This window comes from Platalea leucorodia (assembly GCF_965183815.1).
Source record: "Platalea leucorodia genome assembly, chromosome: 1".
In the NCBI taxonomy this organism is placed as follows: domain Eukaryota; kingdom Metazoa; phylum Chordata; class Aves; order Pelecaniformes; family Threskiornithidae; genus Platalea; species Platalea leucorodia.
This window is the reverse complement of record NC_138823.1, coordinates 37,955,523-38,067,299: the sequence shown is the minus strand read 5'-3', so window position 1 is coordinate 38,067,299 and position 111,777 is coordinate 37,955,523. Positions and strand designations below refer to the sequence as shown.

The following is a 111,777-nucleotide window of genomic DNA, read 5'->3' as shown; positions in this document are numbered from 1 at the left end:
ATTACAGCTGTTTGGACCTTAATTTTTTTATCCTGAATGAGTATGAGAATCGGGCATACGTTAAGCGTGCCAAATAGCCTACATTTTCCGTGGACAGAAGTCTTTTAAATTTGTAACTCAGAAAAGGTATTTTGTGTGGTGAAAACGTTTTTAAAGAAGTGTAGCTACTATCACGGGGTTTATATTTAAAACGTCTCTCTGTAATTTATTTGAATTTCTGTTCTCTTTTCTTGTTTTCTAAAGCAGAGGGGTAGTTGTATCTCTACACATCTAAAATATTATCCTGGTGTTTTACCATCGCTTAAGAACTGCATGAAAATGGTAGCATCTGGTTTTTAGGTACAGAAGCCAAAACCATGAAGTCGTTATGTGCGACTAACATTTTTTAACAATGAATGTGACTGCTATATAACAACAAAGTATGGCAATTATATAGTAGCTTTGCATAGGCAAAGGACAGCTCAAAGGGCTTACAAAAATACTTATTACACTACCTATGCTACTGAATTTCTTATTCTTTGAGTGGTACCATTAAATTGAATGTAAACATAAAAAGGGAAGGGATTGTTTAAAGTGAATAAACTCGAATAGTTGAATAGTAACTCTCGCTGATAAATTGTCTTACAAATTCTTAATTCAGGAAATAGGGCTAGTTGTTTTCTAGTGACTGTCTTTCTGACCAGCTTTACTGACCCTGAAATTAAAGGGCTCAGAGACTGTTTACTGTATTCAGTTATAGGGCACTAAATTACCCTGCACAGGTCTTCAAAACTCAGCTCAGAGTTTTCAGTTGCACGTAATACATAGTGTTCAGACTGAGTCCATCCAGATACCAGGTGGTAGCTTTGTTCATGGACTGTTTTTGATATCAAGTGCTTCTAAATGTCAAAGCTTCTTAGATAAATGTAAGAATACTTGCAATTATTCCTGTCCAAGAAGGTCAACTAGATCTACAATGTTAGGTCATTTTGGTAACTAAAAGAGGGGTTTTGTTTTTTTTTTCTTTCTTGCTCCAAGAGTTCAATTACTTTTCAGTACCAGTGGAGATGTGATGGTATCAAGATAGATGAAATGTTTCATATGACGAACTGCTGGACTACGAGCAGGAATCAAACCATCACATCTGAATCTGGTTTCCCCTGGCCCATACTTGGAAAGGTTTGTACTGTAGCAATTCAGAGGTAAACTTGCCTCATGCTGATTAGGCATCTCTCATGCCTTCTGTCCTTCACTTCAGTCTCTTATGTCCTTGTAGGAGTTCAATCTTGTCACCTAAATCCAGAATAACTCACAACAATTGGTGCTAATATTTAATTTGCACCACTATCAATACCGTTGGTTAAGAATCTGTGCATAGCAAAAGACAGTTATTGCTGTCTTCAAAATATTTAATGATTATGGTCATAAGCCATTGGAGATGACTAGTGGATAGACATTTTGAAATCTTCTGTCCCCTAGGTTTTTATTAAACCCTAATAGAAACTTGCATTACTCAAACAAGTCTGAACTAATCAAATCTGAACAAGCTTTCAGAAACCTTGTTTAACAGAAATACTTTTTATTAACAGAATGTTAAATAAATAGAATGCAATTCTGTCATCTTTGCTCACTGATTGCCTTTTGCAGTCCTGAAAACAATGGTATTCTTCATTAAATACAGTGCTCCCTACTCTCATAAAGGTTGCTCCTTTGCTAAATTCAAGCACTTATTTAGAGAGGATGTAGGTTTTTTAAAATATCGCACCCTTGGTGTCAGTAATGTTTTACAGATAGGTAAAACTGTCACATCCTTGAACTAAAGATTTAACAATTAAATGAAATATGAGGAATACTTCAAAAGCCTTTGATGATTTTATTAACAAATATGTTTTATTTAACATGTTATGGCATAAGATTAAACTCAAAATTAATAAAGTAAAATATATGCTTTTGCAGATATAATAAGATCAAAAAATAGTATTTTAAAAGTACCAAAAAACCCTCAATAAGTTGTTACATTCTCTGTTCTTTCGTTATTATTCTTTTAAACATGGTGCTTATTCACCGTATTTCAGCTGTAAAGCTTCTGCTTTCGCTTCTGGCTCACTTAAGAATCTATTATTAATTCCTTTCAAACATGCAAAAAATACAACTTCCAAGAAGAACAGCCACATAGCCACAGAGCTACAGAACTCACTGCAAGAATACTGATAAATAAAACATCAGTTAATTACAGTTTAAGGCTAGATCCTTGGCTGGTGGAAATGGGCAGCCACACGACAGCAGAACCCAGATGCACCAGTCGACTGCCGGCTTTCAAGTTCCAAGTCATGGCAAGTTGCTTTGTCTCTCCATAAAGCAGAGTATTGTATACCTCAATAATATTTCATTATCATTCTTACATATCTCTAGGAAAGTTACATTTTCAAAGGCAATATGTTGATTTTGAGTCCACCCCAATATATACATTTGAAAATAGGTTTCTCTGAACAGTTAAAGGAAACCTTGGGTCAAATTCTTGCATTACATGAAAAAAAGAAACCACGAAAGTGCATATACATATGTATGTATACATGCAGAAGAAAGCCGCATTCCTACTTGCAGCGTGGCCAGCTGCAACTATATGCCATTTACTGCTATAGACATGGGCCTGCGTTGGGTCACAGAGTACATATGCATGAATGTAAACTTTATCCCTTGGTTCAAGAGACCCCACTAAGGGAAGTCTTCCTGGTAGGGAAACCAGTAAGGCCAGGGACTGTCTGGAAGTGGAGTTTTATTTCAGGCACCTGTGTATGGACCTGGATCTGCCCCACTGGAGTTTCAGAATCAAAGCTTTATTGCAAAAAGAACAGACTATTTTACACCAAACTTGTAACTTAAGTTAGTATATCAACTTTATGGACTTTTGTAGAGCAGATGTTAAATGAGTTTTTCCATTTTCCACCAAGTAAATCTGGTAGAAACAATACCGTATTTCCCATTAGCTTCTATAATTTTGAAGTGGCCAAGCTTAGAATGGCAACTGAACACGCTGAAGGGCAGCAGCACTGGGAGTAAAACACTCACTTCCAGCTCCTAGAAATAGCTCTCAATGACATTTCTTCAGCAGATGAAGAGTTATATTTTTAACTGCAAGCATGGTCTCTGTGCAGGTTGGTTTGATCAGCGTCTCGGGAAGTAAAAATCCAAAATGGCCAGTGTCACGCAGCTCAAACGCAAATGCGTAGGGGATGCCATTTTTGTAGGCCCAGTCCATAGAGCTCCCAGAACTCACATCTGAAAGAGGGAATTCACAGAAAATTTTTAAAAATGTTAAATGCAGGTCATGTTGAAGGCACCAGAGGGTTCTTGTGGCATTTTGTTTCCAGGACTCGGTGAATATACTTGCAACTCCAGCTGTTACTTGCCCTGATCCTGAACACCCTTCAGAGAAGGGCATGGACACCCAGCACCTGGTGACAGGTGCTCAGCACAATACGGATTAGACCCTTGATTTTCACAGGAAAAAAATTAATAACTGACTTGTTTGTGCAAAGCAAAACTTTAATAAAAGAGAACATTTAGAATAAAGCCTCAAACTGTTCTTGTTCCCAGGTGAGTGCAGTCTAAAGCTTTGCTTCCACAAAGATCTCCCAGCTGGACTGGAGCTCTTCACGCTCCTAGGTTTAACATGGGGTTTTTAGGCAATTGCTTTGCAGGGAGAAGGGAGAAAGTTGATAAAGTAATCTACATTCTCCTTTTCAAAGTGCTTTTAAAATTCTTTTCATTTCTGTCTTAGTTTCTCACCATTTCCCTACAGCATGAGAGCATTTGCATAGGTGGTGTCTAATATTAACAAACCTTCTCGAGGAAGTGTGCTTCTTATGCTTTCGTTATCTCCATATGTTGATTACCCAAGATACTTATATTTATATAACGATCCATCTCTCATGTGGCCTGCTGTCTTCTGTGCAATTCGGGCATTAATTCACACTGCTCTTTCTTTGACGTAGCGACTGACTGCACTGTAATGAGCACAAGATGATGACCGTGCTGTGAGATGAGGCCCACAATAAAGTGGAGCTCTAGCCAAAACATGGCAACAGCAGAGGAGATGCAGGAGGTTACTTGTGAAAAATCTTGCTATTTACTTAAGCTTCTTACTTTGTCAGTGTCTGTTATCATTACCGAGAGCATTCAAGCCTCATAGTTTCAGTAAAAAAAAAAAGTGTCTCGTTGAAACCTGTTGAACTTCTTTTTCTCTTATCTGTCTATGTGGAGACCTTGCCTGAAAATGTTGTTACATATTTAAAAGGCATATTTTAAGGATATTTTGTTATAGGGAAAAGTGCATTTGAAATCGCTCTCTGAAAAATGGAAGATGTCCAAATAAAGATACTGTTGCTATTATTTATCATCATCTAGACATAGAGACATTTGAAACCTAGCTTTTAAAGACATCACCCTAAATTTTAGAATAAACTCCATGAATAGCTGTATCTATCACAATTGCACGGAAGGAGAGGCAAAGTAATGGTGAAAAAAGAAACCTACTTTGAATTATTTCCTCCCAGATACTTTATAACTTAGTAGTGCATTTACAGTATCTGATAAAGACATACTTTTTAAGATCCTGTTTTATGCTTCTTTTTTAAAAATCTGGTTTTATATGTTCTGAACATGTTATTTTCTGGCTTTGCCTCTCAAATGCATTGCATTTTAATCCCTTTTATTGCATCAATGGAGTTAATCTTACTGCAATCAACTGACTGAATCAGTTACAAAACTTCATCTTCCGCCTTCCTCACCACATACAACTGGAACAAAGTTCACTTTAAACAGTGTTTGCTTTCTTTGTTATAGTAAGGGTAATCTCATTCTTACTATAGGTAGGTCAAAGTCACAAACCTGTGCCAGAGGAAAACTTACACAAAGTGCTAGATGCAGGACCGTATCTGTATCTTATGCCATAGGCTGACTGAAGAGCGTTAACAGCATTATAGGCTGCCAATTCCTGTGTAGGGGGGAAAAACAAATATGTAAATTAGACTTTGCATTCAATACTGTAATGGGACTGGAAGCTGAGCTATGGATCATTGACTTGCGGTGCAACGCTCTGTTCCATGAGCCTGTGGCAGCTAATTTAAAATTATTTTAAAGGATAAACGCATTATTTATTTTTATTGACAGCAATTCCCTAATTCCCTGAAAAACTTGGTTTGGTATTTTCTTGGCATAAAGAAGCTCACTGCACTGTGAATGATCAGCCATTAACCATTTGTAATTATAGGTATATATACCAATTTAGTGACACAACAAATTTAGGCAATATGTAAGACCATGAGATGAAATAATATTTTTATGCAGTTTAAATGCATTTTCTGCCGGTACCTGTGCATGCATTTCCCAGTCCACTAAACCTCATCTCTTCTGGGCTTGTGAAGGAGAAATGATCTTTTGTGACACTCCACAGTGGTTCAGTCAGCAGAGTGGGAAGAAGGAAGGAATCAAATTCCACTCCTGAATCTCTGATGGACAGGTGAATGTTCAATGCTGGTCTAACTTTCTCTGGGGCCAGATGATGTAGGCTTGGAGAGCTCTTTCCGCTGTTGCAGAAATGTGATTTCAGTAGTGTCTGGGGAAAATCAGCACCTACATTTCAACATCCATATGGATGCAGTCTGTTTAGGAGGTTCATGGCATCCTGTAAAACTGGATGCAGAAGGCCTGGCCCATGGCAAATTCTGAGGGTCACACACAGATCATAGAATCATAGAATGCTCTGGGACGGAAGGGACCTTTAAAGGCCATCTAGTCCAACCCCTCTGCAATGGGCAGGGACATCTACAGCTAGATCAGGTTGCTCAGAGCCCCATCCAGCCTGGCCTTGAACGTTTCCAAGGATTGGGCATCTACCACCTCTCTGGGCAACCCATTCCAGTGTTTCACTACCCTCATTGTAAAAAATTTCTTTCTTATATCTAGTCCGAATCTACCCTCTTTTAGTTTAAAAACATTACCCCTTGTCCTATCGCTATTGGCCCTGCTAAAAAGTCTGTCCCCATCTTTCTTATAAGCCCCCTTTAAGTACTGAAAGGCCACACTAAGGTCTCCCCAGAGCCTTCTCTTCTCCAGGCTGAACAACCCCAGCTCTTTCAGCCTTCCCTTATAGCAAAGGTGTTCCATCCCTCTGATCATTTTTGTGGCCCTAGTGTATCCTTTTTGTGGATAGTGCATCCAAACACAGAGAAAGGACACACGTATTCAAAAGAAAAAGGAATATTATGATCTCAAAGAAAAGGATCCTGGAGAATGTACGGTGAAGGCTGGGAATATCTAGGAAAACACAGAGCCATCTCCCTATAGAGAGCAGGAAATGAACATCTGTGGAGCTAGAAACTGCTGGACTTTGAACCACTGGGTAAAGCTGCAATGCTTGTTTGAGTTCTTTTATTTTCATGAACTGAAGAGCTGTAGGTTTCAGTTTATGCAAGTCTTCATGAACTTGGTCCTTACCTTGTTATTCTTCAGCCGCTAGGTGAATGCACTGGGGAAGGATTACTCTATACTTGCCTTTCTGTTTATACGTTTTCCATTACCTTCCACTTGTTTGCCATTGTCAGGAATAGGGATTCTGGCTTAATCCTCGGTCTCACCCGTGCAGGCTTTCCTGCTGTGGGTTTTTGTCTGCCCGAGTAGAGAAGCCAGAGAAAACTGCTTTAAAACGTCATTTGAGGAAAAAAAAAAAAAAAAAAAAAAGTTCATTTTCACTTACTGGCCAGCAAGTAGGGCTTTGGAGAGTTTATTTTACACTGAGAACTGCTCTTAGCAAATGGAAGAGCACTTTCTTACTCCATAATAAAAATCGATTAGGCACAACTAGATTTTTTGATTGTTTGTTTGTTTGTTTCTCAGCACAGGGATGATAGTGCTGGAGACAAATTTTCAGCTTGCCCCTCCTCTTCCTCTTGCCACCTCCACGAGAGAGTGTGTGGAGGCAGGGACCGCTGAAGTCAGTGCTGCTGGGACTTCTGCCGGGTTGGGATGTGGTTGCCAGCCGGTGTGAGGGGTAACCTCTAACTCACCCTAACACCAAAGATGAGGAGGTGGGAGGAGGTCCGAGGAGGGGGGAAGCACTGTCACTTGGGACTCTTCCTCCTCTGACAGATGCCTCAACTTCTGTGAGTCATCACACACAAGATCCATGATGGGGTCAGAGGTGTTGGACCCCATGAGGGCAGTGGGGTAGCAATGCGAGGCCATGGCGGTGGCAGTGGGGCCTTGCAGGCCTCCGGGAAGTGGGGAGCTCCAGCTGCAGCCTGGGGCTGTTTTCTGGTGCCTGCACTGAAGCCCCAAGTACCATGCTCAGTTGCTCAACAGAAATTTGGCAAGCAGCTGTGCTTACCAGCAGTAAGTCACTTAGCAGCAGTGCCGAATTTTGCACTTGGGACATGGTGACCCTGGATGTACATACAGACTGGGGAATGAGAGGCTGGAGACCTGGTCGATGGCAAGTTGAACATGAGCCAACAGCGTGCCCTGGCAGCGAGGAGGGCCAACTGTGTCCTGGGGTGCATCAAGCACTGTAGTGCCAGCCGGTCGAGGGAGGTGATTGTCCCACTCTACTCTGCACTGGCGCGGCCTCATCTTGAGTGCTGTGTGCCGTTTTGGGCGCCACAGCACAAAAAGGATACAAAGCTACTGGAGAGCATCCAGAGGAGAGCCATGAAGATGGTGAAGGGTTTAGAGGGGAAGCCGTACGAGGAGCGGCTGAAGTCACTTGGTCTGTTCAGCCTGGATGAGACTGAGGGGAGACCTCATTGCGGTCTACAGCTTCCTCACAAGGGGAAGAGGAGGGGCAGGCGCTGATCTCTTCTCCCTGATGACCAATGATAGGACCTAAGGGAATGGCAGGAAGATATGCCAGGGGAGGTTTAGGTTGGCCATTAGGAAAAGGTTCTTCACCCAGAGGGTGATGGAGCACTGGAACAGGCTCCCCGGGGAGGTAGTCATGGCTCCAAGCCTGACAACATTTAAGAAGCATTTGGACAATGTCATCAGACATATGGTGTGAATTTTGGGGGTGTCCTATGCAGGGACAGGCGTTGGACTTGGTGATCCTTGTGGGTCCCTTCCTACTCAGGACATTCTATGATTCTATGATTACCATCCCAGAGCTGTGATGTGGAGCTGGGATGGCCTGACAACAGGCCTGATGCCAAGGGAGCAGGAGGCAAGGCTCAGCTGAGGGAGCTGAGACAGGTGGAGAGCAATGTCCTGGTAAATGCACCATGGAAACAACATAGCCACAAAGGAGAAGACTCCCTGTGCATGAGTTACACATTGTACAGCAATGAGACAACAGAAGAAAGCCTTGTTGAAATCTTTCTGAAAAAACAGTTTGGCAATGCCCATTTAAAGCCAGCACAACAGTACTGGGTTCTGTGCAGAGGCAGCAACCATCTGGAGGCCAGACCAGAAGTGACCCAAGTCCACGTCCACCACATAGGCATGTGTCCCTGGACACTGTGAACTTGATGCTCTTAGCCTTGAGGGGTGCTGCTTCCTTCCACTGTTGGAGTTACGTGCCCAAAGAGGGGGACAGTTCTCAACTGCATCATACTGTACAGGTTGGATCCTGAATAAATCCAGGCAACCAGTCTTTGAACACCCTCAAGGAGAAAGCTTCACATAAAATTGCCCGATTTTTACAAAGACATACACAAACTCAGTCATGCCATATAAGTCCACTGTAAACACTAAGACTGTACAGGATGAAAAGGGATGAAAAGTAGGTGAAATTTAAAACTCTCGAGATGGATGAATGTTTCTGCTGTTTTTTTCAATCTTAAAGTGCACTTTCATTTTAAGTATCTTAAAAGAACAGATTTCAGGAGAGTGTTAATAAGAGAGTTGTGCCTAAATTAGAACAGAATATGCATGTTGTGATCAGTACACAGCTCTCCAGTTTCAAAGCAACTCTGAATAATTGAACACTTTAATCGAAATGGTAACTGACAGCTCACTAGAATGATATGACCCAGACAGAAGCATGCTTCCTTCTGCTCAGGATTAATCGTGGCCCCCTGTTAGCACCAAATGTTATTTATCTGCTACATGTGTGGAGTCCTACAGTTGTCCACTGTACACAGTCCGTGTAGACCAACAAAGCTTGTTCCGTCAGCAGGAGGAAAGAGAGATCTGCTGCGTTCCAGCTCACTCTAATTTCCAAGAGACCTGGAGAATCTGAAACTTCAGCCTAAGTCGCCATTTTAGACACTTCAAATATTAAAGACTATTCATTTAGGAGCCATCAGGTGATGGAGCCTCCGGCTGTAGGCAAATATTAAAACGCACAAATAAATAAGCAACAGTATTCCATTCATTTTCCCCATAATGAGCTTTCTACATAACAGGAAATGACTTCAGTTTCTTATTCCAACCTCCCTCTTCTTTTTGACCCACTGCAATAAAAAGAAGTACAGAGTCCAAATACTGGCAAAATATTTAGAAATGGGATTTGGCTTCCATTTGTCCAGGGCTGTTGTCTAAAACAGTGCCTGTCTTTGTCCCTTTAGGTCTGTGCTCCACTCCCTCTGATGAGAAGGCTGATCCAAGGTCTTACAAAGCTGGGGAACACCTACTACACATCAAAACCCGGGTTCCTTTGGTCTAAAAGCTGTGGATGGAAAGATAGAGTGTGTGTGCTGAGGGGCAGTTACTCCCTGTCTCAGAATAGAAATAGCCCTTGAGCAAGAAGAACAACATGTACTGAAGATTTACTGGTATGTGTGAAAACTCTCAGTTAGAGACTGCTTTTACTTACAATGAATTTCCTGACACAGCGTCTGCTGTTGTCTTACGTTACTCTGGACATTTTCATCAGATACCCAATAATCACCTACTTGCAGAGGAGATGCTGATTCTTCCTAACACCATGTCTTTACCTTCTGCTGTGTTATCTGTTCTTAAAAAAACATTCTTGCACCTGCTGGTCTTCAAAGGAATGAGATCCTGTGGGTTTAAATTCCCAGTCTATGTTTTTTAGTAAGTAATAGTCACCAATTCACCTGGGGAGATCCTTTCTCTTTGCCACTCCCCAAAAGAGGGTGGAGAAGGTAAAATAAAAAGAAGATTAATGGATTTATTCAGAGTCAATGCAGGGCTGGGTGGTCAGTCCCCACAAGTCTCATATTTTTAGCTCCTTTGGCTGCTTAGTTAACTTCTAATTTGCTCTGTTTCCCAGGAATGACATCAGAGAGGAGAATTTTTAGTAGCTGCTGAAATTAAGTGTCTTAACAGAAATAAACCCACAGAGTTTAGTTTGTGGAGTGCTGGCTGCTCAGCCTCCTGAGAGGGCAGCTGAGTGAAACTTCAGCGAAGACCCAGGGACTGACTACATCATTTATTCTGCACAGGATAGATCTAAGGTGCAGTTAAGCTCCTTTGGAGTAAACTAGCTTAAACTAGTAAGTTGAAAGTCACTGCAACTGTCAAGGCCAAAATGAGACATACATGGACAATGTAATTTTACTGGGGACTGAGGGTGAAAGAAAGAGGCTTGCAACTGGTTGGTGCAATGTGTGCCTGTGAGCAGGAGCAAAGAGAAGGTAAAACTTAGCCACCTTTCCCTAAGAAAATCAGCCATAGGGAGGGTTTTATGTACAGGAGGCTGGCTAAAAACAGACCTCAGACTGTGAGCAGAGGGAATAGTTCTGCATTTGGATGAGCACGGAATACGTGAAATGCACGTATCTGTAAATCTGTACACTTGCATCAAAAAAAGTATTCTTATTAATTTATTCTTCTAATAGACAAAAGCCTCTGATGTTAATTAACTGCTTGTCTTAAAGGGTTAAAAACACTACATCTGAGCAGGATGATACATAAAGCAATTGAAGCTTTACTTTTGGTGAAATCTATGAGATTTCTCCTCTAATTGATAAACATAAACCATTTCAATTTTATTTTGTTCATAACATTGCAGACAATCTTTTTTGTGCTCCTAGTGTTTAAGTTCTGAGCATGAAGGGACAGAATTTCAGCTAGATGCCCAAGGACTTAACTACATAATTCCCATTACAGTTAATTAAATAAAATGATAATGACTATAATTAAAACCCAGGGATTTATCCTATAAAGTAATTTAAAGGGACTGATGGATGGAAGGCACTATACCATTTTAATCAAATTACCGCTGACTCACTTTGAGTGAAGGTTATATAACCAGAAATGCGATTGCAAGCGGATCCAGAATAAATACCGCTCAATATTAAAGATGTACAAAGTACTGAAGAAACAAGTCTCCTCTCAAAACAAAACGTACCAAAAAATAGGCAAGCATATTCTCCCAGGTTTTAATGTACTTACCACGCAGCTGAAGTTTGGAATAGTTGCATATTTGTAAGAGTAAGGGTACAGCAGCATCTGTGCATAGGCATGGAAGGACAAATAGGCCTTTATTTGTTTCCGATGTTTGCGGAGAAAATGAGCAACAGCCTTCACTTCAGGCTCAGACTCAGGAAAGGGACCACAGTAGGTGTCATCGCATGGGTGAAATGAAGCACCTTCATCTAGAGATTGAAAGAGAAAGTTGATGGTAAACGACCACAGAGCATTTCCAAGGGTCAGCTTCTGGCTCAGCCTGTGTGGGCCCACGTGCAAAAGTGTGAAAAGCAATAAATAAATTGCTTTCTTGTGACTGATGGGCATGAGCCAGTGGCACCTCAGTACAGCAATCTGCTTGTTCATCTAGTAGACACGCCGAGTTGCCAATTGGCCAACCACACACAGTTCTCCCCAGAGGACATATTTTTAAACCAACAGAAAAAGGAGAGCATGACTTCATTGTATTTTCTTCCCTGGCTTTTCATATGAGCGGCACATTTTATGATAGCATTCCAATATTAAAACCATTGAAGTGTCTCAGTTGGTCTATTTGAAATCAGAGAGCTATACCTCTTTCACTAGTCACTGCCAAGACAAATCTAGCCTTCAAGAGCATTTTGACGTACTAGCTCCTACAGTGGTGGTTACAATGGTAGGTAGATAACCTCAACAGGCATTATCTTAGAGACTGCTTTAAAACATGAGAATAGCTCCTGACTACTGCCTCTTTTTACTTTTGCAAACCTTATGGGAAAAAAATGACAAGCCACAGGGGATGATTGCTCAGTTAGCTAAAATAGACATCATCTCAGTTTGCACAGGGCTTAATTTTCCTTCAAGTTTGGGGCAGGGGTTCAGTTATGAGGATATCTTTCACCACGTCAACCTGGTCAGGTGGCAGTAAGCTGCAGAAGTGTAGCCTGCCTGTAATATCCCATGAGGTACTGAAAGATGAAATGCAGAAAAGGAGATGTGGCAGTGGCTCCTTTATCATTTAGCAATTCTGGATCTAAGCCACCGTCTCATTTACAGCTTAGGGTCTGAGCCTAAAAGAACAATCTTTATGCAAATCCACTCTGCTCTTTTATCCACTGTGATTTCAAAATGTCACATGTTTTACACTGACCCGCAGAATAATAATAGTTTTTTTGCGACATTCCCTGGTGTCACCAGGGATGTACAAAAGCACTGATTTATTAGCTTTCCTTTGTATAGCAAGTACTGCCATCTTCAAACAATAAGAAAAGAGCAGTGTGTGAGAAGGCATAATAATATGAACTAAAACAGGGTTATGCAATCAACCTAATGCCAACAAAATTAAAAAGTGGAAGAATTTCATGCTGCAGCTTCATTTGTAATATGAAAATTGAGGCTACCATTCAATGGCCACAGGAGGGGATTTCAAAAGGTATTAGTGCTTAGATTGCGGTGGATATGGAAGGGTTATATAGAGGGCAGAAGGTCTCCTCCCTGCAGAACAGATGGCCACCAAGTCATCCAAATCCCAAGAGCACTCTTTCTCGATGTCTTGTCAGATAATATAGCTAAAGGAGAGCTATTTAACAGACCCTCTGGAGCCTTTGCTTTTTTTTATGGATACTTCATCTCCTGTAACAGTGTTGTATACTGAATCATGAAAATGGACTTCACGTAATAAACAGCAGAATCCTACAAGCTAATGGCAAAATGACCCAATGGTAAAATAAGATTCAGTTTAGTGACTTTCAGTGAAGAAAAAACTCTCTAAACTGCCCAGCCTACTATCATGAGCCATTTGCAGTCCCAGCTGTAGTTAATGCTTTTCCTTAAGTGAAGCTGGCTGCTAGTAAAAAGAGAGGGTTTCCTTGGATGATGTAAGGATATCCTCAATTTTCATACTGGAAGTTCTTTTAAAGTAACACAAGAAAGAAAAAAATGATACAGTATGTATCAACTCCTGTGAAATTTCTGAGTTACAGTCATGAGAAGAAAATGGAATTGCATAAAATGTTACCGTGCTGCCTTATTTTTGTACCAGATAGCACACTGGGGGAGGACAAGTATCCTCCAACATCTATCATGAGATCAAATGTACAACAGAAATGTGTGCAGAGACAGATAAAACCAATGCCTTGGTACAGAAGGATGACTGGGAGGATGGACAAGCTGGAGCATGATTCTCAAACTTCCTTGCAGCCACTTCTTCTGCCAGTATGGGGTACTGTTCTCAGTGAGCAATGGGGTGGACTGGAAACTGGGATGCACTGGAAATTTTAACTCCCACTGCTCTCTCTTGGGGGCTTCAGATGCAATCCCTTTAACTGGATTTGCCCTATGACATAATTTAGTTCTAAGTACCTCATTATTGGCTTTAAAGTTGCTATTTATTTCATGAACATTAAACCATTATGCTAGTTATCGCACATATATATATATTGCAAGGAGCATTTCTACCCGGAGATCTTGCTGTCTGTATTCGCCTGGGTCTGTGTGCAATTTCTGTGCACTATTTTGGGTACAGGGTGCTGCAAAGTGAAATCTACCACAATCAGTGACACAGCCCTTTTTTCAGTCCCTAGAGAATACAGAAGCAACATCATAAAGCTTACTTCAAAGTCCTAGACTAGAAGGGAAGAGGAAAGCAGAAGGGATGCTGTGTTATCTTTACCAAGTAGCTCACTGCAGCTAGCATTCGGCGGCTTTGCTGGGGCCGGATTCTGCCCCAACACACCTGCCTGGAAGCCCCACAGTGAAGTTCAAGCCTGTCTGCAAACTGTAAATGCGACTGAACTGAATTAAAAGGTTTTTGCAAGCATATGCAGTCTTAAATGCTAAGCACACCATGATTATACAAGCCTCAAAGTGTGATATGATCCAGATTCTTCTCTGCCTCATTTAGTGTCAGATTAATGAGAACATAGGGCACCAGGTGAGGATCTTCTAAACACCAGTCAGCCCGGTTCATGAAAGAGCTCTTTATTCTCTGGCAAAATAGAGAATCAGACAGAGTTTGGGGTCCACTGCGAGAAGCAGAGCATGTGCTTGGTGGGATGATGAGCAATCTGGAAGGACTTTTTATTTTTTAAACTTGGGGTGGGGACTTGTCTTTCATGTACAGTGCAGGGGAGAAATGCAACAAGTAGAGGATTCCAACACACAGCGCGGGTGTGTACTGTTATAGTTTCACTCAGCCTAGAAAAAATGTTTTTTACTGAAAACTAAGAAGTTTTCAGTAAAACTGAAGAAAATTTTCAGGACTGAGTAAAAAGTGTGCTTTAAGGCAGTGGCTAGGGAGCAGGAAGAGGGAAGAGCAGAGTGATCTGAACCCAAGAAAGATTAATTAAGACTAGAAAAAAAATGTACTGTGTGAGTTTTAATGTTGCACTGATAGGTACCTATAAGTCGTCTCTGAAGACTTTGTAAGAGACCTGTTCATTCCAGCTATGCCAGTGGCTGTCTTCTGAACAGTAAATATATGTCGCCAAAATACCTGCAGTTTTGACTTATGTACTTAAGTAAAAGATGGTAACAGTGATGCAGGACTTTTTGGTTCATTTGTGCATTATTTTTTCCACATAAAACTGCCTTAAGGATCGTGATAGCAGCCCTGGGACTGTCTTCTGTAGTGGAGGGATTCTCAGCTAACATAGGCTTTCTGTAACTGCTTCTGTGTCCGTCCTCTCCTTACTGCAAGTAGAGTTGAAAAAAATTGGAAGCATATTTCACAGGTCCATACTGTATTGAATGTATGCTTCTGCTCACTCTCACCTCATCTGTAATCTCCCCAGGCAGATTATTCACACTCACTTTTATCCTTACAGTTCTCAGAAATCTACTTAGAGAATCCAATCGCTGCAAGCCAGGCTGTACAGTGCTTACTCCTACTGCAAGTCATCAGACTATCGTGGAAGCGATAGAGAGACTTCCAGTGCAACAGGGACGGGCTGAAGGGAGGGCTGTTGCGCTAGCGCTATGCAAACACAACTTCTGTCTTTACAATTTTATAATGTAAATAAGGAAGGTGGACGAATGCTGGAGGAGAAAATAGCTGCCCAGAGAGGTGAAGGAAGTTGCTCAAGATGGGAGAGCAAGTCAGCAGAAGAACCAGGTATGTATCGCCGTATTTCACAACAAAGTGCTATTACTTTCTGTTGCACCAGAACTTGTATGGCTGCTTACTCCTTTGTGAGTTGCACTGTCTTGCTGTAAGATTTAATAAAATACCATTTCTTCTTCAGTGGACCCATTCCAAATCTTGTGCTAGTATTTCATTACTGCTGCATTCTCCATGCAAAATTGAGGTCAATTTTTATGAAAGTATTTACAGAAGTGCTGGGAGTTTAAAATTGGATCTCCATGCATGTAGAAGCACCTTCTTTCTTTATTGAATCACAAATAATAATGGCCTTAAAATATTCTCAGACATTTCTCTGTGAGGCCAACAAAACAAGTTTGACATTTCCAAAGCTAAAGCCATTTCAGAGAAATGAAAAAATAATCAAAATTAAGTTTGAAATGTTTCCTAAAGCTGTAGTCAGGTAAATTCTGAAATGTGATGGGCCAGGCTCAATACTGTGCTTTGAATTATTTACATGATTGCAGAAATAGAGAATAGCTGTGTGTGTGGTTTTTCACTTTTGCCACACTCGCCATGAAAACTTTTTACTTGTGATGAGATGTGTTTTTCCAAAGTTCAGGACTTCTATTTTTTCAGAAGCTAGAAGGAAGATTTGAGCCCTGGCTTGTGGCTTTATGGGAAGGTAGCTTCAAATTTAACTATGGAAAAGAGAACACAACGGATGTGACCTAACCTACTTACTCTGTTGGATAATTAAATACGGGGTAATCTGAACTGGTGGACCAAAGTATCTCCAGACTTACCACACCATTTCACTTTCCAGTTGCGATTAGCATCAACACCATGACACCGAAACCTTGTGTTCTTTGATCTTGTTTTTCTCCAGAATCGATCCTAACATAAGTTATAAAATAGTTAAATAGCAATATTACTATATTTTGGCAAAAATCTATTAGTACACATAACAAACCAACCCTGGTAAACATATTCAGTATTATATTTTTTTGCACGCCACAAAGTGATGGACCAGATTATACAGAAAGTCACTTTTGAATGACGTAATGACCATTCGATCTTTCCCATCTGAACAATTTTTTGAGTAATACTACTGATGCTACTTACATTTGTCCAGCTAAAATGATATCCATCCACATTAAATACAGGCATGACATAGAAATACAGCTGAGTTAGCATCTTTCTCATGGCAGGATCGGTCTGGTATGTCTCAAGAGCCTAAAGCAGAAAAGCCAAAGAAAGTAGTTTCCATAACAAAAATAATTTCCCGATTAAGTATTGTGACAGGCTAAGACAGTCACGTGGCCTTTGGCAGTACAGAGACCTGATCTCACGGCACCACTGGCATCCTTAGAGCTGTACCTGAAAGGTTGACATCTTCCTGCAAACACGATTAAAGGCAGCATGCGAACATGTGAAAAAAGGTGTTCAAAAGACCCTATTCTCACTGCTTCTCAGTTGCTTTCAATACCCAAGAAAATACGACTCACGTTACAGAGAAGCAAATGCATACAAAGTGTTTCTTGACGTAGGAGCTGAAAGTCAGCGGAATAGATTCTTAGTTGAGGAAAGGAGTTTAGCTCCTGTAAGACAATGGAGTGCTGTTGTTTCCACCAGGTGATGATTTGGTGATGTCAGAGCATGTCTTAAAGCGTTTAAGGCTTGCATTACATAAGCTTTTGTTGTATACAAAGTAACTTACTACATGCACAATCATCAATACAGCCAGCTTATTCCTTTATAGTTTAGAAAACCCTCTACTTTTGGAGAACCTCAAGTGTAAAGGTTAGTAGAGGAAGTCTAGGTAGGGAAAGTATTTTTTTTTTCCATTCTACGACTTAGAAAAACGCAGCAAACCAGAGTTTCCTCAGCAGTTCTGTTTGCTAGTACCAGAGATGCTCCTATTCTAGTTTCAGAAAGCTTGGACTCCACATGCTGTAGCAAAAAGTGTCCCTTGTCATAGCTGGGCATCAAACTTGCATCCTTCAAAGTTTAAGTCTCCATTCTATAAGGTGAGGAAACAAGTGCTTCACCTGGCAGGCAGAAAGCGTATCACACTGACGCTGCGTTCAGAGGGATGCCTGAGGCTGGCTCCTCTCCTCCTGGTGCTGTGATTACAGCCTTCTGCTCTGCAGCATTTCTGGCCCTTCAGATCCAAGAAGTAACATGTATTTGGGGGGACAAAGGGAAACATTGGCTCTGAAATAAACTAAGCTAAAAGCTTGTCAATTGACAAATGCCAGGGAACAGTGTGAAGTACAGGAATTCGATGCTTCTGGGCTCCTAACCATGCAGCTGTTTGGATTATTGAAGCTGCCACGGAAGCTGACAGATGCTTTTTGTGGAATACCTGTAAGAAATACACATACAATTGGACATGTCTGGGGCTGAAATTTATTCATGGGGGAGTCTAAACATTTTTTTCTTTACTGAGGGCCTAGTGAGACTCCTAAATACTTTTTCTAAGCTGTTCATTAACCACTTCTCTATAGTGCAGTGCTTTCTCCTCACCCGGCCTCAGCTTCCCTTGCAGCAGTGCTCTGCACGTGCCGGTCCTTCAGCCTCACTTGTGGATCCAAAGCAGCCCGTCATCCGTGCGCAAAGCCACCAAGTCACCCAGTGATACTCCACACCGAGCTCCTCTTCTGTTTCAGCCAGGCAAGAGGAGGGGAAGGTGAGCAACAGAGGGCAAAGGGGGCACAGCACAGAATGAAATGAGACTTAGGCAGCAGCTGGGACAGCATGGCGTGGAGCACCCCAGGGTGGGACGAGATGCTGAAAGAGGGTAGGGTTATCCCAAGGAAGAAGAGGATGACAGCGGGTTTTTGAGGGGAAGCTTGGTGGAGCCATGGGCTGCCTAGAGAAGGACCCTGGCCAATGCAGAGGTCACAGGTCCCCTGGCCCACTACCAGAAATACCCCAAAGATTCTTAGCTGGAATGGTATTGCATTTAAATTCAATCATCTACTTGTATTAGGAAGCCACATCAAGGCTACAAATACATTTACATAAAAATACTGGTATTCAGAGAACTGCAGCTATAGTAAAAAGTAATTTTGTCAAAACAGAAAGCAATGGTTACACAAAAATAATGACTGTGAAAACAAGGGCTCTGTTTCATTGATGTTCCACATGCAGAAAACACATACTGAAGTAACTAGGGCTACTCCGTGCATTAAGCTGGCCCTGCACTTAAATCTTCACAGGATTAAGAGCCTATATGGCAAGCTTGGATGTTAAATCTGTAAGACTGTTCTTACAGTGGAAACAGAACCAAGACGTGCTCCAAAATGTGAGTCAAGGAAAATGAACATTTGTATCATGCTTGTTTGAGGGAGAAGTAATTTGGCTGGGGAGGAACTAAGGCACCACACACCACTTCCTTGACTTTTTAATGCTTTTCGCTTTTTAGACAGTATTAACAAATTAAGCTCAGGTTGTGTCTCCATGGTGGGTATTTACATATCAGTGATAATGAGATTGGCATATTTGCCTGTATCTGTATTTACATATGCCATTCTTTTGCTGTCAGTTACATCTGTAATTATGCATTTTGTTACACTCTAGTGCTACATACTGTATTTTAAACTGCAATGCTATAAGATTAAACTCGTTAAAACACTTTTAAAATCATCTCCTTAAAATAACTACAGACAATTAATTAATTTAAGGTAATACACACGTTAAAAATTGCATGGGTGAGCTTTGCAAATTTTTCAGAACCTTTCCAAATTTGCAAAAAGTGACATAATGAAAATATTTGAATTAAGACTTTTTAAATCCTGTGAAGAACATATTTTTCTTGCTAGGTAAAAGCACCACCATTTAAAAACCAAAACAAAACATAGACTGCAGAACGTCAAGCACCCTTTCATTTTTTAAAGCTACTCTGTGTTATTTTAATATCTGCTATCATTGACAAAATACTAGGAGAGACTTTAGGAAAGCATTATAGTCCACAGTAATACTCTTCAAAATTTTAAGTCTTAAAGTTGATTTAGAGCCGAATATGTCAATCATTCAATTCTGTTCTTTAAAGCATATATGGCTTATCTTAATAATTTGGTTACCCTTTTAGAGTAACATTTCATTAAAAATGTAATGGACCCGGTGCGGTTTCTTCTTCATGGAAAGCAAGAGCGTAGATAGTGTATCATATTCACTCTTTCTGCTGAAAACATTTTGTCCTTCATACTGTTTTTATCTGGCAATTTCATCTGATATATGTAATCAGGCAACACAGACTGTGTAATCTTACCTCCCTTAACAGGGAGGTCTTTGGCGATGTGCCTTACAGTTACTAAGGTGTGTCCTTGCTGGAGCAAAGCCCACAACTTGCCTTTGGTGACATGACTCTCGAATCCTCCGAACAACGATCATGTGAACCATCCCCCCGCCCCCGCAGTGTTGAAACATTTTCTCTTCACTATGACACAAGCAAGATGAATATAAACCATTAGTGAATTAACTGCATTGTAGTTTGCACAGAGCTCTCAGAATACAAAGTAAAGCGACTTTATACGGCTTGATTCTGCTTCCCCATCATGCAATCAATAGCAGCTTTGCTGCCGAATGTGTGGAGCGCCAGCCTGGCCCGATAAATGCTGAATAGTGTTATTAGTGAATGAACAGATGATACAGGAACTCTGCCAACACTGTGCAAGCAATCTGCCTGGGGGATGGGGGAAAGGACCAATGATTTATAGGAGGGGGCTCGATCATCTGGATCAGCAGAGTGGTGGTTGTTGATAGAACTACGCCAGCTTAGGCTGGCTGAGGATCTGGTCCTTAGGAAATTTAATTTGGGGGACGAAGTGAACAAAAGAGCTGTATTGTAAACTGCCAAGGCAATAAAAGGCGAGAGTTTAAAATGGATTTAGGATGCAGTTGGGCTTTTTATAAAATAAGGGGATTGACTGAGAAGGACAAAGCAAGGAGACGGGTTTGAGAGAAACTCTGAAATTGCAGTTGAGCTTAACGATTTGCTGTCCCACAATTCATTATTATCAAATTTAAGGCAACAATCAGCTTTTGTTGTTTCTGTTTTTGAATTAAACAATCACACCGAATTAAACAGTTACTATTTTAGCACAGGGAATTGAGTCCATTGCTGTTCTTCCAGAAATCGCATAAAACTGCTTCTGACAAGATAGGATTAGCTCTTCCATGCAATTATTAAGATATCAGTTAAAGCATCCTTTCTGATGGTAACATACAATGGTTTACTATTGTCTGTATATCTCACACTTTAGCAGGGTGACACTATGATCTGCCATTTAGGCCTTCCTTGCCACTTTATCAGTTTGGCAAGCTAGCAGTTAGCTCTGTCTCTGTACTTGGAAGCAGAACATCTTTTTATCTCCATTTTCCCTTTTACTGCTAATGCCCTGCTTTGACACTCAAATCACAAGCAGAGTGGTAAGCCCGTTATTACAGGTAAGGTACGACTGAGTATCTAAAAAAAAAAGGCTTAAAACAAAGGGTCAAATTTTCAAGGCTGAAGCTTGAACTGTGTCTGATTTTTTCTTTTTTCCACCAAGCAAAATGTTCCTTCCTCTTTAGGAGCATTTCCCACAGGAGGAACACAGAAACAACAACTGAGAAAGATGACAGTGTGCTGCAACTACTCTACAACGCTCAGAAGAGAGCCCATAAAAAGAGTCTGAAAAGAAGGACCTGCAGGATCCCAAAGGCTTGCTTATGCTGGTACTTAAGGATACAAATGGAGAAGATGCTGAAGCAAAGAGGCAGAGTGACAATGGCATGATTGACATCTTAGAGAAGCAAACAGCAGTTGCAGGAAGCTTGTGGAAGGCTGGGACCTCCCAAGTAAATGAAGGATCTTGTGGGGAAGAACCTGGATAGAGTTACACAGATCTTAGTGGAAACAGGAGACACAACTTCTTGGTTCCACTCTGAGAGGTAGCACATAAAAAAACCTCATAGGTCTCAAGTAAGTCAAGGACTGCCTAGCAGGGAAGAGAAAGGCTTGAGTTATTCTGAAGCACAGTGAATACTCTGAAAGGTGCAACACAAATTTCTCTAATAGAAATTGTATGAAACGAAAGCCCACCAAGTTGGTGGAGACCCCCTGAGATATCTACCACAGAAAAATTTAATTCTTGAATTTCACACCCTAGTTATGTTGGTCCATATTGAGGGCAACCCAAGAGAACTCACTTGAATACATTGTTTAATTAAATTGTTGAGACACAATTAAATAATTAAGATGCAAATTATTGCTTGCAATTCCATTTCTGGAACAACTAAATTGTCCAATACACAGAATTTTCTTTCACAGTCCTTTCTCGTGCTCAACAGTGCTTCTGCATATCAGTAATTACACTGAGGCCCCAATTACTCAGCATCGTCATACAGGAGTGGACTGCTAAAATATAAAGCAGAATTTCTTCCCTAGGGCAGGTAATATGTTGGAGCAACAATGTGAATTCTCTTCATGCCTTGAAGAAGAACATACTCAACAGCTTAAAAACCTTCACAGGGTAGAATTTGAATGTCCTAGTGATTAATACTTACAGAGGAGTTTGCACTAGCAAGTGTCATCATTGAAGAATTCCTACTACAGGCACAACACAGCTGCGGGGTTACCTTTATTTTATCAAGATGTATTCACATTGTGAGAAATGAATAGCTACAAGCAAAATGAAAGTAATTTTTACCTTCTTAAGATCATGGGTAGGCAGGAGGATGCAGCTGAGTAGTTAAAAGTGCACAAGGGAAATAATGCATTACTTATTTCCTTTTGGAAGAGGAAAACTGGAAACCATTTTAACTGTTTTTTCGCCATTGTGAAGATGCCACAGCAAAGGAAAGCACCTTCTCTAAACTGTCTTACCGTTGAATAGAACCTGGGAAAATCCACCATGGACCAAAAGAGAAAGATATACTGCACAGTATAAAAATGGTTTGCCACAGCTGCTTTTAAAACAATGCATCACATGCCTCGTTGTGGTGATACCATGGTACTGCACTCCATCTTTTTGGCATTGGCTTGGATTTTATCCACTAAAAAAAAAAGCATCACAACTGAGGGCCCAGTCCGGGACACTCCTGTTGGTAGTGTTCACTGCTGCTTTATTTTCCTTCCCCTCAGATGTGGTGCACATTAGAATCATAGAATCGTCAAGGTTGGAAAAGACCCTTAAGATCATCGAGTCCAACCGTTAACCTATCACTGCCAAGTCCATCTATACCATGTCCTCGAGCACCGCATCTATCCATTCTTCAAATACCTCCAGGGATGGAGACTCAACCACTTCCCTGGGCAGCCTGTTCCAATGCTTGACCACCCTCTCGGTGAAGAAGTTTTTCCTAATATCCAACCTAAACCTCCCCTGGCGCAGCTTGAGGCCGTTTCCTCTCGTCCTATCACTTGTTACTAGGGAGGAGAGACCAACCCCCATCTCGCTACAACCTCCTTTCAGGTAGTTGTAGAGAGCAATAAGGTCTCCCCTCAGCCTCCTCTTCTCCAGACTAAACAACACCAGCTCCCTCAGCCGCTCCTCATAAGCCTTGTGCTCTAGACCCTTCACCAACTTCCTTGCCCTCCTCTGGACACGCTCCAGCACCTCAATGTCCTTCTTGTAGTGAGGGGCCCAAAACTGAACACAGTACTCGAGGTGCGGCCTCACCAATGCCGAGTACAGGGACACTATCACCTCCCTGGTCCTGCTGGCCACACTATTCTTGATGCAGGCCAGGATGCCATTGGCCCTCTTGGCCACCTGAGCACACTGCTGGCTCATGTTCAGCCGGCTGTCAACCAACACCCCCAGGTCCTTTTCCGCCAGGCAGCTCTCCAGCCACTCCTCCCCCAGCCTGTAGCGTTGCATGGGGTTGTTGTGACCCAAGTGCAGGACCCGGCACTGAGCCTTGTTGAATCTCATACAGTTGGCCCCGGCCCAACAATCCAGCCTGTCCAGGTCCCTCTGCAGGGCCTTCCTACCCTCCAGCAGATCGACACTTCCACCCAACTTGGTGTCATCTGCAAACTTACTGAGGGTGTACTCAATCCCCTCATCCAGATCATCAATGAAGATGTTGAACAGGACCAGCCCCAACACTGAGCCCTGGGGAACACCACTCGTTGACCTCTGTAACTCGTAACCTCTGTTTTCAGTAGCAAGGATGTGCTGGAGAGATGCAGACACACAGAGCGAAGTGGGATATAAGATGGCTGCCAAAATAACCAAACCCATTCAGAACTGAACCAGCTGTGGAGCGGAGGGGGGATGTTGAGTAGAAGCAGAAACTACATACACATAGCTGTGATTACCACACAGAAACTTCAAATGGCAGGAACGGCATTTGGAGGATGAAAAAAATGATGAGGATAAAACAGATTCTGCATTTGCACCAGCGCCTCTTGCTGTTGAAAGGCTGATGAATGAAGTACTGAATGAAGAGGCTGGAAGAGGTGATCTCTCTGATGGAGAAAAAGCAAATAGCGTTTCAGGCAGAAGCTCCTGACAGAGAAGAATGAGTTAGCTAAAGACAAGTAAAGCTGAGTGTTTCAAATATAGATGCTTGCAGAATGAAACAGATGGATTTTTCCTCCAGATAACGTATATATAGGGAGCACTCAGAGAAGTCAATTTTTTTCTGAGGTTAGGCAGCTAAAAAGACAGCTGGGGAGATTAGAGTCTGGCAAATAAAAATTAAGCTCCAATGATTGTATTGCATTTACTGAAAGAGCTGCAGAGTTTGTGGAGAGATCAGTCACCAGGTGACTGGTCCTCCAAGGTGAAAAGAGCCCAGTCTTCATGGTGCCATCATCACTGGCAGCCGTGAGGAGACCAAGATGCAGCCATGAGGAGACCAAGATGCAGCCTTGAGGGGGCCAAGATGCAACCCTGAGGAGCTTCTAGCCTTCCTACAACAAGGGTGATCTAAAACTGATGAACAGGAGGAAAACCCAGACAGGAAGATTTCATAGAGCAAGAAGATGCGATGGTTTAAAGGGCAACAAAAAATTTCAAGTCAAACCAACATCAGCTGAAGAGCTTTAGCTGAAGGGAACGGACCTCAGAAAGAAGGAACGTATCCAGCTAAATGGTGAAAGGAAAAAGCTACAGGTACAGTATTTGTTTTGGCCTTGCATGCTTCTGATTCACTTTGGAATATTTCAAATGATTTCAAAAGCTCTTGAGGTTTCTGAGAGCCAGCACTTAAAGTTATGTTAAGAACAGCGGCCTATCTGTCCCCAGGAACAGGACTGGCATAAATGTATGGCATATAGGGAGAGGCAGTCAGGCCCTTGCTTTCTTTCCAGTATGGTTCAAAGCTTCTGCTTGGAAAACTCCAGAAAATGGAGATGGAAAGCATATAATGGGGGGTGAAATAACTACATTGTCTCAAAGAATAACTAAATACAGGTGTAATGAACATCCTTTAAGTTAATATTAGTCTGAAATCCTGATTGTGGGAACCTGGCATTTCAGCTGTACCTGCTCAAAGGACTTATGTCTGTTGAGAAGTGAGAGGTCAAGTGTATAAACTTTAACAAACATTAGTGTGTTGCTTCAAATAACTATCTTACGCACTGCCAAGGTTAGACTATTTCTGAAGTGGGTGAAAAACTGGTGTCTGAATTTCATAATCAGCCAGTATTTTGAGGCTCTGGTAGTTACGGATAGCAAGGGGAGATAAATTTTCTGTCTCCTAAAGGATTGATGGAGCTCAGCAAGACCCAGAAATGATCCAGAACTTGAAGCTGTTTTCCTGACAGTGTGGACTTCAGCACTGGAATGAATGACTGAGTGCTGCTCTGACTGTTGATGCAGCACATTGCAGATGTTTTGTCCATCAGGACACAGACTATGGAATTTTGCAAAATGAGTATTGGCTTTCAGCAGATCTTAAAGTAGGAATACTTATAGCTTTATGGCCTTCTGACCACATGGCCTGCACAGTGCAGAAGAAGAGCCAACTTCTTTTAACACTGATGCTGTCTGGGTATCCTGCTTAGACCTGTGTCTGATAGCACATTTGTCCTTATTCAGTTCTGTATATGTGTATGTGCTGTTATTTTAGGTATCCTGTCTTTACAGTCAAGCACTTCATAAACATTCCGGAGGAAGAATCTGAGGTCTTGAGTCCTGCAAAATTCCTGGTAAAGATGGGTCTCTGGGGCCTGGTCTTGGCTAATTGGCACTATGAATCCCATATGCATACTACAAGGTGCCTCATAAATCAGTCTCAGGCTTAGAATAGTGGAGGCAGGTGTTGCCATTCTGCATCTTAGACAGTGTCCCTCTTAGCTCATTATTATGGAGTGAAAAGATAGGATTCAGGCCTGGTTTTGGCAGCAATCGATACCAATGTCAGCATTAAAAAAAAAATGTTAAAACCACCCCCAGCCTTTAATTTCTTTGTCTAGGGCTGCCTGTCTGCTCCCTGGGTGCATGATGAAGCACAAGCACATCATCTTGGATAATTTGGGAACTTGTATAACAGGGATCATAGGATACGCACATTTCAGAATTCGGACTTTCAGCATCTCACAAACTAAAGTATACAGAGCATACTGACATTCTTTTCAGATTTGGGATTCTTCTGAGATGAGACAGTTACCATGGCCCATCTTTAAGGGATGAGCAGGGCTTCAGAGGTGCGGATTTGGATTCCTTTAGTATACAGCTCCTTTCCAGTGGGCCTGTGGATAGGGATGAGGGAACTGTGATGGGTAGTCTAGCAAGGTCAATGCCTGAACCAAACTTATCAAGTCACCTTGATCAAATCCAGAAAGCTCAGAAGTAGTTCTAGACATTTTTTCAGCAAAGACCTTAGGTATTGGCTAGGTTCTGTCCCAGAAGAAGCAGACAGTAGCATTGCTCATCCAGGAAAAAAAACCACAACAGTCTCACATTAAAGAAAGAAAAGTGGCTTTGTGCAATGTAATGTAAGCTGACTCACATTCAAAAAATAATAATATAATTTTGAGGAAAGTCCTCAAGATTTAGACATTTGAAAAATATGAGAGCCTAGGGAATCTATGGAAGAGCATGCCACAGTTCACATTTGAGATGCAGATATACTGAATCTGGTCAACATGTGTTAGTCTTCCTTTTTTCCTAAAAAGGCACACTTTTGAGGATGGGAGAAGATGGTGATGGTGGAGGTTACTGCATTTCCAAAGTGTGAGGCTATTTGCATCTTCATTTGAGGCCCTGATGAGGCCACTCCCTTAGGGGGATGCACTTGATCTTAATGGATGTTTCCCTTACAGTTGCCATTGGATTCTTAGAACATTTTATCAAGAAGAAGTACAATCAGTGCTTGCTTCTTGAAGGTTTTTAATTACATTTCTTGAATTTTCTCATATACAAATTCCTGCATCAGAAACAAAGAATAGTGCATCTTAAAGTCACATCTCTTGTATATTGTTTTTTGAAAATATTGTATGAATGACATTTCAAGGTTATACATCATTGACATGGATCAAATGGCAGCATTTATTAGAGGGAAGAAAGTCAAACCAGATGTAATCGGAATCCTCATCTGCTTCCACTAAAACTGAAAAAGAATCTAGTTTTGATGTTAATTTGAATAGCAGCCTGTGAATCATATTTCAGATTTTTAAAACAATGGTAAAATCCTAAATTTGAGGTCTGGATAATTTGATATCCAAATTCTGCTTCTGCTCTCACAATTGCACATCTAACAAAGAGGAGTTAAATGTTCTTATTTAAGACATATACATATATAATTGTACTATTGCAAAAAGTCTGTGGGTTTTGCTTCTTTGTTTCATGAGGGCTATTTAATTTTGGATAAATACATGTTATGTCTGATAAAGAAAATTTTGTTTCTCAAGTCTACTGCTTTCTACAAAGTAATAACACATAATAGAGTCCCTTTCTTTCCAGTTTGTAATATTTACATTTTAACGTATGATTAGATCTTGTGCAGTCTTTTTAAAAGTCTAGACTAACAAACCATTTTTCTTTTTTCTTTTTTTTCCCCTAAATCTTTTGCTGTGGACACAAATTCTGGGTTATTAGATCCATTTATCTTTGCAGGTTGCCTTCAAAGTAGTCTACACGTAATCAATCAATCAGCTCCATTTCCTTTTACAGTTACTCTTGCTTCCCTACTCCACAACAGGTCTCAGTATTTCCACTGTCAGGGCCTTTTTTCCGCCCCTTTCCAGATGAGTAAGGCTTGAAGTTGGGTGTAGGTTACTCCACTGTAGGCTAACTGGTATTCTCCTGCAATACAGGCGCAGACACTTCTCTGTGGCTCATTAGCTGGTACCTAAAGCTCTGATCCTGTGTGTGCAGGGCGTCCCCTTTCTTGACTTGAAATTCAGTGACCATGAGGTAGGGTTTGTCAGAGGCCACCAGTATTGCTAACCCTGGTAGAACATCTGATTATCTTTAGCTGAGCGACTACAGGCATCCAGGGACGCCTTCTACAGAAACAGTGACGTTGTTATTAACACCAGACCTATGGAATAGAGAGCCAAGGCTAAAGCTCATGCTGGAGTAGATTATAATAAAAAACCACACAAAAAACCAACCCCCCAAACCAAACAACAGTCTTTGCTCTCCTTTTGTTTGTTTCAAAATGTGAGCAGGCTGGTTTTGTGCTTTCAATTATATTATCACATAATGCAAAACTCTTTCCTGTGCGTTCCTTTTCTCTTTTTAATCTTTAACTTCTATACCTTTCTCCCTTTTTCTCTAGTTCATCTGTTCTTTTTCTCTAACTATTGTATTTGCCCGAATACAGAACAAGCCTGCGTAGCAGGCAGCCTCTTGCCTTCCCATGCTCTAGCCTCACATCCTCACTTCCCAGGTCTAATCTGCCTTAGTCTGCTTTGTATTTCTAGGTAGATGAGAGCCGGGTCCTGCTCAGCCGAACAACTCCAGATGCTTTGTAGAAAGCGGGGAGCCGCTGCCTGTACCCTGGCAAGCCACGCTAGCAGCCAGCTGCTCAGTGGCACCTCCACCCTACGGGAGGCCGTGTCTCCCATTGCTTGCGGCAAATTCACTGGCACTCAGAAGCTGCCGCTTCCAGACGTGCAAGCAAGATACCAAGAATTCCTAAACTGGATGGGAATATCTGGTCAAGTTTGTAGCACCCAGTCTTGAGCTTGAATGTTCATACATAGAGGGTGTTTTCTAAGCTAAATCACTTGAAAAGCCTAGTTGCACACAGGAGTATGGATACGTCAATAAAAACAAGTGACAGAGATCACAGGGTGAAGTGAAAGCTTGACAAAATTTTTCAGGCTGCCTGCACAGTAAGGGGATGCGTGTACGCTGTTCCTACTAGAAAAGAAGCTAACACTACATAAATCCAACATTTCCTTTTGCTTGCCTTAAATCGATGGGCTTGTGGTGCTATTCCTTAGAGTCAACAAACATGCCAGGAAAAATCTGTTTCCAAGCTGACTGTCCTTTCTCAGAACTGCCCATAAACGCCAGGGAGGATGGAAAGTGGGCTGCCGGGCTGCAGAGGTGCTTAAGGGAGGGGTTTGCCAGCAAAAGAGAATTGCAGAGTTTGAAGCACGGAGAGACCTTCAGTTTTCCCAGAGTTCTTAATAAAAATATCTAATTCATGTAATGAGAAAAGCAATATCCTAAAACAAACAATCTAATCATCTTGTCTCTCCTTCTCTCCCAGTCATTTTTAATATAACAATGGAGACTGTGAGCAGAATTTATTCTTATCCTGATGCTTTTTGCTTTAATGCTGTATTGAAAAATTGTTCTAAGGAAAGAAGAAAATTTATGTCATTTGTGAACAAAGGCAATGCATGACCGAGAGGGGCAGACAAAGGTGGTACATTCTTGTAGTCTCAAGGAACTCTGCAGAAAATTTCTTTTATCTAGGAAAATGCTTTTACATAGTTAGCGAAAGTCTTACTAGCCAGCTACTCTCCAAGGATCTCAAATAACAACCAGAAGGTTTTTATATACACATGCACAGCCTATGTTCTGCCATAAGCTCTACAGAGAAACCTTGTGATTTTTACCTTGCTGCCACATTGCGCTTTATGGGAAAACCTTGGTGAGGAAGACGTACTTGAGTATTAGGCTTTCCCACCAGTGCCTGTCTGTCCCAAACATCTTCCTTCCTTACTGCAGCCTGTTCTCATGGGTAGGACAGCTGCTCAGAAATAGTTGCAAGTTTGTTCATCTTCTATACTAACAGAAGTCCTACTAAGAAGACTGCACATCATTGCACACTGAACTTTGGAGATCAGCTCCTGGATCTGGTTTAGCCTATCCATGCATCAGCAGTCATGCTGACAGGCTCACCCAAATTGCAGTGGCCTCATTATTTCTGTACTTGCCCTATACACTGCTGTGACTTCTGAGGGAAGGCCACACATGGTTACATGATCATCTCAGCTAACGCATTAAGGTGTTGGTAATGCAGAAGTTTAAGGCAGATCCTTTAAATCAAAGGAGGTATTAATACATTGTTGAGTTCCACAGTGATGGGGTAGAACAGAAGCGAGAAAATTGTGTGTTTATAGGAAGAACCTTGCAAAAAAAAAGATGCATCCCTTATTTTGTGCAAAAAGTGGTATACAAAATATTCAAAAAGCACATCTGTTGGGTTTTTTTTAAGCTTTCTTTGACTTCTGTAAATTGCATTGCAAGGTAGTCGCCGCTGTGCAGCTAATATCGCATCTTGAACAAAAGTTTGCTGGCTAAGGGGAAATGTCAAAATCCTGCAAACATATCATGCATCTGAAATGAATCTCAAATTAGAAGAGATTAAGTGCTGATATAAAAAAAAAAAGAAAAGACAAGTGGACAAGTGGAAAGCAAAATTCCAATTCCATTTGATTTCAGCGATCATTTGAAAAATAGCAAATGGATGGATATGAAGGCTAAACCCTAGATATCAAAGATAAAGGGAGCATAAATCCAATAAGATAGGATCAAAGAAACATTGGAGGAACCACTTGATATTCAGCGAATATGAAATCCATCATTCGGGGTGAAATCTGTCTATGAAGAAGAATAGCCAGCAGATCAATACCTGGCTGAACAGTGACCTTTGGCTGGAACTCAGGAAAAAAAGGTGAGTTTATGACCTTTGGAAGGAGGCGCGGGCAACTCAGGAGGACTACCAGGATGTCATGAGGTTATGCAGGGAGAAGACTAGAAGGGCCAAAGCCCAGCTGGAACTTAATCTGGCTACTGCCATAAAAGGCAATAAAAATATTTCTATAAATACATTGGCAATAAAAGGAGGGCCAAGGAGAATCTCCATTCTTTATTGAATGCAGGGGAAAACATAGTGACAAAGGACGAGGAAAAGGCTGACGTACTTAATGCCTTCTTTGTCTCAGTCTTCAATAGTCAGACCAGTTGTTCCTGGGATACCCAGCCCCCTGAGCTGGAAGACAGGGACAGGGAGCAGAATGAAGCTCCCATAATCCAAGGGGAAATGGTTAGTGAGCTGCTACACCACGTAGACACACACAAGTCTATGGGGCCAGATGGGATCCACCCAAGGGTAGTGAGGGAGCCGGTGGAAGTGCTCACCGAGCCACTTCCAATCATTTATCAGCAGTCCTGGCTCACCAGGGAGGTCCCAGTTGACTAGAGGTTAGCAAATGAGATGCCCATCTACATGAGCGGCCGGAAGGAGGATCCGAGGCACTACAGGCCTGTCAGTCTGACCTTGATGCCGGGGAATGTTATGGAGCAGATCATCTTGAGTGCCATCACACGGCACAACCAGGTAATCAGGCCCAGTCAGCATGGGTTCATGAAAGGCAGGTCCTGCTTGACTAACCTGATCTCCTTCTATGACAAGGTGACCCGCTTAGTGGATGAGGGGAAGGCTGTGGATGTTGTCTACCTGGACTTTAGTAAGGCCTTTGACACTGTCTCCCACAGCATTCTCCTGGAGAAACTGGCTGCTCAGGGCTTGGATGGGCGTATTCCTTGCTGGGTAAAAAACTGGCTGGATGGCCGGGCCCAAAGAGTTGTGGTGAATGGAGTTAACTCCAGTTGGCAGCCAGTGACAAGTGGTGTTCCCCAGGGGTCAGTATTGGGGCCACTTCTGTTTCATATCTTTATCAATGATCTGGACGAGGGGATCGAGTGCACCCTCAGTAAGTTTGCAGATGACACCAAGTTGGGTGGGAGCGTTGATCTGCTGGAGGGTAGGAAGGCCCTACAGAGGGACCTGGACAGGCTGGATTGTTGGGCCAGGGACAACTGTATGAGATTCAACAAGGCTCAGTGCCGGGTCCTGCACTTGGGTCACAACAACCCCATGCAACGCTACAGGCTGGGGGAGGAGTGGCTGGAGAGCTGCCTGGCAGAAAAGGACCCGGGGGTGTTGGTTGACAGCCACCTGAACATGAGCCAGCAGTGTGCTCAGGTGGCCAAGAGGGCCAATGGCATCCTGGCTTGTATCAAGAATAGTGTGGCCAGCAGGACCAGGGAGGTGATAGTACCCCTGTACTCGGCACTGGTGAGGCTGCACCTCGAGTACTGTGTTCAGTTTTGGGCCCCTCACTACAAGAAAGACATTGAGCATGTCCAAAGAAGGGCAAGGAAGCTGGTGAAGGGTCTAGAGCACAAGTCTTGTGAGAAGCAGATGAGGGAGCTGGGGTTGTTTAGTCTGGAGAAAAGGAGGCTGAGGGGAGACCTTATTGCTCTCTACAACTACCTGAAAGGAGGTTGTAGCGAGATGGGGGTTGGTCTCTCCTCCCTAGTAACAAGTGATAGGACGAGAGGAAACGGCCTCAAGCTGCGCCAGGGGAGGTTTAGGTTGGATATTAGGAAAAACTTCTTCACCGAGAGGGTGGTCAAGCATTGGAACAGGCTGCCCAGGGAAGTGGTTGAGTCTCCATCCCTGGAGGTATTTAAAAGCTGTGTAGATGTGGCGCTTAGGGACATTGTTTAGTGGTGGACTCGGCAGTGTTAGGTTAACAGTTGGACTTGATGGTCTTAAAGGTCTTTTCCCACCTAAACAATTCTATGATCCTATTCTATTATTCTATGATTTTAGCTTCCTATTCCTATGGAATTACACAAAAGAGAAATGTCTTTCTTAATCTAAGTCCTTAAAGCAAAGATATTGCTGAACTGATCTGAAGCAGTAAACACTGGCACAGATTTACTTGGACCATTACCAGAATTACAATCTTCACATTTTTAGGTCTTGGAATAAAATCCTACTTCATATCTCTGACAATATGTGTCTGGCATATTTTTGTCCTGTGCCTAGCTGTGTCTGGCTGTCACTATCAGCTTTGTTTATCAAGCACTTAAGTGTTCAACAAATAAAAAAAAAAAAGTAGTATAATAGCTAGTTATTTTTCTTATTAATAATATGTTAGATAGGTTACGGCAAAAACGCAATGTTTATTGAACTGAAGGCACTGCATGACTGTAAATCATTAAACACTTACTTCTTTCACGAACCACTGGCAAAAGGCAGGGCCAATCCACTCTCTTGCATGAATCCCACAGTCTATCCAGACAGCTTTCTTGTAGGGCCGCGATCTTTTACCTACCTTGAAGTGTGAATATTCATAGAAATATCAATAGATCTCATGACATGAGTGAGGCACAATAATGAGAAAATAATAGAATATTAGAAACACTAAACCATTTTGAATTTCCTCATACAAAGGAATACAAATTTATTGTTTTCAAAGGTATGGCTACGATAATGATATGCAGGTATGCCAAGATAATGAAGCTGATCTACGGACAAATAATTACAGGGAAAGTGAGATATGTCAATTCTTCTTTTATGAGGAATGATATCTTTAAATATCACATGGAGCAGGGTAAGGAAAAACAATTCTACAGGAAAAGCATGATGCAGAATCAAATTTTCAGAACTCTGCAACAGCAGATGCATAGAAAGTACATTGAAAGCAAAATTTTTTTGCACCTTGCTGACAGCCTCTAATTTGTGGTCCGAATAATGTGAGTTGAGAGCACACAGCCCTGAAATTTTGTCAGTAGCTAAAGAGGAACCGTATGTGGCACATGCTGAGAAGGGCTCCAGACTCCTCTGGGGTCCCTCTCCTGCATAACTGCCTTCCAAGTTGTCTATAAACACCAAACAACTTTCCAATTCCCTTAAATCCAAATCCTGCTAATTGAACTTGTCCTGTAATTTATCTCCATGCATATCCCATTCAAGTAAATAGTTGGCTTTTAGTTTTCCAGCTTTTTATTTCTTTGTTCATTAAAGACGACATTCAGAGAGATACTTAGATCTTAGCAGCTGATCCTTAGGAAACACCGTTAACCTGCCTCTCCAGTGTACATGCTGTAACATAAGTAACAAAATGGCTGTCTCTGATTCCAGATTTTAGTCTGATTAATGACTATTTAATCTTTACCTTGAGTACAAACAGTGGTCTCCCTTCATAGGATTTTCCAACAGAGAACATGTGAACAAGATCTGAATGAGTTTTATTCAGATGATGCATCCAATCCTGGATCTGCAAATACAGAAATAAACTTGTTGCTTCAGTCTTTCATTTCATGGGAAGCAACTGTAACACATTTATTAATCTCAGCTCTTAGTCCTCTGCATGTTTTTTGATTTTCCTGTAGTTTTTCTTTTTGTCTTTTTGGGTTTTGTTTGTTTGTTTGTTTGTTTTTTCTTGTTTTCACACTTGAACTATCATCGGGCTCTCATAGCTCTGTTGCCAGAGGCTGGATGCCGCCTTCAGTCACATGGGATTTTTTTTCCCATTTTATTGTTGGACATTACTGGAATGCATTAGCTGTCCATCGAAAATCTGGGGATGGGGCTAATCTGCCATTCCCACTAAATATTAATGGAATGAGGAAAGTAGGTCCCTGAGCCTGCCTGCCAGGACACAGAACGGCGAACAGGTTGACCTGCAGGATTCAACGTTACCTGCAGTATTTGTTTCATGGGCACTGGATCTCATTGAGGTGCAGCACCCTCCGTGCTCAGCCTAGTGACTTTGTTTTGGTGCAGACTGAAACTGCGTATGTGAGCACACTGAAATCAACAGAAATGATTTACCCAGCTATCTTCCAGGATAGTATCCCTTATACATGAATTTGTATCTAAGTGTTTTTAAATCTTTGGGCCTTTTGTGCAAATACTTAAGCACTTGCTTATATTGCTTACTTAAATGACTCAGTGAGACTAATCACTCACTGAAATCTCTTATTCCATCAGAGAAAAAGGCCTACTTTAAAAACAAAATTCAGAAGCTGTCAAAGATAGTTACATGTAAAGATAAGCCTTGAATACAAATATTTTTTAAAAAAATATTTTCAAGAAGGTGCCTACTTTTGAAGAAGAAACATTTAGAACAGTTCTGAAGATGAACAGGTAACCATAACTTTTAGAGAGAGTGAAATCTTAGCCTTATTAAAATCAACAGCGTAACAGATAAGAGGAACAATATGAATTTTCACGTACTTCTTCCAGGGAGTGATACACTTCGTAGTTATAACCAGAGAGGGACCTTCGACTCCTATATGACCTCAGTCCAGTTTGGTTTTCTATTGCCTTCTGCAGGTCTGATATGAGAATCCTAGGTAAAAAAAGATAGCGGTATTACTGAAAAACACACAAACTAAAGCAGAACAACAATCACATTTAGAAGAAATACAGCAGGAGTTAAACAATCCTGACATTACTTCATCTGTTATATTTTGACAATAGAGTGCTTTGGGCTTATTTGAATATATGCTGCCAAATAACTATTCCAGCTGCTTTGAAATGTAACAGTGTCTTCAAAGAACACAATGAGCTTGTTAAGCGAATAAACCAGCATGATGTAAATAACGTAGCCAATGTGAAGAAGAAGCCACTTTCATTTGTTTATGGTACAGCATTTGCTGTCTTCTTTTATAATCCAGTTATACTATGTGATCATGGATCTTCAGAAATGGATTTAAAAACCATTAAAAAAATCTTTTTAGGCTTAGAAAAACATGCACATACTTTCTCTTGGGAGTTATTGTACTGGCATGGAACATTACATATACCTACAAGTTGTAGAGGCAAACAAAAAAAAATTAAGGAGTTGGCAGCATTATAATTCTGTCTGAAACACAACAAACAAAGCAAAAATCTTCAGTGTAGTTTGTTGTTTACATTATGTACTCTGCAATAGTTGCTTGCCAGTTATTTTAAAATAACTCAGGAAAAACATGAAACAATACTAGGTGAAAATTAAATGTGCTTGCATAAAAAGTGAGAGGTTCTTTGCATTAAGAGCAAAATCCAGAAACAGTGGTGTAAGCTGTAAACTTTCCTATTTTATGGCAAAACCAAATAATGATACAAATATAAAAATGTAATACAGAAAACATCTAAAAAGAATTATATTGAAGAAGTTGGAGCATCTATCCTTCCCATCATACAGTGGCAGGAGCTGGGAATATTGTCACTGACATCAGTAACAACATCGCTGTAAAACTGAGAGTCATTCTTGTATACCTCCTTTTCCTAAAGCACGGCAATGTGTAATCACCATACCACTAATTCATCATTCCTGTAAAACAGTGGTCACATTCAACCTTTTAAAGTTTTATAGGCATTAGCTGCAATGATTGGAAAAGAGGGAAAGAAACTGCATTCACTCTGATCCTAACTTAGCTGTGCAGCAGATATCTCAAAGAGAATAGGTCTATCTACATATAATATCAAAGTAAAGGTTATCCCCATCTTCAAATGTATTAGGGAAGTAATTGTATAATTAGGAATTACATTGTTCTACATCAGCAACTTTCATTAAACGAACTAAGGGCTTATAGTCTTGACTTGCAAAGAGCTATACACTCTAAGACCAGTACTGTAAAGCATTTAAACCTGTAGTTAGATTAAAGCAGTGATTTTATTCAAGTCATTAGGACATCTAATATGTTAAAAAAATACTTGCTTGCTTCGCTGAATTCTGATTAGTGTAAGTGCCTACCAGGATCAAGCTCTGTTCACTTAATAATAGATTTAATTTCACAGCTCCTGATTGTTCATGTGTCTGTCTGTACTCCAAATGAGATTTGATAATCTTTCTTTACTCTTAAATGACTGTATACTGTGTGTGCTTGTAACACAAAGGCTCTTAAGTAACCTCAGGTCTCAATACAACCTAAGTGGCCTCGTTGCCAGAGTAGTTACAACTGAGGCAACTTGGTGCAGTAAGAGTTTATCTGATGCCTGGCTTGTTTTCATGACCGTCTTCGTGTCATAAAGTCAAACACTAGGACAGATATAAGCCCGTCTTAACAGGCAAAGGCTGGTCACCTTGTTCATTATTAGGGCTGCTTAATGCTTCCTGTCTTCAGAAATTTGTCATAATTTAGGCAAGCATCACTCCATCGTGCTGAAATTTTATATGGTGCTTGCCTCAGATTTTCCAGTTCCAAAAGGGATGTCGCAATTTAACTCCTCTGTAAGTAGTGTGTCAAAAATAAAATAAAAAAAAAATATTGGGAAAAACAGCCATGAGCAAAGTAGCTGTATGATGAAACCTTGCCTGGCGCTTCAGCCCCTTGGCTGTGGAGCTGCACTCAGCTCAGGGCTGTGGTCCCCACCCCAGCTGCGCTGTGGGCATGGCCGTGCCCAGCCGTCCTGGCAGCCCCGCTCCTGCGGCTCCCTCGCTGTATCTGTTGCTGCTCTCATGGCAAATCCTGCTGGCTCTTGTGGAGTTACAGGTCTTAGGAGGCTTGTCAGGACAAGCACATGCCCATTCGAGGCTTAGCAGGCTTTTCCTTCTGACAGCTGGGACCCAGCGGACAAGGAGTCCAAAACGGGCAGTGGGGAGATGAAGAGGGAGAGCAGAGAAACAGTCTAGAGCTGACAAAATGCTGCCCAGCTTCCTCCTAAGTGCACACTTGTGTGCCAAATGTCAGAGAGGAAATTTTCCCTGTGGAAAATCAATGTAATGTTGTCCTAGTACTTGTAGCACATTGTTTCAGGTAAACTGCAGAGACCTTTCGCTCTCGCAGTTCTTGCGCTTGCACACTGTGCTCTGCAACCTAAGTAAAGGTCTTCAAGTGCAGGGAGTGTTTATAACACATATAAAATGGCCTTCTGTCATTTCATTAAAGGTGATTACTGTGAGCAGGAACAGCAGCAGACGCGAATACAACTGTCGGGCCACAGTAATTAGGGGACAGTTTTTGTATAAGCACAGGAAAACAATTACAGAAATCCCCGTCTCATTTTTAAACACGAACAAAACCAAAGCAGTGTTGAACCCCCATGAAAGTCACTCTGAACTTCTGCTACCGGGCCTGCATAATTAATTTCCTTATGTTTGTTTTGCTATTTTTAGAAAGACAAATTAATAAGAGACCATTGTTATAATAAAAATGGAATTCTGGTAAGAGTACATATGATACACAGTATGATTTGTGCATACTTTTCTGAGAAATAGATATAAATAGCCTCACGTAGGGCTTTATTCAGCAAATGTTTGAGAATTCAACTAACTCATCAGTTGGTTATCCAGATGCTTCAGCATCTCACCGAAAAGGCTTTAATGACAAGATCATTACTCTTGTCTAGTATATCATATTGATAAATATGAATGATAAGTATACTCCAAAGCCGTCTTGAATGCTTTTAAGAAATGCTATAAATAATGTGTGATCCTTAGCGTGTATTTGTGCTGTATGAGTTGCATAGGGTCATGAGGAATGGAGAGTTATAAAACAGAACTAGTACATTCCTTTATAATTCATGAAGAAGGCTTGCCTCCGCGTTTGCAGCACACTTGTAAACAAACCTTGCTCCTGTTTGTTAAATACAGAGAGAGGCAAAGCAGGCTGTAGAATTAGTAATTACCATCCCTCTCTTAACAGATGTGATTCCATATACGTTGAAAACACTTCAGCTTGACTCCAAAGGAGGACATTTAATTAAAACTGCCTGCCTGTGGGAGATTTTCTGTTCTCCCATTAAAATGGTTGTTTTCTTGGCAATGTCTAGCTGTCTGCCAGTCTAATTGCTATGATGTGGAACGTATTTTCAGGCGCACTTGGCGTGGTAGATGCAGACCTGCCTTGGAGGCCAGATCTCTGGAGCGAGGCACAGAAAGCAAAGCACAGGCTTACGTGTACTGGATGTTTGCTTGCTGGAGGTAGGGCAGCAGACTTCGGGACGTGTTCTGTGGTACTCGCACGTCGGTGACCGTACCTTCAACGATGTGGAAGGGGCTGCTGGGCTGCCACAGGTCCACCTGTAGTGCAGGAACCAACCTGTAATTCATATGCATTCAGTGTAGGTGGGGAAATCCAGGAGATGGCACGCTTGAAGCTATGTAGGCAAACACTCTAGGCATGGTATATACAATACAACTGTATTGGCTGGTCCAGCTCGACATCTATGCTAATGGAGCAGATTTTGAGGAATGATTGCGTCTAGCTTACCACAACTCTCGTGGGAGATTTGCCAATGGGAAGAGAGAACAGTCTCAGGAATGTATCAACGTTCCTCAAACAGCTCAAAACAAAAGCTACGTCCAACTTCACGTGCCTCCTCAGACTACTATACATTCCCTATGTATTAGCTCCTATGGAGTCCATGAGTCTTTTTAATTTCACAAGGTATTTTCTATGTTCTCTAGGGCAGTAAAAGAAAAGAACGCTAAAGAGAGGTGGAAAGCGTAGCATATACCAGTGTTGTTTGCGAAGTGTACCCAAGTTTTATTCTTGATGATAAGCAGATCAGAGGTCAGTAACAGAAGGTCACCAATACTATGAAGGAAGCTGTGATCTACCCAATAATTTTATATGAAATGTCAAAATAACAGGATTAAGATAATCAAATGATTACAGTCTCATAAAAAACAATAGCTACTAAATGATACGACAATTATTAATGTGCCGTCTATATCTGCACATACCTAAGGGATGCTTCGTGTCCATTTTTACTTTCTTTTGTTGCCAAATCTGAAATACACTCAGAAATTTTAGCCCAGAATATGAATTTTCAAGAAAGCAAGAAAGTTTGCAGACAGGGATTTTAAACTCAGTGTTTTGCACCCTGTAGCAAAATGGTGCTGTCCTGCTCAGCCGTACCAACAGCAGATGCACGTACAACAGAGGTGAGAACAGTTCCTCCTCAGCCAGTGTGAGGACAGTGGCGAGAACACAAGTTAACAAACCTCTTCCCAGAGCTACTGGATAGTCACAGGAGACGATGGAAAGGAGTCTCAGCAACAACCTCTGTGGCAATGATGTGACAAATATGCGTGTCAAGATCTACAGGCCTTAAAAATATATAAGTTTTGTGAGCTGAATACAAAGAGGGGAATTGATAGGGACTACCATGTCCCCACATTTCTTAAAGAGAATTCAAAAAGAACTAATACTTGATAAATATCTTTTCAAGTTTACTGCAATCAGCTGTACTAGGCTGCATTGATGAAAGTCATGGATGCAGCTCATGAGTGTCCCTTGCCTTACTTGCTTTCCAGGTTTCTAAGAAGGTTTTTATAATGTATATTTTAACAGCTCCTGACTTCTTCTATGACATACAAGCTATTTTGGAAATATCTAATGCATTTCACCTGGTCTTCCTACAAACCTTGTTTGAGAAGAGAGCACAATCTTTCAACACGGGTTTAGTTCCCACCATTTCTCAAATGGCCCTGAGTAAGAATATTCTGATTACCAAGAAGGCATCTGATGCTACCTCTTCAAGCAGTACTGACTTTAGTCCAGTTAATCCAATTAAATGCCTGCTACTTTGGAAGGAAAAAAACCGAAACACAGGGGCAGCCTGTTCTATTCCTGCCAAAACCACTCTTTGTTTCATGCTGCCACAATATGGTCTATGGATCCGTGTGATAGTGATGGGTGGGCGCAGCATCTTTTGAAGTCTAACACCAGGACTGGCAAAGTTCACGAGGCTTGTGAAGCTGACAGCAGCTATGACAGATGGTCAGTAGAAACCGAACTCATGAATTAAATGGTGATAAATGCTGCTTCTAAATAAAGATCCTCTCACTGCGCTAACACCTTATGTTTGTTAGTTTATCTATCTTTCGTATTTTGATTAATTATAGAAATTCAGTGAAATTCCCCCCCTAATTCAACAGGGTTGATTTCATACATGGTTAATTAGAAATGTGTATTTGACTTTAAAGATTTATGCCTAAGAATACATATCACAGAGGGTAAATTTGTTGCTCTTGGAGTAACAGCGTATCAATCAGCTCAGCTTGAGCCATCTTTATAAAAATAACAACAAATTGTTATACACAAGCTAAGAGCAACTGAAGTGAAGTGTCTCCTGGCCAACTGCAATATCTAAGCACACAAAACTGAAAACAGAAGTTACAAAAATGGAACAAAAAAGTCATGATTGAGATACACCTGAAACTTGTCTTTGTTCTTGATAGTTACTTAGGATTAATTTTGGTGAATTTCTCCATCATCGTGGAGGGAATAAACCAACCAGTATTCACACTATTGGTTACAACATCACCAAGCTTTTCCATTTCTGAGGTATTCTAATTGTCCCTCACATTACTGGCTGCAAGGGAATATCAAAAGCAGAAACAATCTTCTTCTTAATGCTTTTTTTAAGCAATATCTTCTTTAATCAGCAGTATATTGCACACCGCTATCCTCTTTTGGCGAAAATGCAATATTTCACTCCTGGCATTGTCCTGGAAGTGAAACAAAAAAATTCCATTTTTAGAATGCAAATCACTTCTCTTCAGCTCAGTTCCCTATTTGGGTAGTTTGGTTCCATTTGACTCCCACTTCTTGTCCTTTGCAATGTAGACGAAGCATTCAATGCTCATCTGGGAGATGTTGCCTGTGCTATCCAGAGCACCACTTCAATTGCTGACTTGATTTTGCTTTATAAAGCATATAACAAGAAACACATTTCTCCAACAGACATCTTTATATTGCAGCTTTCAGCTTGTCCTTGGCGTGACACAGAGACAGCGCATGAAAACTGACAAACAGAAGATGGATTTCAGAGCAGGCATGTTTGGACTGAGCAAGTCCAGCTATCCTTTACTCACTGTCAACTTTAGGAGTCTTCATCATTGCATCTCCCATGGATACTGAGGGCTCCATTGGAGTCATCACTCTTCTTTCAGCATTGTTCATCTGGCAAGCATGCCTTGGATTTCCATGCTGGGCTCTGCTGGCTAGCGAGTGGTAGTGATATTAATTGTTCTCCTATCCTCTTTACTATCTGTGATGGGGTGTTGTTATTCCCACACATCATTAGCTGTTATATAGTATTATGGATGGTATACCAGTCAGTGCCAAACGACATTTATTTGCTGTGTGAGTGGTGGGATATGCTTGGTGGGGGGAATATTCTCCACCTACAAAACAAACAGATGCAGAAATCCTACAGAACCCCCTGAACACACAGCCAAATATTTGAACCTCACAATTCACCTGGTATCTTGAAGCTAGAGGAAAAGAGATATGTTTTAGAGTGTGTTTGCAAACCTAAATACTCTCATCTTTGCAGAACTGTCTCCTTTGCTCGTCTTTTCGTATCTGTCAGGAAGCAGGTTGCCTTTAGAGGGTCTTGGGATGTTTTAAGCCTCTGGACAATAAGCAGAGCCCAGGCAGGATTTTTCAGCGGACTCAGACTTGGGAACTGGAGACCAATTACTTGGCACCTGCTGCTGCACTCAGGTGTGACTCCGGGTACCTGTTCTCAGGGACAGTGGTTGCTCCGCAGATGCCCAGCGAATGCTCTTTCCCAGAATCTCACTGGGGGCATGAGCATCCTGACTTGCTTTCTATGAGAAGAAACGGTAAGTAAAAGCATACAGACAGCTCCCTTTTCCCAGAGGATTTAAAAACATTATTGCTTTATTTAACAAAGATGGTATAAGAGATTATTAACCGTGACTACATAGTAAGTATTCTTTTTTAACTGCACGTTCTTTTTTCAACCTCACTCATCCCATGAAAGTCCCTGGGATTCAACTTGTGCCTAGGAAAGCCAACACTCTTTGGGTTTCCTTGCAGGCAGTTTCTCTTTAAACCAAGGTGTTAAAGACAGCTCAAGAATATAAATGTATCAGCTCTTACCTGGACACCTTCCAAGCTACAGCTACCCTGAACTCATTAGTCATGTCTTTCGCTTTTGGTCAGTATGGTGATGAAAAGTCAGCACAAGGCAAAGGGATGAATATTTTTAAAAGATTTGGGTGCTGAGCTAAGAGAATTCAGAATTTCTTCCCAAACGAAAACTGATGCAAATAATTTTCCAAGGATACAAACATTTCGTTGGTATAATCATACATATCACAAATGGCGTACACAAAGCTCTGTTGCCCTGCCAAGACAGAAACCAGAGCAGGGAGGTTTTTTCTTCATTAGTTCCAGGTTTTCCTCCAGCTTGTTCTGTGCCTGTGGAAAGGGAGGCCAAGTAGAAAGGAGCTTCCCTGCTTTTCCCCAGGAACACACTCATGGCTGCATAAATCCCACAGTCCTTTTTTTCATTCAAGCCACTGAAAGAAATCCCCAGCTTCTTTAGACCACAGGGCTTAGTCCAGCTCATACTTTGTAATTAAAGCTATTTTCTTGGGCAGTGGCCTCCAGTTGCTCCTCACTACCCTTTCGTAAACAGCTGTTCAATTTCTTCTTCCATTTAGCCTGAAAGGAAGATGCTTAGCGCTCTCATCAGGTCTGCAATAGTGTATCGATCAAAAGAGATGACTGATGCTTGTCATTGAAAGTAACTAGAATAACTCTGCCATAATTTACATTTAGTATCCTGGCAAAATTGTTTATATGATTTATCTGTGTTATACCCCATGAAGACAGTCATTTTGTTACGCTTTATTACCTAGCAATTCCAGTTTTTATACTTACTGAGTTGTATACAGCAATACATGTGCCAAAGCTGGCCTTGTCCTTAACATCACTATGAACAGATTTCTTTGAGAAGTGCTGTCAACTTTAAAGTTCAGAATGTAATTATTGTTATGATGCCATCAGTTGAAATGGCTTGGCATTTCTGAGCCTCTTGTAAAAGGGAACGTGCAGTCAGTAATGCAAGCAGTGATGCTCTTTGCTCATGGGCTCTATCAACGAGTCATGGGCTCTCTCAGGATCTATGGGTTTTCCATTTACATCCATATGCTCGTGTATAGACACAGAAACACCCTAAGCAGTCCTGAAACTCATTAGATATGTTTTCAATTAAAAATCTGATAGTAGAAGGTAGAGAATAGAAGTAGAAACTGCTCTAGTCTCACTGACGTCAGAGGTCTGACTATCGGAGGCTTCATCACATAACACACAACAAACATAGTTACAGATGTGTATGGACACAAACACCGCTCGCATGCACATATATAATGTGCAAGAGAATTTTAGGCTTCTATTGGTATATTTGCAAAGAAAGAATGCAGGAAGAATGACTCCTGCTGACTCTGACACTGGTGGATAATTATAGCTGTGCTGTAGTTCACCTGGAAAGAGTAGAACTGCTCCTCCCTAATGTCTTCACCCTTACAAATATTTTCAGGATCAGGACTGATTTCATCCTCACTTGCTCCTGCCAATTAAGGAACTTAATTGACAGTCCTGACTGCAAATCTCCTTCAGCTGCCCTTTATGTGCAGCAAAATGGTCCAGTGGCAATTAAGTGTGGGATTCCCTGTGCTTTCTAGAAGGACTTACAAGGTAGTCCTCGTTGCTGGTGCAAAGTAATTTAAGTTGCTGATTGAGCACCCTAGACATTTAATTGGCTCTAACTTTTCAGTATTTATTTGCTTTTCAGTGAGGCTGGTAAGAATAATTGTGCCAATAAATCGGGATTGATTCATGGGATTGCAGCAGCCGTAACACTGGCAGGAACAGAATGCGAACAATGCACAGCTTGAAGTTTTGAGTTTTGCAGATCTTTGTGGAACTATAACATAGTAATGGCCTTGCCACTCTGCTTACACTGGTATAATTTTACACAGGGCTCTACACTGCAGAAAAGAACTCGTAGGCTATTCCTCAAGAGAGTCACCGAGGAAAAACTCATACACAATTATACGGTAATTGAATATCCGTTCTTACAAGTACAGATGCCACTGGGCTAAGTACATCTGAAAGACGTGAAACAGTCTTTATCAGAGTCATTAAAATAACCCAACCAAAACCCTATTTTGTTTCTTATTAATCTATTTATGGCTTGGTTCATTTTGTAGTTGTTGCTGCACTGCATAAGAAATGGAATAGTAAGCCCTGGGTCTGATCCTGCTCCACTGGGGCTGTGCTGATGACTTTGTTGAGCTCGGACTCAGGCTTCCTCACCAGTAAAAGAGGAAGCAGATTCCTCCCATCTCAGAAAGTCCAGGCTTTCTGTGTCTTGTAAGACCAATACACTCACTACCTGGGCTCTCCCGTTCTATCTTGCATCTTCCTACTAAAGTTTTCCTGGAACAACAGTTTCCTTCTGAGCCTGGCAAGTGGTTTACAGACATGTATTCTGACATATTGATGAATAACCTCTGTTGTCACCTGATGTTCCCTGTGTATCTGAAATATTCTACGCATATCTGACTGGAACCCTAACTATGAGTTAGGGTAAAATCTGGACTGATGACTAAAGCATCTGGCTATATAGATATATTTGCCGTATGTGCAAAGTAAAATGCACACAGCCCGGGCTACTGAGCTAATTCTTTCCTTCTGCAAAGTAGGAAGAGCTCCATTTGGGCTGACAGGCCTTCTTACTGCATTTTCAGACAAGCTTTTGTTCTCTGAAGCCTTTTTCAGCATTTGCCTATGGAGCTGTAACTATCAGATTTATAGCCAAGTGATCCTTTCCCCCTATGAGATATTTTTCTGATTCCCTGAACTGCAATGACAGGATCAATTCAGGGATTACAATGGATAAGCAGCTGCTGTAGGGGCTAGAAAACAAACAAAAGGGAATGGAATTGTGGCTTCAAGGCCTGCTAGGCTGGCTCCTCCCAAAATTAAAGAAGTGCCTGGCTGTGCCCAGGAATTTCTTTTGTAAAAGCTACTGAAGAATAAGTGGTCTAACTCTATTATGCCAGGAATGTTCACAGAGCAGTAGCTTCTTTGCTACCTATACAAACAGCCCCGATCCCAGTCAGGCGTATGTTATAAAAAGTGCTTGTAGACCACCGATGGAGTAGAAGTTATCAGTCAAGGCTGAAATGAAGTAGCACTTCAAAAATAACGCTTACAAAGGAAAATTCCAGAGCAGATAAACAGAATCTGCTGGGTCTGAGGACCCAAGCAAATCCCAGTTTCTTTGCAAAGCACTTGGGAATGCGACATTTGTTTCTGTCAGTCAGGTCCAACAGAATTAAAACCATGAAAGGGCTCATAAATCAGCAACAGGCTCCTCAAATTGTCTCCTAAACAAGGAAGAGCAGAAGACAATAGCCAATCATTGGAGAGGCGTATGAGGCAGAGGGACAACGGATGGACAAGAGGAGCCCTGGGGGACAGAGAGCGGGCAGTTCTGTAGTACTCAGGTCACTGTGGTACTATCATCCTAAATATTTCTCTTTCGTTTGTTGATTACTGTAATCATTTGCAAATGATTAGTGTGAAACAGGGAACCCGCAAAAAGGTATTTCTGGTCTTAAACACTGGGCCAGGAACAAAGATTTGTACTGTATCTACAAAAAGAGTATTTATAAGAGCAAAGGACTGCAGCAGAACATCTAAAATTTAAGATCAGTGCCCGTGATTGCGTTAGAGCAGCAGCCAATCCAAAAACTGCGGCAGTGATCTATAGCTAGAAAAATAAATAACTCCATGAGTTTGTACTTGAATTACTAAAGAATTTGCTGCATTTTAGTCTATCACAACCATATGAAAATGTTCTTTAACACTGCTATGCAACATACTTGTCATCTTACATGAAAGATGGAGGAGGAGCTCCACCATCGTTTACCCCTGACATACTCACCGTCGTATCTGTTCCAGTGGTCTTTGGCACAGGGACTGTGCAAAAGGTGTTCAAGGGTGTGGGGCGGTGCTGCTGGCGGGAAGCACAGTTACCAGGCTCTTATTTTTCTTCCCCACAGACACTGAAAGAAACTTGATGTAGGAACATGCTGGAGACAAGAGATACATACTGCTGTATACATACTCATGGCGTCTCCCAGCTGCTACTACCTTTGTCACTTAGTGAAAACCAGAAACTGGCATCTCCTGCCTTGAAAAAGAGCACGACTCTCTGCTCCCCAACTGCCTCATTTCTTATGACCTCAGACACGTATTACCCTAAGAAACAGTTGCATACACGGCAGTGCACAATGCACAAGAGCTTTCTGAGAACTTGCTCTGGAGAGATGGTGGTACTGTGGTCCTAGAGGAGGGGCTGGCAGGGGGAGCGTGGGGACCCTGCTCTGCCTGGCTGGGGCAAGAGCGGTCAGGGCCAGAGCCACCTCCTGCTGCTGCTTTGTGGGCTGGGATGGTGGCTGATTGAACGCAGTACATTTAGGCATCCTTTTTGCTTCGTTACTGTGGATGAGTTTATTGGTTGAATACATGCAAGTTTAAGCAACTTTACAGAACTCAGCAGACAAATTTTAATCTGGAGGGCTGGCTATTTTTATTGGCGGTGCAGGTCTACATGCTATGTTCACCCCATCAGGGAAAAAAAGCAATATTTTGTTACCTACAAGTTAATAGAACCAGCCAATGAAGGAATCAATTTATAATAATGATTAATAACAAAGCACTGTGGGCAATGGAGCTACAGACCAAAACTAATTTGTGGAAATTACTCAGCAAGTGATTATGACTAATGTGATTTGCCTTTGGGCAATTCATGAACCAAAAGTTAAACATGTGGAATGAAACATTCATTATCCATTATTCACTCAGTATAGGCAACGGCATTTGTACTGTAGCAGAGCCTATACACTTCAGGCAAGTTTTGGGGGTTTATTACACTAAGCATTATACGGACTTTTTTTTTTTTTTCCTTTTTAAAAAGGGGGCAAATATTCCTCCTAAGGAGCTCCAGATGCTAAATTTAAAAAGTTTGAAGGGACTACACCTTCTGCAAAAGTGTATGAGTTAACCTTACAGCTCAGGTATTGGTAGAAGAGCAGTCCTGTTTGAGATCAAAAGGTTTCCATGTGGACTAAAGCCCCTGAGGAGTCATCCAACTTCTTCTGCGAGTTTTGTCGCTTACGCCGTGGCTAGACTGCCACTGCTGCCCAAGTTAATTACTGGGGGCATATTCTAAGATACTTCAAATACATCAAGACATATAGCCAATTCCAAGATGATCCTTCAAGGATGTCTCAGTGTAGGCTTCCGTAAATGCACATTCAAGAAAGGACTCCTTTTGTGTCTGATCCTCTTCCCAAAAGGGATGGACCTTGCAACCTGCTGACTTCTACAGCATTGGCTTCAGCGTGGCAGAAGGCAAAGCTCTCCCCACTTCTTTCCCCACTGCCCTGGTGTCTGTGTCTGAAAGAAAGCAGCTAGAGCAGACTGTAAATCTACTCAGGAAAAATCAGTGGTAAGGACAGTCATTAAGAAACAGGCAGATAAAACAAAATGAGTGAAAAGATACATTGCCACTCTTTCCAGTGCCCGTTTATTTTCTTCCTGATTGTTTTCCCTTTGTCCAAATCAGTGAGCGATAAGAGGGGCTATTTTTGCATTTGCTTTATTCTCTGCCTGACGCTGAAATACACTGTTTTGTAATAGGACCATCAGGATAATTTTCTCAGACTTCTTTGTGATAAAGCCCTTCAGAAGGATACGCTCATTTGAACTGGACAGAGATGAGTTTTCCTTTTAATTCTTTGGATTATGAAAGATAGGCCAGAGGCAAAGGCTATGTGACTCTGCCTTACAAGTGTAGATTTTAAAGGCAGAAGGAAATGGCTGGAATAAACGCAACACCACGAGTCTACAGGAAAGGTCCCTCCACCAGACACAGTGAGAAGGGAGCCTTGGACAGGAGGGATTGTCTTCTCTTTCCCTTGCCAGCACAGATGGTCTGTTGTATGCAAGGAAATCCTGCAACAAGAATATGGTCCATTTGTGCAGAATCTACTCTGCACTGTCCTGGGAATTTATTCAAACCATTTAAGTTGTGCATGGATCACACTGGGGGCAAACTGGGCTCCCCAAACTTGACTTTTGCACTGCAATTTCTTTGTTTCTTTGGGTTGACTAATGGGGACTAATCCTGACATCACTAGAGAGCATAACTTTTGGCACCTTTGAAATATACCTCATCTCTAATAGACCAACTTGCCAGGGTAGAGAAACATATATCTGAATTTAAACCCAAGTGCAGGTATCCTTCTCACTTTGAGAATGAAAGTGATGCAACCTTTATTTTCACTGGCTTTTCTTGTTCTAATACTGACAACGGTGGAGAAAACTATCAGGCCGTATCATAACTCAGGTTGAAGTCTTCAAATGGCTTTAAATAAAACCTTAACGTTCTTCAATAGACCAACTACTTGTTGTTAATCCCAAAATACTTTCTCTGAAAAAAAAAAAAGTTAAATTGGTGCTATTTGATGTTTATATAGGTACAAAACTGTTGTGTCTTGAAAGGATCCTGGTTCCAGCTTTATTTTTCTCTTGAGGAACAGAACATGTGAGTAATATGACAGATTGCTATTAATTTACTGCTCAAACCAAAATGGATTCAAAGGAGATGTGTCTTAAACCAATTCTGGTTTTCTGACTCTAAAATGTAAAAATCCAAAGTGCAGTACTTGTAATTGCAGTAATTTGTATCTCTCTGTTGATCCTTCTGTTCATATTTCTGTTGTTTGTGAGACGGTGTGTTAAGACAGCAACAGGACTGTATCTGGGCTTTGTTTGTAGCTTATTTTGCACTATTAGTTTTTTTTGGGTGCACTGTCTTCTATTTTCTCCTGAGCACATTATCAGCATTGTGCTTAAAGACTCACGTTTAAAAAATTGAACAAAAAGTCCACTATCAGTTGAGTTTCCAACTCTGGAAGTCTAGGGATAGGGGAAGGACAGGGGAGACTGTCATGGAGACTTAAAAAATTGCAGAACTCTAAATACATCCCTCATATCCACATCTAAACACACCCTCTTCAGAGGGGTTGATGACTTGCAGCCGCTACTGACTTTTCCTGGTACTGTGAGTACTTGGCACTTCTAAGAAGTGTCATTGCTGATTCACTCCTTCATGAGTGAATAACTTGAGATTTTTTTTTTGGGGGGGAGGGGGGGGGGGAGATAATGTTAAGTTAATGTTAAACATATTCATTACTTGTTAGCCCCCTCAGGTGTCTCTTTCTGTCTGACCCCATGTAGATGGGCAGTGAAGCAGCTGCAGATGGAAGAGCCCTAAGACTTGAAATGCAGCCAAACCCAGCCTGTGTTCATGCAACTGGGTGTCAATACTCTCTCTCATTTTTGAGTCTTCCCTTCAACCTCCTCAGCTTACTACCTCATCAGAATCAATCACTTTCTAATTAACTAGTCAGATTCCGATGTGGTTTGCCAAAATTTTATTATCCTGCTCTCAGAGTTATAGCATGCAATTATTTATTCAAGTTTCTACTGCTCCCACTTTGATGGAATTGGGTGAAGGAATCTCTTTCTGGGAGCCTAAGGGAGCTCTGTAATGAGAAACAGTTGCAGGAAGGTGAGTAACCCTTTTGCTTCTCAGGGTTTGCAATATGAGGAGAAAGGAAAAAACACATGTGCTCCCTCTTTATGTTCCAGCATCCAGGGGGAAGAAATTAATACAAAAACCAGCTTCCACATGTATTTCTTGGGTTTATGGCTAGAATTTTTTTTCCTAATTGGGAGTAAAACAATCATCCTTTTTGGGGTATTACAGTAACATTCACAGTTGAGGGTCAGGCCCTTAGTAAGCACTGCAGAAACAAATATAAGACAATATTCTTTAGGAGGGCTGGGCATTACAGTACAAAGTGCTATAATACGTAGCATTGTGACACTGCTTCTGTTGAACATTGACATTCCTCATACAACATATGCACAGGCTGGATGTCTCGAGACTGGGATTTACAAAAGATAGCATCTTGAGTGGGGAACTAACTGAACATATCGTTAAGAAACACAGAGGTGATGAAGAGAGCCTCAGCCTTCCTACTTAAAGCTACTAAGGCATCAGTGTCTTGACTGCTGGAGTATTCACAGCAGTAAGCCTTCTCCTGGGCTGAGGTACCTAAGGTAGCTCCGTCTACTTTCTTAAAAAATGGTAGCAAGAAATCTTCATCATAACTGAAAGATGGAATGCTTTTCAGGAGGGTGTAAGAGCTCTTCTAAGATCTTCATTTGGTTTGATTTGGTATGCGGACTGAGATTTGATTTACTTCTATCCCAGATGTTAACTACTGGACTAGAAAATTATATGCACCTTCATTCTTTGCCTCGGTGAGAACACAATCATTTACATGAGGTTTCAACAACGGAGAGACAGAGATACATCGCAGACTGCCTAATAGTTTGCTGGAGTTGAAGGCAGTGAGCGGCCCAGAGGTTTTGCACATGCTCCCATTACTTTGGTACCACCAGTGTTCTGCTGTGACCCAAAACTGTATGTCACAGGACTGCTGAAGTTACCAACGTGTTCCTTCGTCTATGTCCATACATCTCTTTTCAGCCAGACGCAAACGAAAGATTGAGTTTGGTGTGCCAAATGACTTTAGCTTGTGCCCGTGCTGCCTGTAAGGCTGCCTGTCAAACTCCTTTACCTTCACAGGTACAGGGAGAAGTCAACTCAAGCAGAGTATGAGCTAACACAGCAGAAGAAGCAGAGCCTGGGACTCGCGTTCAGCTCCTGGAACAACCCCAGCACAGTGATCGAGTTGTTACTTCCCTGGTTCTGCTCTGGTTAGGCTGTGTTTTGGAGCCTATTAATGGGGCTTGTCCCTCTGCCAGTGGCTGAGGGCAGTGCATGTGCATGGTGCAGCCCTTTCCATGCTGTCGCAGGGCCCAGAGGCCTGGCTTACAGGTACTCCCCATCCTCCTCTGAGATCATGGGCCACACTGCTGTGGAAAGACTGCCTGTGCCTTCGTTAGCTGTGCCAGCAAAGCACCACGCTGCAGAGTGCTCTTGCGCTGCTACAGTGGCACTATTGCTCTTCATTTATATTTGCAAGAAAAGGCCAGGGAAGAAAGTTTTTGGCTTGCTAGTGAGTCTTGTAGGCACTCTCTCAATTGCCTCTAGAAAATTATGCTGCCAGAGAGATTCTCAAACTGAAGCCACTTCCTTTTTCCTATTCCTGTGTGTGTCCACGTCTTGAATTAACTCAGTGTTTTAAATAAAACCACCAGCCAGATAGTGAAACATGGGACTATGTATGCTAGCAAGAAGTGGAAGAGCAAAAAAAGCGAATTTGCAAGTGTGGCGCGTGTATTATTTTAAGGCAATAAGTGTTTCTTGTTAAAATTGTCAAGCGTGGTGAATCTAATTCCTACGCTATTTTATTGAGAAATTAGGAATTTAATGGGCAAAGGCTGCTTTTCAGAGTATAAAATAGCTTGAAGTGCCAAATGAAAGGCATGTCAGTTAACCCACTACAGTCTTCAACAAAGATCAGAAAAAGAAGATGAAAATAATCAAACTCACCTTAAGCCTGTTAAATGTAGCCCTCAGGATCTGCGTTTCCCTCTTGCTCTCAGGAACAACTCGTATGACTTTATCACTGCCAATAACAGAACATTGAATTGACAGTTTAAGGCTCTTTGCAGCAGCACAACGCAACAGTAAACAGGTTCCAATCGCTACTGTACTTGTGCTCTTTTTCAGCATCTGCAAAATGTTCGGTGAACCGGAGCTCTGCTTCTAAACTTGCTCCCTGGATTATGCACTTCCATAGGAATGATTTGCTCTTTACAGAGCAGGGTGTCAGCTTGACCCTCTGTTTCTATGTAAATGCTTTTGGTCATTCCTTCTAATTTAAACCATTCAGGCTGAAATCTTCCATACCAAGTATCTGCCTCAGATCAAAACAATTCTTTTTTGCCAAAACAAATAATCTGTTTTTGAGGACAAGATTAGATAAGATACATTGCTTTTGTATGTTTAAACATTTAATGGGCTTTGAAGAGTTCAGTGTTCCCATGCGTTAAAGAGGGGACTTTAGAAGAGAGGTGACCTTCATATGAGGGGCATGCCTTTTGCTTTATCCATTAAAGCTTGCACGAATTTTGTGAAGTAAATAGCTGTTCATACATGCTCAGAAGGTTCTAGATAATAGCACCTCATTTTATGCACTTTCTTTAGCAGATCTCAATGAACATAACTTTGCAAACAGGAAACAAGAAGCTGAATAGCTGTCCATTGAATGACCACCATCCATGTCATGAACTATGGGAGGCTGGAGACCATAGGAAATATAGGGAGTGATCATGTAACTAAGACATCATCATCATAATCTGTACACAAGAGGGCTGAACAAATTTGCATGGCCAATGCTAATTCTGTCATTTTCCTACATTTTGAGTTTTTGAATTTGTACTGTTGATAATCAGTACTCCTCCTCTTCCAAGAGACCTTGGAGGTCATGCATATCTTTATTTCTACAGTTCCATCCACTAGCCAGAACCCCCTTTAAAAAAATTTCTTTATCTCTAGTTTCCTCATTATCTGGGAATTTTATGCAACAGAATTTCCCTTGACATTGACACAAGTTTGTCCCTTAAATATACTGTGAACTCTCCTACTTTCCTGAAGCTTCTGAGTCTGCTCAGAAGATACTTGGCCAACTAGAAGCAACGCTGATGAGTGTGCATTTGCTGGCCTTGCTGTTTTAGGAAGGCTCCCAAGCTGCTGCTGTTCTCAGCAAGCAGGCACCAGGTCTTGTCTTTGGTATACCGCAGCTACAGCTCTGGTAGGACTCACCTTTGTTGCAAGAATCCTTAATGCATATATGGGTAAGCATTAAATATTATTGCCAGTAAGTGGTTCAGAAGAATGCACTGGTTGTTGGGTTCAGTACTACTAATAAATACTGAATTCTGAAACGGCTTACTCCACCTCTTTCTGGCAGTCTTTTCTCTCCAGTCAACACCTGCTCCCCCTTAGTTAGTCTCTCTGATCCTTCTTTCTGTCTGAGCCCTTCAGTTCTGGTTCTCACCGCTGCTGAGCTTTCCCTGTAGACAGGTCCCAAGCCTTAAAACTCCTAAGTCTTCCAACAGCTTCATGGCCTTAAAGTTTTTGGGCCAGTTAGACTCCAGGTTATGGCTACAATAACACTGAAGTACCCAGAGATGTGGACCTCAGTCCATTCTGCTTGGCTGCTGTTGACCTTACTTAACAAATGGTCTATGCCTAAGAAGGAAGATTTCTGAAAGCACTCTTGTTATAATTTGGCAGCTCTAAAATTTTAGGGGAAATTACTATGCTTCCAAGCCAAGTTTAACCTCCTGTATAGGAACTTACACAGAAGGGAATAAGCCTCTTAGAGGACTACAACTGCTGCATCTTTTAAAGGAAAATAGATGCTTTTAATTTATCATACATACAACAGTAATATTCTTTCCCATTACTCATTTCTTTCAGAGTATTAAATTGCTGTTAAGAAGGAAATGGGTAAAAAGAAGTAATGATTGCCCAGGACATGTGAAGGTGAAGTAACTAATAAAGATTCATTGGACATTTCTGGAAGGATTGGGACAACCAACACATAAAAACCAGATTTTAATAAGTAGCTAAGCATGTGTTACGCAGCTGTAATGGAATTTCGAAGGAATGGATATCACTTAGGTACAGTCTTGTATTAATATACATCACTCTAAACTGTCTTGGATTAGCTCAGCAACACTGTCATTTCCAATGTGATGAAAGACCTGCCTTAAAGAGGAAAATATTGGGGCTGTGACAGATTGATCACTTGACACATTGTTGGGAAATGCCTCAAGCTATGGCTGGGTCTGCTGCTAGAGAGCTCATAGCAAGCAGTTTAGCATACCTGGTACTGTTAGTATTTTTCGAAAAGACGGTTAAGCCATTATGACAAGGCGGTTTCATTTTTTGTGCATGTGAGATGCAGGAATACACTGAATTCCTGAGAACTATCTGCTAACACCTACTTCTGTAGGTGGATAATCATTACACGTCCTTCAAGAAAGCAGATACCGAATCCGGCTTTACTCCTGATATCTGCCAGTCAAAGAACATAGTCCTAAGGTTATTTTTTAGCTTTACAGCCTTCCTAGTTACATTTCACAATAAAGGAATCAAACGATTACCTTAAACGCTATGCAATACCCATTGAATTTAGGGTAAAAATCCAACAGCCTACCCAGTATTTAAGAGCCAACAACAAAATCTACCAGGTCATGGACTAAAGTGGCTGATAAATGGCAGCTGTACCCCAAACACTCAGAACCACCCCCTGGCGAGGTCCGCTGCCATCCCTCATGTCTAGCTGTTGAGGAGAAAGAAGCAGGTGATCATGTATACATCTAGAGAAAGTTGTGTTGCCTGCAGACATATGTCAGCACTCTGCTGATTTATGCAGGCAAAGTTATTTTTCTAACCACAATGTCTCTCAACTTTTTTTTTAAAGTTTATTTTTTTTACATTTCTAAACAAACAGCAAGATGGGATATATTTTGTAGGAATTAATATAGAACCTTACATCCACTGGGACAAACTTTCAATTTACCCCTAGCAACTAGGATGATGGAATTTAAAGCTAGGACTTAGTGAGATCATTTGAATTTTGTGTAAACACAGTTGAAAACCTTTGCAAAGAGCAATACACAAGCTTTATGAAATGAACTTACCAGATGAGAGTGGTGAGCAAAGAGTAGAAGCCAGACCGCTGGTGTCCCCAGGGACAGCCTTGTGTCTGAGCAAAAGGAGTGACCAGCTGTTGGCTAGCACTGACATGCAATGATTTTTTTTTTCCTTCATTACCCCCTTATATTTTCAAGAACAGCATGAAAGATGACATAGCTGCTTTTGAAACACAGAATATGCTACATGGGCCTGGGAAGGGTGATATTCCCTGCTGCCAATGGGGACTAAAACCTATTGGTTTATTTCTTTGGCTCTTTTAATTTACTTTTTTCCATTTACTTCATAGCTTTATTCGTCTATGAACAGACCAGATGGATTCAATGAAACCATTCTGCAGCACATATACAACTTCTTTACTGACAGAATTAGTAGTTCTTGCTCATGAAACTTTCCTGATGAAGTCACATGGCATGAACTGCATTTATGTAAATTCCCCATTTCCTTCAGGAAAATCCTTCTTATAGTTTTATTTTCCTGACTAATGTGAACCTTAATCAGCTCTCTCCACTGCCATTGAATTCAATAAAAGCATGTTTACAAAGGCTTTACAAGTATTTTAAACACAGTTTGAGGAATATGTTATAAATCAAATACCTATAGAAAAAATCGGAAAGAAAATAAATCCCCACCTACAAGCATCCATTCCTAATGGTAGAGGTGCGATTATAGTTCTTGAGAACAAGCTGCCATAGCTGCTGCACTTAAGTGGTTCATTAAGGCTTGGGCACTAGTTACACACTGAAAGACACATCTGAAAAAAGCTACAGCATGAAAGCCTCCCATCAACTCCCAATATGCCATCAGATACCATTTGTGATGAAAGATTGATTGCTTCATTCCCTTTTCTCTGCTAAACTCTTCTGCTAGTCAAAATGTTAAGAAATATTCAAACATTAATTTTTTTTCTTTCTCTTCATCACTGGGATGAAGAGTTTCAACCGGGGACTTTATACTCTTATAAAAACTACTTAAATAAGGCTGGGCTCCTTCGTGAGACCTGCTGGGGACATTTGGAAAAGGAGTTTCACAAAACTTCCTGAGCCCTTCTTTATGGTTTTCTGTATTACAGGAGGTGCTGATCCAAAAAGAAGAGAGCACCATTTGTATTTTCTAGATAGCATTATATATATTTGCTGCCTTCTAGTTATTAAGGCTGGAAAACTGATGTTATTCCTGGTATAAGGAAGAGCTAGCTAATCTATAATTTTAAATGAAAAATATTTGCTTGGGTAATGTAGGCAGAAATGCTGAGGAGGCAAAATATTTTATTGCATGATATTTATCAGTATAGCACAGATGAACTCCCTGAAAACTGAATTTATACGCAAGTTGCCCACTAATTCCCAGGCATGGGATATCTGAGTTTCATAGATGTTCTTCAGGTGCAAAAAGGTTTCCTACTTTACCCGAGCAGGAAACTTTAGGGACTAAACCAATGCTACATTACTAGCACTCTTCCTTTAAACAGCTTAATTCCAGAGACAGATGGTCTGGAAAGCTGAATGTCTGCAGAAATTCCAGTTTTTGTTACAACTAAGGAATAATGCTTTTCCAAGCAAAGTTGGCCTCCAGTGCCTCATGAATGTTGCATATACGGCGATCTAGCTCAAACACAGAAAGTGGGAACCAGTTGCTCCAGTGCATGTCTCTGTCAGAAAAAAAGAAAAAAAAGTGTGTGTATGGTAATGGATTCCATCTTGCTTCACCAAGTGTCATCCAGTCGTATGCAAACAGACGAGAGAAAGAAGGGCAGAAAATAAAATAAGAAGCAACAAGACAAATACACACTTAAGAGAAACAAACAGGCCAAAGTAAGAAAGTAGATGACAAGGAGATATGGTGCTAACTGTGCAGAATTAAGGTATCCAAAAACTTGGGTGATACCCATTTTGACCCAAGGGGGAGGCTGCAGTAGTCCGCTTAAATGAAACAGCATGTATACTCCTTTGAATTCACTTCCTAAGAAACTTACTGCAATAACATGCTTGCATGAAACAGCTGATGATTGTTTAGCTTGGATGTAATCCTTCCAATGACATATTGTACCAAGCACAGCTACTTTTAAAGAAAGGACCACCACCATTCCAGTAACCGAGACTACGGAAAGGAGCTTCTGCTATAACCCCATCTGCTTCTTTATTCCCGTGGCTCATATATTCCTCCAGTGAGTTGCTCTGTGCTTTGTAAGGAAGTGATGAGTAGATGGTGATGCTGGCAGGCCTGGCGTGGGCCTGACAGTACCAGGATGCTTATCTATCTGTCTGGGTGCTCCCCTGCCCAAACATGAAAGCTTCCCCCCCATCCTCCCTCTTCATCCTGACTGCAAAGGCATGTTGGACTTGTGTGGTGTGGCCAGACAAGCTTGGTTTACTGTCCTGATTAGGTTGTGGCAATCAAGCACAGGGCTGCCTGGCCAGTGCCCCTGGACAGACATAATTACATCAGTTGTATGTATTTTTATCCCTTTTCTTGTTCTTGACCTTGTTTCTTTCACATGGTTGTACCTTGCTTTCTCTGTCCATCTCCTCTTAAATAAACAACTCAGCCCTAATTACTTTTTCCCAGTTGGTCCCAGCTTTGCTACATCTGTACCCAAATTTGTTACTAATTTGGTAATCTCAGCCTCATATGGTATTACTGATAGGGTTACCTAGGTATTGTTGCCCGCAAAATGTCCCCAGTACTCCCCTTCAATTACCTGTGAAATTCAACCATTTCTCACTTAACTCCTCCTTTACCTCCTGCAAGATCCAGATGTCCTCCACAGTGCTATCTGAAATTTTTGTCAGCTTCTCACATTCTCATATCCAGCAATTTCTCATGTCATGTCCCATAGTTTATCCATGTCCTGATCAGTTAGCTTAACCTCAGGTCAGGGTCTAGTCCACAGCCTGCATATGCCTGCATCCCCAGCCCTCCTCCATGCTAGAAGTCCACACAGAAGCTCATACGCTTTTCTGAACTTCAAAATTGCTTCAGTTCATTCTAAGCCCAATGTATGTTTTCAGACAACTGCAGCAACTATTTCCAAATTAAGTATCTTGGGACTCTGCACAGCAGATTTGCTCTTGACCTCAGTGAAATCAGAGAAAGAACACCAAGTCTGAAAGAGGGTTGTTACAGAATTTAGATATCAAGAGCAGAAGGCTGAAGGGGCAAATGGCTCAGTGTTAGAGGTCTACATTAAACTTCTTGCACTCCAACTTCCTTTAAGACGTTGAACAAACCATCACAGGTCATCTACAAGTGAGGGTAAGTGCAAGCTTGGCAGAAGGTTTCTTATACTGAGTCCCATATGCTTTATATCCACATTGCTGGCTGTCGTTCAATTGTAAAAACCACACACTGTGTATTTGGCTAGAGATATTTGCTGGTGGACTGCTTTGTTTGGTCCCTCTCAGCCCCATCCGTTCCAATGGCCTGAGCAAGAGTCCGGGCTCTGTCCTGGTGGGTGCATTTGAAGCACGGGTACTTGCTAAAACACGGCATTTGGCCTGACTCTAGCTGAGTGCACACCTGCCTGTAAAGCATGATGGACAAGCTTAGGCTTAGAGCTATGCTTAGCTGACAATGTAAACATGGCTCAGCTCCCCACCCCTATAAATGGGGTTGATATAGCATCCTTTAAACTTGTTGGGGTATTGAGACAATAAATAAATTCATGACTTTTAAGCTTCCAGATGGCTATGGTAATGGGAGCAATGCAGGGACCACAGATGGAAAGCAGTAAATACACATTTTACTGAAGTTAAAGAACAAAATTCTACAACTCTTTTTAAGTCTTGAAACATTGTGCATTTACCCAATAGACTTCAATGGTGTCACAAGCACTGTAAGAGATCATCTCTAAGCCTAGAAAGATATCAAACCTCCAACGGTCCATAGGTCTGACTTGCCACGCGGCTCTCAGTTTCCTCTGCTTGGCTTTTATCTTAATAGAGAGAAGCAGATACACTCAGAGATGTACAATGCCGAGAAATGGGTCAGGCTTCTTCAAGCCCTGTTTTCTATTACGGACACACACACACACATACACACACACACGAGGCAGAAGAGCACTTTATTTGTTCTAATGGCTATATTTTCCCCTAGAGTTATCAAAGACTGTACTGCACGAAAGTGGACAAAAGCATCAGTTGCCCAGCAGGTCTTATAATGCCTCAGAAAGACAGTAAATGCCATTGCTCGTGATTCACTCATGGCGGGGAAATAAAACTCAGCATTTCTGCCTCGTCACCTGAAAACTACAACCTTTCTCAGAAGTTTAAACCTCGCTATTCCTTGACAACTTTGCTTTTATTAAAGCCAAAGTAACCGTCACACCATGTGGACATGGCTTTGGCTTTTCTAGTAAATCTGTTTGAGACTGAAAAAAATCAAGACTAATCTGCACAAAGTAAGCAATGTTAAGCTACAATTTATGTCTTTTAAAAAAATTAATAGTGATGCTTTATTATTTGGTGCTATTCCTTTACATCCTTTTTTCAACTTCATACTTTTTTTCAATATCCTATAAAAGCTTTTTTCCAAATAATCTAATATTTTCCACATCTTGAGCTTTTTCCATACACGAGTCTCCTGATTGATAACATAGATAATTTGCCAAAGTCTTGTCTGTATACAAAGAGGGCCTGCAGAGGATCCTTACTTTTCAAGGTTCAGTGAAAAATTAGTAGGTGCTATACTTCTTTCCTTTTATGCTTTTCTACAGACAATGAACTGATATTTGTAAAATAATGAACAGAAAGGAGTCCAAACAAGAGATGTCCGTGCTCTCTTCCTTTGGAGTCAGCTATGAAATGTGCCCAAAGGTTGGAAGTAACCACCATATTTGGCTTTTCAGGCAAGCTACAAACCTTGAAAATATGAAGTACTACATTTTCAATAAAAGCAGTCTTCTACAGTCTTTAAAGAAAATTTTAAAGACTGGTGGGTTTCTGATAGAATTGCATAAGTTGTCACCACCACATACTAAACCCTAATATTTTACCATGAAAAAAACATGGTAAAAATGATTTACCATATACTGTTTTAAAAAGTGTTTATATTAAAATTCTCATATACCCAGAAGAAAGTAAAATAATTATTTTTTCTGATACTAATAAATAGCTTACCACACACAAATGTAAGGTCTAAAACCTTCCTTTAGAATGTTTGAAGTTCATAGAAAATCCTTAATTTATAGAACACAAACTACGTGGACTTCAGTTTTTATGAGCGATGGTTTTACTTGACCTGCTACAACTGAAGAAGGGAACATTTCAGTCGAATACCTGCACGTTTCCAACTGTGTGAAACCACTGAACGGGGTATGTAATTTATCTGCCTTGATGACTTTTTCTCAAGGACCAGACAATACTTCAGTCTTTGAAAAACAGAAGGGAAGAAATTGTTACTTTTATTTTCATGAGTCATGCTCTTCACTTAAATTTGTATTTATTTTTCTTTTCTTTTATTTTTTTTTTAAACACAATCCCTAGAGGAAACTCATAAAAAACATGCTAAATTTATTAGGCAGTTTCCTTTAACAACAAAAAGAAAGATCTTATGACCAGCAGGTCTTTTCTAGTACTCTGTTCCTCTCATTGTTTGTAATGAATTCAATCCAAAATGATTCCCAGCTTTGGCGAAGTAATTTCATAGAGTAACAGAATAATTTTGGTTGACGGGATATCTGGAGATCATATCATCAGATACCCTTGTAGCTCTTCTCTGTACCTGTTCCTGCTTTTCTGCTTTTGAACATGGACTGAAAGTGCTGTGTAAACTTTGTTGTTACTCCTTTGAAAACTCTCCACTCCTACAAACTTAGTTTTATGGTCCTGACACACTGGAGCTCACAGTCATCCTATGGCTGAATACTACATTGGTATTTTTTTTCTTCTTGATCCAACCCAAAGATTTGTGGTTATAGAAGAAATTCCTGTATGTATGATCTTTAAATTTGAACTATTGAATTTCATCCTAGTTCTTTTAATTCAGTCATTAAGTCCATCAAGTTTTTCTAATACATGGCTAGAAGCTTCCTTGAATAAATAACTTGAGAAAATAATTTGGGGATAAAGAAAAACTCTTTGTATTTTTGTGGGTAATGATAATTCAAGGCACAGAGAATGAGGGATAGAAGCATGAAGCAATTCCTGCTGCTGAATGGGATAAAGTCTGGAAGTATTTGGTTATTCCTGATAGGCAATATCTCTTGAGCTCAATTTAAGACCCTGATCCTCAGACTCTCATGAATGTATAAAGGCTTTCAGCGTTAGCAGGAGGAAGTCTGTACTCATTACTGTCCTTGGCACAGAAACACAAATAACTGGTAAATGTGTGAGTTTGTAAGCGTAGAAAAAAGAGATCAGAGGAATTGTCTCATACATATTTTAAAAAGTAAATGTCAAGATGGTGAGCTTAGTTTTAATTTAGGTCTTATCATTAGTGTTTTCTATGCATTTATTCATTTATGCAAGTAACAGCAAGAAGGATGAAAATATTTATGGAGTTAAAAAAAATGTTATGGCGTGAAATACTGTTGCATCGAGATGTCTGTAGCATGTTAATTTTCCCCAAACTATTCTGTCATGACTTATTACCTAGTTTGCTTCCACAGATTTTGTATTTTAATTCATGGAAAGCACACCTTTAACGTCACCGTACAAATAAAGGACAAACAGTTTTGTGGGAGGACAGGATCCATAGATTTCAAAGCTGGGGAATATACCAAATTTACTGAGTGTGGTAAGGAAAATCCTGGGTCTACTTCTCCTTTTGCTGGTGTTACTGCAGTCGGCTGGTGTAATTCCATTGATTCCAAGAGAGTTACCTCTTCTTGCGAGGTCAAGCAAGAAAAAAGCAGGAGGCTTTTTTTCCATGACAGGACAATCAGTTATTCCTGTGTTTCAGATAAGGGTAATAGAGACCTGGGCACTGAACTATTCATTCACTCACTATGCTATTTCAAAGAAGAAATTGTAAATCTGCAAGTGCTAAGCCCAGGAATAATTATACATGATATTAACTGCTAAATCCTACAACAGCAGACGACTGTGAGTCTCCCAGGGAGCCCTCTTATTTTCCCCACAGGGACATGAACAAGGTGACGATGCTGACCTGAAACAGCGAGACTTTGTGCCCAGGTGGAGCGTCTCTGACAACGGGGACGAGGAGAGTCCCTCAGCAAGGGGACACCTCGCACACCTAGACCAAGGTGAAACAGTATTTGCAAATTTGTCCCCGAACAGTCTGTATGGCAGAATATCTTCCCGTCGGCTGAAAATGATACTGCAGGACAGGAGTGGATTAAATATATATAAAGCAGAGATGTGAGGTAGAGTATTTGAATGAAAAATGCCGGACAGTTGGTCTCCACGATCCCTGGTACGCAGTGACATTTTTGCTCTCTACCAACTGCTTTCAATAAAGAGGTCGATGAGACAAACCTAGCAGTAAGTCGAGCTGCCTGCGAAAGCAACAGCTATACCTGGGAGTATTTCCCAGTTTAACGCACAGCCTGGATGTATCTCGGCTTCAAGCTGAATCCCGAGTGACCCCGCTGCACTGTGTTCAAGCATCGTTTCCCTGCGCAGGGATGCAAGGTGCACGTTGCCGATGGGAGTCTGTGAGTGCACCAGATGCAACCTGCATCACTGGGGAACCAATATATACAAATCCCACCAAATGTGCTTTTCATTTAACGTTGTCAGATTTTGTGCAATAAAATGTTTTGAAAAATTTGGAAATGTTTTTGGATGTTTAATAATGTCATGGGTTTTCTTTAAATCAACTTTCAAAAATATTTTTTTAAATAAATATGAAAATAAAAATGTTTAATTATGTTTTCAGTGAACATGGAAACCAAACGTGTAAGGCAGGAGGAAAGAGAAGTAATTTTAATGAAAATTTTTTGGTTTCTAATCAGTCATGTCACAGAAACCTAGGGCTTTAAAGAATTATACACTGAAAAGTGCAGCTCCAGTTCTGCACCACGTACACTTCAAATTGCAGTGTATTTACTGAACCATCTTTCCTTACTGAAATCAATCCAATTACCTGTGACGGCAAATTAAGTATGCATGTGCCTGCAGTATGACGTGTTGTTTTACTAACTATAACAGATTTTTAATGATCGCATTTTTATAATTTTCAGATAAAGGTCACATTTTTTTTTTTTAACGTGAGAGTTCAAAACAACATTTTGGAACTAGATGCAGTACTACAAAGAGAAACCTTATGACTCACAGCACGTCCTCTCTTGAGGACCGCTTTTCCATGGTGATGAATTTACAGACAAGGTTTAGAAACCTTCCATGGTGGGACATTTTCAGCACGCAAACAAGAAAACACTTATCCAGCTGCTCCATACAGGTTTATGGATGCATATAGTCTTTTTGCTTATGCATACATTTAAGCTAGTTTCAGGCTCTGTAACTTATTGCCTGAGCCTTTTTGTTTGGAAACGGAGTTTACATCCTTTTATACCTTATCCCATTTCTTTCTCATACCATAGGAGTTAGGTGATAATTTGCTCAAAGGGAGGAACCGGCCACTCTGGAGAGTGGGTGCTACCAGCCCGGGTGCGGGCAGGCAGCCCTCCTTGCCACACTCACTGCTCACAGGCCAGCAGCTATTCAGATGACTGCTTGCAGCACTTCTATCAGTATTTTGTCAAAGGCATAAATGATAAGAATAAAGACGGAAAATATATGTTGATAGTTCAGTGGAACCAAATCTAGGACCTGCATGTAAATACACTTGTCACCTTACACATGAGTAAAATTAATAGCACACCTAATTGCGTGCAGGATCTGAAAATTAGGGTGTATTTGTATATATCAGTGGATTAAAAAAAACAATAGCCAAAAGGCATGTTTAATGTGATCATCATAAATATCTTCTTCATTACTTATTTTATAGGCTGTGAAAATCAGCCCGATACCTATGCAGAAGTGCCCTTGCTTTGATAACCTCCATTTTGAACATACTGGATTTTGTTTGGTTATTTTTTAGGGAAGGAGGAAAGTGGGGTTTTTGTTGTTTTCCTTGTTGTAAAAGTAAAGTGCTTCTAAGTGTCAGTAAGGGCCATTCAGATGCACCCTGGGAAAGCCTGAGGTCAGCTGTATTTAGGAGCTGGGGTGTGGAAGCCAACCAGACTCACTTTGCTGGACATGGAGCTCCCTTCATAAAGGCTGTGCAAGACTCCCAATGCCTTTGCATTTGTCTAGTCCATCACGATACTACATTTTATCCTTCTCATGCATTTTTATAGCCATAAATTTAGGTTCCAACCTGGCAGAAGGTTTCTCAGGAGCAGACTACCTATACAACACTGCAATGAGTAGGATTGACATTTGTGCTGGCCAATTACTTGTTAAGATGGCCTGCCATACATTTTATTGTTCATTCAGCTGGATCCAGCCTGTTTTGTTTTTCAGTGTCAAAAGTGAATGCTTAAAAGAAAACCCAAACAAAACTGGTAAGTAATGCGGAGTAAGTGGCGGGGAAGAATTAGAGCGGAGGGGCTTCCTGGCCAGGCTCCCCAGAAAATGAAAGGCGACCCAAGTGAGCTCTGCTCATGATGTGATTGCAGCTGCTTCTCAGGGCAGTGCATTTCTTCAAGTCGTATTCAGTATTTTCTTGCGAGAGGCCCTGTGTAGGCACATAAGACAGTCGTAAGCCCTAACGATGTTGTAATACATACATCACAGTTCTTGCGCATACTTAGCTATGTGTCAATAAAAAAGACTTCAGGATGGTAAATTTAAACATGTTTATAGTAGTTCGCAAGTTTGCAGTCTCACTTAACAGTGAGCAACGAATGGGAAGGAAGTGTATAACAGTCACACATATAAACAAGATAGCTATGCATAATTTGATGGGTCTGAATCTTTGAACTTACTCTTGATATGCATATACGCAATCTGACTCTCCTTTGATCTGGATTTTCTAAAACTAACTCTTTTCTTCTTTTTCCTCACGGCACAAACCAGCCCTGAGTATATTACGCATAACTGACCTGCTATCCTATCATTGAAAAATGGAACCTATAGTGCTGAAGAAAACCAAAGCACACCAAATGCAGAATACTATTTAAAAAACAAAATCAAACTGAAGGCTTGGGGAGGGAAATAAATATTTCAGTGGCAATGAAATTATTTATTCTCTGAAGGCACTTCCTCTAAGGCAGCTGCAGCAGCCATTAAGGCAATTATATTTTGCCATTTTCATAAGTTGCTTGAGAAATAATTTTTCTCCACTAGATTAATGCTGTGTCGGTTCTCTGCAAAACCACTTCTGACTTAAGGGAATACTGGAGATATATGTTGCATAATTATGGAGGTAAAATCTTGGGATTTACTTCCTTATTTTATTAATAATTGTTTGGGTGGGACAACGTGGAATCCTACAGAAACTTCTGTGCCTCTTAGTTTGCTAATATCCTGATCTTAGAGGATGCCATAGTAAGATTTCCCTAAGCAAAAAAGTGGTAAGTCTGCTTGCAGTTACAATAATGTTTAGCTTAACTGCACCTACGTAGCTTGTTGTATTTTCAATACAATTGAAAGTGAGGCAGACTCCACAGGTCCTCCCTGAGCAGTACTGTAACACTCCTGCAACTTCTAGCAGAGTGCTGTGAATAGACAGATTAATTTTGTTATATCACGACAGTCTGAAGATACATGGGAGATGATGTTTGTAGGTATCTAAGAAAATGTTGCCCCTTTCTCCCAACACGAGTTCATGAAGAGACCAGCCACAAAACCGAATTCTGAATTGCTGAGAGGAAGTGCTTTGTAAAGAGAATGACCTCAGGCAGGTATCTTGGCAAAGCACCTCTGGAATAGCTGTCTTCTAGCAGGTGTTTGCAGCACCTGTGTTACAGGCCCAGGTCCATTCCACATCGTGCTAGGCCACCTGACCCTATATAGCCCCTAATGAGCGATGGGCATCTCAAGACTATTCAGACTGCTAAAGGTATCAATCACCCTCTGGAAGTCCTCTCTCCATCATCTACACAGTGAAATATTTGCAGAAGAACCGATACAGTACAGAGCACAATATATTTAAGCTATTTTATATTCTCTTCCTCTGGCAGCTTTACCTTCGGGCTATTTGTTTTACTGCCTTTTTCCTCCCTTTAAGGAACCCAAACTTGCTGTTCTCCGACTCCAGGGATACGACTGCATTGAGCATTTTATTTTGAGCTTTGCACACTAACCTAAGCACTCTGCACATTCTGACACGCTTCCTTGAATCAGCTGAGAATGACTTTTATTCCTGTTCCTCATTAGCACAAGATAAATGTATATTTTTAAAATAAGGGTGACAAACAAGGATTAAGAAGCAATGAATCAATTAACAGGTCTTGGTGAGTTTATTTACCTAACCAAAGCGAGGTAAAATACTTCATCAAGGAATAAATGCAGTCCATTTACTACAGCTGTGTTGTGAGGCTGATATTTAACTTCTTGGCAATCTGTGTTTATGACTGTAAGGAGAAAGATTTATATTGCATATTTAAATAATAAACTGCTTCCTAAAGTATCTTCCAAAAGAACTAGGTGTTCTTTTCTTTTTGTTGGTGTTGGTTAATATACATTGTTTTACTCAAGTTAATGGAGTTACTTCTGCTTGCATAAACTGAGAATCTGGTCTTGAGTTTTCATATCTGCTGACATCTGTGATGTGCAGATGTTAGGGCAAAATGTTTATTGCAGGTTGTTTATTGCCCTGCAATTCCTAAGTTTATTATTGGTACTCGTTTAAAAGATACCTACCTTGCATGGGCAAATAAATCTTCCTGCAGTACAGCCCTCATAGCAACATTTTCAGTCCTGATGGCTTTGCTTTTTTTTATTCTGCTTAAAAATATCCTGATTGTAGGGTGAGTTAGATGTAATACCCAACAAAGCTGCTAACACCGAGGTGCTCCCCATGATACCAGGTGGTTTATTGAGCTGAAGCACATTGGAGTAATAGTCTACACCTGAAACACCATTTGACGATGCCAACAATTTTGGGTGAGCAGGAAATGATGGGAGATTCCAGAAACTTTCCCATTCTGCATGGAGAGAAAATTAAAACTTTTCTATTTTAAATCCAACAGAAAGACTCGGTAGCCCAGAATAGCATGGATATAAATCAGGCAGCATGTGAAAACTCCTGTTTAGGTGCCTGATCTTAATGACATAGTGAAGGGAGTTTACCACGTCACAGGAACGCCCTAAGTACAGTGTATTTTAAGGATTTTTTTTGTTTTCACTGTTCAATTTTAGTTTGAAACTTCTCACAGGCTGTTCTCTTCCTCTGTGACAGAAAGGGGCTCTAGGACTGGGAGTCATCCATATTAACGCAGTCTGCATGCAATAAGGAGTAACAGTCTTCTGACTTGTCATAAAAGAGGCTGCAGCAAGATCAGTGGTGATCAGTGATGATTAGGTTATACTAGGAATGTCAGACTAATCCAAATTACTTTGTAGCCTGTTCCTAACAGATCCATATAGCTGTGCTTAACATTGTAATTACGTATTTTACATGGTCTGTTAATACAGGCATAAAGTGCTTGTATTGTGCTACGATAAAGCTGTTCAGATCTGCCCATTTGCCAGAGCAAAATAAAGTCTGCTTTTAGACCTCATTGTTCACATGTAGCTCATCTATCACATTTAGCATTTAGATTTTGTGAAAATGGTTAAAAGTCAAGCTAGTCTCTTCTAAATCCCTTTCTGGTAAGGACAAACCTTTGCAGGCTGTACAGGAAAATAAATTACAGCAGGATGTTAGATCATCTGCTTTTTATTATCTTGTTATAGGAACAACAAAGATGATGTTATTAAATCTTATTAATATTGTACATAGAGCCAATATAAATATTAAAATTAATAAATATTAAAATTAATAATATTGAGAAAATATTTTTTTAGTAGTAGATTTCCAAACTCTTTAATGCCACTCAACTGTGAAAGAGTGCACAGTAAAAGTGAACAATGCAAGGAAGCAGCAGATTAAAACGTTCACATCAAAATGATGTCAAGTAGAAGCTGGGTAAGGCACTTTCAGCACAACAATAAGGAACTGCTGATAAAGTGAAAGAAAAAGGAGAAAAGCAGTGAATTTTTTTGTTCGGTTTTGTAAATAGAAAACTCTGGTAGCATTTTAGCTCAAGGAGTACAGTCTTGAACATTAAGAAACACAGAGTGAATGACTGAATGTACAAATAAGTATTAAATGAATGACTACCACACTAGAGGTCTAGTGAAGTGTCCAGCATCGCTGTATGAAGGACCATACTGCAGGAGCCTCAGATATCCCCAGTAATCCCACTTGCCCTGGTCAGAGCCAGTTTCCTGCCTTCAGCAACTCTTTCTGCCACGGTGCCTACAGCAGGACAATTTCCTTTTCCTTTCCTTAATGCCTCAAGTACTTTAATTTCCTTAAATACCTCTTGATGTGCTTCTGGAAGGCATACGCAATAGAAAATTGCTTTGAGAATCTCTGAATGTTAGTATGGGTCAGAAGGTGGTTGTCTTTTTCAAAGCATCTCAAGGAAAGCTGTTTATTTTGGACCAGTCTTCTAACCCAGAGTCAGCAGGACATGTCCGCGGTAGGTGACAGCCAGCTGGACGCTCGGTTGTACAGTGTCACCTGGACGAGGAACAGCAGTGCGATGCTGAAGCCCTTTGAATGGCCCTCGCAGAATCTGTTCACTTTTTTTCAGTAAACCATAAAACCGAAGTAATGTGGAGAATAATGCTGTGTGGTGTGTAAGGGGAGGTTTTCCCCCTCTGCCCTCAAGCAAGAAGCTGTGGACAGTTGTGCTCGGTTTACTACAAGGGAAGCTGCCAACGCCAGACAAGTTTGTGTCTTCTCTTAAATCTTCAGCCCAGCCTCAGTCCCTCTCCAGGGCTGTTGGGACTTGCCTTCCATTTCTTAAGCCCCCTCATGGTAATACGATTCCATTTATAGTAACTTCAAAAGTGAAAGCCTGGTATTAACCACTTCTGTTACTGGAGAATTTGTATTTCTTGTTACTGATGTCTTGGTTTCTCTAAAGGATGCGTTCAAAAGACACCTTTTTCAAGTGAATTCAAGGAAAAAATGGATACTGAGAGTTCACGCTTTGCTCTTTTTTGTGTTGGGTGTGGTGTGTACATAGCTAACATATATGGGGCTGGTTTATGGTGATGCACAGCTGTCTCACGGCAGGAGCTGAGAAGGCAGAGAGCACCCAGCCGGACAGTGCCGGGTGGGCACCGCGGCACGGTCACAGCCACGGACCCGAGCAGACTGCGCAGCTCTCCCCAGCCACGCAAGACCTGCCACCCAGGCCAAGGCTGACGGGGCGTTTCTCCAAGGTCCACTCAGATGGGTGGCTCAGGTACACACAAATAAACATGTTTGCTTCTCCCAGTATAATTTTTTACTGAAGGACAAATAGTGTTCACTAAATATGACTCATTTCAGTCCTCAGCTAACAAAAGAAGTGGTACGAGTGATCCTGAACTGCTTCAGTAGTTAGTCAGCCAGCTGATTTCTAATCTCTGAGGACAGTGATTTGAGGTGATCCGGATAATTACTGACACAACCTCCTTCAGCATACAGGTCCCAACAAACAGACGGTATATGGCAATGCTTTATATTAACTACCTTTTCTTCGACAGTTATCATGTCTGGGCCACAAAGCAAAGGAGAGGAAAAATTTTGCTAGTTTAAATACATTCCTGGTACAGAGCAGGCAGTGACTTCATTTTTAGGCAATACAAATCTGATTACAATGGAAAAGTATTCTTCAGAAAAAGGAGCCAACAGCTGAGTAAAGCTTTTAGAAAATGTACAAAGAAAGGAATCATGGATCGCTCTGGACAGAAGCTACTCCTCATTATACCCACAAATTACAAAAACAACTAATCACAAATAGAACAATTTCATATCCTCCTCCAAGACAGGTCAGAGATTTCAGTCTCTCTATCAATGATAAATGATGGAGATTAGGAAGAAACCTTCGCATGCAGGCACGCTATTTAACAGCTGCAGTGTTTCAGACATTTTATTCTTTAGGACTTAGTGCTGGGAGAGGGACAGAAGCATCAAAAACATTTTATTTCAGATCAGGTGTGCACTTCCAAAGTGAGCCTGAGTGTCCCTTCTTACCAACATGTGGTTCACACTACGAAGCAGCCTCTGGCTGCACGTCACACGACGGACCAGTCTCAAGGTGCATGAACTGGATTGAACGTGAACTCAGAGATGCACTCGGGGTGCACGTGATGTGCCCCAACCACAAACGGACTTTCAGCCCGTGGGATCAGATCAGCCAATCCAAAGCAAAACCCAACCAGATTCATATAGTGTGGAGAAGGTCTGGTCCTCAGCACCAGCTGATCCAGTCTCACCGGCATGTCTACATGGCACTACTTGCCAACATAGACATACCCTGAACAGGTGGTTATTTTGACTCAATATGCCAAGACTTATAAGTAGATCTTTGCTTAGGTTCAAACTTAACCCAAAGTCAAACTTCAAATTTACCAAAAGTAGTGTAACTACTGGAGGGCATTTTTTCCCACAGAAGACCACTGTGTTTGAGAGTGTGGATGTATAGCCTACGCTACCGCTTGCAGAAAACTTTTTTTCCTCACTCAAATCCATGTCATTAACACATGAGCTACAAGTCATCCTGCCTTCTGGTGAGAGAAGTTTCACCCTCAGACTTTTGTCATAATTGAGGTAAATTCTGATTTGCCAATAACTACTCTGGAAATTTATTTATTTCCAGTGAAATAGTAAGAAGGAAGTCAATATATTTAGCTTCCAGAATATTTTTATTAAATATATTTTAAATACCTCTGCTGCCTCTTTTTTGGGGTCAGTGAAAGCATGGAAAAACTCTCACAGAAATTTCTATTCTGTTTAAGGCCAATTTAATCAAAAACCACCCAGAGTAACTTTTGTTTTTACCAGCTCTACTTGACAGATGTTTTCTGCCTACAGGGGCACTACGTTACACAAGTGTTGAGATCTGAATGCTATCAAAGTCGGTACATACTTAAATGTGTAAAATAAGCTTTCTCAGTTCCACATTAGACTCTTATGTGAATTATTACAGTTTTAAGGAAGTGCCAATGAAACTGAAGCACTCTTCTTCAAAACTTCTCCATAAAATATTTTAACGATCCAGCTACGCATGAACATAGCTTTCTAAAGGTCTTTCGCAAAACCATAAATTCTCTGCTCTTACAGATTTTAGAATTTCATGCCATTAGCCTAACTTTTAAAATCAAGTGCTGTAAAAGTTTAACTACTAATTCTGATGCTTCTAGCTTCTTTCCTCTTTTCAGTATTCATGTTTAGCTATTTTTGAGTAACATATAAATGTCAGCCTTAAATTAGGAAGTGCTTTGAGCCAAAAGCGATGGATTTTACTAAATGATTTGATAGATTTTAGAGGCTCTTTATATGCTCCGAGGTTTGCATTTCACATTTATTCTGAAGGTCAATTGCCAAGAGAATGAACTGTGTAACAAAGAGGCTATCCGTTCGGTAAAGTGAACAGATGCCTAATTCCCCGGGGTAGACGAATATTTGGGTGCTATTTGTCCGCAGGAAGCCTGGTAATCTGCTAGAGCTTGATACAGTTTGCCGCAGCAGTAAGTGGCATACTGGTGCTGTGTTATTACTGTTGTAAATGACCATGCTATCACACTTGACCAGCTAAATACAGTAAAATACAGAAACGCACCGGATCCATGGCTGTTTTAGGAAGCAGAGCAGGGTGGCTGCTAGCTTGCCATTTGCTGTCACTTTGGATGTGAAAGTGAAGAGATTCCTGATGCTGTAAGTCTCCTTAATGCTCACACTTAATGAGCATTAAGCATTAAAACTTGCCGTTGGGCATCCTCTGAAGAGCAGAGTAGCTGCTGACTTCCCTTGTCCCGCTGTTGTTCACAGTGAAAACAAGGGAAGAAGCAGAAGCCCTTTTATTTACGCTCCCTTTGATACCAATATTATAAGTGAAACTGTTTTAACGGTTTTCAAATCAGTTTAATAGCATACTTAGTAATATCACACTACAATGGGTTTTATATCAGATTATGAAAGATTCATAATCCATTTTGTGGCCCATCACTGGTCTAAGGTTCAAGGGCAGTAGCAATTTCTAAATGAGCACTAAATTGGAAGAGAAGTGGGAGCACCATTATCACAAGAGCAGGGAGGGCACTGCAGAAGATGGAGGCTGGGGCAGGGCTCAGCAGCAACAGGAGTGAAGCAGAAGAAAATGGGAATCTGGACATAAAGAGGTGGGCAGTCAGTCAGAGGGACTGGCATAAAAACAGAAGGTTTTACATTGTTACAGAAAATACAATAGGGGAAGAAGGTCTATCTGTAACGGTTAGAAGGCATTTGTACAAAAACACTTGACTGTCACTCAGTGTAACATACTGGCATTTAATCATTTTCTGGGGTACCGGAGAAGTCAGTAACACTCACGATAAATAGCACACAGAGTCAGAGAGGAGTGCTAACTGCAATCCTCTGGCCTGATGCTCTTCCACTTTCCCAGTCATTGCTGACTTAGAGTATTCAAACAATTTGTGCAGACTTTAAAAGAAGTTTAAAAACTTACGAGCAAAGGAAAACAAAAGCATTAGGCTATTTATCTGCTGTGTTTGAGTACAAAAGTTGACAGTGGAGACCCATGTTCCGTGACATTGCAGATGACTACATATTCTCTTGATTGCATCATCTGAGCAGAAAACAAAACACCAACTAATTCTTAAGATCGGTATGAATAAAACTGGCTCCATGACTCCAGAAGGCCTGATGATACAATGGCCCTACACCATTCAGCAGAGCAGGTATGTCATACCCTCGCTTGAAGTGTCAGATGTAGGAGCAAGACTACTAGGATGCTGTAATCAATACACAAATGGAAGAGATTAAGAATGAACTATCTCAATTCCTCTATCTCCTAGCTCACTTAATCTGGAAACTACTGATGCTCCTTCTAAGCAATTTTATGTTTTTATTAGGGCTTAATATCCAAGAGATAACTATCATCAGAATTATTTTTCTCCCTACCAGCAGCAGCTTCTACTTTTACAAGCAGTAAAGGGCTTCTTTGCAGAACACCTTGAGTCAAGATATACATAAATGGGACTATTTACACTCTGTGTTTCAGACAACATGCCCAGTTTGATCCTAGACCTCATTTCAATAACCGACAAACAATTCCTCCGGCTGACTTACTCTAGTAATAGATTTCTCATAACTGAGCCCAACACTAAGCTAGAAACAATTACATAAACTTCAGACTCAGTTTAGTACAGTAAGCGACCGAGAAGTTTCTGACCAGTCAATGGATGTGCTAACGGCCTTGTGGTTGGGAAATCTTCTAATTGCTTCTTTTGAATGTCTGCAAGTGTAGAACTGCAGGTGATGCACAGGAATATTCAGGATCATATTTCTTGCAGTACTGTAAATTTGTCCCAGTCCTTAGAAAACCAATTAAAAATGCATATTTAGAGGCTTAGAAGAGCAATGTTGTAAGCCCTAAATACTAGGGCTGAGTGCGAAGCTTTACCTATGTGGAGATCCTCGAGAGAGAGAAGAGAGGGGAATAAGCCTAAACATTAAATGTCAAAGCTACCGCAACCAGGAACACATGGCAGTCCAGACAGCCCATCGTCAGTTAAAGCATGTGGCAAACTCAAAGGTCCAATTTAAAGCTGGCAATATAGAGACTGTGTAGGCTGCCAAAGAACCAGATGTCTCATGCCTGGAAGACTCTTTCCTTTACTGACTCTTTACTTATGGGTCCTGTGATTGATATCCCAAAAGGAGAGCATAAAACATTCACAACCTGAGGTACTGTGGTCACTGGCACACCTAAGAGCTCGCTCTTTTTTTTTTTTTTAAAAAAAACAAAAGGTTGAAAATCTTTCTTAAGAATTTAAAACATGAAAAATGACCCTTTAAATAGTTCATCTTACTACTTCAAACAGTGCTTTGGACTTCTGTGGGCTCAGAATCTGTTACCAATATGACTTAATTTATGGAGAAATGTTTGTAAAATGGAGTATGGAGTTTCTTATTTAATTCAATAAAGTCAGTTTATGGCTAGATAATATAAATATTTGTGTAGAGATGTGGGGTGAGGTTGGGAAATTCTGGTCACAACATGAATTAAAATGCATTACAGTTTCATTCACTTTGGAGAATTTTGTAACTTTTGGAGAAAACAGCTTGTTTACTATCAACTGTACAAAACGTGAACTTCCTGAGCCAGTATTCCCCAGTATTCAGATTCCTGAATCAATGTCTCTATTTTTCCCCAGCAATTCAATAGGAAAATCAAAAATCAGAAAATAAGGTGGCAGAGTTATTCATGTTATCCAAAGGAACAACAAAGTTATAACCTTGAGGAAAAAGTGTGACTTGAAAAATATTCTTTGAGCAGAGAATTAATGCAGTAAGGTTTGGGATTCCCTTATGCTACCAAGAAAAGAAACGTAATCTACTTTTGGGGAGCTCTGCTAAACAAAAAGGCCAGAGGTCTTATTAGATGCTAAGGTTTTTGTTTCCACCCAGTTAAAAAGGCTTAATATTCTGAACCGAAACTTGTGAAAATCTCACCTATTTGCCTGGTAATCACTTTTTCCTCAAATTAAGGAGCATTCATTTTTGGCTGGATTCTGATTTCATTGCTGTAACTCCATCAAAGCTGCCCTGCAGTACCTTGGCTGCTCTCCTGAAACTCCAACTGGCAAAGCAGTGACTCCATGTTTTCAAAGTTCAAGATGTGGTTACAACTGAGTTATGGCTTGGACTATTCATGCTGAATGTGGTGTGATGAGTTTGGCTCTTCTACTGGGAGAAGGCACGGAAGACGGTGGAGGGGCTACTTTGAAAGCCTCAGCCCACTGACAAAGCACAGCAAATCCCATTAATCTGCCAAGTACCATTCTCCGTGCTGGAGCCCTGTGGCATCTGTGGTAGCAAGCAGACGTTATAGGCATTGCTCTAACAACCTACAACTGATTTCCTGAGACATGCCTTTACATTTGTTTATTACTTGATTGTTAAAAAGCATTTACTGCACTGGTTATTTGTTAAACATCCATCTGGAAGCTAGTTTGCTAAACCAAGAAAAAACACAAATGCAGAGATCTTTAAATATTATGTCTTTGTCACTGAAATACCAAACTCTCCATTCCAGATTTTATGTCATTCGTTTTGTTTAGACAATTCACTGCTGTGCTCTTATAAGAAAACACTCCATGCTGCAAAAGTGGAATTTATGAAACATGGTGCAAACATGTTCTGCCTAACAGCAGGCAGACAGCAAATGCCTAGGGCATTCTGTAATTGTCCTGGGAATATGGTTTCTAAAACATCTCAGATTTATTACTGCAATTTTCATCAGATACCTGATACAGTAAATGTTTCTAAAGGTTTTATAGTTTTTATCTAAAAAAGACAGATTGTTTAGTCTACCTTACTGAATGACATCATGCTATTCATACTTTCTGTATGAAAGACAGTTACCTTTGTGTGTGTTGCTTTGACTTCTCAGGTTTGGAGGTATAATGGACCCCTTTCCCATTTCAGAAATGTTGATGCACGTAGTTGTGTGAATGTATAAAAATACACCTAACTTTTGGTGAAAAAGGACATTTCTACCAACTTCATTCAGGATGTGCGTTACCTTGGGCTGAAACGAACAGAGTAGATAATGTCTCTTAGAGCTATTGTTTATGACCTCCTGCTTACTCGTCTCTTAATTGATCACAATTTCCAACTCTCACATCCAGAAAACCACTAAACTCAAGCAAATAAACCAAGAAAATCCAACGGGATCCAGGAGAACAAGATACCGAGTTTACAGGGTGTCAGTAGAGCCTTGCGCTGAGGTATCAGCTATTTTGTCAAGCTTGCTCATATCAACATGTTAAGAAATGGAGCTTTGACTGTTAATACTTGATGGAAGCTATCAGTTTATTTCATAAATGCAATTTAGGTTCTTTCCTGCTATTATAATTCCCCAAAATTAACAAAATGCTGAAGAGAGCTGCTAGCTCCTTAAATCATCTCATCAGCATTTGTTGCCTTCTGCCCAACTGAAAACAAATCCCTGAACTGAAAGCATGCGCATTAATAAAAAATTGTTAAGCTTATTTTTGCCAGTATAAGACTATTTATCATACTGCCTGGATCCACTGTCCAAAAGACGCGTTAGAGCTGAAACTACTATTACTTGATATACCGCAGACACAAGACAACAAAGACCTGGAGTTATCTGCTGATCCAGCAGGTGGTAAAATGCCAGTCCCTACCCAGAACAGTTCTGCAGGCTGTTTACGACGAGACACGAGGACAATGAAGTAGAAGGGGGGTGAGAACTGAGAGGCAGGTATGAGGAAAAGGAGCAGGTTTTTACACAGCAGGCTGTAATCTCAGCTCAGCACCTGCACAGCCAGCAAAAGGAGAGGTCCTTTGAAAACGACAGCTGAGAAACTATGTACATAGGCCTTCTGTGACAGAACTTTTGATGCCAAATGCTATTTCCATCACGGAGCTGTTGCTTGCCAAGATATGTCCCCCAAGCAGCATTTTCCCTAAAAATCTGTTTCTGCTGCTGTAGCACCCAGTGATTTTATCAGATAGAGCCTCTAATGTACTTGCTCCCCATCTAAAGGTGAATGCTGGAGTGAGGGAAGGGAAAGATTTGGTTGGTCTATTTAATTTTGCTGAGGTTTTGGTAGATAAATAGGATGTAGCTCAATTTGACTAGATGTAGCTCAATGGACTAGAAGAGTGAGATGAAATTTCACATGAAGAAATACATAATGTTTGTGTTGTCTTACGCTATCTTGAGCGCACAAATTTTGAAACCTGTGATCAATATTGAACCTTAGCCTTGCTCTATATTTTGTCCTAGAAGAGGACAGCTGCTTTGGTGTGCCCGAAGGCGTGGGATTTAGCACAATTATAAACTGATGCATTTTTTTTTGGAAATTAGCAGCAATAGTACATTTCCACTAAACACTAAAATCAGAACCCAGATACACAGCTGTGTTTATTTTTGTTTTCAGGTAATTTTAAAAAAATCCAGCTAAAATCACATTCGCTGCTTTTATATGAATATACACGTACAATTTAAATTGTCTTTTTTACATTGTACACTGAGAAAAATTCATAAAGTGAATTAATTGCCATTTGCAATTATTTCAGTCTATAAAGCTGTGATGTGAAAAATATGTGCACACTGAGCTACACTTGGTATGTTATGTGAATTAATACAACACAAATTTAGAGCTGTACAAAACCATTAAATTGTCAGCTCCATATTTCTGCAGCTTCTTTCTTGTTATACTCTTTTTGTGCCCAGCTATCCTTACATAAAGTTTCATGGAAAATGGAGTTGGCATGCTGCATGGCTATGAATAAGCTGCCAAAAACTTATATTATGCAAGAAGCAGCACAATATATGAGGTGATACTTTGCGTTTATATCAGAATTTTGTTTTTTCCATCTCAAATGAAAAATATATCTCTTTGTTGTACTTCCATTTTTCTTTTGTAAAACAAAGAGTGGAGTGACCTAAGCCATACATCAAGACAACGCGTGGCCAAAACAGCGAAGGCCTCTCAGCTTTGGCTGCAGCACTCATCCAATAGGCAATGTTTCCTTTGGTTAATCCCTGCCATAAGATAAGACAACTCTTGCTTCTCCCACCATAAACTCCAATTTTAATCTGCCCCGTTCCCTGTTTCACATAAATAATAATTACACTTAAAACAACAAAACCCCACAGGCAATGGGGACACAAGTCTTGAATGCAGTGAAGAGTGTTTGGTGTCCTTGCACTGAAAGCAAACTTTCTTGTTTTATGAGCAAGAGATCACTGCTGAAAGCGAGCATCTGCCTGTTCCTCATAGACAACAGATTCCAGTCTTCTTCTAATATTACTTCACTGTACAACATCTGGTGTTTTATAGCCATGCAGCTTAAAAATAAATACTCTGCATGCAATTTGATAACTTTAAAGATATTACCTTAAATTCACCCATTTATTTATTCTTGTAGGCAGCAAAGTTCTTTATACAACAACTAACTTAAAAATTCCTTCTTTGTTTGCTCGAAGTTTGTGTTATTTTTTCTTCTGAAAAAAGTAATGTTTTCCAGCAGGGCAGAGGGACTGTCGGTTGCTAAATACACCCCTAGTAATTATGTTTGCCATTGGCTGCTGTGAAACTGGTCCTCCCAGTGATATCCCTGCATTTTCTTCCTGCATAAAGTCCTTTTTTTGTTCTGTTTATTTTATCTGTTTTAACAGAATGATTATTTAGCATTTTTATTGGCCAGCTATTAGCTACTCAATCCTTAAGGCTGTATTTCATTAGCTCTAACACGATAACTGAGATCTGGTAGATCCATTACCTGTAGAATAAACCTTTAAAATGTTATATCTCGCTTCCCTCAGTTAATGTCGCGTCATAGTAAATATACCTGAATATTAGAAACCTCTTTCCTCAGACCTCCTAGTTTTCAGAGACCTGTCCTCTTTAACCATCCAGGAGAATGCTTTTTGTCTCCTGTTTGCTTCTTTTTTTCCAGTATAACCGTGCAGCCTGCAGCCAGCGTGACTGGCTGCAGGCTCTGCGAGCAAATGCCTTCTAATTCAAAGACCACCCCCAGTGCAGTTGCCATACATAAAAGCTCACGTGTATTTTTTCAGCAGAGATAATGGATGCTGGATTAAAGAAAAACAATGCAGAAAGATCAGATTTCACAGAGCACAGTGTGGATCCCTTGTTCTCTCTAATTCTGTACCCTGAACTGTTTCATGGCACTGTCTCACTGACTGCACATTGGTAGGACTGATCTGGTCTGACAAGGTAAAATCTGCAGGTTTTCTCCTCACTCTTACAGCTTCATTCAGCAGAAGCAAAAGAACAGCTTTTCCTTGTCCCTGGACCCCTTCACCCACCGTTCCTCAGTGGAGCTTTTATAGCATTTGGAAAGGTTGCCCCTCATAAAAAGGAGACATAAGGCTTAACTCCTCTTGAGCACTAGTCTATACTGACTTCTTACCATGTAGGAGATTGGCTTTACTTCACTTTTCCATCATCTCCAGATGCTTAAGCTAATTAATCTTTCTACAGTTTTGTACTGTTTTCCTGCCTGTTTGTGGGTGATACATGCTAATTGTTACAAATCGTTCTCCACTTTGGTCACGAGGGGAGCCAAAAAATGCCAGTTATCTAATGGAGAAGACATGATAGGTCCAAGGAAAGAGGGATGGACATAGGAAAAATAGCACATCAGTGGGCTGCATGCTGCTCACTGGCTAAGGACTAAGCACACATGGAGGGCCTGGATGCTAGGGTGAGACAGTGATGGTAATAAAGTCTCCAGGTCTGTGACACCTGCTAACCTGCTTCTGAACCGCAAAAGCACTTGAACTCACTGGACACCTATTTCCTAATTTGATTTACATTTTTGGCAGGTGAGGCTAGATGCAAGGCCTTGAAAGACATAACTACCTCATGTGACAAACAGCATACATTGTAGAGGGGAGGAAAAGCTGAAGCCCCTGAGTCCTCCCTCACCAAATCTGAGCCTGAGATACCCACATTTCTGTCTCCCTGTTGGCCCAGAACCGTCCGGCAAGAGTAGATCAGCATCATTGTCATGCGTCTGTCTGACAGAGGCTGATGATGTTGACCAGGTGATGTTTCTTTGCCTGGGGCCTCTGAGAGATATAATACACCAAATTCGCTCAGACACTGCATAGCCCATGCCAAGCAGGCAGGGTTCCTCGCAAGACGTGGTCACCCTTCTGCTGAGCAGAGGAGCCCTGGGTTCCTGTGCTTCCCGCTCCTTGCAGCTGCGTCAGAGGGAGAACCACCACCCTCCCTCAGGACAACTTAGTGTTGAACAGAAGCAACTCTTGCAGTAGGGATCAAAACCTGCATAATTACATATTTCACTGCAGTTACAATTCTAGGCTAGGTCTCAGAAAATACATCAGGAATTATTTTTATGCCATTGCATAGTGAATATAAAAACTTTTTCCCTTTATACTCCAATGCTTTGATTTTCTCTGAAGCTTTTTTGAATAGGCCATGATTTTAAGACTATATCAAGACTAAGATAACTGCTTCTGGTAAAAGCAAAACAAAAGAACCTCATCTGAACAGACTGAAGGTGAAACTATTTAATTTTCCACAAAGAAAGCAAATTACTTAGACTTTATGTTCTGTGAACAATCTCCATATATATTTTTTAGCATTGTCACTACCACAGGCAGACGGATCAGGGATCCCGCCTGTTGATAGCGGAGTAGGATGAAGACACGACGTGCTGTCTTTGTGCCACGGGGTATGTTTACACTGTGTACTGCGGGCAAAGACACGAGCTCATTCTGCTGAGACACTTGGCAGTGTGCTTACATGGTGACTCTTGTTATTTGGTATAAATTTTAGGCAGAGTATGTTCTTGGCTGCCTGTCCCATACAGTTCAAGTGAACCCAAGGTTATTTTCCCTCTTGAAACTGCACTGTGACAAAAAAGGCAGAGCTCTTAATAAAACATCCTCATTTAAACATCTTCCCCGTTTCCTTGACAAATACAGCTATTGTTTGCTTAACACCAACCTATTTAATAAATATAGAGGCTATTTTTCTGTAGACACTATCACGTCAGTCTTGTCTGTTACGTAAAGGACTTACAGCTTCTTCAGACATTAGGAATGAAGAAGTCCTGTTGTTTCAAAAACCCATGTGTGATGATGGCTAGTACCAAGGTTCACTTTTTCTTTGGTTTTGCTCTTTTAGGAAGGTGCTTATTTGAAAATAAGCATCCCACTAATCTCTCTGTGATCCTGGAACACTCATTTGGGATTGTTGCATTGACATCAGTCTGGAGAGGAATCTGGCAGTCAGGACTGATCAGGAAGCCAAATGCTGACGAGGTAAAACCACAGTGTCCTCCTTGGAGTTCACACCTGGAATTAACTGGTTTCAGACAACCGTCTCCAGTGCATACGTGGACAGGCAGACTGAGAGGGTTGAGGTACGCAGGCAGGTACCAAAAAAACAGCCACTCCCACCCCTTCCCTGCGCCAACACGAACACCCCAGAGGCTCTGCAGCAGCCAGATCACAGCCTGACAAGCTGAAAGTTAGTCCAGGAAAAAAAAAAAAGGAAAAAGTTCTTTTTTGCTCTCTTTACTCCCATAATTGGCTCGCTGTAGGCAGAGGAGTGCCAATCCCTGAGCAGTGGCTGCACATCTGGAACAGCGGGAGCACAACCGCCTGCCCTGGCAGCAGCCGGCCATTAGCGGAGCTTAGCGGGGTTTGGCTGTATCACTGCACTCCAGCCTTAGAGTAGCATCTGGTGGTAATCTTGGTAGGAGTATGATGGAGTGAATCAAAGAGTGCACCAGTTTTTCATCAGGCCTGCTAAAGTCATTTCTCACATCTGTCCTCGAGGCTGGACTTTCTTTCAGGGTCCTATCCCATACTTATATAATCCAATGCCTGACTTCAGTGCATTAATCTGTTCATTTATTTCAATTAAGCTAACACCTTTAGTGCTTTGGGAGAAAAAAAATGAAAATGGCCAAAACATTCACACCTAAAACCCATCTACAGACTATAGTTTTATCATGTATGCTACCTGTGCCTCAAAAAAAAAAAAAAAAAAAAAAAAAAAAAAAGTCTTCTAGCCTTCTGGCCTAGTAAGTTGTTATGTTGTCTTGTATTTAAGATGTACCACCTTTTATGTTGCTTACCTGAGGCTTTCAAACCTGTAGGACACTGTAATCATGAGTTATTATCCAAATGCAATACAAAAATTAAATAAAAACAAAAAGAGCCTCTTTTTCTCTCTCTGAGTCAACGAGATGCTGCAAACTGTAGCATTACTCTCCTGAAGGTATTTGAAATATGGTATGATATAAGAAACAGTAAGTTTTTCTTAGAATAACCTTACTGTAATAAACCCCCTACAAACACATTTTCAAGGTCCTGCTTTGGTAGCCTTCCTTGTGTAGAGGCCTTAACCAAGCTGCAGGACATAAAGAAAAGAAAAAAAAAATTATTTGATAAGATGCTTCTGTTTTTTTTCATGGCTGCACTTAAGCAGTCTAGAACATCATCTCCTTAGCAAGTGCTGTTCTGCGTATTGCTTTGCCTGGTAACTTTATGGTGCAGCTTCTCTTCAAATAATCACAGTTGCAAGTCTCATCATTCCCCAGGGGAAGAGAGGGCTCGGCAGAACCTTGTTCTCCAGAGCATTCAGCCTGCACAGAGCAGACGTAGCCAGAAGGAACCAGGCGTCCTTGCTCCTCCTGGGTGATGCGCAATGCCTGGCTTTTAGTTTCACAAGAAAGCCAGGTCACAAGGTCCTTGGCCTTCCTCCTCATTTGGCAAGCTCAAAAGGTGCAAAGTATTAGAAAAAACGGAATATATTGTCCCCATCCATTTGTTGGTCTGAATATCTTTTCCATTCAGAGTACTTTGGCTTACCTACCCTCAGGTGCCTTTCACAAAAAGCAGTTTTAGAGTTTCCTTTGCAGATACTTTCCTTACAATCAGTGTCCGTTTAAGGTCTGATTCTGATCTGATATACTGAGCTGTAAATTAGTAGCACCCTTCAGATCCACGCACATTTTGCTGTAACACCAATATCAAATCAGAACCACACCTTTGTACTCAACCATGTGAGCAAAGCCTTTAAATCAGAATCAAAATTTACTGAAAAAAATTAGGATTGGGCTTAATTGTCTCAAGTTTGCTGACTGTAGGTCTGTTCCTGCAAATCTGAGATCAGCAAAAGTCCTGTTAAGTTCTGCAAGGAGTTTTGCCTGCAGCAGGGTTTTCAGAGAGAGGTCCAATGTATAATTGTAATTTTTCATTCTCATTTTGCAGCCAAACCTGATTATCACTGTAAATAGAACAAAGACTACAGGATTCACTGAAAGTTGTTTTCTGCATGAAAAATAATACTGATAGCATAAATATGTAAGCTAGGTGGGCAGGGAACAGTAACAATGCTGGTTTTTTTTTTTTTTTTTTTTTTGGTGTAGAGGGTCAAACTGCAGGAAAAGTCTCCTTATCTCCTGCCTGGGAGCAAAACAAATCATACTGCTTGAACAGTAACAATACTGAATGGTGAACTACACTGCCTGTTTTCAGTTTTTACTGCTATATGCACACTCACAGCAGGTTTTGCTTACATGACGACTGAACAGATGCCCAATATCTGTTTCTTTCTTGACTTTTGCCTGAACATTATAGACACAGTGCACTGTTAAATACTATGTTGTAAAATAGAAGAGGGAGTACAATTTCTGTTATGTATTCAGAGGTAAAATTAAGGAGAAAAGATAAGTGAAAGACAGTTCTGCAAAACAGAGATGACAGAGTTTACCTCCTGGAGATAGTGAGAAATGATTAATGGTGGCCATTCACCGTCAACTGGATAGAGCAATAAATGTTTCCTACGGCACTTTGACCATGTAAGGCTGTTTCAGACATATGGACAACATTTTTGCAGATACTAGAATTTCAGGAGACCTTGAGATCCTGTTTATTGTGCAGTGTGGGATACAGTCTTATGCAGTGTATGAAACTAGAGTTCCCTACAAATTATTAGCAATGTATTCAAGAAAAGCAGATTTTAGCTTCCTTTTTCAAATTTGGTCCTTCCAGAACCATGGTTTTCCTTCTGGGCTACAAGTAAGTTCCACTGTCTTTCATGTGAATTGCTCACCTATTTTAGATTCCAATTTTTTTAATAAAAAAAAAAATCAGTATGCACGTAATTTATATAGTATCTGTCCCCTGTTAAGTGCTGTACAAAACATTCAGAGTTGAGAACTTCATTTTAAGAAGGCCATGAGTGACTCTGGATGAGTGAATTTACAGCAGCAGCAGCTGGAAGTGGGTATAGTGTAGAAGTGGGAGCTTTGGACTTCACTGCGACTAGTACCAGAAGCTCTGGGAAAAGCTGTGTTTCTTTGGCTGCTTATTTCCATTAGACAGTGAAGCTGGTGGATTCAATGTGGATGCTTTAGACTGAGGGTCTAGATGGATTTGATACATGAATTCTCTTTTTTATAAGTATTTTTGTCTAAGTACACCTTAAATGTATCCTGTTTTTTGCAGAACATAATTGTTGGACTAAAAACCAAGACTGAACATGAATTTTCTTTAATAATATACTACATTGCCACTTGTAACATATATACTTTTAAAAATCAGGAAAGTGTAAATGTTTACTGGAATTGGTTTTACATTTCCCAAAGAACCATTCTTACTGGAAGACCATAGATTGCATCTAATGTAGGAAACCTAGGAAAGGTTCAGAGCTCCCAAGTATGGCTGCAAGCTTTGCCTATGTCTTGATTTTTTATGTCTTCCGTTACTCCCCATGCTTTCTGCCTCTCCCTTCCGCCTGCAGAGGCCAGACAGAAACCACACCACCATCCAATGGGGTCCCAATTTGGACACGTATGGGACCAGGCTCACTTGGTGACATGAACCTGAAGATCAGTTTAGACACAGCTGTAATGAACTGGGAGCCTCCTTGCCTGGCATTCACTTCACCTGGGTGATGTGGATGTGCACTGTTGTTCCAATTATTTAAAAAAAAAAAGTGAAAAAGGGAAAGAAAGAGCAACTGAAACACTTCATATTTCTCATTTATAATGAGGAGGGCAGAGAGGCTTTAAAAGGTAAATTGATCATGCCTGGACTTAGAGGAGAAAAAGAATCAAAACTTGGCAGTAATTTTTTTTTCCTCTAGGAGAACATAAATGGTATTGTGCAGGGGGAATATCGTGTGATGAGAAAGCACAAAATTAGAGTTGCGGTGTTGGGACACGAATGGGTATAGAGGTTCCAGAGTTGTTGTGGATTTCACTGATCTGTGCTCTTTTTAGGAATCAGTGGTGCTTTGATTACAGAATTATTGGCTATTTGAAAAGGGGATACTTAAAATTGTTTGTGCTAGAGAGCACACAGCTTTTCACCTTTTAGAAGCTCCCTGACACCATCCAAGAAGCACTAAGTGTGGTTTTCATCTTAATGAATATGATTAACTTCCGTCTAATACTGGTGGTGTGCTTTCCAAATGCTTTTTTTTGCCAGTTGTGTGTATGACATTTTACTTTGACTTGGGGGTGGGGAAGGAGAGTTGAGCAGCAGAGAGAAAGAACATTTTTTACACAGCAAAGCAGATCTTTTAGTCCCCGATTAAAACATTTGGAAAAAATCTGCAGAGGGGAATAGCACAGAAGGGGTTCCTTTCCTCTTCTTAATTCCCTCAGCAACTCTTTTTCGTCACACTCCCATGTGTTTTTTCCATGAGACAGAACAATTGCCAGCTATTGTGTGTAAGGTATTGGGGGATCAGAGGCACTTAGCTATGGTATGCAGGGATATTAATGGGCATTAAAATACTTGAAATTTGCTGAATGCTGTCAGATTTGATATCTGTGCTTATCTACATGAACAGTTGGTTTATGCAATTTTCAGGATGTGATGTCCCAGTAGCTGCAGCATATTATATCTTGGATTACAGTCTTTACTGTCTTCAGTTTCCTTGTTATCCACCTCAGCATCACTCCCAGGTTATTTTACACGGTTGTTACACAATCATGTAAGCATGTACCATAGCCTTCACCTGACCAAGAGAAATTACAATTATCTGCAGCACTGCAACCCACAGAAGAATAACATTTTGGAGGAGTTAGCATCTCAATACAATATTTAAAAAGACTCCAAAATCTCCAGCAAAAACCTTAGAGAAGAACTGGCCAAGTTTTTTCAGCCTTTGCCCGCATTTGGTTATTTGAGGTGAGAGCAGAGGTGAGATGAGGCGCAGTTCTGAAAAGGCTTTGGAAGAACAGGAAGTGGAGTAGAAAATGGAGGGAACGTGCCCAACCGCCATGGACAGCTGGAGGTAGATGAGCTGGAGTAAAAAGGTCTTAGTAGTGATTTTTAAAGAACAAATGAGAGAGATGCTTTTTGTCCTAAGAAATCTTGACCTGCTAATGGGAAGCCATCTCCTTCTTCATAGGCTTCCTAAGAGTAGGAAGATTGTGGCATTTGGTCAAAAAAACCCCACAAAAAGTCCATCTGCTGCAGTACCCTACTCTGGAAAACTATCAAAAGACAACTACCCAAGGAAAAGGAACAACAAGCAAAAGTGTGTGATATTACCACTAAGTACCTTCCCAACCTACATTTACTTTCAAGGCAGTGATCTCCTGGGCTGGATGTCATTTCAGTAGCATACCTAGTAACCCGCCCTTCCACAGACCTGTCAAGCCCCCTTGAATCCTTGTAAACATTTCACATCCTTCAGCAAGTTTTTCCACACCTGTGGGGTAAAGAAGTTTCTTTTCAGCCTGGTTCCTACTAGATTCATTTTATGCCTCCTACTTCTCGTAACTGGAAGAAACAGTGAACAACTGATCTCTATCCACCACCTCTATGTCACTCAAAACTTGTAGACATGTTAGGCCCTAAATTGTTTCTGTTAGAGACCAAAGAGTCCCAGCTTACACGGTTATTTCAGGCACTTAAACCATTCCACACTTTTGGTTGTCCTTGTTGCCCCTGTTTGAACCTCTGGTAATGGCTTCATGGAAAATCCTCTTGAATATACCACATCTACTCTGTCCAAACCCTGATGTGTCCCGTCCCCCCCTTGCCTATCTCCCCTGGAACCTTTGGAGAGAGCATGCAAATGGGAGAAGGAAAAACGTGTGTGTGTGAGTATAGTTTTGAGTTTGCTGTAGGGTAGCTGATTAGCAGTGTCTTTTAGAGGCAAAGGCAGCAGCTCCAAGCTCCTCTTGAGTTCCTGGAGGCACAAGAGCACAGAGGCAGGCTGAACTCCTGTGTGTTGTGTGAGGCAGCAGGAGGCAAATAAACCTGTTCCTCAGTCTTTGCAAGACCTCAGTGGGCATGAGAGCTGCTGCCTCTTTGCTGAGACTTCCCAACTATTTGTTGACTTCCCAAAGGTATCTGGAATGCATTTGCTTAAAGATATGTCCATATGGCATACCTGGCCTGCTCTGAACACAGTTTGGAGAAGTTAGTTTGGAGAAACATGTGCAATACCAATTAATTGTCTTAGGTCAGAGTCCTCAGCTAAAGAGCTACAATTGCTCTGTGCCTCCTAGTGCTGGCCTGAGTTTATGACAAATGTTTTCCATTGCTTCTTTTGTTCTTTTTTTTCTCTCATCCTTTTGCCTTGATTATATTTATGCCTTTCCTGTATATGGTACAGCTTCTGACACAATAGAAATGACTAGGATCAACGTATATTTCTTAGCACAAAATGAAGTCAGGTGGTTGGGACACCCCTTTTAATGATGAACTTCAGAACACTATCTTCACCTCCTGATTGCCTTTCTCAAAAAAAAACCTACCAAAAAATTTGTCCCCTTGGGTGATGACCAGGTTCAGTAGTGATGGCAATACCTGCTCAACTGTTTCTAATCAACTGCACACACAGAGGAAATTAAATGATCCTGCCCAGGACACCGGGCTGATGACAGATGCCTTAGAAGGACAAGATGTATTCGTAATTCTGAAGAAACCTTCATCCCGCTTCAAACTAATTTTTCACCATTTTTTATTGACACAACTAATGCCAGGATAGTAGAAATGGAAAAGATTGGTAGAGTGTGAAAAATATCAGGTTATTTTTCCAGTTTGCGTTACACATGTGGTACACATTCTGGTTTCTGTTACAAATGTGACCACATTTTCAGCAAGGCTTGTAAATGTATCTTGGCCCCCTACTACAATTGCCTATTGACCAAGAGTTTTTATAATGAACTCTAGCCTTTTTTTTTGAGTAGTGATTTTTGTTGTGCTTGCCCAAATCCTGGAAGGTGATGAGAAGTCTCATTTTTCTGGACTAGACTCCATGTGAAAGCTTCTAGGACAGGGATCAACAGGGAGAGTTTGGGTGGTTCTTTCACACATCACCCACGGAACATAAAATGCTTAAACAAGAAAATTATTGTTAAAACTTTAAGAAAATTGGTGAATCACATAAATGAGCAGAGGTACAATACTTGAATCTGCATGCATTTTTTTCTGTTTTAACAAACTTGATTATAGATTGACAATATCTCACTTAAACCTAGAGGTTATTAAAATGTGTATTTTGACATCTCATACATTGATCGATAGATAGCTCATGTAACTAATACTCAGAAAAAGTTATGTACCAGCACTGGGAATGCGTTATTCATCTCAATGTCATCTGCAAACAAATTGAATACAATCTTGGATTTCAAAAAAATGGGTCTTACTGAGACCATGACTGTGCAGCGGGCTCCAGACAGAGAGAACAGTGCTGGTGCTGCTGCACAAAACTTGGAACAGGACCCTGGCATTAAAGAACAGTTTAGTTTTCTGTCCCGTTCCTTTCTGGCACTGCCAGGAGGGCTCCTGACTGGGGTGGCCAGTTTGTTTTCGCAGTGCAGTTGGATACCGGGACCGGAGGAACTGAACAGAGATGGTGAAACAGCTGTCAATCGTTTAACTCCTTTCTATCACTAATAGTGACCCAGGGGTGAATGGCTTCATATCACGCTACCAAATCCTTGAAGCTCAGGGAATGTTATTTTTTAAACTTCATTTTAGTAGTGGAATTTGCATGTCTGGCTTGACTACTTTAATAAAATAAAAAGAATAATACAGCTTCTACTTCCACAGGGAGGTGTGCTTATCCTGAGGAATTCGCTGGTCAGTTTGAATGAATTTTATACTGTATATGAAAAGATGCCACTGCCTTCTCATGCTCCTATGTTTGGCTGTCTTTTCATCTGCATCATAAATCTATTTTGTTAAATACTTGCTAAAAACAAAGTCTCTAAACCAGGCAAAAAGAACATACCCTTTGGAGGCAAAGCCTAGCAATGATACCAGTTTGTCTTCTACTACTTAGTTCAATCTTTCCCTTTCTAACATAAATTTGAACTTCAAATGAAAAAAAAAAATGTTGTTTGAGCTACATGTAAAAGTCTTCACTTGCTTACAGTAAGGTTAATCAAGTTCCCTTATTGGCTGAGCTTTTTACGCATTCAGTCGGACTGCACATTGTTCAACTTTTGTAAAAAAAAAATTAAGTTCCATTAAAATTGTCCCCTAAAGGAAAATGCAAACCTTCATTCGTTTCAGCGCACGGTGAAGCCTCTAAAACTTCCCCCCTCCCCCGTATAATGGCAGTTTCTCTTTCTACAGGGACACTAAAACTTTTCCCCCCCCAGTGTAGCATCCTTCCTATTGCTAGCAGAGACTCACGGTACCTATCGCAAGAAAGCGCCGCAGCATGCCACAACTGAACGGAACCAAGCGCACAAACAGCTCAGCAGCGGGAAGGGAAGCCCGAACGCGCAGCCAGGAGCCGGTTCTCGCCAGCGGCGCCGGGGAAGGATAGCGGAGGGAGCGCGGCCGCGGGGCCGCGGGGGAGGACTTACCCGGCGTAGCGGCCGCGGTGGCCGCGGAGCGGCAGCGCAGCCTGGAGGCAGAGCAGACAAAGGGGCAGGAGCGCGGCGGGGCGCCCCGGGAGCGGCATGGTGCGGGGCCGCCGCCGCCGCCGCCGCCGCGCCCGCCCCAGGTGGCGGCGGCCGCGCACACAAAGCCCGGGCGGAGGCGGGGGCCGGGAGGAGCGGGGCGGTCGGAGGTGTCGCTGGTCGCCAGCGGCGAGGGGAGAAAGTCGGGGGAGGACGTCGCCCGCAGCGCTTGGGCACGGGGAGGGCGGCGGGACGGGACGGGACGGGACGGGGCGGGGAGGCGCCCGCCCGCCCGGGAGGGCTGGGGGGTGCCGGGGGCTGGCAAGGGGCGGGCGGCGGCGAGCAGCCCCCCGCGGGCGCGGCGGCTCCGTCGGGAGCGGCGGGAAGAGGGGTGCGGCGGGGTGGGCTGCGCCTGCAGGTGCGGCGGCGGGGCAGCCGGCCAAGGGCGCGCTAAGGCGCAGTAAGTGGCATCGCGGGGATTACCGCCGTCGTTTTCCCGGCTGGGCGAAAGCGTGGAGACTGATGAGAGGGCAGAGAGACGCTTACATAAAGCACAAGCGGTGGAGAGTCCTTTAGGAACCACGAAGGGAGGAGAAAGTGGGATTCCAAGTTCCCAGTGTTGCCAAAACTCTTGGGCCTGAGTAGTGGGAAGGGGAAGAGAGACTGCTATAATAAAATAAAACCAAATCTCAGCATTTTTTTGAAAACTGGTGGTTTGCTCTTTCTTTTCCGCACTGGTGAGGGTGAAAGATCCACATAAAGGTAAGTCACTGGAGCACTGGGAATAGCAGGGAAAATGGGGAGAATTTTGTGGCAAATAATTGTAGTTTATAGAAAACACATGGAGTACTTGTTAAAGAAAAAGTCGGTAAAAGTATAATGCCAATATGGAATAAATTGATAGCCCCTTCGATACTTTTATGTTGACTTCCATAAAAAGGAGCAAAAAGTGCTTCAAAACCAACTGATTCTCAGTCTGTCTGAGAGCAAAAGGAACGAGTGGGCTGTAGACAAATAAAACCAGCTGACATTTGAACATGTGTGAGAACTACTGTAAATCCCTGTTAATGTTTCAGAGACGCAGGGAGCTTTTTGAAAAAGGGCTGTATTAAACCACACACACTTCATAGTCTATGGCTGAAAGGCAAATGAAGGTTTTCCTTTCCCTCTTTTCCATACTGGCACCAAATCTGACACCAGTTGTGTGATAGAGTCTGGAGATGGAAAAGACTTGGTCCAGGGCAGGATTATTCCCTTCTGTTTGGTTACTGGTGTTCTCTCCCGTGAGCTGCCCGTCCCCCCATAACATACGCTGCTTAAAATCTGAAACTCATTTCTGGTGAGGCTACGCAGGGGTGAATTTGCGCGTGTGTGCGCTCATACACAGATGTGCGTTCAGCATGAGATGTTGTACATCTCCGGTTGAAAACACCTTCTATTTACTACAGGCAAAACCCCAAACCTTTTCTGCAAATCTTCAGCCTTGTAATAAATGCAGCTTTAACTTTACAGACACCTATTTAATAGAAGCTCTACTGTATGTTCAGAGGTTACTTCAAAGGTAAAATCAGCTGTCGTGAATTGGAGGGCATGAGTATGATATTGGAACAAATGCCCCTGCTTTATTTCACATGCTGTTAACACTCGGTTACTTTTCTTACTATGTATCCTTGCTACACCTGAAGTGCATCAGGTAATACACCAACTTATTAAAATGTTTGCAAAATGTAGTTTGGCTATTATTCTAAAATGTTTGCTTTCAGGATGAAAACCTGGCTCTATTGGAGTTAGGAAGAATTTTACTATTGGCTTCTGTTCACAAAATAGTTTGGCTATTATTCTAAAATTTTTGCTTTCAAGAGGAAAACTTGGCTCCATTGGAGTTAGGGAGAATTTTATTATGGGCTTCTGTGGCTCTAGATTTCAGTCTTAAATCCTGCCTTTCTGCAACGTTCCCTGAAAATAAAATGCCAGAAGATATGAGAAAGAAAAGGAGTTCAAGCACCAAAACCATATAGTGAAGATAAGTAACAGAATGTGAAATAAACACTCAGAGAAAGGTATTGCTATCTTTGTTAATATGTACTACTTCTGCCTGTTTAAAACAAATTAAAAAATTAATCTAAAAATACACCTTTAGAGCTGTGGAGAAGCTGGAGAGAAAAATAGCTATAAAATATCAAAAAGGGCTTTAACAGAGGTAAGGATAGCGAGGGGGATACAGATCCCTTGGTCTCTCTCTGATCCATCAGTTTAAATCAGGGTAGGCGACGGGGCAGACTGGAGGGAGGGCTGGAACTCCATCATGCTGGCAGCTAGGGAAGGATTAAAACGCTGTAGTTGAGCCTGGAATTTACACATGTGGTAAGCCTACTTTCCTGACAAGATGGGGCTGTAAAACTTGCACCCAGCTAAGCAAAGGATTTGGGAGGAAGAAAGTAAGAGTTTCTTTTCCTTCACTTGTTGGAGCTGAAAAGAGGAATTGCCTACACCAAAGGTTCTGGTGTGCAGCTTTGACTTGGAGGTGATGAGAGCCTGTGAAGGAACAGGAGAAAGACGACTGAGATATGCTTTCCCTCTTAATGAATCAAGATGTGGGATTTATCACAGTATCCCACACTTTACAAGGAACACAGGCTGCCGAAACAGAGGCAATTCTACATGGCATGAAAACAAGAAAGGCTTCACGTAAAGCGAGTGGGCAGGCAGCCTACATTTGGTACCTGAACTTGAGAACAGGCCATTGATTGAGAAGCCTGTAATTGCACAGAAGAGCAGAAAAAGGGAAATAGTTTCTTATAAACATGTTTTCTATCTTTGAGCTGTCCCAACTCTCACCTTCATGAGAAGGTTGTGTTAGCTTGAATAAGCAATCCTTGCTGTACGTTTGTTAGAGCCATAATGGTTCAGAAACAGGAGTTTAAACAAGGTTTATGTTGTTCTAGTTTAAATCATACTGGTTAATAATAAATTGGAATAAGCGTGTTCATGCTGGGATTTGCACTCCTATAACTAGTTAAAGAAGATTGAAGTTGATTGAGTGCAATGTCCTTTTCAAGATCTGGTCTCCATTTCTTTTAACTCACACAGAGACCTTGACAGATGAAGGACAAGTGAAAGCAGCCCTGCCGATTCTGTGCTGGATTAGGTTTGAGGTCTAAGAGAACATGAAAGCAATATAATCCATGCATGAGTGCCGTGGCCGAGTGAACTGTAACTAACCACTCTGTGTAGTCAGCAGTGCTACTGTAGCAACAGAGAGCTGATAACCTGAGGACTTAGAGTGCCTGTGCTTCTCTATGTAGGTTCGCTACCTTCCCCTGCGTCCTTCCCCGACCCCACTCCCATCTCCTTTAAGCTTCTTCAACCTCCCGCTCAGCCTGCTAACACAGCTCTCTGGTCCTTCTTCCCGGGTCTGCTGACAGCCGGTACTTGGGAAGGTGTCACCATCACCCTGCCCTCGCTGTGGCCTAAGATGTGGCAGCATGGGAAAGAATAAATGATCAGCTAGTTTTGTAACAACAAACCAGTGCTGAACATTGCCTTGGCGGGTATTTGGATGTAATTAGCTTTCTAAAATGAATTACAAGTGTCTTTGAAAGGGATGAGTTTTGCAATTAAGAATCTTGACATTCTGTCTTTGGCTTACTTGGGGATGCTGCATTACTATAACCCAGTCATTTTATTTGGATTTGTGTCAATGGCACTGAACTGTTATAAAATGGTTCAATTAAGTGAAAGAATTGAACTGTTTCACTTACAGCATTTCCATTGTCTGTTCTGCTATTATTCTGTTATTCTGCAAGAGGACAGGAACACAGGTTAAATAATCTTTTCTGTTTTGTAGAAATGAGAGACATTTAAATACAGGTATGCTTTAGAAGCAGCTAAAGGAAATAAGATGTGTAACAGAGAAATCATCAACAGATCAACCCCCCATAGGAATCTTTAGAAAACATACTGATAGATAACATCGGACGACAGTATTACAAACCTGATGAGTTCTGTTCCTTAGCATGGATTTAGTCTTGGAAAGACTGCTATACTTGTGTTCATAGCTTGCCTTGTACGTATGGAATTCCTTCTTAAAACTACCCATAGGAGAAAAAAAATTCTTTGTACGATCTGCGTCAAGCAACATTGTGAAGGAAAGCTTATTCTGTCTTGAGATTCTGCATTAAGATATGTGTGGCCGCTTGGTTTTAAACTTTTGGCCAAGAGTTCTGAAAAAAAGGCATTGCTCATGACAATTCCGTAAAACTTTTTTTTTTTCCCTAAGCAAGAGATGTATATAACTGGATAAACAAATTGCAGTGTGACTATATGTAGACTTTGTCTCAGATATCTCTTTACAAAGCACTCATAGAGAAACAACATCAAAAAAGGTTTCCTGTATCTGAACCTACAGGATTTTTATTTGAGTGAAAATACAGTCTTTCATTAGGCAAGAGATTTCTCTGGCTTTTTTGTTCTGGTGAAAATTTTGGACTGCAAAATTTTCTATGAGGATAGCAATTTAAAAATTTCTTGCACCTCCTACATAAATCATGTGTATTTACTTTCTGTACAAATAATTTGTGTCTAGTAACACATTGAACTTGTATTGCACATTCCTCCAGCCCTCTCTGAATTTCTGTACTTTACAGTCATTAAATATCTCGGCCTTCCTCTAACTACCTGTAACCAGTACTTCGGAGTTGTTTTGCAGATGGGGATACTAAGATACGGGGAGGCTGCATAATTTGTCCCAGGAAAAAGAGCAAGTCTTTGGCAACTGTAAGTCTAGCATTTGCGTCTCCTGACAATAACCACTGGAACACACGCCATTAGTGAATTTGCATTAGATTGTATTTTTAATCTAAAAGGCAAACATATTAGTTCCCAGAGTCTCAAACTTGTTTGAGCATAGTCAGGCTTAGATACAGTTTCACTTCTTTTACTCCAAGGGGAGCTGCATATTCACAATGAAAGATTATGTTCAGTATCTAGTTTTAATATACACATTATTTGCAATCATTGGATACCAAATAATGACTTTTTATAATGCTGAGAAGAAAGAAAAATAATAACAATGTTTATTTTGAAACACTGAGAAATCTAAGTGACTTCTGAACCAGCAAACTGTGTTTATAACTGCTCTATAGCAGCTACTGTGCACAAAAGATGACAGGTGCTGAGGTTTTATTTCTATCAACTAGCATTTACCATATGTGCACATATGAAAATATGTGGAAGGAAAAGGTACGTTTGAAGGAGTAAGTTCAGTACAATAGCATGCTGTGCGACTCCCCAGACAACTCCCAGCTGCAGATGTTCTGCAGTGGACTATCATAATATCTTCTGGGACGAAAGGGAACATTACACAGAATATCATACTGGAGGTAGGTGAAACAGAAACTACTGAGTTGTTAATTTATCTGTCAGCTGCACTGGCATGAAAAGTGTCTTTCCTCCTCCTCCCTTTCTCACCCTTAACATTGCCTGGTAATTATCAGGTCATTTTACCATCTGTGCCTGGAATGATATTTTGATTGTCCTCCTTCAAATTTGGATGCCTCAATAGCTTGAAACTGTATATAATTAGGTAGCATGTACTTCAGAGCTTTATGCAACTTGAATACTGAAAAACGCTGAAAAGGCTGGAAAACGTGAATGGTGAAAAATACTGGTATTACAGGATTCTGGTATTACAGGATTCTGTCATTCCAGTTCTGAAATGTTAAAAAGCCAGGGAATAAAGTCTAGATCTGGTGAAATATGTCAGAAAAGAGAAGAGAGGAGGAAAACAAGAAGAACCCCAAAAGCATATTTAATGCAAACGTCCTTGTGTCTTACAAGCAGGCAGCATTACAGCGAGAGAATACCACCTGTCTGTCATCAACTTTTCAAATAAACTGCATGCACATGAGCTCGGCCATGAGAGGAAATTGTTTCAGTTGGGAGATAGAGAACTGCCAGTGCCCCTGCCCCAGAGATGCCGCAGCAGGGCCGGTCTCCAGCTCCCCACAGCCCTGCCCAGCCATGGGCCCCACCAAGCTGGGCCCACGGGTGGGCCCACGTCCCGGCCTGGCTCAGGCCTGTCCCTGTCCCCAGGGAGGTGCCCAATGCCCGGGGCTGGGGCTGCTGCCAGTGCCCCTGGCTGCCCTGCGGTGCCCTGCCACCCTGGGGAGCCTCTAATGCTCCTGGCCCACAGGGAGCTGCCGGCTTTTGCTGCTCCCTGACATTAACCTGATGTTTATCTATCTAATCTCCTCTGTCGTGGTAGCTGAAGCAGTGAACGCACGCATAGCCTTGCAGTTCAAATCACAGGTGAATGGTTACAAAATCAGAAGAGGCACGGTGGCAGAAGCTCGTGGGTACCAGAAGTTGCAGAGTAGTCATAAACATGAAAATATGATGCCAAAAAAATAATCTGAACTCAACCCCCCATATTTCTGATTAACGCTCTACTTGGAATCTACAGCCATTGAGTTAATTTGACAAATATTCTACTGACTTAACAAGAGCTGACTTTACAAAATTTTGGTTCAGGAAAGAATTTCATCATTTCATCATCTGGTGGAAGTTGTGGGATCCAGAAATTTGCGCTGAAAGATTAGAATATGCCTAAAAAGTTACCTGTAGTAATCTGCTGTTGGGGACCCCTTCCTTTAGAAGTGAACTATTATGTACTCTTTCCATTCAAAAATGTTAAAGGACAACCTGTAAAACTGTTTCTAACTCTTTAGTGAGAAAGGACCCAAAACAGTTTGTAGAAAGAAAAAAAAAACCTGCTAAAGATGCTCATTAGTATTTTCCTCCAGGGCAGACCAAGACTTGTTTTCACCTGACATCTGTGTTGGTAATGCTGTTTCACACAGCGTTACAGTGCAGGAAGGACACATGATATAGCTAAAGAACATTTTAGATGTCATTTTAGCTTTTTCTCTTTGCTATTGATAGGGAGAGTTATCTGAGTGTGACGTCTAAGCTAGACCTTACAGCATGTGATCTGAATGCAGCATCTCTTTTTCTTCATTAGATAAAGTACCTAGTGTTTGATACTTGGGTAGCAGGTAGTCTTCATCACTCATTGGTCTCTCAAACATGGTGATTTCAGGCATGACAGCAAGTGGCTGGGACACAGGAGTGCACATTTTTTTTCACTTTATTTTTACTTGGATTGATTAAATTTCCCTGCGTGAGCAAATGACACCCCCTCCCCCCACAAATGTAAAAATGTACTTGTCTCTTGATAGGCTGTTTCACTGTTGGAGGAACAAGAAAAAAACCTGAAAGCAATAAATTTAAAAAAAAAGTTTTTCAGCTGCTGTATTACTGTCCACAAATGTAAACATATGAAGACACTAAGCAGTAACAGCCAAGCAGAGCAGAGCAGAAGATACCTTTACCCCTTAGGAGCTGTTAAACTGTCTTTCACTTCTCTGAGTAGTCAGTGGATGGCAACAAGTTACCTCTGTAAGTGATGCCTTTCTCTGCTGTTTCTCAACACTGTTAAAAGTGTTTCCACATATCATCCTTCAATCTCTGTGTGACTGTAGAAGTGGGGTAATCCTTTATGATAACATTTATCCCAGGTATATGTGAAGCTTAAGTAAGTATAGTAGATAAGTTCTCCAGGTGAAAAAACTCAATTCAGATTCAATTATCAATTCAATTATTTAATTATCAATTCAACTATCTTGCTAAACTTTTTTTTTTTTATTTTCCAGCCCAGCTGGTGTCCTGCTTTCCTGCCCACAACATGCACCTGACATACCACACAACCAATGAACATTTTTGAACCTAGAGTGAAAACTCTTCTTATTCTAAGACACCACGTAAGAGCTGTAGGACCTTTTCCCTGGAAATGAATTACAGTTTGCTGCCGTCTATTATTGCAAAGCTTAGTTGTGAAGATCCATATGAACTGTCAGGGATAGTCTATCCAAGTAAAATCTTTGTTAATATGGAAGTATTTTGGCAGAATCCCATTTTCCTTCCTGTGATGCAGTTATCACTGGGGATAAACAAATGACTGCAGCTGAGAATACTGTTGTTTCCAAGAAAATGGAAAATAAGTCTGTATGTACTTTGGTCAAATTTTGTCAAATTGGTTGATATATCTGATAGTCAGAATTAGACTATCCATGCACCATGGAAACTGTTTCCATAGCGAAAATCTCTCAGCTCAGAGACAGTACTCTCTGGATTAAATCCAAGGATTCAGACTGATAATCTAGAGCTTTCTCTAACAGCTGGGAAGGTCAGTGCTTAAGAGGAAATTGCCACACAGCTTTCTGAAGGTTGTACCATCCCACTGTTGGAATATATTCTTATCCTCCAGAGGAAGAGAAGTGCCATGATGTTTCCTTCCATTCCATGCATCTTTGGTTTTCAAAATGCCATCGGGTGGTTTAGAGGCAGTTGCACATTCTGTCATTATTCCCTGTTACCTGCCAGAAATACAGATAAGTGATGGCATCCCTTAGTAGATAATGTGCTTTAACCCCAGCTGGCAGCTAAGCACCACACAGCCTCTCACTCACTCCCCCCTGGTGGGATAAGGGAGAGAATCAGAAGAGTAAAAGTGAGAAAACTCGTGGATTGAGATAAAGACAGTTTAATAGGTAAAGCAAAAGCCACGCATGCAAGCAAAGCAAAACAAGGAATTCATTCCCTACTTCCCATCAGCAGGCAGGTGTTCAGCCATCTCCAGGAAAGCAGAGCTCCATCACGTGTAGTGGTTACTTGGGAAGACAAAACGCCATCACTCCAAACATTCCCCCCCCCTTCCTTCTTCTTCCCCCAGCTTTATATGCTGAGCATGATGTCATATGGTGTGGGATATCCCTTTGGTCAGATGGCATCAGCTGTCCCCGCTGTGTCCCCTCCCAGCTTCTTGTGCACCCCCAGCCTCCTCGCTGGTGGGGTGGGGTGAGAAGCAGAAAAGGCCTTGACGCTGTGTGAGCACTGCTCAGCAGTAACGAAAACGTCTCTGTATTGTCAACACTGTTTCCAGCACAAATCCAAAACATAGCCCCATACTAGCTACTATGAAGAAAATGAACTCTACCCCAGCCAAAAGCAGCACAGTAGATCAGCTGTAATACAGTCTTCCTCTGGAATGCCTCAAAAAGACCAGTTACTCTACTGTACAGAAAATACTTGTAACCCATGTAGCAAGGGTGGAGAGAGTAAAAAGCATATAAAGGCAAGGTCTTTCACATTAAATACACAGTTACCTCTTTGAAAGCTGATTAAGAAAGAATTGTGGGGTCTTCAATACTTGTGGATCAACATATTAACAAAGCCCAGGAAGGGCACTGAGTGAGATTTGTTAAAGGCTAAATGAAAAAGATGTGTTACTTCCTAAACACTACTCTAATATATGGAAATAAAAACTGTATTGAATTGAATGTTCTTTGAGAAGAAGTTATTTTATGGCCTGAAGACACAATTCAACAATTTCTATTTCCCAGAAAATAGGACAGCACTGGATAAAAGCCCATCCTGGTGCAGTAGTGAAATAGGTGCAGCAATTAAAAAAAAAAAACCAACAACAACCTAATATGCAACAAGAAAAAAGAAGAAATATATAGCAGTGGATACACATACTCTACACTTCATAAATTCTGAACTACAAGTGGTTCTAAAACCATCAGGAAGAAATTAATGACTGGAAAGCCTAAGAACAAAAGGGTTTAAATACATTGTGTACAGTGTAAATCCTAGCAGTGGCAAAGAGCCACTGCTTGATGGGTAAATTATTAATAATAATGCAGAAATAGTAGAAGCGTTCAATAGGAAAATCTGTTCTGTATTTGGAAAGAAGCAAGAAGCAACATTGTATCCTTATACCACAAGAGAATTGGGAAGTCATTTCAGCAGTAATCAAGGAGGAACATGAACAATATGTAACAAGGGATAAAAAAAATATTAATCAGCACAGCCAGAGAAGCTGTGTCCTGGCCCTTAATGATTTTAAATAAATACTGGATTTCTGAAAAGTTTCTGGAAAAGTCAAATACTGTTCCATATTATATATTACAAATGCAAAGCGGCTGATCCAGGTAAGCATAAGCTTGTTGGTCTAGCACACAGTCCTAGGGAAGAGAGAGGAGTGGTTTATAAAGGGTGCAGTTAGAAAAAAAATCTGAGGGTTGGAGTGGAAGTAATGCTAGTCAGTATGGTTTATGAAAAAAGATACCTCAAAAGATTTAAGTCAAGCATGCTTGACATTTGTTCACAAAGTATAAGCTACCCCTCTGGGAGTTTGGTTGATTGCCATATAGGTGCAATATATTCAGACTTTTGAGAAGTACAATACATTATTTCATATTGCCTGATGTTCTGATTAGCACAAATCAAGAATAGCTCTATGCAATATCAATAAAGTGCAAATTTACAGCCTAAGAACTAGCTGTCAGATAAACACAGAAAGCAGTGGTTATTAGGAAACTGTAATTAATGGGAACCATCCAAGCAAGGCTCCATAGATGTAAGTATTAAGTCTGATCTAGGACTTTCATTTGTGATTTGGAAGTAAATGTAAAATCACTACTGGAAGGCATTTACTCACAAACAAAATTCAGCCAGCACAATAAGCAGAGGAGGAATGAATTACAGAGAATAATTTGGGTGGCTTAAGTTATGTATGATCTGCTTTTCTTATTTGTAAATGGATAATTTATAACATCTGAGACAAGTATCCTGTATTTGATAGGATCCACAATAAGTGTGGAAGGGACCATCAGCTGAGGTGGTTTAGTAGGAGATTGGGACTAGCCCAGTTTCTATTACCGGGGGATAGTTGACCTCCTAATCAACCCCTACATATAAAATATCAATATAAAAGCAAAATTGCTCGATGACAAAAGAACCCAAAATCTATTTATGGGTATTTACCGTGCTGTTGGGAGACAGTGGCTAGAATTGGGCTAGGAGTCTGAGGGACTTAACTTTTTGACTGGACCTTGCTCCGAGCCTGCTGATGACACTGCACAAATTACATCATCTTTCTCAGCTTAAGTTTCCTTGTCTAGAAAAGAGGTATAATGATACTCACCATATTCAAAGAGCACTTAATGAAAACTGAAAAGTGCCAGCTAGTCTTACTGGCTCTGCGTAATATTAACTACAGCCTTGTGTGATGGATGTAGCTAGTAACTGCTCTAAAACATAGTTCTGATAAAGAAACAGACTGACAAAACACTTAATGAATGCAAAAATGAGGATGTCTTTTGGACTCTTGTATCCTTCCAAGCATTCAATGACATTCAAAGTTCAAAGAATCAGAATGACAAATCTTTATCACCACAACTCACTGTGCTGTTGTTGCAGAGTAGCCCCGTATAGCTGTAGAGACATACTCTGTCTTTTTAGCTAGTGCAGATCACTTGTGGCATGAGATAGGTAATTGCAGCCAAAGCTTCAGGGTCTTCTTTTGGTAGTTGACCAGGAACTAGTTACTTTGACCACTGAAACGTCTCAGTAAAAATGCCACATTCCCTTCTTTACAATTTCTTTCATACTAAACGTGTGGATATGCACCTCTCCTGCTTGTCCTGAGGTTTGATTGCAAGTGACACCAGCACCTCTAGAAAACCATGAAAATTGACAGAACGAATCCTATCAAGGATTATTATTTTTTTAAAAATAAACCCATAAAAAAGATCCCCCCCCTCCATAAGGCATACCTGATATTTCTCATTTTCCAGCTTTCCTGCAGCACATCAGCCCCATGGGTTTGAAGAGCTGGAGGAGGCACTGCCTATTTGCAAGTCCAGTGCTAAAGCAAGAGCTACTGTAAGGGGGAAGTGGCTCCCTACAGCCCAAAGGACCTATCAATCAGCTCTGTAGGAAGGCTGTTGTAGTACCTCTATCCCTCTCAGACAACATGATGCTGTGTGCCAAATCACGAGGGATGCTTGTACGAATTGCATTAAGAAGCCCCTTGCACTGATAACACTGAAGATTCCTATCCAAAACTAATGAAGGTTTAAGCCAGAGACTATGAAGAATAAACTTTTAGAAGGGAGCAAATGGTGGGTACGAACCTATCTAAAGTACCTATCAGAACCTCAGTCCCTGTAGTCCAGCTCACTTCCTTTAGCTGTGACGAGCAGCACTTTAGTAGAAGATACAAAAAGCCTTTGCTTGGTGTGGAATAGTCTGTCTCTCCCATTAGGTTTCATCCTGATCTTTCTTTCTAACAAACACAGACTCTGAGGTTTGAGGTTTCACAACTTTCTTACGTGTAGTTTTGTTTCTAAATACACCACCGGCTTCTAATCACACCTGGGGAAATGTCACTGGGTTTTGAAATTTGTAGAATCAGTTCCACCATCTTTTTAACCCATGATGAACTCCATTTAATTACTGAGATTATATGTGTATATTCGAACAGTCATTCTCCAAGGAACATTTTAGCTTTAAAAACATAAAAGTCTGTTCTGCTTTATTTCAGAATCTTCACTGTATCTTTCAGTTTGATTTTATTACCCAATTTACAAAACGGCAGGCATTTGGCTTTTAAACTGATTTATTAAGAAGGCTACTCTGACCCACTGGAAATAATTTACTTCAATCTCCTGCCATCTAGTGTCAGAAATGACACATTTGCACCTCCTACAGCTGACACATGCTCTTGCAACTTTAAACTGTGCATGACAAAAACTATAAAATACCGTGGATTTTTTTTTTTTTGTCAGTATTTAGCACCTTAGCATAATAAAAATAGGTGTGTGTGTATATATATATATATGTATATATGACAAAAGACCTTTTCTGTATTTATTGATTCCGATGTATGCACTAAAACCTTGCTTTCAGTCTTTGGGATCTGTTTGGCATTGAAATAAGGTGCAGGTTTGTACCTGAGCATAGCGTAGTTTAAGAAAACCCTCTACGATCGATCAAGTAAGCATGCATATTTTCCTGTATATTTTGGGGGGTAATATGAAATATATTAAGCAGTGGTCAGTAAAACATACTTTGCTAACTTCCTCCCTGACTTTGTTGTGTCTTGAGGCAGTCTGTTGTTGCAGCAGCCTGTGTGAAGGTTTTGGAAGGCTTCCGCATCAGCTCCTAGTAGACCGGCTCCCCCACTAAAAGATTGGGCTGCCATAAACAAAGGGAGGCAGGTAGGACCTTCCTGAGGCACTTTGGTGTGGTCAACGCTCCTTTTAGAGTGAAGTGCATCCTGTTAGATTCCCCCTTCCCTCAGTCTATTCATTCAGGCTACTTGTCCATTAGTTTCCAGGTCTTCTAGTTATCTATGACTACATCTTCCTCTTTTTCTTCTTCCTCACTCTTTGAAGTGGTTCCTTTGCAGATTCCTTTCAAGTTCCTCTCTCTTTTATCTTAGCTGCCTTTTCCAGTTGCCTCCTGAACTCCCACCCTCAGGTGATTACATTCCCTCAACACAGCAGTTTCTCCCTTTCTTTCCTCTCCCCTCCCATTTAATTCCCTCAGTTGATTTAAGCTAGTGGTAGTATGTCTATGCAACACTAAAATATCAATAGTATGATCATTGTAGTTGTTATCTGTGATAACGTGTTCATACCCCTCGCTAATGAAACTGATAAATGACATTGAGTTTAGCAGCAAAAAATTAATGTCCTGAGTAGGTGTACACAGAGGACACTCAACTAGGTTAATCCCCTTTCTCTTAAGACTATTGCATAGGATCATGGGAAAATTTAGGTTGGAAAGGATTTCAGGAGGTTTCTAACACAACCTTCTGCGTAAAAGACACACATATATGAGATCAGACCAGGGCTTTATCCAGTCAGATTTTGAAAACCTCTAAGAAGAGAGACTGTGCTTCCTTTCTGGGCAACCTCTTTCACAGTCACTGTCCTCAAAGTGAAAAAGTTTTTCTCTATATGTTGTCTGAGCTTCTCTTGCTTCAATGTGCCTGTTGTTTCTTGTGCTCCTACCATGCACTGCTGTATTAGCCTGGCTCTGTCTTTTCAACGATCTCCTTATAGTTACTGGCAGAATATTATTCGGTCTCCCTCCAAAAGCTGTCTCTTCTCTGGGCTGAAGGTCCAGGAGTGCTTCTCATAGGAGTGCTCCAGCCCCCAAGCATTTTAGTGGCCCTCCACTGATGTCTCTCCTGTACTGGGGCCCCAAAACCAGACACAGTATTCTAGATGCCGTCTAACAAGCGCCAAGCAGAAGGGAATAATCACTGCCCTCAATCTGCTGGCTACACTGCTATTAACGCAGCCCAGGATCCTCCTTTCTTGCGTACTTGCTAGGCTTTGGATTAACAGTCTTTTCAAATTTGCTGCCACTGTTTCACTCTTATTTGAGCTCAAAGGGTCCAAGGTCAAAACATGACATGAAGAACATATTTTAATTTTGGTTCAAGATGGAGTGGCATAGTGGTGAGACAAAGTTTTGACAGATTCCCATAAACACAGTTTACTGCACTGATGAGCTCTTCTAACTCTGGCTATTTGGCAAATACCATATCATCTACTTTCTTTAAAAATTTATCTCCCTTTGAACTTTGCAGGTTTATACATACGAACTGATATATATCTAGATTAAGACTACATTTTAACACTTATGCCAGTCAGTAACACACTTGTGATGAGTAGGCAGATGTCAACGTGCTTTTGTGTCAAGGAAGCGATGTGGGAAGAAAATTAGAGAATTAATAGAGCCACGAATCTTCCAACACTTGTGGTGGAAGGATTATATAATAGGCAAAGATCACACACAAATTATTCCTTCCCCTTTAGCAAGGGGAAATGGGAAAAGGTTTGTGTCTCGACTAAGCCACAGAGTCTTTTCCAGGCTGCTGTTGGACAATGTATTTCATGTTCATCTCCTTTCTCAAGACTGTCTAAAGACAGACTAGGAGCAGCACTGTAGGAAAAGCAAGATCACCACTGACTGATATTTCTAGCCTGTGAGTCTTTTAGGTGCTCTTTATTCTCTACTTGCCACATAGCTGTTCTATCAACTGAGCTGCAAAAGGATAAACATATGTGTTCAAATTAAACTTCAAAATAACCAGGTCCATTGAAAATGGAAGTAGGATGAGCTCTGCCTTGGTGTATTCCCTCAGTCTAGCAGGAGGCAGACTGAACTCTGATACCTTCTGTGTGTTCTGCCCAAATTGTTTACATAAACTAAAATTCACAGTGACCTATTAGTTATATAGATAGTGCCTGGCATTTAGAAACAGGATACGTCTCTTGGATAAATTCCATGGAAAAGGCGTAGTGAGCTTTTGACAAGGCACCACTAAATCTTTTGGTTAATTTCCAAGCACCTGCAGATAAATCTATTTCCTTTAAATTAGAATGATGGCAAATGAGAGTACTTAGCACCTAATTTAGCCTATGTATAATTAAGTCCCTGGTTAATTTTAAGCAGAAGACTGGTTCCAGTTCTATATATGTATACACGCAATTTATTTGCTACATTCAGATTTTAGCATGTGAGAGATGAGTTGGTAAAAAAACAGTTTTTCTGGAATTGCAACAATGACCTCTAGCTCTGGCAACCATTTTTTCTTGAACAGTATTTAGTAGTCGTGTGACACTGGAAAGAAAATCCTCAAAACCAAAGGAAACAAAATGCCTATGCCTTTGGTTTATCTTTTTATGGGAAACATCATTTAATATAACTATATAGTCTCTAAACAGGATATTTGGGTTACTTGAGTAGGACTTTTACAGGAACTGTGGACCTTGAAATTCTAACTTAAGAAATATCAGTGATGTTGGAACAGGACGTACCAGTTGCTTAAAACAACTGTTTTGCCACAGTGAAACAGCACAGTGTTTCTTAGCACCAGTTTAGTCTGCATAGTTGGTTGCATAGAATTTTTTTTCAGAAGAAATAGCACTACCATTGAAGGTAGGAATGAAAGAGATTTTTCAGAGGCCACTAATGTGTTGGCACCTTTGTAATCTTATCTTCTTTGATGGAAAGTGATGGAGCAGGTTTCAGCTTTGAACGTGATGAAAAATCAGTTCGCTAAGCTGTTTAATCAGTTCAAAGGATCTGACAAAGAGAACAAGCTAACAAACAGCTAGATGTTATCACATGCTGAATGCTTGTCAGAAAGAAAAAAAATAAGAAATCAATGTGTAAGAGATCTTAAGAATCAACTTGTTGCATAAATAGCATAAGCAGGAACCCAAATGAGGAAAAGTTGCTAAAGGTGTGCCATTTGCTTTACATTCTGGTACGGCTGTGGAGAACACTGTAATGGCATTACAAATTTGCATTCCCCTGTAGCTAGCCAATTGTCTAGAAAGTTTAGATGAAATGCATGGAATATTACCAGATAGGATTATTCATTTGATCTGAAAGAAGGCTTTGTCTGAGCCAACTCATGGTGATTAAAATAACAGAAAAATCCCCTTTAGGCTGCTTGCAGTGAATTATAACCCAAATTACATACGAAGACCAAGATCGCCTCTTTATAAGGAACGAATTAAACTTGTTTCTCACTCTGTAATGTATAATGGGCTATCATTCCAGCTGCTTGACCATTGCAGCATATCTTAACTCCAATATATATCGGAAGAATTCTAAGCATCGTGGAAATATTTTAAGACAATCCCCTAAATGTAACCATTTTATATTACTGTAAATCTCCTGCCATTATCATAAAATCACTCAGACCCCATCTAAAAATTTTTACATTCCATGGAGGACTAATATATCACGCGTGCATACATACCTTGCACTGCTTACTTTGCAGTAAGAGTTATTTGGATTCTAAATCACTTTAGGTTTCTTCGTGGGAAGCATTTAAGGTGCCTTAAGATGTGCGTGCATGGTTTGGAGCATCAGGATGTGCTAGCCCGCCATCCAGGCGTGTATGGGTCAGCTCCTGTGGGTAAGATGTGTAGGACCAGGATCTGGTCTACTATCTTTTAACCAATGTTTAACCACATTATTATATTTCCATCCAGTTTTGTCGCTTATGTATCAGAAATACTTGTGTTTCAAAATCAGTATATCCATTCTGTTTTCTATAAGTTATTTAATTTCTTTACCGCTAAGCACTTGCACTAGAAAAATATAGTTTTATAATATTAAAAAAAATATTTTAAGGCTTGGGAAATGTATCTCAGGTATTTACCATAACCACAACACTATGAATAATATATATGTCTAATTCTGAAATGGCCACTGAGAGGTTTAATTAGCATGTTTCACTTTAGTAGTGCAAACCATTTTATTAATAAGCTTTTTATAGATCATACAATTTCTTTATGTGCATCTCAAACTGATAATTTCTAAATTGTTTTTTGTTTGTTTTTTTTTTTTTTTTTCGCCTCAAAATATATGGGAATTTCCATGCTATAATCGTGATGGTCTAAGAATATTAGTTCTATTGGTAGAATTTTGTTATACTATTTGAGTCAAAATATGGTAATGGCTAAGCTATTGCAGCTTAATATGAGGTTTATTGTGAATAAGTGACAGAGTGGAATAATGTAACCCAGTAAGCTGCTACAAAGCAAAGGTAGCCGGGTGTGAGTCTCTGCAACAGGGGATCCCAACAGTGCCTGCAGTATAATTGTGGAATTAGTGAGTGCAGGCAGGCAGTGCTTTCCCTTCCTCCCTTCCCTTGTTCCCCACCCAAGACTTAAGTGTACCTAGTTATATAACTTATATGCCCATAACCAGACAGCAGATCTTTTTAATTTTTTTTTTAATATGGTAATCGTGTCAAAATGGGCGTTATCTTGTTCTCTAACACTTGTTGTTGCGTTTCCCTGCTGCAGATGTGTTGGGCTGTCAGACTGAAATGGCAGTTGTTGTCAGGTAGGCTTGGGGAAATAATAACATCGCAGAGGAAGTTACAGGGACATCATACCCTAGGGTATGCCCAATAAAATGTAGCATCTTTCCCTAGAAATTTCTCCTATAAGAAATTTGACAGTGTTACTCACTGAGAATTAACATTTTATAGATCTGCAGAATTATGGAATATTTTTGTGCTGTCAGAAATAATGTAAAAAACACAAAAAAATCCCACAAAGCCCCAGTTCTTCTTATTGTACAAAGTGCCTCTTAAAGGCTCTGTTACATCCTGTTAACTTAAGTCGTGTAAAACTAATAACCCGAGGTTTCCAAGTTGTTCTTGTGTTGAACTGTGCCCAAGAAAACTTCTCTTTCACTGCTGAACAACGAGGGAGCTTGGAGACAGTATTCTTCACAGCATAACTTTAGGTTTTAATCACAGAATCATAGAATTGTAGAATCATAGAATGGTTTGGGTTGGACGGAACCTTAAAGATCATCTAGTTCCAACCCCCCTGCCATGGGCAAGGACACCTTCCGCTAGATCAGATTGCTCAAAGCCTCATCCAACCTGGCCTTGAACACTTCCAAGAAGAGGGCATCCACAACTTCTCTGAGCAACCTGTTCCAGTGTCTCACCACCCTCACAGTAAAGAATTTCTTCCTAATACCTAATAAAAATCTACCCTTGTGGTGAGTTTAAAACCGTTACCCCTTGTCCTATCACTACACTCCCTGATCAAGAGTCCCTCCCCATCTTTCCTGTAGGCCCCCTTTAAGTAGTGGAAGGCTGCTATAAGGTCTCCCCAGAGCCTTCTCTTCTCCAGGCTGAACAACCCCAGCTCTCTCAGCCTGTCCTCATAGGGGAGGTGCTCCAGCCTTCTGATCATCTTTGTGGCTCTCCTCTGGACTTGCTCCAACAGGTCCATGTCCTTCTTACGATGGGGGCCCCAGAGCTGAACACAGTACTCCAGGTGGGGTCTCACGAGAACCAAGCAGAGGGGGAGAAGCACCTTCCTTGACCTGCTGGCCATGCTTCTTTTGATGCAGTGCAGGATGTGATTGGCTTTCTGGGCTGCTAGCGCACATTGCCGGCTCATTTTAGGCAATCCCTTTGGATTTCTTCCTGCTGTAACTTGACTAAACATTAAGAGAGAGGAAAAAACCCAACAGATTTCTGACAGAGCGTCAATGCTCTTGTTTCATAACCATCTGGAAACAAGGTGACTTGTCACAAGGGAGACATCTGGCAGTGTAGCTGAATCATTGACCTTGTAGACTTAAGCGCCTGGAGCATACAATATAAGCTGGGGTATGTACTAAACTGCAGTGCTCCTTGTAAGAAAAACTTATTTATATGTTTTGGGCAAAGTTCTCTTTTTAATTCACACTGTGTGCTGAATCACTGATATCTCTGGTTGCATAGGATCTAAATCCCCACAGAATATGTGCAAATGTACATTTATTTACTTGTTTTTTAATTTGAATTTCTCTATCTTACTAGGTTATTGTGGTTCTGCTTGAGCACCCTGCTCCAACTGTTAAAAGAACATAAATATTAGATATTACATTTTTTTCTAACTCTCAACTGAAGCTGAACTACAAAGTTACAATTTTACATTGTTCCTTTGTTTGCTTCTTTTTCAATATTGTCAAGATTTATAGGTGAAATATCGACACTGGGAGAAAATATACAATATTAGCTGTCTTCTTGTATTCAGCAACCTCAACCATTCTGTGATTCTGTGACACAGCATTCCCCCTAGTCTTGGGATGCAGATCAGTGTGGCTGAGTTAGGTTTGGAGGAATAACATGGCCAGGTGAAGCTGGAGATGAAGGCTGCTTCACAGCAAAGCTGTAGCAGCAGTCAGGGACATATGAGGCTCTCTTTTGCCTAGAGCTAGTGGAGGTATTGGCCTGGGGCTGGCGCCAGATCACAGTGGGGATACTGCCCCCAGACTCAGCTCTTGTCCTGGGCCCTGGGAGGTGAAAAGACAAAAGGGCCATGGGGCCAGCAGGGCAGACCCTGTGCTGGGGAGTGCACAGGACTTCCCTGTCTTGGCATCAGAAAGAGGGAGTAAGCCAGGACCTTGTCTTACTGCTTTTGTGCTTTCTCCTCTCTTGGGAACCTCTGGCTAAAGCTAAAGCTGTGACTTTGACATGGTACTTTTGAGTAGGATTCATGCCAGATGCACAGAAAAGAGAACAGAAAGGTGTGGAAAATTTCAGTGTACATGGTTACACAACAGACTTTAAATAATCTAGCATCTGTTTTTACCACCATGATCACTACTAAAAATCCCAATTCAAATCACTGGCATCTTCAGCTGCTGACCTATGACTTAGGTCATGTTTAAATTTCTCTTACTGTATTTTAATGTATAAAACTTAAACTTCAGGTTAATCAAACTCATCTAAATATACTATTCTTTGAAAATACAGCTTTCAAAAACTGGTGCCTTCTCAGAAAACCTATGGTTATTTTCCTGTCTTCTCTCTGAAGACCTTGTGGAAATCCCAGAAGCCTCCCAGTTAATGGAAAGGAAAGGAAAGGAAGAAAGAGGTGAAGCAGTTGGTGAAAGAGAGGGAGCATAGCAGAAGTGTTACTCGGAGAAATCAAAGATAACTTGCAGAAAAGGCCCTTAGGATCCTGGTGGACGGCAAGCTGACCATGAGCCAGCAATGCGATCTTGTGGAACAGAAGGCTGAAGATGTCCTGGGCTTCACTAGAGGAGCGTTGCGAGCAGCTGGAGGGAGGTGATTCTGCTCCTCTCCTCAGCACTAGGGAGGATACACCTGGGTACTGTGTCCACTTCTGGGCTCCCCAGTAAAAGCTAGACATGGGCATACTGGAGAGGGTCCAGAGAAGGGCCACAAAGATGATGAAGGGACTGGAGCATCTCTCCTATGAGGAAAGGCTGAGAGAGCTGGGACTGTTCAGCCTGAAGAAGAGAAGGCTCAGGGGGATCTCATCAATGTAGATAAACACCTGAAGGGAGGGTACAAAGAGGACAGAGCCAGGTTCTTTTCAGTGGTGCCCAGTGACAGGACCAGAGGCAATGGGCACAAACTGAAACACAGGAGGTTCCCTCTGAACATCAGGAAACACTTTTTCACTGTGAGGGTGACCGAGCACTGGCACAGGTTGCCCAGGGTGGTTGTGGGTCTCCCTCCTTGGAGATACTCAAAAGCCATCTGGACATGATACGGGGCAACTGGCTATAGGTAGCCCAGCTTGAGCAGGGGGGTTGGACCAGATGACCTCCAGAGGTCCCTTCCAACCTTGACCATTCTGTGATTCTGTGAACCTCTCAGCAGTTTTCTTAGATGGTTTACCTGACTTTCAAAAGCCATAAATATGAACCCTTTTGTTTACTGATTTAACAATGCTGCTAAAGAACTTTCCAGTTAGCATTTCAGAGCAGAGCAGAGCTGTCTATGACATGAAATAGAGGATCAGCAATGCAGAAGTCTCAGTAAATCTGTAGACCTCATTTCTCTGATGCACTTGTTTGTTTCTCTTCATAGAAAATAGCTTAGTCACCGTTTTCCCAATTTTGGTTGTCACTTTCCAAATTGCTTGGAGCTCTCATCTGTGCAAAGTGCTCTCAAGATTTTTGTCACAGCCTGCTTTTCTCAAAACTCCTGGGAACATCACATGCTATTCTAATAACCATTCCATCACTTTTGTGAAATATCCCTTTTGAATACACTTCACTTCTCAGATTATCATTTATAGGTGCTGATTTACTGGCACTTGTGCAGTTACTTTTACCCTGCCATATTTTCACCTCAGTGGGACTTAGTATTTCCTTGCAAGGCTGCAGATCTCATTGCTCTGAGGAGTATTGCCAGACAAATATGTAGGGCTTGCTTATGTTTACAACAGAGGAACAGTAGCTCTTTAAAAAGGGGAGCCCCCCTAATTTTTATATGCCAGCAGCACATAATATGACTCACATTTTTTAATGAAATAAAGAATCTCATGTGTTAGAGTTACATGATTACTGTGACTAATATAACCTCCCCTGAAGATGTTCCTAGTTCTCCTTGTCACAAGTGAAGTACTAGTACACTAGTACTAGTGACTATAGTGTTTGAAAAGCAGCTTCCAAGCAGGACAACTTTCTCAAAATTGGTGTGAGAAATATTGATGAGTAGCATCTACTTGGAAAGAGGGGTTGAAGTTTTTTAGCTGTGTGATTGAAATGAAAAGAGTTACTGCTTCCAACCATAGCACCTCACCCTTGATGCCATGTTAAACTTAACAGAAGTTGTCCTATGTGGGGTCCCACCCATGGGACACAGTCCTCCATTAACTTCTCCA

General features: G+C 41.0%; 1 protein-coding gene across 1 annotated transcript; it reads right to left on the bottom strand.

Annotated features, from left to right (window-relative positions):
- Positions 1 to 3,070: 3,070 nt before the first annotated feature.
- CPA6 (carboxypeptidase A6) lies at positions 3,071 to 89,745 on the bottom strand (the record flags this gene model as incomplete). Its single annotated transcript, XM_082337904.1, has 11 exons — positions 3,071 to 3,258; positions 4,891 to 4,975; positions 11,332 to 11,534; positions 16,210 to 16,300; positions 16,529 to 16,639; positions 32,835 to 32,939; positions 33,783 to 33,884; positions 34,847 to 34,961; positions 38,494 to 38,618; positions 51,968 to 52,043; positions 89,648 to 89,745. 11 exons carry the CDS (start codon positions 89,743 to 89,745, stop codon positions 3,071 to 3,073), a joined length of 1,299 nt encoding a protein of 432 aa, XP_082194030.1.
- Between the last annotated feature and the right edge of the window lie 22,032 nt (positions 89,746 to 111,777).